We start from the raw sequence: 116,589 nt of genomic DNA, 5'->3' as shown, positions 1-116,589 counted from the left end.
GGCCATAAAAGCCTCTCGTACTGGGGAAGCTAAGCTAACCGCACAGGATGCTAGCCTCATAGCGCAGTTCCTCAAGGGGGCACAGAGGCTGGTGCCTCGCCATAGGCCGACCATCCCGACATGGGACCTGGGCAGGGTCCTGTCAGCTTTGGGACAGGCGCCCTTTGAGCCCCTGGAAACTGTGAGCCTTCAGTGGCTGTCACTCAAGCTGGCTTTCCTCCTGGCAATCACATCCGCTAAGAGGGTAGGGGAACTGCACGCTCTCTCTGTGCAGGAGAGTTGCTGCCGCTTCCTTCCAGAGGATGCAGGGGTTATCCTCCGTCCAAACCCAGCATTCTTACCTAAGGTGCTCACTGATTTTCACATAAATCAATCAGTGGAGCTGCGAGCCCTTAGGCCCTCCCAGGGGGCAGGCAGGGGTCCGCAATGGTCAGCGCTGTGCCCGGTTAGGGCACTTAAGATTTATGTTCAGCGTACAGCTGCATTCAGGAAGACTGATCAGCTGTTCGTTTGTTTCCAGCCTCAGCGTCGGGGTAAGCCGGTGTCTAAGGCTAGGCTTTCTCACTGGGTGGTGGAGGCTATCCACCGAGCGTACAGTGAGATGGGTGAGCCGGTGCCGGAGGGAGCGAAAGCGCACTCTACACGAGGCGTATCCACCTCCTGGGCGTTGTGGCGCGGGGCTGCCCTCTCAGAAGTGTGCGCAGCCGCCACATGGGCCACGCCAAATACCTTTACCAGGTTTTATAGTTTGAACGTGGCCACCAGTACCTCCTTCGGGGAGCGTGTGCTGGGGGCCATGTCAACCTGAATGTTGATTCACTGTGCCCCTTGGCCAGTCGACCTCGGGCCTGGCCAGGGTGATGTCAAGATCCTAGTCAGTGGCCTAGCAGAGTGCGGGCCGTCTGAGTGACATCTTCCTTGCACCCAGCCCTTGCGTCTGGCAGGGTTGGGTATGCAAGACTCACGCACAGCTGGTGGTGGCACATAGCGTCTTGCGGTGTTGCCACCTCACATGCGTGCATTTGTATATAGTTCTAAGGTGGTGATTTTGTACACACTGTAAATCTTGTGCACTCGGGGTGGGGACGTCTCATTCGAAACTACCTCATGGGGTTACTATTGGAGCGGTGTCTGCTCTGTCTCCTTGGGACCCTCACGGTGTGTCTTACAGAGCCCATAACATATATTCTATATGTGATGGAGAGATATTCTCATACGATAGAGAACGTGGGGTTACAGTGTAACCCTGGTTCTCTGAGAATAGAGAATATCTCTCCATATCGAGGCCGCTCGGGACCCGTTCAAATCAGAGTGAATCAGCTGATCCCTGCGCAGCTGGGTCTATTTATAGGGCGCAGGGGAAGCCACGGTAGGCGTGGTGTGTCTTAAAGAGGTTTTCACGTCAGCTGCTAGAATGTCAGTAAATCCCATAACATATATTCTATATGTGATGGAGAGATATTCTCTATTCTCAGAGAACCAGGGTTACACTGTAACCCCACGATCACCTCAGAAGTAACTTGTTTTTAGACAATTGTCACTTGTTTCAGGTGAAAATTCACTTGAAACAAGTGAAAATTTGCTTGTTTCATTGGCAAAATTTGCCAGTGGAAAAAGTGAAAATTCACTTGAAATAAGTGAAAATTAGCTAGAAACAAGAAACAAATTTTGCCAATGAAACAAGCAAATTTTCACTTGTTTCAAACAAATTTTCACTTGAAACAAGAGACAATTGTCTAAAAACAAGTTACTTCTGAGGTGATCATGTCTTATTTTAAGTGTAATGAGATATTTTGACTAGAATTAAGACATTTTTGACTTGAAATAAGTCAAATAATCTTGGTAAGATTTTGAGTTTTTGCAGTGTGGGCTTGATGATGGCCAGGAAACCAGATCATAAAATACACAGTGATGTGTTCGGGACATTGAGTTGTAAATAAAACAGTGACACACAGAGTCTAGGCAGCTTAACGTCCCCAACAGGTAAGAACGAAGCCGTACCAGTGTTTTCCTGACTGCTAATTTTAAGGCACGTCCTTTTTTGATGATAAAAACCTTTAGTTTCTTCACTTTAGGTTCTCAAATTTCACTCTAAAAGTGAGCCTGTCGTCCTCTTTAATACCCGGGAACTTGCAGGATGATACTCTTTCAACTGAGTCCCCTCCTAAAGTATCAATGCCAGTATGAGTACAGCATTTTATTTTTATTTTTTTTTTACCTTACATAACCCTTCTTTATTGGTGAAACTCTTCACTCTGTTTACTTTATGTTTTTAGGAATTCAGGAGGCAATTTACAACCTGTTATTGCAGGAAACTTCGAGGTCCAGAGTTTAACAGGAACGTGGTGTTTTCTTTAAAAGTCAAATCTGGTTTCTGTACATCTGAAGTTTCCAAATGCTCAGCTATTTATTGTTTTACACATTGCATGATGCAGATATATTTGTATTTGTATTTGTATTTGTATATATATATTTTTTTTGTTATTATTATCATTCAGTTTAGACTATGCTTTAAGAAACATTTGTATTTAATATCCGATTGCTTTCTGAGTGTCTGGGCTGATTGTCCCAAGAAAGAAAGAGAGAAAGAAAGAAAGAAAGAAAAAGGAAAGAAAGTCAGTCTCTCAGTTCTTTTGTAATAGAGTCTGTGGTTATTCATTGTGAAAGAGCCTGACTTGCACCGTCTGCCCTGTAAAGCGCTCTGGTTGGAAACCTGGAGCTCAAAAGAAAAAAAAAAAAAAAAAAAAAAGAATCTGCTGAGCCGTGCACATCTCACCATTTTTACAGAGGAAGTTCAGGAGAAGATGTGAAAAATGACTCTGATTACCAACAAACTGTGTCTTTAATGGGTTTTATTTACGGAAAATAAATGCCTCAAAAAAATAAATGCAAACACCCATTGCCACTACACAGATATGACAGAGCAGGATACAAATTACCAAGGCCGTCCTGAAAGAATTACAGCAGACAGTATGAGTGTGAGAAAAAAGCCACAGGTCATTCATCTACAGTTTCAGCTTCAACACTTCCACCTTGATGAGACTCTGTTTTGAGGTAGCAGTCAGGATTTATTTTTCTACTTTGTTATTAATGTTTGTGAGTGTGAAACCACGTCCTGAAAAGACTGCAGTGATGCTATTTTGGTCTCCATGCAAAAAAAATAAAAAATAAATAAAATAAAAATATAACCTTGGCAACGAATACAACCATGATGTGAAATGAATACTATTTTATTTTACAATTTACAATGTAATGTCAAACCTTGAAGGCCCCATATTACAGAAATTCAAGTTTAATGTTGGCAAATGTATCTACCGAAGCCACTGGGAAAAAAAGAAAAGAAAAAAAAGAAAGAAAAAAGATATTTTCGCGTGGTTAAAGTTCTGGCATTTACAGAAATCTGAGGTTTTTGTGCAGGCAGTTTCAGGCTGATTTCATTTGCAAAACATGAAAAAAATGTGACCCTCTTCCAGAGCCACAGATGTTTTGAAAACAAAACCATAAAAAAAAGAGTAATATGGAGCTTTTAAGGTCAAACAGATTCATACGGAGCCGTAAAGATATGATGATGATGTTCCTTCATTAATTCTCTCCACTGTACGTTTGATATAAGTTAAATAAATATATGAAGCTACTCCAAGACTCATCACACTTTATACAAGGAAGATGTGTTTCGTGCAGGAGGGTCGGTCCAGCAGGTCTAGATGATGCCGAACTGCGTCAGCTCATTCAGCTCCATGTCGCCAAACTCCTCCCAGGGGCAGACCAGGTCCGCTCCTAGAGCGGGCAGGAGAGAAGACAGCAGGAATAATGTGGGACTCAGTGAGCGAGAGACAGAAATAATGTGATTATTCACACACGGCTGAAGAGTCTGGAGCCAGAGGAGCAAAAATGGGTCTTTGACAAAGTTTACCAAAAATCGACCAAACTGTGTTTTACTGTTATAAACACCATTATTACTTTTAGTAGTGGTAGTAGTTTGAATTTTATCATGAAAATTTTGCAAATTGCAACCGTGGAGGTCTGTGTTTATGTCATGATTTCACTGGGATGGGAAATTCTTCATGGTACAGGAATCTCCAAATAATTAAATACTTACATTACACATCTAAAAAGAATGTTAACTGGATAAATAGGTTTGGTTTTTTTTTTGTTTTTTTTAATCCCAAATCCCAGTTTTGCCCTCCTGGCTCCAAGCCCTCGAACTAAAACTACAACTGTAAAATCAGTCATACCTCCGAAGCTGCCCTTGCCTGGTGGGGCGCTGTTGAACCTGTTGCATTAAATATACATGATTGGTTGATGGCATAAATACAGTCTTAACTATATGTGTTGTGTATAATTGTGGTTTTCTAATAACTAAGGAAGGCTCACCCCTTCTTCCCTCCAGCTTTGGGAGCGGCACTATTGAACTGCCGGCCCTCCTTGGGCTTTGGAGGAGCGGATTTGCCTGCTGCTGCTGTGTCCATTTCTGCAGGGGAGCGAACAAACGGTGCGTTGAGCCAGTCCGTCACATCATGCACAACAAGGCGGTGAGTAGCAAAAACTCCCCTAGACTATGCATCTCACACTAAACAATGCCACAGAGAGAACACACAACACCGAGACCGGCAGAAGACGCAGGGAGAAAGAGTCACGAGATTTGTGTCCAATTCATGTTCTCGTTACAAGATCTTCTCATAATCAGCATCAGCAGCATGTAAAGCGCTTCAGAGTTAAAGCTCATTTCGCAAAATGTAGCCAGACTGAGCTGAGCTTTCCTATAATCAGAATTAGTTGATCGGAATAAGTTTGTTTCAACAGTTTGAAACCATTTTAACCCATTTTTTTCCAAGTATGTCAGGTCTTTCTCCTTGTTTCTCCTTCTAGAGCACTTGCAGGTGGGCAGACAGGGTAAGCAGTGTTACAATGCCAGAATAAAAAAAAAAAAATGCTGAACAAGAACCGGCTGAAGTTCCTGGTGTCTTAGACTTTTGTATAAAAAAAGTCATAGGTCGAGCCTTAGTCTACATAAAGAATGTGAGTCTTAAATCAGTTCGCTGAAGTGGGTATAACACTGCTTTTTGCCACGTGTCTTACCCACGACACTACCTTGCCTCTATCTTTGACTGTCTGCTGCTTACCCAGAGGCGAGGCCCAGTGTACGTGCCTACCCGCCATTTCTGAACTGGAAGGCAAATGGACTCATAAATACAGGCAGACAGTGAAAAGTTTGAACACCACCCCAGTAATCGTGCCCTCAGCCATGATTGTCAGCAGCCAATCAGTCGCTCATGAGATAAAAACGGATAAAGGACAATAGCTTAATAATAAGACTCATATTCCTTATGTTGGCCATTTTTTTGATAATCGGAGAAGATGCCAGGAGAACAGAAAGTTTCCATGACTGCCATCTCTTGTTGGTGCTGCAGAAACGGCTTCCTCCAGGAAAACACTTTATGAATCTCCCAGCAACAATCTCCCTCAGTGTTGCCTTCCCATCACAATATCGAGGTCGTGAGATCAATCAATCAATTATCCGTCGATAGCCATTTGCTCAAACCATGCAGTTAGTTACAGGACAACGTTATTAAAACAAAAAGTGTCTCTCTTACCGTAGGTTTCAGTCTGCTGACTCGTCTGGTGAAGAATGTCTCAAAGTCTGTGTCTTCCGTACCTCCACCCCTGCTTTATATGCCCTGAAGCCCAGTTATAATCCAATCACTGGCAATAGCTGGCCTGAGGAGAGAGGCACAAGTGTATTTTAAGACAGACTTATGAGTAAGCCTCATTAGGTGAATGCAAATGTGTGTTTGTTATGACACCCTCAACCAAAGATGCTCTTATCTTTGCACTGATCTTCTGTTCCCGGCCTCCATCCAGAACAAAACATCTCAGTTGTATAATGTTATCGCGTATGCGTCCTATCAATAACTATCGTACAAGCTGAACAGTTCATACGATTAACGTCTGACGTTTTATTCGATGACGAATGTTAGCGCTGTAACAGAGCGAATCGAAACGGCCATTTCTTTTATGGTGCAAATTTCAAATTAATTTGATTCTAATCAACGCATGCCTAATAATTGAAGTGTTCATTTGTTGGAGAAAAAGACATTGATTCTTCTGATAAATGTTTCTACATTTGTGATAGTGCATTAAAATAAAATGCAAAGTTTATAATAACGTTCCATAACAAATTAGTCATGATATATTCATAAATATTTAACAGATTATCATTCTTACGTTTGTGAAGTTGTTATAAATATGGTTAGGTAAAGGGTTAGGTTTAAGCTTTCTAATGTATGTACAAATATTTCAGTCCATTTTTTAAAATATTTACAAGAAGTTAACATTTATAAATAAAGCAATCATCATTTGTATGCTTACTTATTTGTAAATAGTTAACATATATTTATTAATACATTTGTAACTTGTTTATTAAGATTATCTAGTTGTTTTATGTATGTTTTTAGCCTTGTGTGCTTAATGTGTGATGCATGTTTACCAAACCTTTTATGTACACAAAGACAAATGTGTGTGCAAACAAACAATAGAGATATGTAATCTAACCTAACCAACAAACATTTACAATTTTTAAATACTTATAAATAACTTGTAAGGAACATTATTATGAAGAGTTTGCAACTTTGGATATTAGCTATAATTAAATAATACTGAAAAGATTCAGCCAGCAGCAAAAGACAGACATATTAATTGAGTTTATGATGTACAAATGTAAGTCTGTAAAAATGTTTAATTAAATAGGGTTGAATTTGATGCATTGATATTAAATGTATATCTCCACTTGTTTGGCTAACTGAGAGTCCACCACTGTACATACAGGACATGAAATATGAGGAATGTTTTTCTGCAGCAGGTTTTTCTCCAGTCTTTTGTCTGTATTTCACACTCACATGCAGATTTCTTGTTGTTACATTAGCAAACTCATGAGAGCACTAAACATATTGTACATTTCCAGATGCTTAAGGAAAGACTGGAGTGCACAGAATGTGCGTGCGATGATGCCAATGATGTGAACACACATTATTTTACATTTCCATCTCTTCGAGTGTGTGTTTTGACTGAAACGCGTCACCACGAAGCCCTGACGTTGAGGTTAATTTGGCCCTCGCTGTCCCGTTCCGAGGGAAATCGGGCTCGTGTGGATTTTGTAATACAGTTTTGTAAAACAATTAAAGGAGATGTACTGATGACAGTTATACCATATAAACCATATTCACTTGACCTGAGTCTGATGATGTCAGAGCTGAACCCAGTTCCCCCTCGGGGATCAATAAAGTATTTCTGATTGTGATTCTGAAGTCATGCCATGTTTAGTCGCTGTTTGTGTACAAGTTTGTCTACATAACTGTTTCAAAATGAGGCTGCGCTGTTGGCCTGTTGGTATGAGAAACATAACTCGGTGTTAAATTAAGCCCAAACACAACTGTGATAATCTCTGACTTATGAAGCTTAATTATAGAAGTACACTCAAAATATCCCTCAGCTCCCGCAGGTCTGCTGACTGCTGTGCTGTGGCCAAGAACCAAGACGGGGAGGGGTGGGGGGAGGTGTGTGTGTGTGGGGGGGTGTCTAAGCCGAGCTTATAAAGAACAGGTGACGGGACAAGAGAGACAGAGAATAGAGAGAGACTGCAAAAAGAGAGAGGACTCCGTCTTTGTTTTGCATCTCCTTTGTTTGTTCTCTGCAAAGAGAAATTTTGTTTTGCTTCTTAAATCCGCACAGCGACAAAACAAGTAAGTGCATCTTATTTCTGACATTTAATGAGCTCTGCTTTGCATTTCTTGTTTTTTGTTTTTCAGATTTCTACACAAAGCATAGGTTAATGTTATTTCCTTTGCATCTGCACATTTGCACTGTCTTGTTAAAATGTATCCATACCTTCACCATATTCAAATTAACTATCATTTGTGAATGTGGGTTTTGATCATTGTGAGAAATTATAAATGTTGAAAATGAGTGATAATATTACAGAAATACAACTTTTGTGTGACTTTTAAGCTGTATTGATTTGTAGCCATAAATGCTCTCCATGGTGATTTAAATCTTTCTTCAACATTCACCTGTTGCGGAGAAATTTACATCACAAACCATTGCACTTTTAAGTTCTTAGTTTCCATACTCAGATATGGATTATTATTATTATTATTATTTGCATCTTTTGTCTGAAACTTTGCAAAACTAATAATATAAACTGAAAAACGTACAGTCGTCCACACAGAGCCAGGACAGTTTCTTGGTTTCTGAAAAGTTGATATCATGGAGATACAAGGTTCTGGTTCTCTTTGGGCAAATTGAATCGTAGGCAACTGGACTTGTATTTGTCTTAGGAAGACGTTTCGCCTCTTATCCAAGGGGCTTCATCAGATCATGTGCATCAGTCTTTCTAGTCCGCACTAACGAAAAGACCGATGCGCATGAACTGATGAAGCCCCTTGGATAAGAGGTGAAACGTCTTCCTAAGACAAATACAAGTCCAGTTGCCTACGATTCAATTTGCCCAAAGAGAACGATGACCTGGATAAATGAGAATATCCATAGACAAGGTTCTGGTTGGACAGCAGTGATACATTCACTTATCACGATCCTGATTAGGATTAGCGAGTGCAGAAAATGGATGGATGGATCTTCCCCTTAAATCCCTTTAAATTAAATTGACAAGACATGAGAGCAGCTGGATGCTAAGTCAAACGTCTCTAACATCACCTCTGATCATAAATATTAAATTTACAGTCATGTATCGTCATTATATTCACAATATGAGGCTAATGTCTGTGATTGTATACATTGTGGTATTGTGATATGTCACAAATGTTGTTTTAAAGGGTGTATGACACTAAAGGGATGCAGTTTGAACATATTTGACTGTTCTAGCTTTTCTGTTATTTTCCTCCACCTGCTTGGTCATTACGTCAACATGACTAATTGTTATATATCAAAAATGTATTGCATGTAAATATTTTACAAAAGCACCAGTAGGCACCCATTCATTATTGCTGCAATATTGATATCAATGTATTTGGTTAAAGACATCATTATATTTCATTGTGTTTGCATCCTCCAGCCCTAATTATGTTTCCTCTACGGTCTAATTTGCTTACAAGATTGGTCAAAATTTGAGCATATAATACTTTTTATTGACTCTGCAAAATATATTTTACTAAATGTAATTCAAAAACCTTCCCAGAGCAGTGTCTGTGCTTGGCATTAGGTTATGAATTCAACTTATGATCTTAGTTTGACATAATTCCCTTTTGTGTCCCATCTTTTCTCACTCCGGTAATGGAGAAGATGACCCACTCAAGATGAGCCAGATTAGTTTATTCCTGACCCAGTCACGATGTTCAGCAGCTAAATATGCAGAATATTAGTACTGAAAAATAGAATATAATCCTTGCCGTAATCCAGCCTCACCCCAGAACATGAGATGGATCATTGGGACCTGGTTTTGGCTGCAGATTTTGATCCTTAAGTGAGTCACACTGATCCTTGACTTATCTAAGGCCCCCTTGTGACTCCTGGAGCAGGCCTATGATTTTAGGATTAACATAAACAGGATTACCATGGTGACAAGTGAGACGATGAGAAGACTGATGAGATCAGGACAGGTGCCTGCCTAGTTAAAAATAACAATTACATAAAGAAATAAGTCTGAAAAACCCTAAGAGGATAGAATATGAGAGTATGAACAGAGGCACAAAGAGGAAGTGTGTATGCTGGAGGGGAGTAGGTGTGTGTGGGAGGGTGTTGTGGAGGCAGGCGATCCATCTCCGTTTTTAAAACATTATCTACTGAAACAATTATGTTGACTGAAGAAAACATTTCTTACTCTCTCTTTTCTTTTGTTTCTTTGTGACGAAAAGCCTCAAACATGAACGCAGGAGCAAAAGACGGCGCCAAGGCTGCTCCTCCCAAGTTCAAGCAGAAGGAGGCCAGGCAGTTCAAGAGCAAGGCTCCTAAAGCTGGACAGAAGGGGTGAGAAAAACAACACCTTGTCCCATTCCTTTGCTTTTATCTTCCGATTTGCCACAGTTTTCATACTCCTCACTCAGCACATTTAAAAAGAAACCATCTCTCCTCAAAGTGTGAAAAAATAAATGAGTGAAAATTCAGGCTGTAAGGTAAAGTAATGATAACAATATTCCACAACTGTTTCTTGACTTTTTCCTTTCTCTTAGATTCGACAACGATGTTCCAGGGATGGATGGTCTTGGAGGTAAATATTAGGGTGTGGATACCCGACCCGGGCCTGTCAGGTCGGGTTATTTCAGTGAACAATGATGGACCTATTGTCTGTTTTGGGCAACGTCCTCTGTAGTGCTGTAGTTTACGTGACAACGGTGAAGGCAACACCTAGGCTACTTCAGGTGGTAAATGTAAGCTAGTGATGGAGGCAAAGCAAAATCTCAGGCTCAGGTCGGGTTCGGGCAAGAGTATCCGTCCCCATCTGCACTCTAGTAACCAACAGTTGAAGCCACAGCTTTGAATGTTTAAAAATGTCTCCGTGCACATGTACAAAGTCCAGTAACTATAACGTCATCTCTCCTGCAGACTCGGCGGTGGTCTGCCCCTGGGAGGCGTTCGGCGACATGGAGCTGAATGAACTGGCCCAGTTTGGCATCATCTAGACGTGTTAGGCGGGGTCTCCTGCTCTCGTCCTGGAGGGGTTTCGATTTCGCTCTGTTTCTCTGCTCCGAGCCGATGCTTGATTTCGTCGAGTGAAGCCGCAGCGCAGCAAACACTGTGCATCAGATCTCGATAGCGCCGAGGCCAGGGAGCCCCGCCACAGCCAAACCTCTCTGCTCCTGGTCAAGAAGAAACCTACGACAATATGAAACTCAGTTATTCATCTGAAATTCCCTACCTCTTCGTTACGTTAAGTTTAGTTTTTGTTTAGCCTGTTGATCTATTAAAGGTGCACTACGCAAAATCGCCAAAGGTGAAAACATAGAATAAGCACAACATGTGATGTCTGGGTCTACGTCGGCCTGACTCGCTGATTTCCCATGCTTATCCCATGTTTTATAACAGTCCTCACTTTAATTGACACTCAGCGATTTTTCCCAGTGCATCTTTAATGGGAAACAGATGAGAAAAATGTGTCGTGTGAGGATGGAGTAAATTGATTATCCATAAACAGGAATAAGCTGATTTTATTTTGAAAACTGTGCTCCCTACCTCTGATTACCCATACTATTGAGTCCAGTATGTATTTATTTTATCTAGCCACTTATAATCATGTAACAGTAGACATACACTCATAATGTTATTAGAATAAATTCCAGTATTTATATACTCATTTGTATAAAAGTTATTTTCCGTACTGTCTTTGTTTCATGTTTTTTTCTTCTTCTTCTTCTTCTTTTTTTTAATGATCACAGACTTATAATCTCAACCCTAATCTTTAAACTGTGCTGTGCACCTTCTCATTGTTCCAGGTCTTGCTGGCCTACAGCAGTATGATGCCATTTTAATGTTGTACTACTACAGGATTAGTGCTTTATTACTGTGTGTTTGAGGTTTATGTCAGACTATAGTGCCAGTAACTTAGCTGATGATCCACGCCTCAAACAGGATGCCATTAAAACCTCAAGAGAAATTAAAGGATATCTTTAAATCCATATTTTCTAATTCACATTAAAGGACAATTCAGTATGATGAAAGGAATTCCAGTATTTGAATGTAAGACGTAAAACTTTGCACCTGCATTAATCCATTAAACAGATTTGCTGTATATCATGCTTTCCCTCTAAACTTATTTCAAGCATTTTGGATTCAGCTCAAGTCTTTTCTTCTTGGCATGATTAGCTCTCCCATCGCTCAAGGATCCTCTTCATCAAATTCAAATGTAGCTTTCATTTTACTTTTGTTTGAACGACGATAACCCTCCACCTGAATGCTCCAGTTACAAGCTGCTGAAATCACAGTGAAATTAAGCTTTATGCCTAAGAGCCAGCCTGGCTTGAATCCTATCTACCAGCACACCAAACAGGATTCATTAAATCGAGGCTTTCATCTGACAATGTTCTTCGTCGTCTGCATGTAATAGCCTCTGTTGCTGCTTCAGAAGACCCCGTTTCCTCATTAGATGCAGAGAGTGCCTTTGATCACTGTGAATGGAGATATCTATGGTGTGTTTGCTGCCATATGGGCTTTCACAAACAATCCATCACTATGATCCGAGGTCTTAATGCTAATCCAACAGTGGGATATATCAATATTACATCCATATAATGATGTGGCATTAGTGCTGTCCTTTCTTGGATTTAAAGGTTTCATTACAGAGAAGACATGTAGTTTTGTGACCTTATGAGGCTGTTGTCACTAATGATTGCTGATCAAAAATTTCATGGTGCAAAAGTTTTGTGAAAACACCAAACGGTCATCCCTACAATATCACCACAAATCAAGGCGTTCAGTCCAAAATATTGTGATATTTGATTTTGTTCATGTCACCAGGCCCTTTCCAGCAGCAGCAGTGATGACGGGTCACATGTTCACCACCATTTCCAATGTCTAAGGCTCTCTCGGTGCGGTTGTACTCCCCCCCCCCCCTCCCCGCCTTTTGCTTTATCCCAGCACCAAGTTGTTCAAGCAACACAATCTATAAATCACAATAGATCTCATTTCCACTCACTTTATGGAGATAGCATCTTAATCTTTGCAAAAATCCCAAATAAATCACTACTTGGCTTCAAAAAGAAGAAACAACAGAAACACCAAATGAAACGAAGAAGAACAAGAAAGAGTTAAAGATGTAAAACACAAGCAGTGATAAAGGAAAAGAAAATCTGTGTTAACCAAAAGCAGTGTTAAATTTCAAGTTTATACTGTTTATTGAAAGAAAATGTTTTAACCCTTTGGCGCATAGTGGTCACTACAGTGGACAGCTGTTTTAGAGTCATTTCTCCTAAATGCAATGGTTTCTATGGTGGAATTGCATATCAGCTGTTAGAATGCTCTCTGCTGCTCCCCCCCATTGAGGTTTATGCAGAGACTGTCAGTTCTTCTTGCTGAAAACATATTAATACTAGTATCATGACATAGTAATACCAGTCCTGCATCCTCAAAGAAGTATGGAGACTCACAAAAGTGTTCATGCCCTAAGAAGAGTAAAAACACATCAGAAAAAAACTCTTGACTCAGGCTTTCATAATTCATGCATCAAAGGGTTAATTATTGCAATGCTTTGAAGTGGCATGAAGTAATCTGTGGCCTTTATCAGCCTCTGCTGGTGACAAGTGCAAACTGCAAGAGTATCAGCAGAGCTTATCTCCTCCTGCACTTTGGCACAGTCCTGTCAGTCTTAATCCTCATAATCAAGATGACTCTTCTTCCCAGGATAGAGTTTCTAAACCTTTTTCAGCCCCATGTGGATTTTAGAGGAAGTTACAGTTGGTCATTCAGTTCCTCTGGGAAAACATCAATACCTTTACAATGCAAAGGAACATTTCCTCAAACAGCATCAGCATCTCAAAGTCTGAATGGTCCTGCTGGTGCTTCATGTGGTTCTTCATCCAAAAGCAGAGTTCAAGGCAGGTATCTGTCTCATGAAAACCTGTTGCAAAAAAAAATCACAGTTCACCTCTATAATTTATCAGGCTTAATGTATTTGGGCACATACTGTAGTTGCAGACCAAGAAACCCTATTATGTTCTCACTACGGAATAAAAAATGTGTGACCAACCTCACAGACATTGTTGAGCAGAAGGGAGTTCAAAAATCTGCAGAGCACAATTTAATTTCCCAGTTCAACTTTATTCTTTTTCTATTGCCAGCTACTGTACACGCAGCAGAGGGAGCCCAGAGTCATATCAGTTATAGTGGAATGCATTTATTCAAATGAGATGTTTGCAGGGGCTGGATTATTTTTTGCTAATGTTAATATGACCCGAGTTGACACATCCACTGCATAAATGTGTTAGGCAAGTGTGTGGATATAAAACAGCTGCTAATAAATGCAGTAACTTAATTACTGACTCAGCAGCATGGCTGTCCATGTTTACCATATGATGATGATTATAAATAGGCCAATATTGTAGCTGCAGTTTAATTGGCAGGTGTTTCATCTGAAGAGGAGGGTTGTTACTGCACCTGATGGATCAGAGAAGAGCTGAGGATTTTCATGTAGATATGGGCTGAAGAAAAGCCTTTCGCTAAATGTTCACTATTCATAGAACAAAGAGGAATAAATACCACATGGGTCTGCAGTGCACTGAGCTGACTGTTAATCTCAACTCAGCTCAACTCAACTTTATTTATGCAGCACCTCCCATACAAACATGGAGCCCAAAGTTCTTTGCAAGATTAAAAGAACGCAAGGGTAAAAATAAAAATATGAAAACCAATGAAAAACTCCAACTATACTCAATAAAAGCTAGATTGAAATGACAGATGTTTAGTTTCCTTGTTTAGTTTCCTGTATTTCCATTTAAAGCTTTATAACTGGGTTCTCCCAATGGGCCCAGACTGGACCAGCAGGCATTGTGGGTTACTCCCCCTTAAGTGCAAAAAAAAAAAAAAAAAAGAAAGAAAGAAAGAAAGAAAGAAAGAAAGAAAGAAAAGAAAGAAAAAAAAAACTCTATTTTTCCTTTCACAGAGCTGAAGTTATATCTGAGGCAGCAGATCCACGGCAAAGGTTACTACCACAATTATCGCTCCTTGTTTATAACCTGATTAAGTCCTAGAGGAACTCTGTGGTTGTGTAATGAAGAACAATTTTTTCAAAGTTTGTAAAGTTTTGTGACTGTTTGTCTGTGATGTCCATGTGATGTATGTGTGTGTGTGTGTGTGTGTGTGTGTGTTTTGCACCCAAATAGTGTAGAAATCATGTTATGCATATTTCTTGACATAAATTGCGATGGGTGACTTTGGATGTAATTGTTCATAATATGTTTCAAACATCAACAATCAACAGTCTCAGAAAATAAAGCAGCTTGTCAGTGGGGCAGCACCTTCTAATGTTCAACTTTCGTGCCCTTGTTCCCTTGTGGTTTGTACCTTATAGAGAGCAGTCTTGTTCCTATATCATAACTACAATATTGACTGGATGACTGTATTACATATTTTTCATATCCAAAAAAAAAAATTTAAAAAAAAAATTACAAAATACAAAATACAAACTTACTTAATTTCATGGCTCCTCTCCCATTGCCTATAAGATAAAATCTACCTTAATTAATATTTTAAATTATTTATTTATTTATTTATTTATTCATTCATTCATGGTATTTGACCTAACAAACACAGTCTCCCTATGTAATACCTTAACATTCAGAGGAAATGGTACATATATATGGACAAAAGTGCTGGGCCACAGCTCTTAATCAGTGAATTCAGGTGTTTCATTCAGTCCCATTGCCACAGGTGTATAAAATCCAGCAGCTAGCCATGCAGTCTGCCTTTACAAACATTGCAGAGCTCCAAGCCTCCTCTGGCATTAACATCAGCACAGAAACTGAGCACTGGGAGCTTCATGGCATGGGTTCCCATGGCCGAGCAGCCGCATGCAAGCCTTACATCACTGAGCACAACGCCAAGTGTTGGAGGGAGCAGTGTAAAGCACACTGCCGCCAGACTCTGGAGCGGTGGAAACGTGTTCTGTGGAGCGACCAAGCACACTTCTCTATGTGGCGGTCTGATGGAGTCTGGGTTTGGTGAACGTCAGGAGAACGTTCCCTGCCTGACTGCATTGTGCCGATTGTGCAGTTTGCTGGAGGAGGGATAACGCTGTGGGCTGGTGTTTCTGGGCTCGGCCTCGGCCCCTCAGCTCCACTGAAGGGAAATCTGAACACTTCAGCTCACCGAGACATTTTGGACAATTCTCTGCTTCCAGCTTTGTGGGACCAGTTTGGGGAAGGAAGGCCCTTTCCTGTCCCAGCATGACTGAGCCCCAGTGCACAGAGCAGCTCCATAAAGGCGTGGCCGGCTGAGTTTGGTGTGGAAGAACTTGAGCGGCCCGCACAGAGCCCCGACCTCAACCCCATCCAACACCTTTGGGATCAACTAGAACGGAGACTGTGAGCCGGGCCCTCTGGTCCAACATCAGTGGGCAAAATTTCCCCCAGACACACTCCAAAATCTGTTAGAAAGCCTTCCCAGAAGAGTGGAAGCTGTTTTAGCTGCAAAGGGAGGACCAACTCCATATTAATCCCAATGGATTTAGAATGGGAGGTCAGAAAAGCTCCTGTAGGTGTTTTGTCCATATGCAGTAGGGTAAATGTACCTTTTACTACTAGGGAACATATATAGACTACGACTGTACCCCTGTTTGTGAAAGTGTATGAAGTCAGTGTTACAGATTGTTGTTAAGAGAAGAAAGCTGTTCCTCATGATGTCTAATCAGGCCATCCACTTTTTATGGAGGGATAACCTCTATAGTTAAATTTGCCATTTGCTATTTAAATAGCCCCTACAGTAAACCAGGTATAAGATAATTGTCTGGTTTTGGCTCTGATCTGATGATTGCTTTGCCAGATTATCAGACCTAGCTCAAGTGATTAACAAGCTAATGAGCTTGAACTCTTCCTAACCTGCCGTCTTCTCTCTGCCCACAGAGAGAGTCAGCCCTGCAAATCCACTCAGTTCAGTGCGATGGGACTGTGTGAGCGGTTGCTTCGGTAGCCCGCACACAGTAGCCAAACGTTTTATTTATATAAAATAGATTGAAAATTGACTTTTTTGGTTTAATTATCACATTACAAAGGATTTTTTGTCTTCAAGGCACCTGGAGCCATGGGGCAGGAAGAGAGCCACAACGAGGAGATGAATCCAGCTCAGATTCAGGAACTGTGCATCATTTTCATGAAGGAGTGCCCGAGCGGTGCTCTACACCTCCACGAGTTGAAGCGGATCTTCGGGGTGGCGAGCAGCTCGGAGGAGGAGTCCCTCTACATTGAGACAATATTCCGCTCCTTTGACACAAACCGGGTAAATGAAAGCCACTTGTATTTTTGTATTTCATATTAACCTAAAGTTGGAAACTCCACTGAATAACAATATGGATTCCTTGCAGGATAACAGACTGGATTTCCTGGAGTATGTGGCAGCGTTGAATCTGGTGTTGCGGGGAAACCTGGAGGACAGGCTCAAGTGGTCCTTCAAAGTGTACGACAGAGATGGAAACGGCAGGTTGGACAAGCAGGAGGTGAAACACATCATACGGGTAAGAACAAAGTTTCATGTCAGATTTCTTTATTTTAAAAAAAAGGGAACGGCTCACTTGAAATGATGAAGGAATATAATCCAGCGACATGTTAACTTTTTAAGGACACCAGGTTTCATAACACAAAATGTTCTCAAGGCAGATTACTGTAGGCTGTTACTGTACTGGTGACCAGGCTTAGGCTGAGGTGTTACGTATTACACACTGGCTCGTTATTGGATGAGGGGGTCAGTGGTTTGTGTTATTCTTGAAGTAAGAAAATCTTCACCTTAAGCTGCTATTTTAAAGCACCTAAAATTAGCCCGCTGTCCCAATGATCTGATTTACTTGCCAAGTTCTGGAATATGTGTTACCTAATGGCAAATGCTCTAATTGCATTCTTTGACTCAAATATGACCCTATAATGAAGTGTTACTTCATTATAGGGTCATATTTGGGATCTTCCGGACAAATTATCAGTACTTTAGAGTTATTTTTACTTCTCTGTGAGGCCTCTGTCTTTCACCTAAACCTGAACTCCTTTATCCATACTAGTGAAGATATTTTAGGAGTTATATCAGTAGTGTTGGGGAAAATTGGGGGGAAAAAAGGCTTGAACTGATGCTGATATGCCGTGATGTCTTCATCTGTATCTTTAAAAAGCCCATAACAATAGAGATACTACAGGTAAATTTCATGTATCATCCACAGATCCTTTGCAAAATCAAGGTCCAGCGGAGTAACATGGATATGACCCCGAACGAAGTCTGTGACCGAATCTTTGAGCTGGTGGACCAGAACAAGGATGGTGAGAAAATATCCATAAAAGTGTCATACAAAATGGGATTTTTTTAATTGATTATCTGTTTCTGCTGACAGACAACTGCTAAAAAGTACACTCAATATTTCTAAACCACAGGGTATGGGAATATTAATATTAAGGCCCTCTCGGCGTCTGTGTAATAAATACTCAAAAATCAGAAAAAAAAAAAATATTGTTAAATCTTTGAATACACCCTGCCTAATTTTGAGCAATTCAGAATCACCAACATTTTTAAAATAAAACAAATGGTGTTTTGTTGAATTCGATTCAGATTTTGGCTGAATACTCCCAATTTATTTAACATTCACAGTGTTGGTGATGTTATGGGAGAAGCAGGAGACATTTTTTAAATCAGTTTGTTCTGTTTCTCAGAGTTTTCTCATAGCAAAGAACCTCAAATTCCTAATATCAAATTTTTAGAAAAAAAAATCCATTAAGGCAAAGAGACGAAAAGTATGAACTGTGTGCTCTAGAAAAATATTAGTCAACATAAATGAAATAAATAATCAAATAGTAAATAGTTTAATTTTGTTTTTGTTTTTTTGTTTTTTGTTAAACTGAGGAAATATATGACAGTAAATATAAGACATGACATACATATGAAAGTTAAATTAATTAAAAAGAAAAAAACACTGCAATACCAAAAGGACACACCATCAGTGCTCACATAATGACCAAAAAATTCTTTCAAATGACCAGAAAACTTTATAAAACAGTCTTTTCCCATCAAGACTGAATGAACTGAAGCGAACACCAACTCAGTGACTTTTTTAATGTTTGTAATGGCCACTTATGAAGAGTCGACTTTAACGAGTCCTTGCTGGCCGTTATTGCTGAGCCTTGCCTGCCAGTTTTGTGATGAGCTCAAAGTCTAACAAAAGGATTGCAAAAGGATTACATGGAGGAGTTTGGTGTTGACATAATTTATTAGGGAGTACAGGTGTGAACAGGTGAGGGGTTTGGATGACACAGCTTCAGTCCTGAGCTCATACCAATAAGTTTTCCTCTCCACTCATTTTTAGTGGCAATTTATCTTTTTGTTATTCAACCACGATCAAAACCTTCGTCTTAGACTCCCTTAATTCAATTGCTTCAGTTGCCTAACATTAATCCTATAACTTTAACGTCAAGCTAATTTATCTTTTCACGTAACAAACAGGTGAAACTTGTGTTGGCACATAATCCAATTCACGCCGGAGGAACAAGTAACATGAGTTCAGGACTCTGTGTTGGACCGGTGGGGGTTTTTACTGCTGGACAACAGTCATCATCTGTCTGATAATTTAGTTTTCCTGGTCATATGTTTTAAATCACAGTTGTTATTGCAATCATAAATCAAAAATCACTATCACTTTTTTTATGTGATGGGCAAAGGGTGCATTTTTTTTTTTTCAGATGTTAGTAGGGAGAATGCTGTGATGGTGTATTAGGGCCACAGTAGGGAGAAAAAAATATACAAAGCAGGAGGAATATTACAAGAAAAAAGAGAAAATAAGATCAGAATTTCTGAGATTGAAATCATAAATTTACAAGAAAAAAACTTGAATATTCTCTGAGACTAAAGTGGTAAATTTACGAGAAAAACTCAGAAATTCTGAGATTAAAATAGAAAATTTATGAGAGAAAAAACTTGTGAGATTATAAAGCTTTCTAGTTTAATTAGAAAAAAAAAACACAGACAAATACTTTTTTCTTGGTCCAATAATTTAGTTTTCCTGGTCATACATTTTAAATCACAGTTGTAATTACAATTGTGTGATGGGCAAAGGGTGCAAAAAATTTCAGAGGTTGGTAAGGGGAATTTTACAACGGTGTGTTAGGGCCACTATGGGAGACAAAAAAAAAAAAAAAAAAGAAAAAGAAAAAAAAGAAACTTCTGAGATTAAAGTCAGAAATTCAGTAGAAAAAAACTTGCATATTCTCTGATATTAAAGCGGTAAATTTTCGAAAAAAAAAAAAAAAAAAACTCAGCAAGTCTGAGATTAAAATTGAAAACTGTAAATTTATGAGAAAAAGTTACATAATATAAAGTTTGCAAATTAATGAGAAAAAAACTAGCTTTTTTTTTTTTTCTTCTACTCTGGGATTCAGTCAGAAGGAAATCCTGGTGATTAGAGCCCAGAATCACAATCTTCTCATCAGCATCTGGACTTTGAAGAGATGTTGCCATGACTTGGGCCAGTTCAGAAGAAAACAATCTTGTGATTCTGGGCTAAAATCAGCAGGATTTCCTTGTCACTAAATCCCATGTCAAAGTAGAATTTGATGAGGTGATCAGTTGCAGGCCTGAGACACGGCGAGCAGCAGCGTCTGCAGAGTGTGGCTCACCCAACCTCACACAGTCAACACATGGGGCTCATTAAACCAAAAAGTAAAAGAAAAACTGCTCTTAAATTTCCACTTCTACTCGTAAAACTTGTAAATCTCAGAATTTTCAAGTTTTTTCTCATAAATTCACCACTTTAATCTGTTCACATCACCTATAATTCATCCATAATTTTTTCCCCTTACAATGGCACTAACATGCCGTCATATAATTCAGGTGGCAAGTACTTTTATATGACAAAATCTCAACATATCTGTGTATCTGGTGACAAACCACTGAATTTTTTTTTTTTTTTTGCAGTGTATGTGTTTTTCTATTAACATCTGTGTGTGTGTGTGTGTGTGTGTGTGTGTGTGTGTGTTGTGCCCTGCAGGCCAGATATCTCTGACGGAGTTCATGGAGGGAGCGCAGAAGGATGAATGGCTGATGGACCTGCTCAAGCTGGACGTCAATGCCACCGGCTGGGTCATCCAGAACTGTTGCAAGCTGCCGTGAAGCGGCCCCCGGCTCCGGCTTGGCCCCGCTGCCACCGCCGCTGCCGTCCCCTGACAGAAAACCACATGCCTGGGCTTTCAGAGGCTCACTTTGTCTCCGTGCCGCCTGCTGGCGACCACTTGGTCCCGGGCACGGCGCTCTGGTCCATGGCTTTCTGTAGTTGTGGTTGTGGCTGTGGTCCTGAATGTGTAGCCAAACACAAACACAGCTTTTATCTTTTATCTTCTGGAAACACAACATGAGGTTTTCTTTCACACAAAACTCAGTTAACATGACTTTATAACCATTATTCCTTTATTTATAGTCACATAATAATCATATATATATTTGGCAAAACAAAACAAATCATATACTTCCAATATAAGCAAACAATATAAATTATTATTCAATTCTACTTTGAAGTTTTACATAAAACCTATATAAAATCTATGTATGTATATATCTGTAATTACATCACTCATATTTATTACAATTATGTTATTCCCTTATTTATTCATTGTTAATTATCTATTTATCTATCTATATATTTATCTATTTAACTGAAATTGATATTTAAATTGTTTAATATTAATATTGATATTTGCCATTATATACTTCAAACTGTAGACAGAGAGGTGCCGCTCTTGCTCAGTGCTGACCGGGGTCTAAAGATGATGTGTCATATGTTTCAATATATAGCCTTTAATAAAATGAAATCATTCAGTTTTTACACTGTGAGTACAGGCGGCATGTCTCTTTGTCCACAAGGTAAAAATACTGAAAATGGTTAAATGCTTTGCAGTCAAATATGCAGTTTCACTGCTTGTAGTTGCATGTAAAAATAAGGAACTTCTGGCAGTTAAAGACAAACGTATTTGTGGTGTATTTGTCTGTTCCTGAAGTCTTTGGGTAAAAAACACTACACAGTTCTATCATGCTGTTATATCAAATCAGCTTTTCATTAAAACTGAGGGGTTCAAAGCGTAAAACTTTATTTGATAAGTCCCCAAAACCAGCTGTTGATAAATACATAAAAAGAAACACAAGATGGACTTGACTGGAAACCTGCACATTGAGATTCATTGGCAGAAATCTGTCACTAAGCCTGATGTTTTCCACTTTCCACTGAGACAAAATGCCATTCTTTTTTGTTTGTTTGTTTGTTTGTTTGTTTTATTCACTTATTTGCAAGTGAAATAACTGAGATGATGTTGCAAGGGTAAAGGAAATACTTTGCAATTCGATTGTGTTTCCAAAAAAAAAAAAAATCTTTCTCTGTTTGCTCCCCATTCCTCCACTGTTATGTGCTCTTATGTATTTTATTTCATCATTAAAAGACTTTTTATATATACAAGCCTCATGCTGCTGTTTGTTTTAGTGCCAACTATCTCCTGGTGCGTGGTGATGTGGCGTATGAAGGGATGAGGTGTAAGGGATGAAGAGCAACAACATGGTGGGATCGTCTTTCTTTCTTTCTTTCATTCATTCATTCTTTTCTTTTTCTTTCTTTCTCAAGCATGTCATACACTCATGCTCCACTACATTAAATAGCTATAAATCCTTCACTTTCACAGAGTCTTTTTCAATATATATACTATTATAATGGATAAGATACAAGTAAGAGTGGATATGTATTTAGTGGAGGAATGAAAATGGTTTGTTCTAGGCCTATATCTATGATAAAGGTGGCATTTCACTTAATTAATAAAAGAAAATGAATATTGTTAAGACCTTCTCCCTGTATATGAAAAAACATAGGCAGTCAGTGTTAAAATTGTCTAATTCGTTTACCACTGATATATAACATTACCTTTTGAAATTCATTAAAGCAAACACATAAAAGTACTGAGTTGACCTGAACGTCGCTGAGCTCTACAGGTGTGTTTGCAGAGCAGGTTAGTCCAGAGGTGACGAACAGCTCTGCGCTCACGTTCACACCGCTTGGCATGAAGTGCACATTTCACTTGTTCAATCGGATCCCGCTTGTAATGCTCATTAATTGACTGTTCTCAGGCTTAATCTGCAGGGGCTTAGCCTGCTAAATCCTGGCTGACCCAGGAGGAGCTCAGCTGACAGAGCAGCACCGCACACAAGATCACATAAGATCACAAAAGCTTCATCCAACTTCAGGTGCTGCGAGTTAAAGGGTGTGAAGAAAATTACATACTCATTCTTCAGTAACCATATACCTGCCAATGTTTATCATCAAAATCATCAAACTTTTAATCCATGGTTTGTTCTATATGTGCACACTTACTCTTTGAATTAGCCTGCACTAGCAACATTGTTAGTGTACTGCTTTTTTCCATATTGCAATATTTAAAATGCAGAGAAAGACTATTTCGACTTTTCTGTCTTTTCTTAAGGAATTCCATGACAAGGATAATCTGGACAATACCTTAAGCAGGCAGCAGCGGTTTCTGTGATTGCCTGCACTGTTTGGAATTTCATTTCTTTTCCAATTTCCATTTTTTTTATGACTTATTTTATTTTATTTTTGCTGCCTTTGTGAAGCACTTTGTACAGGGGCGGCGTATATGGGGGAAAAGTTAGGACAATCCAAGGCCCCCCAAAAATAGGTAAAAACTAATATAAAATTATTAAACCATCATCGAGTAAATACATTTTTTTTTTTCCCATGGGGCCCAAAATTCCTGGAGGCGCCCCTGACTTTGTAACATGGATTTTGAGCTCTATAAATAAAGATTATTATAATGATGATTAGTATGATGATGATGATGATGATGATTGTTATTATTACAAAGTAGTCTTTTTTTTTTTGCCACTGGCATGCAAGCCTAAGGATTGTCGTGTTGTTCTGTCTGTCTTTGGGTTTGTTCAGTACTTTACTCTAAGGCAATATATCGACAAATCTTACCATGAAATTTGATGAGCATGTTCATATTCTTGAGAGGATGAACCCTGTCAATGTTGATGACATCATAACCTTTTCTCTAGCACCACCCTCTGGCCAAAATGAACAAAGCCCATCCTCATACTAATGTACATGTGCATTTACTGCTACACAGACCACTCTAAGGCAGGATTTATACTGTTCAACTTTCATGCAGCTAGCTGCAGTTTGCAAAATGAAATGTTCACTGTTGCCACCTCACCAAACCCACAGAGAACATGGTAAATGATGATACATTTAGTTTGCATAATTTCACTTTGACTGACATCCCAGACACCGCTGGTCCAGTTTTGCCGACCCTTGGAGGAATTATTGTTCATGCTGTAACCACGTAATGCTAAATCTCAAACTGTGACATCATTGCTCCACTTATGATGCAGCTTGTCATACTGAAGCTGAGGCTTTTGCATCATTCGTGGGAGACAGCATTTCAGCCGCTGTTTAGGGAAGTTTACTTTAGTTTTGCTTCTTGCCTTAGAAAAATCAAGGAATAAAAAAAAGCCTCTGCTCTAATACTGTGTAAGCTATTGCATGTTAAACACCTTAAATACCTTTGTTTAAATGCAAAATAATAATAATAATAATAATAATAATAATTCCCTCTATGCTCCAATCCTGTTGTGATGCTTGTAAACTTGCAGCCGATCTCCTGAATGTTATCATATTTCATTAACATTCAATTTATTTTGATTTCTGGGTTTTATAATGATGATAATGTTATTATTCCAGCCCATCAGTGGATCAGCAGCCTTACTGGAACAACAGCCAGGCGGGACTTTTACATCACCTTCTGTAATCTTCCTGAGAACCTGGAGGAGCGATCCCACCCTCTTACACCACCGAGCCAAAGGAACCAGAGTCTGCATTCAAACTTTTTGGCACTCAATTGTTTTTGACTCAAGATTTTTTCACTTTGGGAGCGTTTTGGATTGGTTTTGTCATTAGATTTTGGGAAGAAAAACCTTTTATATTGGAAAAGACTGCCATTGTTAAGAGGGATTTGGAGATCACTGCGAGGGCAACGGGATTTTTCCAGCGACTATCTTTACAAGCAGGGCTTAAGTCTGCTGAGCGCACCAGCCATGAGTGCATTAGATAGAGCCCTTGTGAATATTGAGAGCTTATGCTGCACCTAATGTTGCTGCTAATGTTGTATAATTTTTTCATGATCTTCAGATAATTTGTGTGTGTGTGACTGTGTTTGAACTATGGGTCAATCACAGAGTGACACAGACACAGAAGTGGATCTTGAGAACATTCAGGAGCTCTACCGCAAGTTTGCCAGTGAATGTCCGAGTGGAAATCTGCACTTGCATGAATTCAAGAAAATCTTCGGTGTGAACAGTGAATCCTCAGAAGAAGAGACTGCATACGCGGAGAATATTTTCCGATCCTTTGACGTGAATAAGGTATCGTAGCCACAGCCTTAACGTCTCTGAAATGAAGTTTGTCTACTGACATTTCCCATCAGCCCACATTTTCTGTCCATTTAACAAAAATTTTGCACAGACTGACTCAGCTAACATCTGACAGAAATGTAGATCCACAGGCTACTTTACAGGAAAGTGAAGGACACCTTTAACTACTATTTTTCACAGAGGAGGCATTGGGCTGTATGTATTATCAGCGGGTCAGGGGAGGAGTGAAATAACAATAAATTAAATTTAAAGCAGGCAAGGTTTGATATATTAACTACTGCATATTTGAGACCAGTCTCATTATTTAATGTTGCCTGTCGTACTATTCTTTTAATTTAAATCTTCCTACATTTACCTTTCAGGATGGCAAAATAGACTTCATGGAGTATGTGGCTGCCGTGCACCTCGTTCTTCGTGGCAAACTAGTGGACAAATTGAAATGGTCCTTTAAAGTTTTTGACAGTGATGGAAATGGCTGCCTGGACAGACGGGAAGTGAGACTTATTGTCAAAGTAAGTATTCACATTACTCAAGCTCAAGTATTAAAGTTATTCACAATAGTTAAATCCAAAAATGAAGTGCAGTAAATCAGGAATGAGTTTCCATATATGCAAAATTAACTGAGTCACTGACTCACTGATAGATTCTGTAGTCAGTGTATGTATATAATTTATATATTTTTTAATAGTGTGATATAGATTTATTTATTTCACGCTGCAGGATTGTTAAATATAACCTTTAGTCGGTCATCTACAAGTCAGTCAGAGAGAATTGGCCAATCCCCATCTGTCACTGCTCACCTGCTTGCTCTCTGATTGGCTGGTTTTATACTTTCAACTTATGAATTCTGCTTATGCTGAACTCATAATTGTTAAAATTAACAAATCATAAAAACTATCCACAGTTATCGTTGGAGACACATGCTGTTCCTACAGTGTTTTTAATCTTAGTGATTAAAGTGACATTTGGATGGATCGCAGCTCCATGAGCAACTTTTTTTGTTCACATATACAATCTTATTATGGCTCAGTTCCAAGATTTTAATGGGATTTTGGCTTAAGTTGCTACTGTAATACTGCAAGAAAATGTATAACCGCTTTGAATCTTTATTATTTTTATTTATTTAACCTTTATTCAGCAAAAAAGTCCTTTGAGACTACAGAGACCTTGCCCAGATCGCACACCTGCTACAGTTTGAAGGCAATATTACATTTTACACAATGTCAATCTTTCAATTAATTACTCTCAAAGCTGCAGTCGGCAACTTTGCATGTTGGTGACTCCAAATGTGTGAAAAATAAAAAACCTATTGGTGTGAAAAATCTGAACATCAACACCGCAGAATCCTGTAAAGTGGTGTGAATAAGCTGCACAGAGCACATCCAGGTTAATCAACTTGGCCTGACTGCAATGCTTACACCAAATAGCCGAGGACAATTATCTAATGTTGTTAAGTCCAGCATTCACTTGGCACAGTGTTTTAGGACACCGTTTGAACTTCCGTCTCACTCTTTCACTTCCTGCGGGGGCAGATTTGGGCCAATAAGTCGATTTTAGTAAGTTGAACTAGGGGTCTCACCCTGGCAACAATGGCACGTTATTCCTTACTGAAGCACCACTTTGTTAATTATGGTAATAAAACAAGTTTTACCAAATAATAATAAATAATAGCCATGTTTATATTGTATCATTAAATACAGAAATGAAAGAGTAAAGACTTTAAAGTACAGATACAGAAGTGGTAACTAATCACACTGCACCCCTGGTTAAGGAACGTCTTCTTTAAGCAAAACTCAATTTTGGTGACGTGCTGGCTGATATTTTTACCTGGATATGATTTCATCACCATATGAACTCACATGGTATATACTCAGCTGCTCCGTGCTCCTCTGGGCAGCTGATCCACAATACTCTTTATTTGTATCCCTCCATTCACTTCCACTGTAAAACAACTCCCATAATATTAGTTTTAGCACATAAATGAACTCCAACAAAGAGGATTATTACAAGATAAAAAACAATAACTACAGGTACCTATTTTTTCATGCTATGACAAGTAGTAAAGTAGTAAGTAGAAAGTAGTATCAGGTGGTTTCCTCCTGGTGCAAGGTTACTATGCAGACGTTACCTGCAGACGCTATCTGCTGGATATACTTTCCTATTCAAATAGGACAATAACAAGAAGAGAGCCATTTCATTTCCTAAATAAAAAGGAATCAGGACCTGTTTTTTTGACATAATCTGCTTTGTTCAAGCAGCAAAGTTTCAATGCATGTTTCATGACACATCCCTGTTCTTGACTTTACTGTTTTTTCCTCCCTATGTAGATCATCTACAAGTTAAAGAAGCACAACAACCCATTTGTCTCAGAAAATACTCAAGATATCTGTGACAGAATATTTGCACTAGTGGATAAGAATAAAGATGGTAGGTTCCACACATACATGTAGTGCCAATAGACATGAGTGTATGGTTGTAATTGTGCTCAGTGTATGTTTGTTCTACTGTGACACATGTCCTGTCTGCCAATTAATCAGGTCATGTTTCTTATGCTGCCATTGAATTTAGCAAGTTTGATTGGTGTTTTTGAGCAAAATCTGTCCTGATGTTGAGTTTTGAGTATTTGGATTGCTTCTTCACCTTGTCCATCCCTCTTGTGATTTGTCTAGGCCAGATTTCTTTGGAGGAATTCATTGAGGGGGCTGAGAAGGACCCCTGGGTTATGGAGCAACTCAAGCTGGACATTCGACCCTGTAGCTGGTTCCTTGAACACAAGAAAAAGACGCCTTGACTTGTTTGGTGTCACCGCCAAGCATCCACATTGAATACAGTGGCTGATTTGTTGATATTTGTCTGGAACTTCATGGGAATAATCTGCCTTAGTGGATCAACTCTTTGCTTTGTTTACATCTCCAAACTGTGGGCAAGGAGAGTTTCAGGATAATGTCAGTCATTAACTCACAGAGGGAACCTGCGTCTTTCTTTCTTCACCGAATCTTCAATCTCACTGTAGTCTCTTTTTCTCTGAAGGAGGATTTATCATGTTCACCCAATGTGCGCAGAAGAAATTGGCACACATCGTGAGTGAAGAGAGCCTGAGGACTTCTTAAGAGCAAACGGTGACATAACAGAGATCATCTCTCCTCTACTATTTTTGCAAGTGAGAACTGCTGTGTGTGAGATCTGTGGGTGCGATCCCGCCCACCTTGTCTTCTAGGTTCATGTAATCAACATAAACATTTTACATGCAGTAAAAATACACAAAACAACAGTAACCTATACTACTAATAGTCTAAATGTGTGCTTGTTAATACTCACTGCTTTGAAATTTTGCAGTAACAGCCAAGTTCAGTCCATTACAACAGATAAAGATATTCACACTGATACTATTTTTCCCCAGGAGGGTATTTCAGAAAGGTTTACTGACTAAACCAAGTTTGTTAACCCAGAATTAAGGGAAACCTGGGATTTTCACTTCCAAGAAGCGAGATTAGATTAACTCTGGGTCAGCTACCATGGTAACTTGCAATCTGAAGCTAAACTGCCCGATATCAAGATTGCAGTCGAGGACATGGTGTGCCCTTTTTTTTTTTGGATAATCTGTGTTTTCTTTGGCAAGAGATTGACAAGTGTTGTTTCTCTCATTAGCATTTCCAAGGGGAAAATAATTCTGGTGTTAAAATGGATAATATACAGTATATTATTCTGAGGTTTGATTAATTTGACCTGATATTTTGTTCCTCTTGCATATTAAATTACATTATGGTCACTCTCCCCCACTTTCTCCACTCTGCCTGTCTCTCTAAATGGAGAAAGAGCAGAGTTTAGACAGTCCTCTGACACAGTACAGAGTTAACTGTACAGAGTTAACAATTTGGCCTTGTCCTCCACAGCGCATTGCGTTTCAAGAGGCGTGGAACATGACACTCTGGTTTTCTTGTTGTTGCCATGGTGAATCCCTTTATCTGTGCTCCATTGATGATGGCTGTTTAAGGTCATTGTGAACGCACCTCATTTACAGTCAAACCGACTCAGAGTTGACTGAACTCCCTGTAACCAGCTGATCTGAAACCCCAACTCAGGTTATTCAACTCCAAATTCAGGGTTACGTTCTGGGTTTGTTAAACCACCTTCCTGAAATACCACCAAAGTGGAATTTTTGTTGTTGTTTTGATTGTTGGTTCATGTTTTTTTGCCAAACTTGTTTGCCCAGTTTCTTCATATGAAGCCATAAGACAGACATTTGATTTGGCTCAAGAAGGTAAAATGACAGTGAACATATTGAGAATCGGTCACAGACTCAGTGATTCATGATATAACTGCCAACTAATGTGCTAACTTGTCAACAGTTCAAAGGTAATGAAACTTGTTAATGAAATCTTTCCTGGATATTGTTTTATCATAACACCAGATTATGACAACACTGGTTGATATTTTTGCACCAGCAAATGAAAATACACCTTTTCATACAATGGTCTGAGTGAATACTCTTTTCTGAGTATTCAGCCAGTAGGTGTATTGCACATGTAGTTCAGCTCAGGTTTAATCAATTCTAAATTCATCTACTATCCAACTTGTAATCACAGCAACATTAAAAAACACAGCTGCCAAAGCTTACGGGTTATCAACTGTTGAAACACAGCTGAGTTATCCACTTGATAAACTAGGAAGGAAAACACACCAGTGGAATTTTTTATATTGTTTCCTCCTCTTTCCTTGATATTGTTGGTGAATGACCATGGTATAAGCAGGACAATCAACTCATAGGTGTGTGATAAACAGTTTTATTGCACACACTCATTAATTATCCTTTACATAAAGGGTATTACCTCTTCTGAGGGCCTGAAATAACAGATTATTATGTGATTGTCCCTTCAACTTTATCCGTCTGTCTGTCTGTCTGTCAGTCTGTCAGCAGGTTAATTGAAAAGTACTGGACAGATTTGCATGAAACTTGGTGGAAAGGTTGGTCATGGACTGGTGAAGAAGTGATAAACTTTTCAGGACAATTGGCCTCAAGAGCTATGGCAACGGGTGGGGCTTAACGCAAACAGGGCCATCGTCTCCAAACAGCATCACAAAAAAAAAAAAAAAAAAAAAAAAAACGCAGGAAGGTTGATCATGGGTCAAGAAAACTGACCAACTTTCAGTGATTGTGCTTATTGGCTAAAAGGGGCACATCCTATGACAGCAGCATTGCCAAAGGAGGCGGGGCTAAGCACAAACAAGGCTATAATTTCCAAATGCATGCATGAAACACCATGAGGCCTGGCAAGGAGGTTGGTCATGGGCCAACGAAGAAGTGACTAGCTTTGGGGCCAAGTGACCTGGAAGATGCATGGCAGAACACGTATAGGACTGTAGTTTCCAAACACATCCATGTTACATCACCAAACCCGGTGAGACAGCAGCTCATGGGTCAAGGTGGCACCGGCCGCCTGATTGGCCAAACGGGACGTGTCTTATCCTATGACAACAGCATTGCATATAAGAGACATGGTCATACGTCAAAACAGAGTGCTGACTAAAATTCCCTGCTGATTGGCCAAAAGCAGTGTGTCACATGGCAACAGCATTGCCAAAAGGAGGCGTGGCTTAGCACAAACATGGCTGTAGCTTCCAGCTGTGGCGTTAGTGGAGGTCTGCTCTCTATGGAGTGCCTTCTTGTTGGTGATGTAAAATGTAATATAATTACATTATGAAGGAATTTATGGCAATAACATGTTAATTATTGCTTATGCTTTCAACCACGTAAAGGGACATTTTGTTACACACTGATAAATTATTAAATTTTCCAGCATCTCATATTAACATGCAAACCTGCTGTAGAAAATGTCTATTTGGACCATAAAAAATTTACACCCTTTAGTTACCTGTTATTTACCTCAGGCATTTTTTAAACAAACTCACAATTTAGACAAGGTGATGCAACAGAATTAACCGCTTAACTAACAAGAATTTGCAACCTGTTAATAATACTACTACTCAAGGAACTTGTACCAGATGATCATAATGCTCATAGCTGTTCTTTTTTAAACCAACACAACTGACAAAATACACTACCTCTGTTGAAGGGTCATTTATTTGAATGAGATTAATGTGTGCAAGTTAGACTAGCAAAAATGAATTGTGAACTCAAGGTGGCTGGTGGAGTGATTTTGGTCCTCATATCTGGACGTCTGTTTGGAAAATTTCAACCAAATTTCACACAAAATCTACCTGCCTGCCAATGCCAAATGATACCTCAGGAAAGCCATAGCTGTGACAAATGGATGAATTCCCTTATCAATATAACATTTTCTGTGATTGTGGAACTCTAAATCATATCGACACAAGTCTTAACCCTTATTGGCACTGTACTTGTACCTGGCCTGAAAGACAGAATAAACATTTGTGGCTACCACTTCAGGGTTTTTTTTTTGTTTGTTTGTTTGTTTGTTTGTTTTGTTTTTTAAGCTAAAATATTGAATTGTTGATGTTAATGTGGATGATTATGTGACTAATACTAAATAAATGATCAACACTAAAAACAAAAACAAAAAAAAAACTGCAGTAATACTTTATAATAACATCATTAAAAAATGGCAAAATGATAGCTAATTAATCTTTAGTTAACAGTTATTTTACAGTTTTTTGCACACATTATAACATTTTACATACTATTTTAAGTGTTTGTTATAAAACCAAATTATTTGTAAAAATTTAAGAAGCTGTTTGTGAAACATAAAAAACATCAAACATTATTATCATCATCATAGTTTTTTAACTGTGAAATAATTATCAACAAAAGTTAAAATAAGTATCACTTCACCATTTATTAATGATGGTTATTATCAAATGTTACCAGTAATAGGAATCAAAATGTAGGTAATGCTATTCATAAAATGTCCATGTATTTGGTTTTCTTCCACACCTGTGTAGGTGCATGACCAACATGCAGTGTGTGTGTGAGGATGTTCATTTGTGCACAAACAGGACACTTCTTAGGGCATGTGAAACAGACTCTGGAGTGCCGACACTTTAGCAAGAACAATGTTTTCTAAAAAGGCTACGACACAGCATGGACGTCCTCTCCATTTTCAAATCCGTCAGAATCAGTGGAAATTAAAAGGCACTCAGCAGCCCTTCAGTCATCCTGATCCTGTTTACTATCAAAACACTGAAGCCAGAGGGTAACACTCTTAGGTAAAGTGCTTTAAAGGCTAAGAATAGAGAGGCTGAGTACACTTTGTTAAGACCCCACTCACATACACATACTATGTTAGGAGACAGTGAGCTATATATTCCCTGATAGTCCACGCCTCTACTACACCAAAACAAGAAGACTCTGCTATTTTCAGGGTGACACACACACACACACATATATATGTATAGATAGATAGATAGATATAGGTACATATAGATATATATGTACACAAGGTAATGCAATCGAATAAAGAATTAACCCTTTAACCAGACTTTACAGATGCACACTCGTACAACAGTACTCTCATCCATCAGACCACCAGATAGAGAAGTGTGACTGGTCGCTCCATAGAACACGTTTCCACCGCTCCAGAGTTGTGGGGGGCGGCGTGCTTTACACCAGTGTTTCCCAAACTTTTTTTCTGGGGACCCATTTTTTAAAAATGACAAACCACTGCGACCCAAATCACAATGTAGGCTTTATCTATAAATCACAAGAGCGAACTTGTACATAAATTGCCATTTCTGGCCATTTTTCGTGCCATTTCCACATCACTTCATCTTGAATAGGTAAAACACCCATCTCAAAAAGATATAGATTGTTCTCTTGTTGGGTAGTAGTGTCTTTATCCGGGGCTCTGTTTTTGATCAGCCAAGCATCCATTGTGGCTGGCTGCGCGCGAATTACGGCGAAAATATGGCGGAAACACACTATTGGTGATCTGAGCGGAAAGTGCGAGTATGGTTTAAAAAAAATAATTACAAAAATAACAACGAGCTCCCTCATGTGGCTAAAAGGTGTACTGCAGATATAGATCTTAAATAGGCTAGACTGGACATGGAAGAAATACCGTATTGATCTGAATATAAGACGACCCCCGATCCTTCACCAGTCCTTCACTACGTTTCTCATTCACAAAATCGCACACCCTCCTGTCTCGTTGAATCGACCAGTTTTTGGACCATGAAAAGCCCTTTTCTGGCTGTGGGCATTTTTTAGCTCTTCTTTCTGAGACCGCCACCGTCTCACATTGCACTCAGGGCCAGGGTTAAGGGATGTTTATTTACCTTGACAGTTTTGGAGGGAACTTCAGAAAGCGTCCAACTGACAGCTGGAGCGGCATGTCAGCTGGCTGCCACATTCAACCGGGTGGCGGCGCACACCAGCCGGCCCACCTGATACCGGCCGGTGCCTCGGTCAGCACCGCGCCCACCTGGTCAGGTCTGCCGGACCTGACAGGCGCGCGGCGCACACAGACTGCCATATATACCTTTCATCATAAATCAACTTTTGTTGATACGCGGTTGCAGCAGCACCATGAACAGCGACACAGACAACATGGCTGATTACTGATTGCGCAATGCGGCCATTCGCTGGTAATCACGCTGAGCGCATTAAACGATTTTGCGGAGGCAGGAGGAAAGTTGCATGATTTACGTTGTATCCACGTTCGCGCGCTGCGTGCGTGACCGTTCATGTGCTCGTGCATGAACGCCCGTACCGTGCTGAAGCACACCCCTTCCAACCGTGCCAGAGCGGGTGAAGTGTGCTGTATTCAAGCACGGAACATTTGCAAGTACAATACATGTTTATTTGCTTAGACCCCCAATATTAGACGAGGGCGTTTTTTCAGGGCATTTTCAATGGAAAAAATATCGTCTTATATTCAGATCAATACGGTACTACAAATTTATTTGGCGACCCAAATAAAATCTCATGCGACCCACATGTGGGTCGCGACCCAGTATTTGGGAAACACTGCTTTACACCACTCCATCTGATGCTCAGCGTCCTGCTCAGTGATGTAAGGCTTGTGTGCGGCTGCTCAGCCATGGAAACCCATGCCATGAAGCTCCCGGCGCTCAGTTTCTGTGCTGATGTTGATGCCAGAGGAGGTTTGGAGCTCTGCAGTTACTGAGGCGGCAGAGCGTCATCCACTTTTACGCACTATGAGTCTCGGCGCCCGGCGACCCCGCTCTGTGACTTTACGTGGTGCTGCCACCTGGTGGGTGAGTTGCTGTGGTTCCTAAATGCTTCCACTTTGCAATAATCCCACTTCCAGCTGATGGTGGAATATCTAGTAGGGAAGAAACTTCACCAGCTGACTTGTTGCAGTGCTGGCATCCTATTACATTACTATTGCAGCAGCCAATACTTGCCAATACTTTTGTCCATATAGTATAGTTATCACAGTCTTTTTCCATGATAAATGGCTATGGAATGGGGCCTTGTCACCACCTGTCCATCTGATCAGTATTGCACATGTGCAACAGTGAACAAAGACAGGAGGGAAGTGTGATCTCTCGCTTGTTACCTGAGCTGTCGTAAAGGGAAGGTAAACTGATAATGATTCAAAAGGATCAAAGTCACATACGGGCCCTGGGGGTCCACATAATGTCTGGACAAGTGAGCTGTCTCCATGTGACATGTCACTTGAGCAAAGAAAACTAAAAACACTAGGCTGTAGTTAAAAATAATCTGTGCTTAAAAATAGGTTTTACATACATATTAAACTGGCAAAATCACACAGACAATACAAACATAGCAAAACAATTATGAAAGTGAAGAGTGAACTTAAAAGACATCAGGTCATTAGATATAACTGAGGCCAACGATAAAGTGAGCCACATAGCTATAAAGGTATCTCGTGTTGCTAGCCAGCTAACTTGCCCAGTGTTGCCAACTTGGCGACTTTCTCGCTAAATCTGGCGACTTTCCAACTCCCCATGGCGACTTTTTTTTGTCAAAAGCGACTAGCGACAAATCTAGCGACTTTTCCTGGTGTTACTGGAGACTTCTTGTATTTTGGAAACTGACATGAAAGCACGTATCGTTCCTCTGCAGTTCCTGTTCTCAGCGAGCAGCGGGTGCTGCCGCGAGCCCCTCCCCCGCCCCAAAGTCCTCGCAGGTGGTCACAGCCACGAGCCGCGCGCGGCAGTCGCAGGCAGGTGCAGTCAGGAGAGGAGCAGAGAGGAGACCCACCACTCCGCGTCCAGGCAGCAGATGAATCGCGCATGCGCAAAGCCGCTGTTGGTCCCGCCCTTCCCGTAAATTTGTAGTTCTAAAACATATTTAGGATGTTTTTTACTCACTTTTTGTCTCTCCCACGACGTTATTCCTCTCCTACAGCGTCCATTACAATCACGTGCAAATTGCCAATTATGCAAATTAGGCGATGACGTCATTTGGCGACTTCTAGCGACTTTTAGAACAGCCAATAGCTACTTTCCTTACTGAGGAGTTGGCAACACTGAACTTGCCTAGCTAAAGCAAATGTAACAAATTGACGAAGCAAAGACCAGCTCTCAGCTCTCTGTAAGCTAAGGTTAAAGAAATACTCCAACATTTTGAGTAAAATACTGTTTTTCTGACTTACTCAGACTCAGAGAAGATGTTTGATACCATTTTCACCTCTGTACGTCCAGTGGTTTGTTTCCTGTGGGTAGCATTTTGTGTTAGCTTAGCATAAAGACTTGAGGTCTATGGGAGTCGTCAGCCTGGCTTTGTCAAAGTGGAAAAATAAACCTTACAGCAGCTCTGGAGCTGTCTTGTTTACAAAGTGCATCATTTGTATTTGAAATACACTTACCTGTAACTGCTGCACACATTTATCCTTCTGTCTATCACAGTCTGTTCATCTGTCCACGCACCACTGAAGGTAGAGGAAGATCCAGCACAAATTAACTTCACCTAAACACACTCATTTTTTTTTTTTTTTTTTTATTCCAAGACATGTATTTCAAATACACTCTCTAGTGCAGTGGTCCCCAAACTATGGCCCGCGGGCCGGATAAGGCCCGCCTCCACATTTGGCCCGGCCCCCTGAACAATACCAGAGACGCATTATGATTTTTTTTTTTTCAGTCTGGCCACGCGATCGAGACTAATACACACATAGAACGTGACAAGCCTACTGGAACCTACAAAAGGATTATAAGGAAGGAACACAAGAACTTTGAGAGACTGCTCATATGAGTTATTTAAGCAGTGGCGGTTCTGCCTATGTTGCCGCTCTAGGCGATATTACTGGCTTGCGCCCTTTCATGTTACTAATCCAACCCCCCCGCCCCCGCGGCACCAGTCGGGCGTGGCACTGGGGCAGCATCAGTCGGCATCAGGCGAGCCGGCACTGGCCGGCATTAAGCGCTCACCTGTCAGATCCGGCAGACCAGACCGGCCCGCCTGATGCCGACTGATGGTACCCCGGTGCCACAGCATGTGCGGGTCAGTACGGTACTCTAGAAAACTGGCGATTTTTTTTTTCTCGTGCGCCCCCAAGTAGATTGCGCCCTGGCCCACACTGCCCATAGCAAAAACTGTCCCTGCATTTAAGTAAGAGATTCTGCTCTGACAACTAAGCTGAACTTTTACCTGTTAAGATTGTGCACGGCACAACAGAAAGTTAATGTTCCATGGACTTTTTTTTCTGTGAAGAACCCAGAGAGGGTTATTTGGTTATTATTTATTTCATAAATAGTGTTATTATATATTTCCTGACTTTATTTTTTCTGTGAAGAACCCAGAGAGGGTTATTTGGTTATTATTTATTTCATAAATAGTGTTATTATATATTTCCTGACTTTATTTTTTCTGTGAAGAACCCAGAGAGGGTTATTTGGTTATTATTTATTTCACAAATAGCGCTATTTATTTCCTGACTTTTTTTTCTGTGAAGATCCCGGAAAAGGTTATTAATATTTGGTTATGTGTGGCTTTCTGGAAAACAATCAATGTTTACGTTTAGGCACCCCTGCGATCGTCACACTTTTTCTGTTACAAACTGACCCCGGCCCCCCATCAGAGAAGGGAAAAGTTATGTGGCCCTCACAGGAAAAAGTTTGGGGACTCTCTAGTAAAGGCTTTACTAGAGAGTCACTGTAAAGCAGAGATGCCCAAAGAAATGATCTTAAAAAAGAAAAAGAAAAAAAAAAAAAAAACAGCTGATTCTGAGTTTAAAAAATATAAGGTTTTTGTGAGATAATGCCCAAACATGACTTAGTTTACAGCTTTAAACCAATGAGCACACAAGTAGGAATTTATTTAATTATTTATTTTCCCTTTTTATTTTACTTTTTGTAAAACTCAAAACTTAAAATTGTATTGTATTTATTCTTCTATATCTATCTATCTATCTATCTATCTATATATATATATATATATATATATACAGTACAGGCCAAAAGTTTGGACACACCTTCTCATTCAATGCGTTTTCTTTATTTTCATTTACATTGTAGATTCTCACTGAAGGCATCAAAACTATGAATGAACACATGTGGAGTTATGTACTTAACAAAAAAAGGTGAAATAACTGAAAACATGTTTTATATTCTAGTTTCTTCAAAATAGCCACCCTTTGCTCTGATTACTGCTTTGCACACTCTTGGCATTCTCTCCATGAGCTTCAAGAGGTAGTCACCTGAAATGGTTTTCACTTCACAGGTGTGCCTTATCAGGGTTAATTAGTGCAATTTCTTGCTTTATCAATGGGGTTGGGACCATCAGTTGTGTTGTGCAGAAGTCAGGTTACTACACAGCCGACAGCCCTATTGGACAACTGTTGAAATTCATATTATGTAAATAGTCATGAAAATAAAGAAAACACATTGAATGAGAAGGTGTGTCCAAACTTTTGGCCTGTACTGTATATATATACATAGATAAATATATATATCTTGTATAAAAGGTTATGTACTGTGTAAGTATAGGTAACTTGCTAATTGTTTACAAATATTTTATGAACATAGTTTTCATGTAATTTTTTAAAATATATTTTTGATAAATGTCTGTTTTTTGTTTGTTTGTTTGTTTGTTTGTTTGTTTGTTTTGTTTGGTTGGTCAATTTTCTGTTCATTAATTTTTCTGTTCATTTTTACTTTTTTTTTTTTTTTTTTTTGCTAATTGGACACTACTGAACGGGCAGGGTATCCGGAAGTATGGATGTACAGAAACCAAAGACTTCATCTTGTCGAGAAATGAATATGTGATGCGCTAATGGTGGCCTTCAGTTCTGCGCATCTCTGCACACTAAGTAAACAGGAGCCTCATACAGTCACGGACTTTAATAAAAACTGTAAAACCTGAACTATCACATATCTCAGACATGAAGTCCGGAGGAGGGGATCTCCCGTGTTCATTAACCCTCACCGTTACGCATGCGCAGACGCGTCCCAGCTGTCTGTTGACAAATGTGACCAAGGAGTATCCGTGTCCCCCTGCCATGTCGTAGCCAAGCGGAATAAAATGTAATTTCACCAGGTTTCGTCGAGATTTCAGGGCACCAGGCGTGATCTTCATGAAGTTATGAATCTGGTAAGATGTTAAAATTGAATTTTTTACTCAATGAGAGACGCCTGATAAAGGTATTTTTATCATCACGACAGGGAGGCTTTAATGCATCGCTAGCCAAGTTAGCATGCACCTAGCATGATAAAGTTAGCTCTGTTAGCTATAAGTGGCAGGTTTTTTGAAGCTGTGTCCCTTGCCAACACCCACCCGGACTCCTAGGGGCCTTGTCTCGGTGTGGGTAGGGTTATGTTACTGGAAAAAGACCCTTTAGGACAGAAATGATCTCAATTAGAAAGGCATTCGTCAGGGTAGCATTAGCACATCCAAGCTAGCAACTTGGCTGACGTCAACACGTCACTCAACCCAGTGGTTTTAAATGGTCAGCTATAGTGCGGCCAGCTTGTTAGCAATCCGCTAAATTAGGTGTTTTGTTTGCTTGTTTTGTTTTTTAAAGATGTTAACCACTCAAAAGTATTATTGGTAGTGTGTGGCGTATTTATATCTTCTCGGTTGTCGAAAGGTCGGATGCCATTTCCAGCAGCTGACTTGTCCAGCCTCCGGAGGGACACAGTATTCAATTCATTCTCTGTCAGAGACTCCCTGATCCTAACTCTGATGTCCTCCCAAACCTGTGCACTCACTAATCGCTTCCTCCATCTCAGTGCATTCCTCTCCTCTTGCACACTGCACAACAGAAAACTCGCTGACAGGTTAATAACGTTGGTATTTTTTTCCTTTCCTGTTACCCTATTCTTCATAGAAACACAGAGGAATGAATTGTCTGCATGTTGAAGGTCGCAGAATAGTCAAACTGAGGAATGATAACAGGTTTTTATCGGACATTGAGGGCAGTGTGTGAACTTGATGTGGTATGCGTGAGAGAGCTGGTATGACCTGATTTCTGTCCTGCATCACGTGAGAGGGGCTGCTCAGCAAACTAAACGAACTTGATCTGCACAGTGTCTGTGAACTCAACCACAAGGATGTAAAGCCTCAAGCAGTAGGACAGCCTTAGTCTCTTGGATTGTATGGATACCATCTATTGAGAGCATACATTTAAAATGAATGGCTCCACCTACAAAGCAATCGGCCTTAACTTAGATAGGTTTGGGCCTTGCTGCCTCTGACAATCAGCGGTGGAAAGAGTACTACAAACTGCTACTCAAGAAGAAGTACTGTTACTTTACTGATTTTTATTTTTACTGCAGTAGAAGTAGAAGTACTGTTACTCTGCTGATATTTGACTGAAGTAGAAGTAGAGGTTTTTGCCATTTTTGAGTCTAAATGGTTCTTGCTGCAGTGTTTTTCATCATGCACCTTGCACTGGAAATCTGGAAATGACAAAAAGTAGAACCGGCAAAGTAGATGTAGATTCATCTTCTCATCTTTGCTGACTGAGCGCTTTATTGTGAAAGGCTCCACAATCTGTCATTGATCATCTGTTCTCTGTAATGGATCTGATTTAAAATTTAGTGAAGTACAGTACTCAAGCAAAAATGTAAAATTACTGATGTTAAAAAAAAAAATTCAAAAAGGTACAAGGTTACAGTAACTTGAGTAAATGTAATTACTAACTTCCATCTCTACTGACAGGTATCCTGCCTCTAGCAACGAAATGCAAAAGACAAGCCTGTATGATTATTTTTTTATATACTTCATATTTTTCTTTTTGCTACAACCCAACTACCCAAACTTATCAGTTTGACGTATAAACTCATTAGACAAGTGATGGTGAAAGCCTGTGCTCCTTTGACTATTGTTTGCTATTCTAGGAAGCTCTTAAATATTTTAGTTGGGCTTCTCATCAAGGAGAGAACGCAGGGAGGACTCTGTTGAGAAATGGAAATCACTCCTTTACTGCAGCACCATCAGGGCTGAGTGGTTTATCACTTAAAGTAATGACAGTTCTGCTGTGGGGAGAATAGACCATCTCTGCATCAGCTGTTTTTTTACAGATCTCAAATTGATTTATGTTGACAAGTTGTTTATTTATGGTTTGCCTTATGTGTTCAGTGCCCATTGCTAATTCTAAACATACAGAATAAGGCTCTATATACTCAAAACAAGCAAACAAATATGTTTGGTGTTTAGTTGGCAAGCATTTGACTAGCCACAGTACCCACATGAGGGAGGGGGTCCAAATAAAGACAAATACAACTGACTGATACTGAATATTGAATTTTAATGGCTTTGTTTTGTTTTGTTTTGTTTTGTTTTGTTTTGTTTTGTTTTTTTAAGATTTTTGCCTGACCAACATTTGTGTCCTGGCTTTAAATTGTACATTTCGGAAACAATTCCAGATCTTAACTACTGAAGTTGAGAATCTAAAACTGACTTACAACTGCGGCACAAATTAGAGTACTGCAACTTGTTAAAAGACACATTTCCAGGTTTCTGACTGATTAAGTTACTCTTTTTTTCTGTTTGCGTTTGTGTGTGTGTGTGTGTGTGTGTGCATGTAGGCCTAAACTGAAACCATGTTGAGGTGGCTTTCCGGTGAAGAGGGAGGGCCCAGCTCTGGAGTAAGTAAGCGTGTGTGTGTGCGGGCCTGTGCTTATTTTGCATTACATTACTGACTAGATCATAATGTAATCAATATGTCTGCGGTGACTAGTGTTGCTGCCCTGTTGACAGTCATCAGGTTTCCTTTGACTTACCACAAACCCAACTTGTGTTCTCAGTGTGATTGGTCCATTAAAAGCTGCTGAATTAAATGCCTCCACAAAAAAGCACTTTCACCAAAATTCAGATTGGAGTGGCATTTAATAGACAGGCCAGCTAATAAACTATAATGTTAATATAAATTAGTCCATAGACATGCTATCATCCACATTCTGAGAACAGCATTAAACACTGGTCTCAGTTAGGTCCAGTTTTTCATCAGTATTCATAATTTTAATGCATTAATTGTTAGCTGGAGTTATCTTGAATTCATTTCCAGCACTGAACTTGAAATGGAATTAATGTGTGTAAAGGTGGAATTTTTTGCGCATTGGTGTGCATTTATGAGTTGTTTACGGGACGTGCAAATGAGCAGAAGGGTGTGGTAGTGCCAAAATAACGGAAGGGGTAAAACTCAAGGGGGTGATCAGGAGAATGCCCTCCATTATGCTTGTGTGCACTTACACAGTGTTGAAACTGCCACTGCCTTTTATGAATATGGGCCTGTGTCTCTATAATATAAACAAAATGTTGGCATCATAACAAAGCAGTACTTGGGAAAGCTGTAGCTTACTCTGTGCCACAGCTTAGAGTCGAACCGTTTCCACACTGTGTACATCATTTGTTGTTGCAAGAACTCATCAATCAAAAATAAATACATCCCAAATGAAGACTATTAAATTTACGCAACATACTGTACAGATATTTTTTTAGACAAGTGTTTCCATCAGGTATTTCATAATGTTATCTTGTGTGACTGTGCATTAGCTGAGGGACACCTAGCTAATGCCTCTCAGTCTGTTTTAGGCCCAAACACAGAGGAATTAGGTAGACTGCTGAGCACAGGGATTTAACCCAAAGAGTCAGAGCTCACTTCCTGCGAGTTAGGACTGCTGCTATAGCTTAAATCCCTCTGCATCCACCCCCATGCTTTCTACCAGCCACAGGCTATCGTTGGTAGTCTTTTCTTGGGGTGTGATACATGATTAAATTGCTTACATCACCACCAACATCCTCATACTTTGTATTGTATTTATTTGCATACTTTCAATACATCTGTGCCAGTCTCAGGAAGATTTGAGCTCGGACAAGAACATGCGGCAGTAGCGTCACAGTGCCAGGATTTAGTCTGGGATTTAGTGGAACTTGAGCCTTGTGACAATAGCTAATAATCCGAGCCGGCACAAGAACAATATCCCTCATCTTCATCGTCATCTCCCGGCCTCTCTCTGCTAATCCCACATTCTCTCCTTTCCATCACACTCACTGGCCACAGTGTTTGCTCTAAAGCATCTATTATGGCTACCTTAATCTAACAAGAGAACGTTTATTTTGAATTCCTTTCCACCATTTAGCCTTCCAGTTTCTCTGGACAGGCAGTAGAAATGGAGGCCACATTCAAATTCATTCCTGCTCTTAGTTTTTTTTTCACATACAAGGGATGCGTATTGTCATCCTTGTTTATTTAATTTAGGTTTTCTGTTTCCCCCCCCAGTGCAGCACACATTCAAATACTGTTAACTCCCATCTTGTTTCTCTGTCCTCCGCTCTCTCTCACCAGGCTCCAGGCTCTCCCCAGGGTGCTGGTGGCGGGGAGGCTGCTTTAGCTGAAGTGGCAGAGCGGCTGGCACAGAATGAGCAGCTCGTGGCTCAGCTGAAGGAGATGATCCGGGAGAAAGATGCAGCGCTGCGCACCAAAGACGAGCAGCTGAAGGTGAGGCCAGCTCTGCCTTTTGTCTCTGCAGGGCCACAGGTGTGATGAATTACAGGCAGCTGCTGTTTGAACGGAAACGTCGACGGCGTGATGTGTATCGTTAACACACTTGACCTCTAAAACGCACTGTGGCATCATCTCTGCACTGTGTTGCAGGGTTTTGATGCTGTACTTCAACAAGATGCTCTGACAGTCGGTGTTATTTTTCGGCTGTACATGGCTGCACTTACCTGTACACGTGCTTTTTCAAAAAGATTTAAAAGAAGTCAAAACATGCTGGCTTAGCTTTGTGTACTTGTTGTCTATGAAAAACAGGCCATGTTGTTGTTACTGGATTCTGCGCCTACAGTTCATTTATCTCCTGGGGAGGCTCTGATCTACTTTTTTTCAGTTCTGATTAGAATCCGATACATAAAATGCTGAGTGTCAGCCAATATCAAGTACCAATCCAATACCAGACCTCTTTTTCTCATGTTGTTGTTATTATTATTCTTATTATTGTTCTTATTCTTATTCTTATAGTTGTTGGTGTTATGTGTAAGTTTACATGCGGCGGTAGTAAACCATGCAAAAATGTCTTGTTAAAGGGGCAAAAATATACAAAAATGCATTAAATTTAAATGTATTCCAAAGCAATTTAGATTTTTAGATTAACAAAAGAAATTTTATAATACTACAAGCGCCTTTGTGTGTGTATATCTACAGCATATCGAAATGTGGATTTGTAACAAAAGTCTGATATCTGATCTGGATTGGCACCCGATACCCATACCATTACTGGCATCGATGCATCCCTATTATCAGCCATTAAATGAACCCTGCAATAGCCACTGCCGCAGTGCGGTTGGTTTTGCTAGCAAGCAAATTTCTAGGACAGTCTACAAACAACTGTGGTTTTCGTAGTCAGTTGTTTTATTATATTTTAGTAACTTTATTATTAAGACTTTTTGTCAAAGCAGGTCCTACTCTGCTTAAGGAACTACTTTATGCTGCTTTCATAATTGTCCAAACCAGAACATCTTAAAAGGAAACTACCTGTGTGACTTACCGGAATGAGGCACTACAGCTTGAAATTTTTGACTTCTTACCTGGAGAATACTATCTTAATGTAAAACCTCCTTGGGTTTGAGATGGAAACGGTACGATCATGCATGCACGTGTTACAATATGTGACATGTTAATATAATTTTTCCAGCATTGCTTCTAGGCCTGCCTAAATTGGGTTTTGTGACTGAGCTGCATAATTCAGCAGAAGCAAGCAAACTTGGTCACAGCTATTCTAGTTAAGATTGTTGAAAGTATAGTTAACTATTAAACTTAACAGTCAAAGTCCACTGTGCAGCAATAAAGGCTGGAATGTGAGAGACACAGTGCTGGACAGGGCTTAAAACAAGTGAAGTCTCTTGGAGGAATAATTGATAAAGGCTAGTGATAATTAATGATTTATAACACCATCCTCAGTATTTTTTAGTGTTACATTTTGTGCAGGGTGTCCTATTTTACATTGTGAATTAGGCATTTGAACTTACATGGAGACCTAGAAGCACTTATGGCGTCATTATAACGGTGATTTCATAGTACATTTACAAGTAACTGAGATTTTATTGGCTGAGCCTCAGAGAAATGCATTCTTCCTGCCAGTATCTATATTTTTACCATATTCTGGGAAAGCAGAAAGTGGTGCATGTGTCTTGTTTTTAAATGACTTGTAAATCAAAACTTACCAAGGGCATTTCACATTCACTGCAGTCCTATATCACACCTCCAGGTTGTTCGTCACGCTTCAGAAGTGCATTTGTCTGACAGCGTCTCACCCGTGTTTTTCATATGCACTGGCAGGTCACAGTGGTGATGCTGACAACCTAAATGCATTTTAATATATTGTATTGAAAAAAAAAAAGATAAGCAGAATATTGTTGTTGTTTTGGGTTTTTTTTTTGCCTCAGGCTGAGAAGGAGTCAGGCGAGAGCAAGCTGTCAAAGCTGCGTCTGCAGAACAAGGCCAAGGTGACCTCCCTGACCTCACAGCTGGAGGAGCTGAAGAAACAACAGGGAGGCCAGGATACTCCCACTCACAGCAGGAAGGTATAGAAAAAGACACACACACATGGTATTTGTGGACGTGCGAGAGCGTTCACTGACGACATTCATTCCTTAATCCGTAAGCCACACAGCATGTGTTGTGTCAGTCATCAGGTGGTAAATTCAGCAGTTTGTAATATGAACAGTCTGTTCACACTGCTCGCAACCATCAGATGGTATGATCATTACACCTGCTTTAACTTTGCATTGACGAGCGTGCCTGTTCAGTTTTTAGACTCAGTGCGGCGCAGGCAGCCTCTGGTCCCATTAGTTTGAAATGCATGACGTGTGAATGGCACACACACCTTAATTCTCCAAAACAGACATGACTGAGGTTGTTTGAACACAATGTTACACTAATTTAAATGTAATTCCAACCTTAACCCTAAACTAAACTGGCAGTATACCTATACCAGGCAAGTTTAACTTACAAAATAGAAGCAGTCAGACATGGGAATAAAGAATAAAGGTGTAACTGTAAACTAAAGAAAACAGAAATAGGAGTGACAATAGGAGTGGCTGTGGTGAAACAGCAACAAAGACAAAGTGAATATAAATCTGAGGATTTAGGAAGTATGAGGAAGTTGTCTGACCAGTTGTAACAAATCCAACAAGACTTACCTCTGAAACAGTTCATTTTGAATGAAGTAATGGACCTATCTGACTTTGCTTTTACTGATTTTTAAATTAGTTATATTGATGTTTGTAATATGCAGCTGTATAATTGTTTAAAAACAAACAACAAATTCTTAAAAATATCAGACTGGGTCTCTGCATTGACATAACTTTAACTGGATCAGAGTATGAACAAAGGAAATTTATAATTATTTTTCATCATTGTAGTAGTGGTTTTGTGAAGTGAAGTGATGTGAACATAATGTGTTTGCAGCACAAATATTTCGGCCTTAACCTTAAACCCCATTCTCATTCTAATCTTAATCCTAAAGCCAAACCCTAAAAAAGCCCCTTTTAGAGGAGATGGCCAGGAAAATGTGAATGAGAATTTTGCATCATTGTGAGGACATGTGTCCTTTACAGAATACTGAGGAAATGCAAAAATGCACGTGCAAAGTGTTCTTTTTATTGTAATGTTGTTGTTTGCCCTCCTGTAGGGGGCAGCAGAAGGTGACCAAGCCAGTCGTGGGAAGATTGTCCTGCTGAAGAAAAAGGTGGAGGAACTGGAGCAGCAGCTTGCACAAAGAGAGGAGGAACTGGAAAACAAGGTACAGGATCTTTAGGTCACCCCTTCATCGGAAATGGAGACGAACAGATCTCCCATATCAGCTATTGCTTCTCCAAACATTTTACGCTGCCCGTATGATGCCCCTGAGTGTGCTGTTGAAACAGCTATGTGTTTCTAAGGTCAAGTAAAATTCCCCTGATATCAGTGATTTGTCACCCATCAAGTGCCATTCAGTGCAAAATGGGGGAAGACTTAAAATGTTGTGAAGTTTACCCAGATTCATTAGAAAGCTTACAGAACGTTTTATAGACCTTTACAGTGAGCAGTTCAGTAAAAGCAGCACTTTGGCTGGTGCGTTTTTTGTCATCTCATAGTCTATAGATAAAGAGTGCAAATGTGTTCTCTCTAGGTATGCAGGGAATGAGTTAGCACAGAATTATAAGGTTCCCTCAGGCAACAGGAGAGACAGGTGTTTGAGTTACATTCTCTGCAGTGGCATGGGTAGTGAAGTTTAATAACCTCTGCTGCACAGCTCCCATTTCCTCAGGTATCCATTGATGTAATGCCAGGGAGGCAAGAATCATAGTGGGTTGTTTTTGTGAATGTTGAAATGTGTGTTTCTCTGTTACCATGTGGGTGACTCATGTGTCTTCTAGGGGAAGGAGGTGGAGGCCCAGCGGAAGCGAGGTGAGGAGATGGACGTCATGTTAGCGGAGAAGGACAGGAAGCTGGCGGAGAAAGAGGCCTACATTGTCCACCTGCAGACTTCAATAGCAGGAGATCAACCCGTCACACCGGCACCACAACAGGTCAGAGATTTTCTCAGTATGATGTGATCTCCATGTCACACCTTGTCATTTTCACATCTGGTGTGGCCAGTCAGACAATAACAGCATACTATCAGCATACTTGTTACATATCAAGTGTTTGTGGTGTATTCACAGTCCTCTTTATAACCATGTTTCCATCAACCCTTTTTTATATGCTTTTTGCCGTATATAAAAATGCTTGGATAAAATGTCAAATGGAGGTTTATAGACTTGTTTGTAGTGGATATAGTTATTGTTTTCTTAACAATAAATACATAGAAGTTATAATTTGTTACGGAAGTGCATTTAATAAAAATTCATGCATAAGATTTAATCACATGACAGATGTTATGGAAACACAGCCTAATTTGCTTGATTACGGTATTTAAAGCTTGTGTACGCCCACGAAGAACAGATTTTTTTTCTCAGTACATTTAGTTTAGACCAGAGGTGTATGATGTTGTTTAATCAACATTATTAAGAAAGAAAAGTTACCCACACAAGGTTTAATTATTTGCTCGCAGTTCATTTGATTGTTTTATGGAAACACAGCTGATGATGTTGGTGTTCTGCTCTGTACCTGTTCAGGCTGCAGAGGAGAGCGGGGCGCTGCAGGAGCTCCAGCTGCTGGTGCAGAGCCTGACCAAGAAGGTGGGAGAGGCAGAGGAGCGCTACAGTTTGCTCCAGGAGCAGACGGAAAGCCTCAAAGAGCTCCTGGCCACAGAGAAGGATCAGTACAATCAGAAGGAGACCATGTACAAACAGAACGTATGTCTCCAGAACATTCCTCTGACGTGTTACACTAACTTTCTTCAGATTCACTTTGTTTCAAAATGCATGTGGACAGAAAAAGTTGACGAAAATTATTTAATATATTGTCTACATAGTTTCTTAGTATGCATGTTACTGAACACAGACTGCATAGCCTTCTTTTGTTTTATATACATAAAATGCTTATCCTGTTTGTTTTTAGATCCAGACATTCAAAGACATAATCATCCAGAAGGATAACCAGCTGATGGAGGTCAACCAGATGCACGAACAGGAGCTTTTCAAGCTGGCTGCAAAATCTGATGCCAGTGCTGACTTAGAGCAGGTAGGAACAGCTTGTTGTTTGGGATTTATACTTGATATAGGACTAAAACAGTCCTCAAAATTATCAACAGTTAATTTTCTCTCAACTGACTAATCGATTAAGTGGCTTATTGTTTCAGCACTGCTTTAAACATCCCAGCCGAGGAGTTTATATGGTTTTATTTTCTCCTGTTAGTCTGTCTGTCTGGCAGCAGGGCAGAATTATCATCATTCATATTAACTCGTAAGATTACCTTACTACAGTCAATTTAGTGCAGTGCACATCAGTTTAGCATTGAACATTTTTATCACACATGACATATAATAATAATTAGGATCATTGGATTTGTGTGACAGTGTTACTATGGCAGTGCAACATAGATAAATATAGAAACTTGATTGAGTTGCTGGTGTTATACAGTATAAAAGTTAAGTACATATGTTTTCTTTTTCTCCTCAGCTACTGAAGGCTCTGAAACAGAAGCTGCATGAGAAAGAGGAGGTACTTCTGGGTAAAAACCAGGTCATTGACGTTCTCCAGGGAGAGGTGGATGGCAGAGATCAGCAGATAAAGGTCAGGGAATACATTATCCCATTCCTGTCCTCATCTTAATGATCCCTGTCCTCTTTGTGCATCTTTAGTTTATGCTCAGCACTTAGTGAGACCTAAATAGATTATACTCGGTCGTTAATCTTTAACAAATATCAAGTCAGATGACACGTTTTGCTTCCAGTATCAATCTTCCTTTCAGTCTGTCAAATTCCCTGGCTCTCTCCGTCTCCTGCACTTCCCACAGGAGCTCATGGAGCGGCTGCGCCGGCTACAGGTGGAGCGAGAGAGCCTGGAGTCCAAGCTGGAGGCAGAGAAACATGTGATGCGGGCGCAGCTTCGTGACCTGATGGAGAAGCAGCAGGCGGAGGTGCAGCGAATAACTGAGCAGCATCAGGCACAGATGGCTCAGACGCAGCAGGATCTCCTGGGGCAGCTGGAGGAGCTGAGGAGGGCCACAGTAACACCTCCTGCCAACCAGCAGGCCTCAGGAAGTGGAAACATGCCCACTGATTCAGCTTCCATCCAAAGGCTGGTTGAGCTGGAAGGTTGGTTGTTGTCCTGTCTAAGCCTGCAAAAACCAACCAACAAATTTAATAAAAATCTATAAAATCTGTTGGTAGTGAACTTTATCGATTAGTTGTTGGCACCAGGGATGGGTCTTTGGGCTAACTTTAGTGAATGAGTTAACCAGAGCATGTGAGAGGAGTGTAGGGTGGTGAAACAGCTCAAACTCTACGCATACACATGCCTATCTTTGATTAAGACATCTGTTTAGTTAGTGACATGTTGGCTACTAATCCTAATGTGGTATCAATTCAGAGCCTTCATTGCACAAGTGATACTGAGATTAGTTTATGCTTGTCCGTTGTTATCCAGCAGAACAGAAAGGAAGTTAAAATATTGCCAGCCTTTTATTGCAATGATAAAATTCAGTATTATGGAGTTAGAATTGTTAGATTTTTTTCTCTGTGTCCTGTGATATTTCCTCAGACCTAACTTTCTCTGTGTGCGCAGCTCAAGCAAAGCAAAAAATGGAGGAGGCTAGCAAGTCAGAGGCCAAATTCCTGAAAATGAAAGCCTGGTCCAAATCACGAATCAGACAGCTCGAGGAGGAACTGAAGAAAAGTCAGGTAAGATGGACTTTGTAGTAAGTAACTGTTGTGGGATGCACATTTTATCTTCCAGGTCGGCTTTCACTCAGGTCAGCAAATAAAAAAAGATGGATGACTCAGATGCTTGGCAGGATATTTCTCACTCTAAATGAAAGAGAAAACTTTCCTTCAGTTGCACACCTCACAGGAGTATGCTGAAGCTCTTTTACTAAGAAATCAGCTTATTTGCATTCAGCCGGTGCACTGTATGTGATAAGCTACATAATCAGTTCTAATGGTGTTGTATTTGCACACAGTACAATAGCTGCAGTGTTACAGTGCAATTACGGTGTACATATATGCCACACTTGCCCGTGGGCTTTATCATTCTTCCCTAGATAGCATGTGAAAATGATCTAAAAATAAAATAAAATAAAGTTGTCAATGAAACACACTGCAGTGGCACTTAGTAAGCCAAGCTCATTCAAGCTTATATCCACAAATCATAATATTCAGTTACTGTGTTAACACAATGAATGTGGCATTTTCAGGTATTCATGAACATTTATTTATTATTACAGTCATTAATTTACAGTCTGTGGTTTTTAAATTAGCATGCATGGATATGTAACTGTGGTAAGACCTGATCTACCATTCAGCCATATGACTGATTCAAAAGGTGCTACAGGAATTAACATTTGATCTTGAATTCCTCTGTAGAGCCAGCAGTCTGCAGGTCCACACTCAAGATGTTGTCCACAGTCAAAGTGTAAAAATCACAATGCAGGAAAGAGCTACTGTACATGGGTTGGCAAGGTAAAAATGGGCCTTTAGACTCATTTTAAAAACGTCCATCTTGTGTCCTCAGGCTGGAGCTGCGCCCCCTGACCTGACAGCCCTGCGGAGCCGCATCATTGAGCTGGAGGAGGAAAGAGAGGAGAGCCTCTGGAAACTGGAGCAATATGAAGAGCTCAAAGGCAAAAACGGTACCACAGCAGAACATGCGAAGCTGCTACTCAAACTTCCAAAGTCTTACACCTGTTTCTAAGTGAACACACTCTTTTATTGGCTGGAAACTGCATTGAACTTGAATGTTGTTCATATTAGGTAGAGCAGGCACGGATGAAGAGACGATAGAAAAGCATCCTCCTCTGTTATCTTTCCAGAACAAATTACAAGGCCCTGAACAAAAAAGGATGCATGGGTGGAAACTGCAGAGATTTTAAATTCAAGTAATTAATGTTACCCACAAAGATAGATGCTGATTTCTGTTTGGTAAAACATGGTAATAGGGCACAAAATAAGTAAACTCCCACTCCCAAGTCTGGACTAGGTGTTATGCAGCACATCATCAGCTAGCTTTAGGTTGCTGCTACATTTGAACTTTGTGTGTAGTTTTCTACATAAATCTTAATGAGCCATGTATTTTTTTGCATTGAAATGGACAGTGTTATGTTAATGATGTTTTTGTGATTGTATATCTGGAAGCTTTGGACCCAAATGAATGTATTTGTGTATCTTGTGTACTGCTAGATTTACTGGAGGCCAAGCTGGTGGTGTATGAGGAGCAACAGAGGACACTGCTAGCTGACCTGGAGCAGGTCACCAAGAGAGCCGCCTCTCAGGTCAGGGGTTAAAGTACTTAATAAAAAATGCCGCTTTTTTAATGTACACTTGTTGAAATTAGTTTATTTATTAGCAGCATTGTGCTGTATTAATACCATGTGCTGATTACTTGTCATTGGCCTGTAAATACTGTAAAGGCTGTACACTGAGACATGGAAGGAAGACCTGCACTAACAAAAAAAAAGCTCATTTTTTTGTTTTTCTGTGCCCCTTCCCCTCCCTCTGGTCACAGGCGAGTGAGTCAGGCAGCGCTGACGACACCCAGAGCCAGGTGCTGGAGTGGCAGGAGATGGTTGCTGAGGCGGTGAGCGCCAGGGACCGAGCCAGGGAGGAGAAGGCTGCCATGGCCCTCCGCATGACTCACATGGAGGAGGAGAGAGAGGGTAAGGCCACCACTAGAGGGTGACACAAACATTTAAATGACAAACAGACCAAATGAGAGAGAAAACCGTCACCCTTGTTGATTTTGTCTGGTCCAGAATTGAACTTAAAAAAAAAAAAAAAAATTGACCAAGCTATCCCTGCACACACAAATGGTCAAGACTTTGGAAGAAGGGAGTCAAGTTGAATTTCACATCTGTCTTACAAAGAAACAGTTTTATTCCACATTTCTTCCCATCCCAGTGGACAGGCAGGCCTACTTAACAATACCTAGTTTCTGCTAATTTCACCTAGTTCTCCGGTTTGTTTTGTTTGCTTTTTGTTTACTATATTCAAACCTTTCATAGTTTGTCATTTATGAACCAAGATATCATCATTAATGGCAATGAATTGAATTTCCTTTCTTTTATTTTTTTCTAAATCCCCCTATAAATAAGGCTTCAGTTGCAATCAGTTATATTTTATTTCTGTAAGATGGAGACATTTTTTTATTATTTGCCATGTCCTCTGTTGTTTGACTAAGCATGACGATTACTTGTTGTTATTTTTTGTTTTGTTAATTTCACCCCATTCTCACTTCGTCCACCGTTGTCTGTGGGGAGCGTTTGATCGGCCCTGTGCTGCCTCCCATCTCCTGGACCTCAGCCCCCCACTCCCCCTATCCAGCCCCTGCTCCAGGGATGGGGGCAGCCACACAGAACAGTTTCCCATCAGTTTTGTGCATGCAGGCTCCTCCCAACACCCGGTGCAGGTCTTGTTCACTGTACTGTCAGCAGTTTCCCTGAATTACTTTTGCTCAGGGAAACTACAGGCAGTACAGTTGGAGCCTGCCATTTTGTCTCTCCCGTCTTCCCCCTTCTGGTTTTGATGTTCCATTCTGTCCATTTCCTCCCCCCTCCTGTTTTTTTCTGTCTTACAGTCCCTTCTTACCTTCCTTTGATTTCAAACTAAAGCTAGTATTTTGGAGTAATATCCAAATCCAATTTATTCAGATAACATTGTCGTCTGTTGTTGGTGGTGGGACAGATATATTTGTACTAATCCTGGGAAGAGGACTAACCTGTCACCCCCTCAAACTAGTCAGCCTGACTACTTAGAGAGTATATACCTAGTTTGATTAAAATTGAATATGTCGTTACTGACCTTTACCCACAAAGTAATAATCTCACTTGTGTAAAAGCAGGATGTTTTGCCTCTTAAATACAGCTTCACTTTCAGTTGCTGATAATGCTCATATAATTCACGTGTTGTATGATCTGTTAGTGGGGCAAGAGTTACCTCAGCAGAGGTTTGTTTTGACCAATGAACTTTTTAAGCCAAAAAGATAAGAAATCACATTTGGCCCATTAATTGAACTAGTGTGAAACTAAAGTTGTGGTGTTCAGAGTATGTTATGAGAGATGAGTATTGTGAGCACAAGTAGTCAAATTCTTGATTAACCAAACAACCATGAAATAGATTTTTGACTTTCAGATATATTTTTTTTCAAGAGTAGATGAAGAGTATTAGGCCCTCAAATACAATCTCTTTACAGTGTTTCACTGTTGATTTTGATTGGCGTCAGTGGCACGGTCAGCTCAGTAGAAACTGAGTTGTATGTGCAGGGTCAATGAAAAGGAGAAGCTATAAATGTGTCGCTTTTGGAGAGGATGAGTGCTAAATCAGATACATTTTTACTTAAGTGAGTTGGCCGTACGCAGCCAAATCCACTCAGAGAAATGAAAACAGCTTCCAGAAATGTGTGTCCTTCTCAAATAACATGTTATTCTTGTATTCCTGTCTTGTCCCAGAACATTTGGTTATTTTGGTTTTCCTTCACAAGAACCAGGTTCAGGTTATGGTTGCAATTGTTTTTTTCATTTACATTCTTATTAGGCTAACTGATGTAGTTTTCATTCACTCCTCAATAGCTGTTGCCTAACCTCAGACAGTGAGCTTATATCCTTGCTTTCAATACTGTTAGAAATAGTACAATCACCAGTTTAGTGTATGTGGACAACCCAACAAAGTGTATGTACCATCTGGGAAACATTCGTTGCCTAAATGTGATTGTTATGGGGACGAGAGCATGAAAGCTCTTGTGAGTGTGTATTGTGTGTAGCCTAAATCATTAGTACTACTGTGCATTTTCATTTTACATGTAAGTAGTCCCCTTAATGTTAAAGAGAAAATAGCTGCCATCTAGCCTAGAGTTCAGTTATATTGCTAGAAAAGGATGTCAGAATTGTTGACTATATACAACAACTCTTGGTAAATTAATTTAAATGCATATCAGGTATGTGGCCTACTTTAATCAAGAATTAATTTCTTGTCATTTTGCTGCTCAGCACAAATTAGCTGTAGCTGTTGTATTAGCACTTCAGGCCATTACTCAGTTTACAAGGTGCACTTGAAAGCTTTGTCACTTCCAAGACAAAGGCTTAATTTTGACTGTGATTTTATTTACCTGAAGTCACCATTTGCTTTGAGGGGGAAAAAACTTGAAAATGCCCATATCTGATCAATATTCTGGCCACCTGTGTCGTAGTGGAACAGATGAATATCAAATGAAAGCATTCAGCTGATCTTGCTTTATCAAAGGTTGAAATATGCAGCTTTAGATGTCTGTGCCTGGTTCTATACTTGCTGGTTTCTGATGTTACACAACTCGACTGCATGACTGTGTTGCTTCCACTATCTCAAGTGGCATTCACAGCCACACACAAAAAAGCACCACTGGAAGCCAGAGAGGTTCTACCTCGCAAACATTAGAGCTGAAGCAAGTATTTTGGCTGATGAAATGCAACTCACATCTCTCCTGATCTCACTCCCTCTATTTCCTTCTCACTGTTGTGGTCAATGTAGGTGAGCAGTTCTTGCTTCAAGTGTATGTTATAGAAGTAAAGAGTAATCTTTTCAGAATTGGCTCTGTTCTGCTACATACTACCTCATTCTACATAACCATGCTATCTTTATATTTGCCAGTCACGTTTCATCTTTTAAATGGTGTTGATTTCGTACTGTTTTAATAATACTGGTAGTATATGTTAAGTCCTTCTGGATAGATAGATAGATAGATAGATAGATAGGTATACTTTATTGATCCCAAACTGGGAAATTCACAATAAAGCCCAGCCCTGCTTGCACAGCTTGCTTGTATTGATCTCACCCACATTGACCACTGCAGACTAGCCTAACTGACTGAAATCCTTTCCTTTCCTGCCCCACTTTTTGCTTTGAGCTACCCCTTCCTCCCTCTCCTATACGTCACTGTCTGCCTGTTATCACAAAACAGATGGGAACATGACAAGTTCATCTTGCTGTTGCTTTATCAATTCGGCATTGCCCTGCTTGCACCCTTTGCTGCTACATGCCTGAAAATCCAAATAAAATTAAAAGCACATGGGTTTCTCTTCAAATCTGTACCTGTCTCAGACTAAACGACTGTCTGTCCAGTCACTGCTTTGAAGAAAATTGGTGAAACTGTTGCTCAAAAGATGAGTTTGAGTCATGAAAATGGGCCCCCCCTCCCACAGATACTTTTACTCCCTGTCCCCCACGTGTTTGAATGCATCCTGTTTTCACCTTGCAATGCAAATTAGGTGTGCATGGCTCTGACCATAATGCTGCTTTTTGAAATTCTTGCCCACACACAAACGATACACAAAAGCATCCTCACATGTACACACAGGGCTGCACAAATATCTGCAGTTTGAAGTGCCTCCCTCTCTCTTTTTCTCCATTCCTGTTGCTCTCTTTCTGCTACTGTCTCGCCCTCTTCTTCTCACAATCTGTCTTCTCTCTCTCCCCTGTTGAGTGAACCATTTGACTACTGCAAAGTTTGTAGTGTTGAGAGTCCTTTCTGCCCCTTCTTTTCACCACAACCACCACCACCACCACATATCTCTTCACTCCTTTTCTCCAACTCTGTCATTCTCTTTCCAAACCTCCTCTTCCTTCATTTCGCCCCACTTGTTGAAATCCATTTTGATGCGTCCCCTGCCCCACCCATAAATACATCTATGATCCCAACCCCAACCTTCCCCTTCCCCTGTGGCACAAAACTGATTGAGGATGACTGGTTCTTTCCTGGCTGCTCCGATCCAGCGCTGGCCAGCCGGCAGCAGGAGTTGGAGGAGGAGCTGGCCCAGGCGCGGGGGCTCAGCCAACACAGGGCCAAGAAGCCAGCTGCTCCTTCCCAGCGCAACCTGCAGGTAAGTGGACTGGCTGGTATTAATGTGGTTGTGCTGTGGTTCCTCCAGCATGGGTTCGAACACAGTAAATCATGAGGCAGAAAACACTTGCTGCACTTCCCGCTAGTGGTTTAAACTTTCAGGCATGTTGCACTTTTAACCACATTTTAATTTCACTATACAACCTGTTGTATAATGACAAATAAACTTCCTTGTATCCTTGTATCCTTGTGGCCACACCCAATCAGTGATGGGGCAGCAGGTATTTTTAGCTGCTGTGACTCACAAAGTACCTGCTGCCTCATCACTGATTGGGTGTGGCCACAAGTGCAACATGCCTGAGAGATTCAGCCCCTAGGGGCAGTGCAGCAGAAATGTAAATCTGGTGTCGAGTCACTCTTTAAACTTGCATTATGTGATTTCATCTGACCACTAGATGGTATCGAGAGCAGCTGGAGCTTTGTATGCAAACTCTTGGTAAGGCCAGCCAGAGTCCAGCCAAGGGCAAACTGTGCGAAGCTCTGTGCCTGCAGGCTAATAGCTGATCGAAACCATGATTTGTTTTGTAACGTTTCTCATCATATTCTGTTTCTGACTGGCCTTTTCGGTGTAGGGGCAACAGTACTCTCAGTTGCTGTGCTCACTCACTTCATGAATTCTGCCAAGTTATGAATTTTTAGAAATGGGAGGGAGAGGTTTCTTCTTTTAAACAGTAGTGGTCTGCACAAGTTGGTATTCGGCGCATATCATTGCATCCCAAAGAGTCTCCACAAAGCACAGATTAGTTTCACTTTTTAACACTTTTTTTTTAGCACTGTATAACTTGCCTGACAAATTTATCGCACTTACAGGAGGACTTTGAATTTGATGGGCAGCCATCGTTCCAGGATCCTCGCAGCGCCTCAGAGAGCACTACCCCGATGGAGGGGGAGAACATGGGAGGTTGGTGGCCCGAGTACAGTACTCCTGACACAGGTGTGAGACCAGCTAGACAGTTTGCACTAGCATGCACATGGTCATCCACGCACTACTTTGGGAATTTTAAGTTGTCTTTGGGTTAACATTTTGTTGTTTTCAATTTAACACTCCACTGCTTCTTTTGTTAAGTGTGGGATTGTGACTGTTGGTTGTTTTTTGTCCTTTTTTATTTTAATCAAACATTTGAAATTGTGCATTGCAGCTCGGATTAGCTCACCCTTGTTTCTACTTTTGAGACTCATCTGTTGCAACACACTTTCATGTAGCAAGCTAAATTAAGCTCTTTCCCAATTTAATTAAAAAAGTAAGAATCTGAGACAATTGATCCACCAAACAGTCTGCCAAACAGTCATATGGATCCATTCGGTTGGTTTGCAGTTTTATTAAGTTTTAAGTATTATGTTTGGATATGTGCATGCTGGTTGAGCTGCCTAGTGTTTGTCTTTGTTGGGTTTTGTCCGTCTTGAATGCACTGAACTCTTGTGAGCTCATAAATGTAGGTGAAAAGGTCCCATTTGTGGTAAGTGGTTGTTTTTTTTTGTTGTTGTTTGCATGCCCCATATCATTTTCTTGCTTTCCTCCCACCTCTCCCTATGCAATGACAATTTTTGCCTTGTAAGATACAGCTGTTCATAAAACCAAAAAATACAACAAGAATGATCTAATCTACACAAACAAAACAACAGACCAAAAAACGTTTTGAATGGAAATTATGGCAGGGCATTGTGAACATAAATTGTTTGATGTGTTTTTTGGTTGCTTGTTTCTTCTAATCCTTAAGGCTTGGGATGCATTTCATACCCTGCGCTGAATTAGTTCAGTTAGACTTTATAGCAGTGAATATCTGCGCTATTCAGCATAGAAACCAGAATATCTGACTTTATCGATTAGTCGGTCAACAGCTGATTAATTGACTTGACTTATAGATGTTTTTTGTAGCTGCTGAAATAAATATAACAATTGGCCAAGTTCCTTCATTCCTATAAAATATGTTAACACACAAGACAAAAACTGCAGGTCAGTATTCAGCATAAGCGCACAGTTACAATTTACATTTGTCTTGCGCCTTTTTCTCTATGAATTTAAAAAATAATAGCTCAGCACTGTGTCTAAAAAATGTATAAGTCATGCCCATTAATTATTAAGATTTTGACCGACCAGTCGATGAATCGCTCAGACAGCTAGTCAGTTTTGTACATCCCTAATTCAGTGTTATGCCTGTTCCTAAGCTTTTCACCTACACTTTTCCCAGTTGCATCATTACAGTAACAAATAAGCTGCTGTGCTGATAAAGCTATAGAGCTGAGAAAAAAAAAAAAAAAAAACACCCATTCATAAATCTGTGCTCTCAGTTTAGAAATCTGTGTGCACAGTTTTTAAACCGTGCTCTCGGATTCATAATCTGCTCCCGCCAATTTCAAATTTGTGCCCACGGATTTGTAAACTGTGCCCTTGGATTTCATTGGTAAATTCATGTGCTTTGATGTGTAATCCAAGGGCATAGATTATGAATCCGCGAGCAGTTTGTCAACTGTGTGCACATTTCTAAGCCAACCGAAAGTACAGATTTACACATGGGTCTTTGTTTTTTTCAGCTGACCCCATGAAACTGATATGATCACAGGCATTCATGAATTCCCTTATATTGCCTCTTTACATGCTCAGTTCCTAACAATCACTCTTGGTCCTGCAGATGGCTTGCGGTCCCTAGTTGAGGAACTGGAGCTAGAGCGGAACCAGCTGCAGGAGCAGATCCTGGGCTTGGAGGAGCGCTGTGGTGATCTGGAGGATCGACTGCAGCTGCAAGCCCGCATCGAGGCTTTACAGGTGAGTCTCCTCCAACCTCACACACTGCTCTCACCACTGCAGAATGAATCAAACCAGTATATGTCCTACTTAAGTATCTTAGTAATCTTATACAGGCACACTGTGTAAATTACTGTTATAAGCACACACTCTCACACATGCCCCCAGCCCTTTTTTTAATTTTCCTTTTCAATTTGTTTGCATTCGCTTGGTTTCCCTAAATTTGTGGATGGTTTGCATTGCAAGATGTTGATGATTCAGTGAATTGCATGTTCCCTCCTGGAGGACTAGGATTTTGTAACAAACCCTTCTAACACAGGTGACGTTTGATGTAGATGAAGATGGGCGGCCATATTGGGTCTCTCAGGTGTGTTTGTGTCTGTGTGCGCTAGAGAGAGCACCTCTGGCGGTGAAAGCTAATGGTTTGGTGTGCTTGTTTAATCTTAAATCAAACATATTTTGTTTGCACTGTAAGTAATGTTTTAAGCAAGTGCATTGTTATGTGGCAAAATCACTGGGTGTGGTGAATTGTACTTCAGTTGTGTAATCATCATAAATGGAGCACATAAAAGGCCATTTTAAAGAGATAGATTGTGAAAAATCCAATAATAAACGGGCATCTTTCATCTCTGTTTGCAGTGAGAAACACTTTTTCCATTTCTTTCAGTTTAATTTTCCCACATTGATCTCTCCTTCTCTGCCACTACAGAATGAGTCAGAGAGACTTCAGAGCCAGCTTGCCACTGTCCGAAGTCAGCAGAGCAGAGATGCAGAGAAACATCAATTACTGGTTACCAGTCTCAATGAACAACTTAAAGGGTATGCTGATATTTAATTCACAACAAAAGACAATTGTTATCTGTAATTCAAATTCAAATGATCTAGTGACACATAGATTGACACATGTTTTTGAGACAGTTTGGCTTCAATTGCAAATAAAAATAATTTGAAGTGATACTTTTGAAGAATTTAAAATTTATAACTTACCTTTCCCTCCTAATTTCTTTAATGTTTGTAGACTAAGCGACACACAAGAGTGCCTTGAAAGCTCACTCATTGAGAAGGAAAATACTCTGGCCAAGACCTCCGAGAAACTTGAGCTCATCAGCAGCCTCAGAGAATCTTTGAGCAACAAAGAGATCCAGTACAAAGATGTGTCTGAGAAGCTTCTTCAGACAGAGAACACTGTAAGACCTCTGGCTCTGTTTTGTGTTCTGTAAAGACCCACCACAGGCAGTAATTCAGTGAGCAAATATGGTCAGTTAAAAGTTTTTTTTTTCTCTTTTCTCAGCTCACCGAAGTTTCAAAGAAATGCAGTAGCTCAGAGAAACAGTGCTCTGACTTGAAGATGGAGGTTGCTGACCTTACACAGAAGCTCAGTGTGCTGAAAGAGAAGGTTTGTGTTCAAAATTTAAAGATTTTAGTCCTTTTTTTTGATAAACGTTTCTGTCTGTATCACTCTTTGTAATTTTTTAATCCAGTGTATATATACGATAATAACATTTATACTTACCTGGTAAAGTGTTTTATATTATACTTATGGCTATTTTTATATTACTAATCTAGTTGTGTAATCTGTTGTTTAAAAAAAAAAATCTCTAGCCTCGTGTGGTAGTTAATTTTTTTTTTTTTTTTTTTTTGTGATTCCAAAATTTGCAGGCACAAAAGCAAGATGTCACCATAGAAACTTTACAAACGGAGCTCGATCAGACTACTGAGGAGCTGGACAAATTGAACAGTACCCACTTGGAAGAACGCGCCCAGCTTATTCATGACCTTCAAAGCTGTGAGCGGGAAGTCGACAGTCTTAAAGATATTCTGTTGGAAAAGGAGAAGGAAATATCGTCCCTCTCTGGTAATATGGTGGAGTATGCAGAGCAGATCACAATGCTGAAACAGGAGATTAAGCTCAAGGAGGAGGACCTGGTTCGTACTGAAAGTGCACTGAGTAAGGCTGAGCGGGAGGCAATGATTATTCGAGACTCTCAGAATTCAGACCAGCAAATCCTGAACAACAAGATCGCAGATTTGGTGGAAAAGCTCAACAGTACAGAGATGGAACTGGTGAAGGCCAAAGAGGAAAGGAAGTCTAAATTGGCTGAGGTGGAGGAACTTACAAAAGAGGCAAAAGAGGATAAGAAAACTATTCAGGACCTCCGGGGAGAGCTACAGAAACAGACTGTGAGCCACCGTAATCATCTTTCTGAATGTGAAACACACATCTCCTCACTGAAGGAACAGATAACATTATCTACCCATAAACTGGAACAGGAGTCAGAAGCACTCAAGGTCAAAAATACCAGCAATGAGAAACTACGAGAGCAACTTCATGACAAAGAACAGACTTTTGAGAAAGAACTTAAATCCTTAAAGGATGAGCAGAACAAGCTGCTGGCAAAATACAATGATGATGTGCAGACACTGTCCAAACAGTTAGAGGAGCAAGTACACAGTCATGAACAGATCAAAATGGCGATGCAAGAAAAACTAGAAACCATAGCATCTTTGGAGGACCAACAAAAGGCCATTCATGAACAGGCTGAGGAGGACAGGCAGAAATTCAGCACCAAACTGCAACTCCGAGATTCAGAAAATGACAAGTTGGAAAAAGAACTTCAAAGTAAATCTGAAAATATCTCCAAACTCAAGAGCCTCTTAAAAAGTATGAAGACTGAAAAACAGCAGGTGCAAGGGAAGCTTAAGGAGTTGACTGAGGAGCTTCAGTCACAAAAGCAGCTTGTGGAACAACTTAATGAAAAATCCACAAATGCTCTTCAACTTAACAGCAGTCTAGAGATGAAAGCAAGCTCCCTTACAGAAGAAAATGAGAGACTTGAACTGAAAGTATCAGAAACTGTGAAATCTATTTCAGAACTTACGGCGGAGAGGGAATCCCTGCAAGCTAAAATATCCACATTTGAAACACAGTTATCAGAAAACAGCAGAATTATTGAGGGGTTACAAAAAGACAAGGAAGAACTGAGTAATCAAACTAATGAACTCAATAGAGTCATTGAACAGAGCACACAGTCAAACTCAGAGATGCTGCTGGAAAAAACAAATGAATGTAGTCGTCTGAACCGGTTGCTCAGGGAGAATGAGGAGAAGGTGGCACAACTACAAGAGCAAGTGGAAAGCATGATTTCTCAGGTTGCGCAGTTCCAACACAACATGCAAGAAAAAGAGCAGATTGTTTCTGGTCTTAGAGCAGAGATGGAGGCACAGCAAAGTCAGCAAAAGCAGCTTCAGGAAACACTGTCTCTGCTTCAAGATCAGGAGGGCACCCTGAAATCTGGGCTAATGGAGAAGGATGTAATGTTGGAACAGAAACAAGAAGAGCTCCACAGTTTACACAGTGAAATTACAGAGCAGAAAAGTATCATGTCAAAACTGCAGTCTGAGGCTCAGTCACTTCAGGAAGAATGCTCACAACTTCACCAGCAGATTAAAGAGAAAGAAGAAATGATAAAAAATGTGACGCAACAGTGTCAAGAACTTAGTGTCATTGAGAACAGTGCCATAAAGCTTGAATCTGAAAAGGCAGAGCTGAAAACAAATCTGGAGAACTATGAAACAGAGAACATCAAAATTAAACAGATTCTAGAGCAGAGGCAAACTGAGATAGGTGGCTTACACAGCCACATCCAGTTAGTTACTGAACAAAACCACCAACTTCGTGCTGCTTATGAAATAAGAGAGAGGGAGCTTGCTCAGCAAATACAGATTGCATCTGACCTTGACGGGAGGGTTAAGGTGGCTCTTGAACAAACCTCCAATCATGAGTTGAAGATTGGCAATTTAACAGAAGATAATCAGAGACTACAAGAAGAGTTGGCACAGAACACTAAGTCTGTTTCTGAGTTAACCACTGAGAGGAACTCACTCCAAGAAAGAATTTCTGGGCTTGAAATTCAACACTCAGAAAATCGCAAAATAATTAATAGCCTGTTGAAAGAAAAGGAGGAGCTTACTATGGCAGCAGATGAATTAAATAGTGTACTCAAGCAAAATGAACAGTCAAATTCATTGAGTTTGCTTGAGAAAACAACTGAATGTACTAATCTATCAAAGACTTTAAGGGAGACTGAAGAGCAAGTTGCAAGTTTGCAAGAGCAAGTTAACAGCTTGAAGACACAAGTGAATCAACTCAACATGTCCATGAATGAGAAAGAAAAGACTGTGTCAGAGCAGCGTTCCTGCATAGAAGCACAACAGGCCCAACTTGTGCAACTTCAGGATAGTTTATCTCTGTTTCAGGAACAGGGGGCTGTCCTCAAGTCAGGACTAATGGAAAAAGATGCTATGTTGAAGCAGAAAGCAGAGGAATGCAGCCTTTATCAGAATGAAGTCACGCTACAGAAAGATCTCATATCAAAAATGCAGGGTGAGGTGGAGTCACTCAGGGAAGACCACTCTGAGCTGCAGCAGCAGATAAAGCAAAAAGAGCAGGTCTTAAGAGATAAAACAAATGAGTTTCAAAACCACAAAGATGAGCTGAACAAACGAAATGAATCTGTGATGTCACTCAGCAGTCAGCTTGCCGCTATGAATGAGACTTCTGCAGAGATGGAAGTTAAAATCACCAACCTAAAGGCTGAGGTGGAAAAACTCACGGCTGAGAACTGGCAACTGATGAAGGAGCAAGACCAAAGGAAAGCTGATGTAGTCAACCTTACAGATAACACTGAAGTACTGAATGAGCAGAATGTGAGATTAAAATCTGAACTTCAGAAATCAGTGATGGAGCAGTCCAAAGTACTAGAAGAAATTAAAAATCTGAGGCAAGCACTCTGTGATAAGGACAGCCATCTGTCTAACTTAACTGAAGAACTGAAAGCAGCACACTCAGAGAAGGAGAGACTTAGTTTGGTAGTCCAAGAAAAAGATGACTTCCTGAAACAACAGGAAAACTACATCCAGCAGTTACAGGCAAAATCTCTGGATGTTGAAGGTCAGTCAAGCCAACAGTTAGAGGTTATCACACAGCTACAGACTCAAGCTCAAACTATTCAACTGTCCCTTCAAGATAAAGATGCTTTGTTGCAACAGACTAAAAAAGAGCTCAGTTTTCTCCAAGAAAGGTTTACCTCAGAGACGGAGAATTCCAAAAGCCAGCTTGACTCAAATTCAGAAATAATTGCAAATCTCCATAAAGAATTGAATAATGCCATGGAAAAGACCGCAGAACTCAACATTAAGATTGCTGAGCAAGAGGTGCAGCTGAAACAAAAGGTTGATGATAATGTCTGTTTAGGAACACAAGTGTCAGAGCTCAAAGATTCTGTCGTTAAGCTCAAAGGTCAAGTTGACAGTTTTACTTCAGAGTCATCCACACTGAAAGACACCTTGAGGAAGAAAGAGGAGTTAAGTCTTGAATCACAGAATATTTCATCAGCAAACATTGAAAATCTTAAGTCAAAGCTGGAAACCAAGGAGTCAGAGTGTTTGAGCATGAAAGAGGAGCTTTCACACCTTCAGGAGTCTTTCACAAAGCTTACCAACACCCTTACAGTGCAAACATCTGAAATGGCAAGTCTCAAAAAGTCTTTAGATGAAAAAGAAGCAGCTCTTTTAGACCAGTCAAAGTCCCTTCAGGATATGCAGAGAAGAGCAGATGAGGCCATGCTCTTTAAAAATCAATTCATGGAGAGCACTGAGCTGGTGTCACAGCTACAGAGTCAGATTCAGTTATTGTCAACTGAGTCTGTAAATCTCAGCAGGACGGCAGAGGAAAAGCAGAGTGCCTTTAATAATCTTCAGGAGAAATATGCAATTCATCTAGAAGAGTTGCATGATGTCAGAAAGCAACTGTCCCAAAGGGCTGATGAGATGTCCAGTCTTAATAAGTTGCTGAGTGACAAAACCAGTGGATTTCAGACAGCAGAGGCAGCTATAGAAACACTGAGAAATGAGCTGTCCGCTGTCCATGGGAAACTTCAGAAAGCCCAAGATGTCAATTCCAGGCTTTCAAAGGAAAAAGAAGAAGCTCTCACCACCCATCAGGCAAGTGTGTCATTGTTGAACATTGAAATAGAAAGACTGAAATCACAGCATATGCAAGTTGTGGCACAGATGGATGCGCTGACAGAAAATCTTGAGCAGAGAGAAATGGCCCTCCATGCAATTAACAATCAGTACACAGCCCAAGCCAAGCACACTGCCCAGTTGGTTTCAGAAATGCAGAAACTAGAGGAGCAAAACAGGAGGCTAAGTGAGGACATTAGTTTGTCAAAGGAAGAGCACCAAAAGCATCTTAATGTAGTCAATAATGAAAAAACACATTTGCAAGAGGAATTGAAAAAACTTCTTTCAGAGAAGGATGAGCTGGAAAGAAGTCTCAATCATCAGATGCAGGCAACACAGGGGGAGTTACAGCTTAAAATGGAGCAGCAGTCCAACAGCATGAATGAAACTATGAAGAGATTGGTGTCCGAGAGGGAGAGCCTACAAGCTGAGGTTAGTGCCAAAGATGAAGAAATCTCTGGATTGAAATCAAACATTCAAAAGATAGAGCAAATTCTGCAGGATTCTGAAAAAGAGTGGCTGTTAGTTCTGGATAGAGAATCACAAGACAAGAATCTCCTTGTCGAGCAGTTGAAAAGTGTTGAAAATGAAATGAAATCTAAAGATGTTAAAGTAAATGCATTGAAACAAGACTTGGACAGTTTGCAAGCAAAGTTGGAAGAGGCAGCCGCAGCAATCAGGGTAGGTTCTGATCAGCTTAAGGCAAAAGAGTTGGAGGCGTCAGCATCTAGGGTCAAGCTTGAACAGATATTAGCATCTGTCCAGGAAAAAGATAATGAAAACAATGATTTGCGACAGGCTCTACAAGCTATGGAAAATGAGTTACAAAAACTTGAAGCCAGAAAAGAGGGTACTGATCAAGATTTGTTGGTTTTGTCACAAACCACGTCTGAAAGATTAGCTGCTTTTGATGAAGAAAAAGCCTCATTACAAGCCATGATAAAAGGATTACAGGAAAGTCATCAGTCTGAGGCAGATTTTTTGAAAGGTGAATTAGATAAAGCCTTAGCACAGTTACAAAAGACAGAGCATACCATGAATGAGGGCGAGAAGAGACATTATGACCAGTGTCAACAAATCGGTCTCCTGCAAGAGACAGTGGAGCATTTGCAGGCACAGCTCCAAAATGAATCAGACAAAGTGAAAGATGCAATTGCAAAACATTCCTCTTTACTTAATGAATTGCAAGCAAAAAATGAGCAAGTCAACTGCATGAACATTCAGATAAGTCAGCAGAAGGAATTACTTGCTGGACTCAGTCAACAGTTAAGGGACAAAGATACATCGATTGCCCAAGTCATGGAATCTGCCTCAAATGAGAGAATGAAACTTGGCGAAGAAAAAAATGCTCTTATAGCAAAGTTTGAAAGCAAGGAACATGAACACAAAAATTCCATAAAACAGCTAGAGGTCATTTCTCAGCAATTAGAAGAATGTATTTCACATTCTCAAAGTGAAATTGAAAGAAAGAGTTCTGAGAATGTTGAACTAATTAAAGAAAATGATAACCTAAAAAATGAACTTACCAGTCTATCTAAAGAAAAAGATGCTCTGAAGAAGAAGCTTCAAGCTGCTCTAATTGTCAGGAAGAACCTGTTGAAAAAAATTGAAGAATATGAAAACCAAAAAGAAGAGTGTGTGAACGATACAACTGAGATAAACCTTTTACAGGGTAAGTTGAAAGAAATAACATCACAAGCTGAAGCCACAACAAAAATGTATGAAGAGAAGGTTTTACTGCTTGAAAACAAAATTACTGAGAAAGATGGTGAGATTTTAAAAGTCGAAAAAGACAAAGAAAAACTGGTGGAACAGTTGCAAAGTGATACACATTTTTTGCAAACCACATTAAATGAGAAGGAGGCGTGTTTGTCAGAAACTTTGCAGACACTCAATGAAAAGAGCTCACTCATTAAGCAGCTGCAGTCCAGTATTTCAGAGAAAGAAGATGCCTTTGAACGTGATAGACATGGCATGATGCAGAAATTAGAAGAACTTCAAAATGAGGTGAAGAAACCTGAAGATTATTTAAAGGACAAACCCACTGCTGCCATCGTTGACTTAGAAAATGAGCTTGTACAGATCAAGCAAGAAAAAGCAATCCTACAGAAAAAGGCCCAGGCTGCCTTGTTGGCACGCAAAGAGACAATGAAGAAATCTCAAGAAAATGAAAAGAAATTAGTCAAAGAACTAGGTGAATTGAAGGACGACTACAAGGCTCTCTTGGAACAACACTGTCAGCAGACCAATGAGTTAAATGCTGTCCAGTTGAAATTTGATGAGAAGGTCAAGGAGTTGGAAGAAATCAGTAAAGCTTCTTTGTCACACCTAGATGAATTGGAGAGTTTGAGGCGGCTTGTTGAGGAGAGGGATAAAACCCTCCAAGATTTGAAGATGTCTCTCGCTCAGAAAGAGAGTCAGAGTTACTCTCTGCCAGCTTTACAAACAGAGCTTGAAACTGTTAAATCCAGTTTGCAAAGCTTATCTTCTGAGGTGGCAAGAAAAGATGAGGCTCTCATAGCCTTGGAGCAAAGGTCACAATCATTGAATTCAAAACTTCACACTGTTGAAAATGATTTGGCAAACGCTCAGGCAATGATACAAGAGAAAACAGAAGAAACTGAGAAATGTCAGCATGTTATTAAAGAGGTTGGACTAAAGAGCCAACAGGAGAAGCAAACTTTAATGGAAGAAAACTCAGTTTTGCAAAGCGAATTAAGCATTTCTCAGGCTGCAGTGGAGCAACTAAAACATAAGTTTGATGCTTACATTTGTGAAAATGAACAAAAGTATGACATTTTGATGGATGAAAAGAAGGCCCTTCTAGAGCAAAGAGATTTGATGAAAGTGGAACTTGAGACAGCACTTGCCTCAGTTTCCCAGAAATCATCAGAAATTAAAACCATTCAGAATGCTTTAGCAGAAACACAGCAGCAGCTCTGTCAGGATAAAGATGTTTTGACGAGGGAGTTTGAAGAAGTACGACTGCATTGTACTGAACAGGAAAGTAACAAGTTACGCATGGAATTATTACAACAAGAGAAAGAAGATGCTTTCAGATCTGCAGATCAACTCAGAGATGAGGTTGCCGCCCTGAGTAAACAACTGAAGGAGGCTGAGAAACTAAATGAGGAGCTACATCAGAAGATCCTTGGATTGCAGGAGAAATGTTTTGAACAGGAAGATGTTAACAGAGATGAGGCCCAGTCTCTTTGCAAATGTGTGGAAAAATTCGAAGCAGTACTCAAGGAGAGAGAAGATGCATTGTTAATTTCTCAGTCTCAGGTGTCAGAAAAAGAAGAGCTCATTGCTGCCCTTGAACAGCAGTTACAGCGGCAAATTCACATGCATGAACTTAGCATGGAGAAAATGAGAACAGAAGCTGGTGAACTTCAGAAGTCTCGAGAAGACGGAGCCAAAACAAAAGATCAAGACAACCAAAACAACACAAACCTCCTAACTAGGAAGCTTCAGGCAGCTTTAATTTCTAGGAAAGAGCTCTTGAAGGAGAACACAACACTCAAAGAACAATTAGAGGAACTATCAGCCAAACAGGAAGAAAAAAAAGCAGAGTCCTTGGATTTGGAATTATCGGTGTCCAAGCTGAAAGAGAAAAATGTGGATCTCGAAAGCTCGGTGTCATCTCTGAGCAAGGAGAAGGACAAACTTGTCGCAGAAGTTGATCGCATCCTTAATGACAACCACAGTCTATCTGCAGCATGTGAAAGCTTGAAGCGAACAATAGAGAACATTACCCAGCAGAAGCAAGCTTTTTCATGCCAGCTTGAATCTCTTAAGGATTCTCAGACAGAGGAGTTGTCTGAGTGGAAGTCAAAACACTCGGAGCTGAAGCAGGAGTATGAGTCCCTTTTACAAGCTTATGAAAACGTTAGTAGTGAAATGGATAAGATGAGGCAACTGCTGGAGGGAGCGAAAAGAGAAAGGCAGGACGCGCTCCGTAAATTACACAAACATGAGGCTGAGAGGGAGAGTCTGGAGAGACAAGCTAGAGAGATGGAAGAAGAAAATGCAAGAATGAAAGAGAAGATATGCTCGTTTTCCAGAGAGAAGCAGCAGAAGATTGAGGAACTGCAGGAAGAAAATCACAAAATTAGAAAGGAACTGATTGACATTGATGAAAAACAGAAAATAACAGTAGATGAGCTGACTGATAAAAATCAGCAGTTAGAGGCTGAGATCTGCAAACTTAAAGAGTCATCAGAGGATCTCAAAGAGAAGCTCACAGAGATTCAGACTGAGAATAGCCAACTGGCAGAAAAGCTTAAAGAGGCTTGCTCTTCAATAGAAAAGAGACATTTGAACTCAAAATCATGTGAGAGCAATATGCAATTTAAACTTGATGAAGCGCTCAGTTTGAATAGTTCACTGACAGCCCAGATTGAAGCCCAGAAAACAGAGCTCAGTGCTCAACTGGAAATCAGTGATTTATTACAAAGAGAGAAGCAGAATCTGTCAGCAAGAATTGAAGAAATACAGAATGATCATGAATTGCAAATAGGAGAGAAGGATAATGTCATTAAAGAGCTCAAAGACATTATCAACAAGCACAGACAAGAAACTGTTAGCCTAAATGAGAAGGTAAGAATCTTGGAAGATGACAAGTCTCTTCTGCAAGAGGAACTGGAAAATGTTCAAGAGACTTCAGACAAAGTAAAGAATGAAAATGAATATTTGGAAACTGTGATCCTCAAAAACTCCGAAAGAATCGATGAATTGACTGAGTCTGTCGGTGTTTTACAAACCCAGAACACACAGCTGTCCTCCCAGCTGACAGCTAATAAGTTGATGACGTCTCAGGTTTGTCATGAAAAAGAGGAGGAGCAGCTCAGATTAGTCAAGGAATTTGAGGAGAAACTCAAGATGGTTCAGAGAGGCAATGAGGGATCCAAGAATGTGAAGAAGGAACTGCAAGAGCTGCTTAAAGAAAAGCATCTTGAAATAAATCAGCTGCAACAAAACTGTATAAAATACCAGGAGTTGATTATAGATTTAGAGGGCCTTTGGAAAACCTCTCAGTCTGCCTGTGAACAGTCAGAAAAAGAACTGAAGAAAAGCTCAGAGAAGATATCCCTTTTAGAGGAGAGAGGCAAACAGCTTGAAGCTGAGCTAGTTACACACAAGAATCTCCTCCACGAGGCTACAGAAAACATTTCACATATTCAATCTGAGAAAGACCAACTGGCTCTGGAAATATTGGAGAAAAGTAATAAGGATAAGCAAGAGGTCACTGAGAAGACTATCACACCGGAAAATACGGATGAGCAACAAAACACTGTTAATGTGGAAAAACAAATTTTACAGAAACAGATTGATGACCTTCAGAGTTTAAAAGAACAGGAGAGTCAAATGGTTGTTGAACTTAGACGGCAAGTAGATTCTCAAGATCTACAGATTAACACTCTAAAGAGAGAGGCTGAGACCACTGCAGCAAAGCTGTCTGCTCTGTCTTCCACTCCTCAAGGGGCAAACGCTACAAAACAATGGAATGATTTGTATCAAAAGACTTTGCATGAGAAGGATAACCAGCTCTTAGAACAGGGTTTTGTAATCAAAAGGTTCCTTGAAGACATGAGGGTGAAAGATAAAGAGATAAATGAGGTGCGAGTGACCAAGTCAAGACTGGAGAGGACACTCAATGAATACTCAGTTGCTGCTGCTTCACAACAGAGGCAGCTATTTGTAATGGGTGCCAGCAATACAGAACTCAATGAAACTGTGGAGTTTATGGCTGTGCAGTTAAAGGAACTAAGAGCTCAGGTTGAAAGGACAGAAAAAGATAAAAGCTTACTTAATAGACAGCTTGGGGACAAGGAGGATGTTATATCCCAAATGCAGCTTCAACTCCAGCAAACAGAAAAGATTAATGCAGACTCAGAAGCTCAACTGGTCTTGTTGCAGTTGCAAAATGACAAACTTCAGTCAGACTTTGAGAAACAGGAGGCCATTTCTGTGCAACTGAAAACACTCCTTCAGAACAAAGATGCTGAGATCTCTTCCTTGCTGTCCTCTAGAGATGGACAGATGTCAGGCTATCTTGAACAACTCCAGACTAATTACCGTGCCCTCATGGCAAGTTATGAGGATAAGCTCACATCCTTGTATCACCAAAGGGAAAAGGCTGACAAAGAGTTCAGAGGGATAGAGACCAAGGTCCGAAGCCTGCAGATTAAATGTGACAGGTCAATCCAGGAGAAGGAGCAAATAGCAGCTAAGATGGAGTCATTCAGGAACTCTATGGTGTCTTTACAGACTGAAAGGGAGCGACTGATGTCAGAATACAGAATGCTAGAAGCAAAAAATCAGTTAGGATTGAGAGGGGTAGATGGCTCAGCTGAAGGGGAAGCTCCAGCAACCAAAGGCCTTAAACATGAAATACGGAAACTTCTACATCAGATGGATGATCTCAACTCAGAGAATGCCATGCTCAGGGCGCAGCTGGTTCGCTACAGAGAGGACCTGAATCAAGTTCTGTCCCTCAAAGACAACCAGCTGAAGGTGCTGCTCAAAAAGCAGCAAGACATGATCAGAAACCTTGAAAACCAAAAGGCTGCTGCTGAAAAGCAGCACAGAGAGTCTCTGTTGGAACTCCAGAAGGAAGAGGAGGCAAGCAATACTTTAAAAGCAGAGAGATCTAAACTTACAACTCAGGTCACAAAGCTGGAAGCAGACATATTAGCTCTGAAAAAAGAAAGAGCCATGACGAATGAAGGTAAAGTGATTACTGACCTGCAGCAAGTCGTGGCATCCAAATCTGCTGAATGCAATGACCTCCAGCAAAAACTTTTGGCCCAGAAGAATTCAGCTGATGAACTGAAGGACAAATTGCACATGCTAGAAAATGAGACAGACAAAAAGCTGGCGGAAGCTGAGGATAAATACAACAGTGAATTGGATACCTTTGAGCGGGAGGTAGAGCTGATGAGGAACGAACGGGAGACAGCTGATCAAAGGGTGGCAGAACTGGCAAAAGATCTACTCCAGACAGAACAACTATTATCAGAGGCAAAGGCTCAAAGCAAAGACATGAAGGCTCAGAATGAGTCACTGGGAAAAGCCATGGCTGCTTTACAGAATGACCGTGACCAGCTTATCGAAGACTTCAAGATCCTGCGAAACAGATACGATGAAGAACTCAGAGAGACTCGGGCAGCCTTAACGAAGGCTGAGCACGGCCTCCGGGATGCCACCTCAGAGTTGGCTATGTTTTTGAAAGAGAGGCATATCTTTGTTCAAAAAATCAAAGCTTTAGAGAGCAAGGACTCACAGACAGAGCTTAACAAGTTACTGGATGAGCTAACCAAGGCTTTATCAGAAAAAGAAAGGGAACTGAAGCAGATCACCATGGAAAATAACTCCTACAGCAGGCAAGTGTCAGCATTTTCCAAATCCATGGCCAGCCTCCAAAATGATCGTGACAGGCTGATGGACGAGCTGGCTGGGGCCAAAAAAGTGACTGAGTCCAGGCAAGGGGCAGGTCCTGAGGCAGTGTCCTCCATGAGTGTGGAGGAATCGAATGGAAGTGGTGTCAGTGCCTTCCAGTATGAGAGAGATGGGCTGGTAAGTCACCAGCTGGGTGTTGTGTTTGGCTTTTGTTTGCTCTCCCTTTCTCTGGGTTGCTGCCTGTGAATCATTTTGGAAACAGCATGCAGGGTCTATTTCTTCATGCCATTGCTTTGACATGCATGGGTTTTAGTGTCAGGATACACATGTGTTGGTGTCAGTGAAAATGCATTGTTTTTGTTGTTGTTGTTGTTTTTAGTTACAGTGTTTTATTTTAGCTGTTGATGACTTTTGTCTGCTAATGTTTGCTGTTACAGGAGATGAGCCAGAAGGTTGATGAGCTGCAGAAAGAACTACAGAAGGCACAAGCCTTCAGAGTGCAAACTGAGAAAGAAGTCAGCTGCTACCAGGCAGAAATAGCAGATCTCAGGTAAAACCCCATTTAAAAAAAAAAAGGTGAAATAAACCAATAGTTTCTTTTCAGCATTTGATCAGATGCTCTGTGTTTTAAAGATATGCTATCTCTGGGATTCAGTTTTGTTTAGATGTAATTTTTAAGACTCTTGTAATTTAATGAAATGTAATACTAACTTAAGGTAAAAGACTTATCTATCAAAAAATGACCGGCTTAAGCTGTTTGATTTAAGCCATTTGGACTGTCAGTGGGTTCGTCACCAGTTGGTGTGAATTACAAACCAAGATAAAGTCAGGTTCTGTGGTAAATTTGAGAATTTGAGTTCGCTCCAAGTTAGCAAGTCACTGTCCGTGTGGATGCAGGAATGAATCTCTCTCTGCTCTTTTTATAGGTCTGAGAGAAACAATCTGCAAAGTGAATACCAAGCCCTAAAGGAGAAGCAGCAGGCCACAGCGAGGAAGGACGGACAACCAGTCATGGTAAATTTACACATCTCAGTATTCTGCCTTGAATTTGAAAAGTTAGATGAGGAGTTTTTTCTTGTTACCAGGATTTTGTTATGTAGTAGAAAGATATTTTTATAATGGTAAGTATTTATAGGGCCCTGTGATTTCTGTGATTCATATCACACGGACGGACAGTTTTACAACTATTGAAGCACTTACTTTGATTTTAAAGAAAATCAGAAAATAATACAACACTGGTGCAGTGTTGTATTACAGATTCATTAGTTTGCATTCAATTTTGAAAATTTGATTATTGAATTGTTGAAATTTTATTAATCCACAATATGATTACATACTTTCGAATGGGAAAATGTGCTCATATCATAAAACGCAGAATTCAGAAAAAGTATTCTTGGGGTTGAATATGGAAACTGGAAAAAATTAAAGCAGATTTCATAGGGCCCTACATTAATAAATTTGTTTCCATGAAAATGGAGAAAGAAATTGGGTCTGCTAGAACTGTCATCACAGCTAGCAAGCTGGATTTTTCCTACTTTATGTGTGTGTGTGTGTGTGTGTGTGTGTGTGTGTGTGTGTGTGTGTGTGTGTGTGTGTGTGTGTCTGTGTGTGTGTGTGTGTGTGTGTGTGTGTGTGTGTGTGTGTGTGTGTGTGTGTGCGTGTGCAAAAGGAAACTGTGGCTTTGGCAGGTCAAAGTGGAACGGAGGAGATGGTGAGCCGGTTGGAGACGGAGAGGGTCCAGCTTCACAGAGACTTGCAGCGCTGCCTTTATGAGATCCAGCAGAGAGATCAGTACTACCAGCAGCTCAACACAAGGGTACAACACACACACACACACACACACACACACACACACACACACACACACACACACACATTAATGTGCACATTATGTATCAAGCTCACACATGAAGATTCTCACGAGGTTATCACTCAAATAATATGCATTTGACCCTGGATGAAACACTGGTGAGTTTTGAATAAATCTCTTCCAGTTCTGATTCTGCTCATGTTTTCAAATCAGCTTTTATTCTCAATGCGTTTTTAATCATGGTAATATTGGAAATTAAGAAATTAAATGTTTCAAGAAAAAAAACCCACCAAATTTCTGCTGCCTCTGAATATATATTAGCCAAATCTCCTTACAGTTGTGTTTCAACACAAACAGCTTTTGTTCAGATGGAGTGAAAAGCTATCATTATCAGTTTAAATCTACAAAAATGATTGTGGTGATCACTTAAAGACTCAAGGAAATGAAATTTTGAAAGTGTAATTCAACATCTCTGCAGCTGAGACACAAATGATATTTGTTGGTTCTATATGATGGGAGGAGTTGATTGAGTTTTTCTGGGTTTTTTTTAATAGCTTCTGGTAAACATCCACGTCTGTAGGATGCATTTTTTGTTTGTTTGTTTTGCACTCTGCTCATTGTAGTAATACACTCAAAAATGTGGGTTTCCAGGAACTAAAAGTAATAAGGTTTTGATATCTAACATCTACACGATTGTTTTTCCCCTATGCGTTAGTAAATATGTATCTTATGATATAGAGAATTACCCAACAAGGTGGAAAATTAAATGTTTTATGCCTTAACAAATATAAAGGAAGGGACTTACTGCAGTACTTCAAACACAAAATGATTTTGCATGACATCAGCTGAAAGGACACGTGTTGTCATTGTTATTTTCCAGCGTAGTTGGTGTTTGTGCCTCATTAAATTTCCTCTATTTTATTATTTTTTAATTTTCCCTTTCCTCTCCAGCTGCAGCAGGCGGTGGAGGAGAAAGGTGCAGTGGCAGCCCAGCTGAGAGCTGTTTCCCAAACACTGAGGGACACCCAGAATCGCTGCCATTGGCTGGAAAGTCAGGTGCAAGGCCAGGCACAGGTAAAGGTCCTCAGATTTATATTTAATTTACACTTTGAATCTAAAATCTGTCTTTTATGTGTGTATATTTCACCTGCCTGGGACCTGGGGATGAAAATCTGCTGTCCAGCCATATTTATCCTCCATGGATCTGAATTCTTCGAAGTTATAATTATATGTGGCCCCTGTTAAATACATGAAAATAAAATAAATCAAATTTCCAGTGTTTACCTTGACCAAAATGCAATTTTAGCAAAACTTAAAGACACTAGAGTTCTCATATTCTGCCCGAACCCGACCCGACCCGACCCGACCCGACATTTTCGGGTCGGGTCGGGCCTAAAATTTACGTGAATTGGGCGGGTCGGGTCGGGCTTCGGGTTCTGTGGGGGATTTTTTTTTTTTTTTTTTTTTTTAATAAAAAAATAGAATTATGTGTTCTGTTATTGATTATGACGTTTCATTTTTATGTGACTGGTGGAGAGAGTGAGAGACTGGATTGGATTTGGAGGCTAAACTTTCAGTGACAGACAGACAACCAGCTGTGCGAGCGCAGGTCAAAAAAGTGAGAGAGAGTTGCAGCAGTATCCCGCTGTGCTGGCAGACTCGGCAGCTGGGACGGTTTCTGCTATGGGCAGTGCAACTGCCCAAGGTGCAATCTACTTGGGGGCGCACGAGAAAAAAAAAAAAAATCTCCAGTTTTCTAGACTACCGTATTGACCCGCACATGCCGCGGCACCATCAGTCGGCATCAGGCGGGCCGGACGCGGCACCGTCCGATACCGCGCCCACCCGTCAGGTCTGCCGGATCTGACAGGTGAGCTGCCTCATGCTGGCCGGTGCCGCGGCCGGCTCGCCTGATACCGACTGATGGTTCCCCGGTGCCGCGGCCGACCGGCTCTGCTAAATAATGGCGAATTTGGCGATTTTTTTTCGGGCTTTATCGGGCTGTCGGGCCTAAAGTTCGGCTAATTAGTCGGGTCGGGTCGGGCCTCGGGCTGGCCCAGTCAGGCCCGGGTCGGGTCGGGTCTTAATTTTGAGGCCCGATGAGAACTCTAAAAGACACTAGGATTGTCACAGAACTTCCATATGTGCCACAGATTTTACATCTGAGTACAGCTTTGAAAAATTTTCAACGATTTAGTTACTTCAAAGGTAAATGCATCTTTCTTATGCTGTTTTTGGCACAATTTCCACTGCCTGTATTAAAACATGCAGAGCTGACTGTAACACACACACTGTGGACCGCAGTGTGTGTGCATAAAAGCATGCTTGAGAAACTTAAAAGCTTAAGTGCCTGTACTATGTGGTCCCGACCAGCAGGGGTCAGTATGTGCCGAGGTCGCACCAGGAGCCCCCCAGGAGAGGAGTAACCACTCCATCACCATGGAAACAGCAGAGGCCAGTCAGCTCAGAGAGAGGTGAGGAGCTAGCCGTCTGTCTTTCTGTCAGAAGAGTGTGCATGTGTGTGTTTGAGGCTGTAATTTTATTCAGATGTCAGTTTTCTCTGCAGGTGCTTTTTTCAGATGTTTTTGTGTGGTTATCGCCTCGATACAGCAGGAAACTTCCCCACTCAGTGTGTGGAAAGGCTCCATTCGTTTGGCAGCATTCACTCAAACTGAATGTTGTTTTTGATCAGTGTTTATTGTGGATTTTACATGATTTAATTTAATCCAATTTAAAAAGATCATAAGGATGAAATTATTTGGACAGTATGAACTAAACAAATAAACAAATAATTGTGACCATTACTCATGATTGATGTTTAGTAAGTTTTACTATGTATAGGAAGGAACAATGTAAAGAAAGGATTGTTATAACCATCTTCATTCATCATATTTTTGTTACTCTCAAAAGGGGAGCAGCTTATATAGGGATGTCTTTTTCCTGCTCCTTTTTGCTAATGAAAGGAGTAAAAAACTTGGATAATTGGGAATCTATAAGTGAAAATGTTTTGTTTTTCTTTTCCTTCACTTTCTTTGTACACACTGCATTTTGTGTGTGTGTGTGTGTGTGTGTGTGTGTTCAGGCTGCTGGAGGTGGAGCAGAGTCTGGCAGAGGAGAGATCCAGGAGGGAGACAGCCGAGGAGGCTCTGTGTGCCGCTGAGGACAGGGCAAAGACGTGAGACCCAAGATCACTTCCTAACCTTCTCTCTCTCTCTCTCTCTCTCACATGCTCTTTCTGTCTCTCTCACACACACACACACACATGTACACACTGTTGTCTTGACCGTGTTTGTGTGTCTTTGCTTGTTGTGCAGTGCTGGGTCCAGCCCCTCCGGAGGCAGCCAGAGGGACTTCACCATCCAGCTGGACGCAGAGGATGAGTGGGACGGCCTCGTTCTGGACCCCACCCAGCCGCTGCTCACACGCAAGGTACGCACCGGCCCAAAGCTTCATCCGAGCCCATTGTCTGCTCATTTTCCCGTCCTGTAATGAAAAGAGCTAATTCGGGCCACATTTATGTGTCTGTCCCCTACTTCAATAATTGTATATGAATGCTGGATTGAATTCAAGTGTAACAATGAACACTCAGAACTGCAAACATTGTACATTGTAAAATGCTGATTGGTACTTTATTTTTTTCTTTCTTTCAAGAAGTAAAGAAGGTGGGAGACTGTCAAATACACAAAATCCAAAAACAAAAATTCTACTTTGTATGAACAGTGCTATAGGTCACAAGCACTTCAGAGCAAAAAATAGACACAAAATAGGCTTGATAAGGCAGCTGCTAAGTTGAGATGCCTTTCAAGCGCGCAACTCTTCCTCAGGAAGCATCCAAGAGCACTAATGCTAATGAAACACAGTGCAACTTGAAGCCTTTCGACTAACATGGGTAACCCAAAATGATTTGTTTCTGTTTCCACTTTATGAAGAACCAACCCTGAACCCTAAAGCCTGAACCCTCAACCCTGATATGGTCCTAAAAACCTAATGCTTTAATAGTTTTGCTTATTTTTTTAATTAATTCATTTTTGTTCTCAGGGAATTTTTTGGCTGTACGCTTGACACCCAGCTCTCTGAGATATCGCTAAACTTTCAAATACACCTTTTATTTATTTCTAACAGTTGTGTCAAGCTCCAGCAGAGTACAGTAAAACTTCAGCTGAAAGCCGAGTCAAGCAGCCAATCAAATCATAATAGCTCTTCGTACTTTTTTCCTCCTCAAATTCTGCTAAGAGGATGAAGCAGTTTGTTGATCCAGCTTGCAGGGTGCGCTGTTTTGCTGTTTGTTTTTGCCATCTGTTTGGCTGCTTTGTGTTGAGCACATATTTACATATTAGGGATCGACTTTTTTCAGGTCTAATCCGATTCTGATACCTGGCCTTGGGGTATCGACCGATATTGAGTAGGGATCCAATACAGGAGCTCTTTTTTTCTTGATTGTTATTGTTGCCAGTGATGTTGGAATTATGTGCAACATCACATGAGGCTGTAAACCACACAAAATGTCTTGTTAAAAGAGCAAAAATATACAAAAATGTGTTAAATTTAAATGTATTCCAAAGCAATTCATTTGACCAGCAGGTTAAGCAGGCTTCGCATACACACAGGTGTAGGAGCGCAAGTTGCTAAGGCAACATCAAAATCTAAGGCAAAATCTTGAACAAATCAAGTGCAAAGCAAATCATTACCAACTACCAGTAAGCAGATTTTGCTCGTAGTACCACTACAATTAAATAGAATTTTCTAATTTGTAATACCGGCACACTAAAACCTCTGTGTTGTCTAGCCACAGCCAGGCTGACAGACTGCTGTGAAGGCAGTAGTGGTAGATTAACTACAGAAATATTATAAAACTGTGTCGTTGCCCATGGAAACACTTCTGGGAACCTGTGAAACAGCCTCCACAGCACGCCTCACTAAGTTCTCACAGTCCAAAAGGCCCATCAGTAGCTGCCTTTCCAAGCCTGTTCTGTGTCCATTTATGCTTTGAAGTGCTTGTGGCTTACAGCACCAGGGCTGACAAATAAAGAAACTGTTTTTATGCACCCTATAGCTTCCACTGTGGACTCTGACCCGCTGGAAACCCAGTTTTTTCCCACCTTCTCTTCATGTAGATTTTTTTTGTCTTTTGAGTTCTGTGCAGTCAGCCCAGTATCTCCGTGATGGAATATGTTTTTCCCTTGATGATGTGATATCCTGTTTGGGGATTTGCAGGTAAAAGGCGGGGTGCTTGCGTGCCGGCGGTGGATCAGAGGGAGAAGCCTGTACTGCTCCAAGCTGCTGACGACCCGCGCCCGCTCCCGATACTTCTTCCTGGCCTACTTGCTTACGCTGCATGTCGTCGTCCTCATGTGCCTCACCGGTGCCCTTTAGCAAGGTCACACTGGGAAATCCATCAAAATTCATCAAATTAATCTTCAGCAGAGTAGGAATTGAAAGGTTGTGTTGACAATATTGATTCATAAAATCATAATGTGTTGATCACAGGCACAGATTTTGTTTAGTTTAGCTTAGATGAGAAATTCCATGCTTATTTTTTTTTTCCAAGAAATATTGTAAACCAAGCCTTAAAGTTTAAGAAACCCCCATCCTCCACCTCCTCTATTCCTCTTTGCTCTTTACTCTTTGCCTGAACTCATTGCCTATATTGTTGTCAGATCCACATAAGAAAGGAAATGAGAAAATATTTTTTTTAAATATAACCAAGAGTTGGATGGAGTTGGAGAAGAAAGGGGGAGTTGGTCTGATTTAAACCTTATCTGAAAAGCCTCAGAAGGCACTGAAAGCCATATCCAGTCTTAGTGAACACTACTGTTTAAGCGTTTTTTTTCCTTTCAAACATTTATCTTACTGCCTGTTAACCTCGTCGCCTCTGCCTGAGTTTAAAGCAAACCTGGAAACCCTCCCCGCCTCCGACCTCGAACGCCGCTATACGCTTATCGTCCAAATCACACACGTTGGCACCCGCGCGTGCTTCCTTAGGGTAACAGCTTTGCCGTGACTGCCTTTCATGGCTTCATACCTTGCACATAATCTCGATGCTGAGTTAAAACTATGCACTGAAACTCTCAACTGTTTTTTATATAATCATCTCATAGCAGCTCTGACGCACTGCACCTCACCCAGCCCCCTTTATCCCTGTTAAAATGTATGGCTAAAGGGCATAAAGGCTTTTGTTCCCCCAAATCCTGGCAGCAGTTAAGAAGTGCTCTCATGCCCCTGACACAGTGGGACACAGTGGTCGCAAAATACCCTCAACATGTGCTCTGATATCATTGTGTGCCATTGAAAATGTACTGCAAAAAGATGGAGGATGCAAAAGTATATATCTATATATATCTATATATGTCTATATCTATATATAGAGATATATATAGATATAGATATGTATGATAGTATTCTGTATTTAAGTGTGCATCTGAGAAACTTTACTGTACAATATGTATGTTATGTATGTATATATTCATTTCTATCCCCTCTGTTCTGATGTTCAGTTACTGTACATTTCCACATGATTGTTTTGAGTACGACACTATGATTGATTGATTGATTATGGATGGGGTTTTCACAAAACGGGGTCAACAAACCTGCCAAACGGTCGAAACAAGGCTTCTGTTTACATCGTGTTCATGTTTTGAATTGAAAAATCATTAACGAGCAGACTCGCTTTCCGACAAGGCCCGGAATTAATATTTACACATTCGGTAAGGGACGCCCGTTTGGCTTGGTCATTGATCCAGTTTTGTGGACGCGAAGCACAGCTGCTGATGGTACCTTTGTCCTAATGATCTGTATATATGGGTTTGATCAATGGATGAAAAAAAAAAAAGAAACCTGAATCTATTTATGAAAAATGTAACTACTGACAGATCTTGAGATGTCATATTTTCTATACTGCCTCTATTTTTAAGAGTTAAGTAATAGTGATGCTGTTAGCATTTCGATGACATCAGGATTTACCGTGTGCAATACTGTGTGGAGGGGAACTTCCTTTCAGATGACCCATCGCCATCTTGAAAACGTTTTAATAAAGCTAGTCGAATTTGGGTATTTGGGTAGTTTTATGGCATTATTTGTCCAACTCAAATAATCATCAGAGTGTTGCTTCGGATTAGTTTTGTGTAAAGATCAAAACACCCCAAACATTTAGTGGCCAGTCAAAAATATATCAGCCTTGTTCACAAAAGTGCTTACTGTCAATGTAATGATGGTACACGTGTGGGTGAACTGCTCCATATTATACTATGGACTGTGCCCAACTGGCGGGTCTTGGTCTACATGTGGACCGGGTCACGTCAAGGTAGAAAAATGTCATTTTAAAACGTAGAGGAAAAATCCACCTAAAAACATTTTCACTGTAAGGAAAACAACTCTTAGTGATGTCTCTTGCATTTGATGTTGTAGTTTTCCTCTCGCTGTCAGAGATAACAGGCCAGACGACAGATGACAGGACGTCACTGTCCTGTCTCACTGTGACGTCCTGTCGGCGTCTCCAGCTACAGCTGCAATGGAAATTAATAACCAAAAAAAAAAAAAAAATCAGCCGTCTAAAATGCCAACGTAAAGGTTAAGTTTTGGTGTCAGCCATTCAAAATCAAAGAGCAAGGGCTCTTTTTTCCAGACTCTCCATTTGGCTCTGACATTCAACCATCACACAGAGAGCTCCATTATACAAGAGGAGGCAGAGACACCGTTTTGTTCACCGGCAGCACGCTCAGTTAACCATAATGCACTGCAGCCACGAGATGTATTTTTAGCATGGAGCCTGACTCCTGCTTTTTCTCAGCTGGACTCCACCGACACCCACTGAATGCACCGAGTTCAAGCACATTCCCTCGAGACTGTGGAGTCGACAGCAGGTGGAGGGAAAGTGGGTAGCACTTCTCATAAAACTCCTGCTGTGCATTTAACATCACAAACTGAAGATGGAAACCATGGGATGTTAAATGATAGAATAATTTAAGTGTCACATCCTTGTCCTTTGGTACACACAGTGAGGCTTGGGCAACACTTGGGTAAAGGTGCCCACACGTCCAGTTTACTCCCTGAGTGAGTCTGGATCACAGGTTAACATGAATGTATTTGCTGATCAGGCTGACCTGTGGATGTCCAGCACAGCTACAGAACCAACCTTAAAGGACCAAACCAGTGATATTCAGTGTTTGGCCTGTTTACCACTGTTTACCCCACATTTTACATGTCAGCAAACCATTTTGGACAACATGCAGTGGCACTAATAGATTTCACCACCTATCATCAAAATCCCTCCATTTTCAAATTTGAATTTCTGGTTGAAACAGCCACTTTATAATGTTCTGCATCTGTGGCTTACAAAGTCTGAGGGACTAGTTTTCTGGTGGAGAGAGCTTTTGTTTTTTGTTTTTTGTTTTTTGTTTTTTTCACAGTGCTGCTGCTTTTAGGAAAATTAATGTGCACAAATTTATTTGTCCAAAATTATAAATTATGATCACATTACGTACATTACAGTTATATATCTAGTTGATATATATATATAGATATAGATACTCTGCAGATATATTTCATTATACACATAGTCTATGCAAAGGTTCCCTGGAGATAGTCAAAAATAGGCACACACACATACACACACACACACACTTTGTGTCATTTATGCCTTTACTGACTCGTGAAAGTTTTTTCCCCTCATTGACTACAGTGTTTAGAACTATATTATGTTATTATGGATATTGGTGATGATGCATTACCATATGATTCGTATATATACACATATATATGTATGTATGTATGTACAGTACAGGCCAAAAGTTTGGACACACCTTCTCATTCAATGCGTTTTCTTTATTTTCATGACTATTTACATTGTAGATTCTAACTGAAGGAATCAAAACTATGAATGAACACATGTGGAGTTATGTACTTAACAAAAAAAGGTGAAATAACTGAAAACATGTTTTATATTCTAGTTTCTTCAAAATAGCCACCCTTTGCTCTGATTACTGCTTTGCACACTCTTGGCCTTCTCTCGATGAGCTTCAAGAGGTAGTCACCTGAAATGGTTTTCACTTCACAGGTGTGCCTTATCAGGGTTAATTAGTGGAATTTCTTGCTTTATCAATGGGGTTGGGACCATCAGTTGTGTTGTGCAGAAGTCAGGTTACTACACAGCCGACAGCCCTATTGGACAACTGTTAAAATTCATATTATGGCAAGAACCAATCAGCTAACTAAAGAAAAACAAGTGGCCATCATTACTTTAAGAAATGAAGGTCAGTCAGTCCGGAAAATTGCAAAAACTTCAAATGTGTCCCCAAGTGGAGTCGCAAGAACCATCAAGCGCTACAACGAAACTGGCACACATGAGGACCGACCCAGGAAAGGAAGACCAAGAGTCACCTCTGCTTCTGAGGACAAGTTCATCCGAATCACCAGCCTCAGAAATGGCAAGTTAACAGCAGCTCAGATCAGAGACCAGATAAATGCCACACAGAGTTCTAGCAGCAGACCCATCTCTAGAACAACTGTTAAGAGGAGACTGCACCAATCAGGCCTTCATGGTCAAATAGCTGCTAGGAAACCACTGCTAAGGAGAGGCAACAAGCAGAAGAGATTTGTTTGGGCCAAGAAACACAAGGAATGGACATTAGACCAGTGGAAATCTGTGCTTTGGTCTGATGAGTCCAAATTTGAGATCTTTGGTTCCAACCGCCGTGTCTTTGTGAGACGCAGAAAAGGTGAACGGATGGATTCCACATGCCTGGTTCCCACTGTGAAGCATGGAGGAGGAGGTGTGATGGTGTGGGGGTGTTTTGCTGGTGACACTCTTGGGGATTTATTCAAAATTGAAGGCACACTGAACCAGCAGGGCTACCACAGCATCCTGCGGCAGATGACCTGGCCTCCACAGTCACCGGACCTGAACCCAATCGAGATGGTTTGGGGTGAGCTGGACCGCAGAGTGAAGGCAAAGGGGCCAACAAGTGCTAAACACCTCTGGGAACTCCTTCAAGACTGTTGGGAAAACCATTTCAGGTGACTACCTCTTGAAGCTCATCGAGAGAATGCCAAGAGTGTGCAAAGCAGTAATCAGAGCAAAGGGTGGCTATTTTGAAGAAACTAGAATATAAAACATGTTTTCAGTTATTTCACTTTTTTTTGTTAAGTACATAACTCCACATGTGTTCATTCATAGTTTTGATTCCTTCAGTTAGAATCTACAATGTAAATAGTCATGAAAATAAAGAAAACGTATTGAATGAGAAGGTGTGTCCAAACTTTTGGCCTGTATTGTATATGTGTATACTGACAAATAGAGGCTATCATCCATCATGACTAAGGTGTCGTTTGCTTTTGGTAATTACACTCAAGTATCACAATTAATTTGACAACGATATACCAGTATTCATGTTTAAAAATGCCAAATGTAGCACCTGCAGTAACAGAAACTTAGCCCTAGGTGGAAATAGTTATGATACTGAAACAATAACATACAAAATGCACCATAGAAATGGTCACAATGTTATGGTACAAATGCAAGTGCACTGCAGATCACCACTTATCACTTACTTTAACCTCTAATAAGGTTGATCCATGAAAAGTCCTACAGGAAAGGTTTTGTATAATGTTCACTATGTGCAGACTATAAATATATATACAGTATGTGTGGTGTGTTTTTCTCTGGATGAGGACTCGGTTGATCTCCGTCAGTCACGTTGTCCCTCAGAGAGGAGACACAAAGTCCCATTAGTGTGAAATGTGCCACAGCTGGGCCTCTGACGTCCACATCCCGTCCTTAAATTTATATTCTTTTTTCCATCTTTGCTGTATCCTGTCTCTGCCTCCTGCTGTAAAAACCATCAGGGATTGTAAAAGTTTCTCATCTAAATGGCAACAGAAGATGCCACGTGTAGCTTTAATACAAGTGAAACGCATGCAGGGTAAACCATGTTACAAGCTCTTTTGATTATTGCATGAGATTCTGGTGTTTTTTTTTTTATGTTTATATCAAAATATACACAAAAAAATCTGACATCTTTTGACATGCAGAAACTCAGTTTATCTATTGCTACATTTTAAATCTCAAATATTGTTGACTTGAACAACATGGAGACATTACAATAACCACCACAACTCCAACAGACACATTTTCTACTGCTTTTTCAGCCATTCATCAAACAGCGAAAGCCATCACTGTCAAGCTCAGTAATGAAATGGCTGTAGCCTTAGGTTATATCAAAATGGATACCTTATAAAACAGCACTTTTACAGTTTAATATATATATAAAAAAAAAAATACACACTAGAATCCCCACAGGTGCTGTGGACTTTTCTATAAATAAGTCATGTAGGGTAGATGAATGAGTTTGCTGGCTAGATAAATGACATTTTTGGATGATTTTTTTTTTCCCTTACAGATTTATTAACTGCACAGCATGCATATGGCCACTAGATGGCAAAATCTGCTCATTTAATACCAGAGCCACAGCCAGGAAGACTTCAGCCAGTTTGTAAAACAGGAGCTATTAGTAAATTGAGTATTAGTAATTTGGAGGGGAATTGGGATGGGGGTTGGTGGGGTGTTCTGCTTTATTCGATAGTTGGAGGAGAGAGAGAGAGAGAGAGAGAGAGAGAGGAAAAGCAGGGGGGAGAGAGGGGATGGCATGCAGCAAAGGGCTCGATCCAAAATCCAACCCAACCCTGTGGTAAGGACTTGATTCGTGGCACGCGCTCTACCAGGCAAGCCAGCGCTGCGCCCCAGTGAGAAGTGTTATTGGAAGTCAGCGTAAAAGGTAGTGAGGAGAGAGACTGAGAGAAAGAGAAGTGGGAAAGCACAATAACACAGAGAGAGAGAGTCCACTGGAGCCTGTACCGTCCCATCAGCTCCACGAGTATCCTTGTACTGATATATCTTTCATGAGTTTGCCTCATTTTTCATGAGTTATTTCAGTTGCAGCTACAATGGCTATGGTTGGCATCCCACCCTGAGGGCCAACCTTCCGCTTCGTCAATATTAATGAAGGAATTCCCTTTTTAAACTCGTTTGGCAGCATCCCATCTCTCACAGCATTATGCAAGGTAACAGGCTGGTTTTCGTGGTGTTTCTTAAATGACTTTATCTTCTGTTCTTCAAACCATATAATCCCCCGTCCCTCAGCTTTCGATCAGAGAGGAACTGCGTCTTGACTTCAAGTGTTTCATTATTAAACAATCACACTTCCCCTTGCCCACTCTCACACGCAAGTTCTAAATGTACATTTGCCAACACGTTTGTTCCAGGTTTAGTTTTTGCCCCATTCCGTCTCTCTGTCTGTTTTTAGGATGTTTCAGAAAATAATAACCCCCATGGCGAACCTTTACATGAAATTTTGTGGAAATATGTTTAACTTTTCATACTTTTTGGCTGTGGCTTCTCACTAAAAGGCTTTTAACTTTCCAGCTAATTCAAGAAAACACCTGTAAACTTTGTGTGGTTGTCATCCGCAGAGGTAAGATGAGGAAAAATGTCCATTACTGCTTCAATCAAATAACACAGGACCACTGGAGTGATCATTTCTGATTTAGACATAACCATCATGCTGTTTTTTTTTTTCTTTTCTTTTTCTTTTTTTTTCCAAATTTGGTAAAGTGGCAGAAGGGCAGCCTGAATGACTATTGAACAAACACAGTGGTAATTGGCCATGTGCTCTTCTGCTAATTGGCTAAAATGCTCCAAAGTGGATGGAAATTGAACTGGTTTATCTCGTGTCCCGTTTCAGGTGCAGTTATCAGAGCATCCCTGATGTAGGAAGGAATTATTAACTTCCCATGAAAATCCAACATGTGGCATATCTTGACAATTGCATACCATTAGTGGAGGTATACACACCACTGAGTGCCATCTAATTTTGTGTCTGTCATGGCATGGCATTGTCCAGACTAAAGCTTTATTTAGTGCTTTTGTTAATAACCTACTGAATAAAATTAGTTAACTATTGATGGTGGATGTCTTTGTGTTGCTGATAGGAATTAATTTTGATGCCACCGTTCCTATTTTATACATTTGGAAAACTAAATGTGGATCTGCATAATTCTTAAATTTACACTCTCATGAAGTCGTCTTGATGCCGTTCTCCTGAGTCCCGGCCTCTGGGGAACGCCGCGCAGGCTTAGCTCTATTAAAAGGATGGGTCTTGCCAAAAACCTGTGTCATGGTTTTCTCCCTCCTTCAGCTGTCTCTACCAGAGCGAGCACCGTCCTCCAGTCGCCAGTGACCCACTTGCCATCAGCAGAGAGCTGGAGGAGTGAGACAGAGAGAGAGAGAGACAGAGAGAGAGGGTAGGGCAGAGATCGAGGTGAAAACATGTGGGAGACTGCTATGATTAATGTCCTTTCAGAGATGAAGCAAGACAGAGAGAGACAGAGAGAGAAGGAGAGAGAGAGAGAGAGAGAGAGAGAGAGCAGTGAGCAGGAGCACCAGCAATGTGTGGTGGTGGAGAGAGTGCAAGTAGGCCACAGGAAAAGTGGAGAAGTGTACTCAACACACCAATGACCTCATCCTGTTGACATCTTAATTAATCAACACTCAACATCCATTCACATCTTAAAAGATACAGTGTACTTATAATTTATCCCCGAGGGAAACTGATTTTGTTCAATAAGAGTTTTCCAGTGAGGAAAAACTACTAGTAGTCATTGAGTATGTGTTTTTGTTTGTTTGTTTGTTTGTTTGTTTGTTTGTTTGTTTTTTAACAGAAGAGATCCCACCCTCCACAAAAACATTTGTCCACGGACGCTTTGATTCTGTTTCCCCACTTTAATGTCCAGAGGATGGATGACATTGTTAATGTCCTCCGCCATGCTGCTGAGGAAAGTGACTGATTTGACTTTGATTTTGTTTCTACTGCCTTTAACACAGAGGACCATGCTGAATGACTTGAAAACTGAATGGCCTCATGGCCTGAGCTCTGATTTTTTTTATTTTTTTAGTTTCATTTTTTGAAATAACATAGAGTTGTGCTAGGCAGCTGCACTTTTCTACAGCTCATCTGAAATATGGTGTTCCACAAGGGTCTGTCTTAGGTCCCCTGTTATTCTCTGTTTATATGCTTCCCAAACATGAGATACCTTTTCACTGTCATGCTTGGAAAAGGTTGTTTGGATAAAGTGACATATAGATAATTATTTTTTTTAATGTGGGGGTGTCCATTTTTTTAAATGGATATTTATGTTTTAAAAAAAGAATTGGTGTTATAGAGAAGAAACCTTTACATGCTAATACAACACCTTTACATAATGAAAAATACTTATCCAATTCTTTAATTCTTTCTCTATTCTAACCCTAACCTTAACATAATATATTGCATTATAAGTAAATCAACTCAGTTGTCATTCTCCTCTTGAATATATAAAAACAAAAGAGGAAAAAAGAAAAGAAAACCAAGACATAAGAAAACAAACTTTAAGTCGTCCCTCCCTTTCTCCCCACAATCCTACCCATCATCTCTTAGTTCTCATTAACATTATATTTCAACATTTAGTTTTCATAAACTAAAACATGCCCACTTTACATTACATAGTACTAAACACTAGATAATACTGAATAGTGCTAGATTCCTGGATTTGTCAGAAACCACTGATAAATAATAAATAATGACAGTTTACAGAACATGACATAACTCACAACTGCTATGAAACAAGTTGAAACTGAGAACATTATATTCAGGAGGAGTTGTACATCTACAGCACAACGACATCACATTTATATTCACATTTATTGGACCTCACCAATGTATCCCATTCACGGTATCCTGTAGTGTCTGTGGATCATAAATTTTGTATCTCGTGAAAGTATTGACACACTGATGAAGGAAATTAATTCACATCAAACGGCCTGTCTTGTATGATTTAGACTAAAGCTCTTATAATAATACTAAGAAATTACTAATAGTTATAACAATTATAACCTTTATTTAATCAGGTAAATCCCAGCTATACAAAAGCCTTAGCCTATGCATTTAGCTCATTCTCTAAAAGTTTTCTAATACTCACATCATCAAAAAAAGAAAAACACAAAAACTATCTTTCAGTGCAATAAATGATAGCTATGATGAGAATGAGGATCTTTCCTTTCCTACCTTTCAAATTGCAATAATCAATAGTTCCAGTATAGCTCCAGTCATGTGCCCTATCAAGTCTTTTAATTCATAAGACTGCTCTGTTTACAATATAATATGACATGAGTATCTTTTAGATATGCCACAATATGCAACTTTATTCTGAATAAACCAACATTTCATGGTAAGAATAATTATGTAATATAACAATAATAATTATGTATTCCTTATAATAACGTATTACTCTATGTATATGTCATAGTAATTGTTGTTGGTACAAGGAGTGCTTTGTAATGTTTGATTCTGATTCTAATTAGAAGAAGAAAAAGAGGAGGAGGAAGAAAGGAGTCATTTAGCGCGTTTCAAAACAGATAAGTCCATAAAACATACAAAGAGCTTAACAAACCACCATGAAACATGACAAAACAAAAAAAGAGCATTTGTGTTTATGCTTGTGTACTGTTTGGTTATTGTAGGACTGTGACACTTCTGTGCTGCAACGCTGCTCTCACTTGCCTCTGATCCTCTTTTTAGACCTACATTTTTTTTTTCAGCATGCCCTATATAATGTCCCACTTTGCAATTAGGTCTGCTGCTGGTGTGTTGAAGTGCAGGGAGGGACAGCAAGATGGAGATTCCTACTGTACTGCAGATCGGGTGTGCATGCATGTGTGTGTATGTGTGTGTGTGTGTGTGTGTGTGCATGTGTGTGTGTGTGTGTGTGTGTTTGTGAGGCACTTCAAGGCTGCGTGTGATCCAATCTTACACCGTTCTCCACTTTCAGTCTGTCCCTCCACACCTCCAGAATTGAGTTCACTTGCAAACTTGCCCTGACAGCCACCTCTGCCATCCTCCTTTCGGGAGCTTCACCTCCTTCTGCAAGTACTCCTCCTCCTCCTCCTCCTCCTCCTCCTCTTCTCCTTCTTCTTCTTCTTCTTCTTCTATGTATTCTTCTTCTTCTACATCTAAATCCTGTACGCCTCCTCCAACTCGACCGCTTTGCTCTTTTGTGTGTCATCACTTCTCCTGCTTGTGTCTGTAAAGATGTAAAACATGCTGCCCACTGTTGGAGAAACAAGGTCCTCAGCATCCAGCTACACACACACACACACACACACACACACACACACACACATGACCACACCCAGCACAATGGGAATGGTTCATTTGTTACTATAGAAACAGGGTCCTCCATGGCTACCAGCTCAAGGACCCCAACTGATCCGTTCAGCCGTGCACCAAACGTGTCCAGATGACTTCTGTGTCTCTGCCTCCTCGATGACGCCGAGGACCGACGATGTTTACACCTGGAAGAAAACCAAACTGAGAAGATGCTGACAGCAGTGATTAATCATTTCCACGGGAAGGGGAATTCAATTAAACACAGTTTTAACACTGAAACTGGGGGAGGGGGGGGTTGTTGTTGTTGTAACTATCTGAAACCTAAATTACATTTCTTTTATTCTTAAATAGAGGCTCTCTCTCTCTCTCTCTCTCTCTCTCTCTCTCTCTCTCTCCCTATATATGTATATATATATATATATATATATATATATATATATATGTATATATATATATATATATCAGATTAGTCTGCTCCGTCCTGCATATTTACTGCCCTGAAGGCACTCCTCAATAATAATGGTCAGAAAGCGAAAACTCTCATGACGATTTTAAAAATATTTTAAAGCTATTTTTTAATATTTTATTTATTTATACCTTTGACATGATTTCATTTAATGTTTTATTTTATCTTTTTTTTTATTATTTTATTTTAATTGAATTTTTTTATGTAATTTTTCTTACTTTTGTGCTGAAAAAGGTCTTTCTTTTTCTTTTTCATTCCTTAAATATTTTTATGAAGACTAATTCTTTATGTGCATATATATGAAACAAATTAATTAACTGATTAAAGTATTTATTTATTCATTCATTCATTCATTTAGATGAGAGTCTGTGCTTCCCAGTAATCACAAAAAACTCCATCTTCTTTGGCCAAAGGATGTGATTTTCAAAGAAATTTATGAATAAATAAATGGCTTTCAGTGCACGAGATGCTGTTGTGGTTTCAGAGGGGTGAGTCTTTGTGTTTGTACATCGGTGTTAAGGGGGGCATTAAAACTCAAATATGATTTATTTTTGTTTTCCATGTGAGAGAAGGGTGAGAGAAATATTCTTCATGAATTGCAAATAAATGTAGTTCGGCTGAAAGTTGCAAAGAATCAGTTAAAGTGAATTAATTTGAAGTTCTCACAATATTGAGCCTCGACTGGCCGACCAGCACCAGCTGAGTAGATTCACTTCCTTTTCCTCTCCTTCCTTATCGTCTTACAGAATATTAACACAGAAGATGATCTCTGAGGGAATTTCTACTCTCATGCAATCCCAAGACACTTTACCTCTTATTTAAATCTACACTCTATATACCACTAACTCCATGCTTAATGTATCTGGAGTCTCACTTGGGAACAGGAGCGGAGCTAGAAAAAAGGGACTGGAATATATTACATATGCATCACCACAGCCATTTTTTGCAATAATATTCATGTTTTTTTTTTTCAATAGGCATCTGTTGCTGGTGTCACTTGTCATTTTCACTCCTAGTTTATTATTCTTTTCCAATTTGCTGCATTCGATCGCTTGTGAAGCTGCAAGGACGGCTTCTGAGTATGGATCTGTAACACCGGGTCAGGGTTGGGGTCGTGAGGCCTTGTGCTTTCAGTCATGACAGTGAGCAGCAGCGGAGGGAGAGCGGAGGACGGGATTCAAAAATTCAACAAAAAGGCGTGAGCTGTTTTCAAACCCCATCACAGTGCGCAGTGTGTTCCCTCGCCTGGCTGATCCACCAGGACGTCCTGTGAGTGTGACGCTCCGGTCAGGCAAAAAGCACTAAATGATTCCCGGCAGCTGCTATAAACACACACACACACACACACACACACACACACACACATAGCAACACACATGCCTACACCTATCAGCACCATCTCACAATGAACATGATAACAATTTCTGTGAAGAAAGGGGGAGAGCGAGCGAGAGAGGAAAGCTGGTACACAGAGAGAGAGAGATGAAAGAAGGAGGGTGTGTGTGTGTGTGTGTGTGTGTGTGTGTGTGTGTGTGTGACAGTTTGCGTAGCACAACTGCGCAGGCAAGTTTCCCTCATCTTGCATTCCAGATCTTAATTGTTTATTTACAAAGATGTGAAGGCACCCAGAAAAGCTCTATTTATCAGCGGTTCAAAGAGAGAATGCAGGGCAGAGCCTCGCTGGGTGGAGATCCTACTGCTAATTGCCACATTTCTCCCTCAGATTAGTCTGCTCCGTCCTGCATATTTACTGCCCTGAAGGCACTCCTCAATAATAAAGAGATGACAGTGCGATGTTCAAAAAAAAAAAAAAAAAGAGAGAGAGAGAGAGAGAGAGAAAAAATCTTCTATTTCCTCTGCTTATAAGAATAATGAGAGTCGAATACATTTTATAGCAAAGGCAGCACGAAAACATTGACTGAAACCCTTCGTTTGGCAACGAAGGTTGTAATGAAGGTTTCGAGCGCTCTTTAAAGAGAGCGAGGACATTACAGCAGCTGGTATTCTGATGCACTGCAGCGGCTAGCACTTTTATTTTAGTCCTGCGCTTCATATTCTTTGCGTATGGATTTCTATTTATTTATTTTTTTTGTCAACACTGTGGGCTTACAACACTCCCTGCACACTGCGGGCTTTGTTTCATGACCAAACACTTCATTTCTGTTACTTTAATGTGCATAGACTATTGCACTTTGTCATTTTTCATCATATAAAGCACCCTTTGCCTTTATATCTCCTTCCTTTTTTAATTGTTTTACCACAGTTTGTCGACCATTTGTATTTTTTGATTTATAAAGAACTTTGTGCCTTTATTTCAAAACGTGCTATAAATATAAATAAAGGCCATTATGGTTATTATTATTACAGTCATAGATTCATTTTTCCTTTTCTTGAATGGGATAAACCTTCCCCTATATATAATGAGGGTACAAATATATCTATTATATATGTTTCATTTGAATTATTCAGAGAAAAAAAGCCGCTGTATCAGAACCCATCTTCCATTGCAGCAAAGACATCCGCGAGAAATTTCTTGCCACAGATTTTGTGCGTTATGTTTAGACATCAAGATGGTACACAAACAGTGACAACATTCAGACCAGACACCAGACTTTCCTCCCATTTCTAGAGCCAGAGGATTTTTCTGTTTGGCTGGTGACAGTGCAAGTTGGCTTGCTTTGTTTTGCAATGTGAAAAACAAAAAAAAACTTTATTTTCACTCCAAACAGAGGAGCAGATTCACGAGCTGAGGCTGTTCGCACACAGAGGCTGGAGAGCAGAGCCGGTTGGAGGTTGGATATGAGATATCCAGAACATCAGAGAAGGTAGAAAATCAAAGCCTTGAGGTTTCAGCCCCCCGTGCAGCAAGGTTTCCTCATGCTGTAGCATTTCTACCCGGCCTAATGAAAGAATTCAAATGTGGAAAAAAAAAAAATGGAGTTGATGCTAATGGATTCCAAACATAAAACACTAAAGGAGGGGGGCAGCTCCCTTTGAGTTACCAACAAGGCCAAAATAAGCACTCTAAAACAACCAGTTCACAAAGCAGTTTTTTTTTTTTTTCTCCCTGGGATGGCGGTGGAAGGGCCATGAATCATTAACAAGTGCATGTACACAATACAGTTATTACCTCCAGACATTTCATTGGACGGTAAGAATAACACAAAAGCTCACACATCCAAACCGTCTCAGCCAGGTGCATCAGGATGAGGTGTGAAAGTATCAGATGGCTGTGCTGTACCTGTCTCAGGTGTATATTAGGTATGGATAGTCTCTGATTCCTCATGCACTTGATGAAATTATACATGTGAATGTTTTGGGCGAAATCCCCTTTTTCCAGGTCACCAAGACTGAGACAAGATGTTTGATACCATTTCCTCCTCTATACGTCCAGTGGTTCAGCTCCTGTGGGTAGCATTTCATCTTAGCTTAGCATAAAGACTTGAACTCTGTGGGAGTTGTTAGCCTGGCTCCGTCAAAGTGAAAAAAATAAACTTTACAGCAACTCTAAAGCTGTTTTATTTACACAGTGTATCATGTATATTTGAAATACACGTCTTGGGATTCTTTTTTCAGAAAAAACTGAGAAGTTAGAGGGTGGAACCGTAACCATTAAACACATTTATTCTTTCGTCTATCACAGTGATCTGAAGCTGAAGGTAGAGGAAGATACTGCACAAATGAACTTCTCATCAACTTTTTTTTTTTTTTTTTTTTTGTAATTCCAAGACATATATTTCAAATCCACATGATCCACTGTGTAAAGAAGACAGCTTCAGAATGGCTGTAAGGATTATGTTTCCACTTTGATGGAGCTAGGCTAACGACTCCCATAGACTTCAAGTCTTTATGCTAAGCTAACATGAACTGCTACCCACTGTAACTGAACCACTGGACATGCAGGGGTGAAAATGGTATCAAAGTTTTTGTCTCAGAGTGGGTAAGTCGGATAAAGGGTATTTCACCCAAAATCTTGCAGTATTTCTTAAAGCATATATTTACAATCACATTCACATGCTGATGAATGACTGATATGTAAGTTATTAATTAAATATAGTTGTGTTGTATTGCCACAGCAGCAGGATCTTTGTTTCATGCAGATTTCACTCTGAATAATAAAAACAAAAATTTGAATATTGCAAATAATGTCACCTATGAGCACCAAAGACATTGTTAACATAGAATATATTTTTTAAAGTGTTAAAACAACAGGATCGAACTAACTAGTTCACCATAGCACCCATTCACAGGTACAAACCAAGGCGTGTAAATGTCAGGCACAAACAATGACGGAGGAGCTGGGAAACTATATAGAACAGGAAATGAGCTGGATCGACATTTGGAGTGTGGAGGATAAGTTGGATAAGTTTTATAAGCAGAGCCACTGTTTCTGCTCTGTCATCATCCCCGAACCCTCTGGCGCCGGTCAGATCAGGGGGTCAGGGGCGAGATGCTATAGCCATATGTAACTATCCAGAGGCAAAACACTGACCACTATTTAGTCTGTAATGCGAGGACTGGATGCCATCATATGTTCAGCAACTGTCAGCAGCTATAAGAGCCAAAATTAAATTTATGGAGAAAAAAATAATAATAATAATAAAAAAAAATCAGTCTATGCACACCATAGTATTAAATCCTGGAGTTCACACATTGCACATTCACTATCCCCTGGGGTGGAGATGGGCTGTTGGTTTGGCTCGCAGCCACTGTTGCCATGATCATCATCCTTTTTCAGCTTGTGGGGAGGTTGTCATGGTAATAACCAGTTTTTTGCAGGGGGCACTCTTGTCTCCGCTGTTTCCGGGACACTGAGAGGGGAAGTGAGGGTTTGTCTGAGAGAGAGAGAGAGAGAGAGGGAGAGAGAGAGAGAGAGAGAGAGAGGGAGAGAGAGAGAGAGATGGACTTGCCAATCAGACAGCTTACTCAAAGGGCAGGTAGATGAATCAGCCTTGTGTTGCATCCCAGGCTCAAATCATTCCACATTATTCCCAGCAAACACAGCCACAGATACGAGACATTTAGTGTGCACAGACTCTATCACACCATATCATTCATCCAAATCAATTACACTAACATTTATTTCAAACCTTTTCCCCCCTATTCTTCAAACCTTCGTTGCCAAACACAATGCAAGCTACAGTATGTTACTCCTAAGAAATAGTTGCCATGCAAACTTCAAAGATTTTATTTGGCCCTAGCTGGTGGCTGTCGCAGGCTCGTCAGCCTCAGTTTTCTTCTGTTTAGTTAGTAATAAATTAATTGTCCACATGCTGTGTTACTGACGTCAACAAATGCCATAGACTGCATGTTGGCCAGTTGAGATAAAGCTGATTTTTTTTTTTTTTTTTCCTGATTTATGAAGCTGGTGGGATCTTTGGTTGGGTTACATGGCTACATTTAGGGATGCTTGGTGTTCAGTCTATATTTTTGCTGTGTGTGTGTGTGTGTGTGTGTGTGTGTTTAAGGTAATTATTGTACATCTTGTGGTATTTAGAGGCAAGAGTGTGGAGTAGAATAAAACCACCTAGTTTTTTAGGCTGACATAGGGCACTATGGTGACTGGGAGGCGGGCAAACTAATATTATGGGGTTAAGTTCTTTTTTTTTTTTTTTATTTTAAGGAAAAACATACAGCTGATGTGTGTCCAAATTCATATTCAAGTTCAAAATTTACAGTTTTTTTCTCTCTTCTTGATGACCACACACATATTCACACATCTCATCCACATGCAGTGTGTCCACCTGCTTGCTGGAAGGCGCCTCTGGTGTCCCTATAATAAACGTCCCCCCTCTTGCAGCCCGCTCCTCTGTCTCTGTCAGACAGAAATGCGCTGCTACAGGAACCGGCGCTGAGCGGCTGTCGCCTCATATTGAATTACAGAGCGGCAGCAGTCGGGTTTCTCTCCCGGAGATCAGGTTTTAAAACGCGCCTGCTTCCTCTCGCTCTCCCTCCTCCCTCCTTCCTCTCCTCCTCTCCATCAGCTCCTCTCTCCGTCCGTCCTCACAGCCACACGGCCGACTTTCTCGGGAAGTTTTTCTCTCCGGCGGAGCGGCTCCGGGGTGAGTCTTGAGGATCGTCGGGACCGGCGGCATGAGGCGCCGTTAGTCAAGGAGGAAGGAGGAGGATAGCCCGACGAAGGGAATAAATAAAACAGTCTGACTTCACAGGAACCCAGGACGATTTCCAAGGTGAGAATTTGCTTTTTCCTCTTTGAACTCCATTATATTCCTGTAGCCTCATTCTTCTGGGACTTGCGGTGTGTTTGTCGGACTCTGTGTTGAGTTTGTAGTGACCTTATCGCACTTTACGGCATTTCCCCTATATGGTACCACCGTGATATCGCTATAGTAACGTGATATGGACTTTTTTTTTTCATTTATATCGGATAGGAGTTTATTTCAGGGTTACTGTAATTGGCTCTTTATCGTGAAGGAGAGGAAGGAAACGTTTTGCGGCACAGTCTGGAGTGCAGCAGGCTTTTTTAGGTCAGTGTTGTGACAGTGTGTGCCAAACTAAACAAACGAGTGGCGCGCGCGCACACACACACACACACACACACACACACACACACACACACACACACGCTCCCTCTTTCGGCCCCCGAGCCTTGCACACGCACCAGAGCGCGTGCGCAAATGTGTATTTGGTCACCCCATCATTTGACCACTTTTACGCGCGTCTGTCTCTCTCTCCCTCTCTCTCTCACTCACTCACACACACACACACACACACACACACACACACACACACACACACACACACACACACACACTTTAGCCGAACCTGTGGTATGTCTCCCGTTTTCGTCATTGTGCACCGGAGATTCCCACCGGTTTCTGTTGCTGTAATCCAGTGTGTGTGGGACTACAGTGTCTGAAAACCTGAATTTATCCCTGAAGAGGAGAGCGAGCAGCCCGGCCGTTTCACTACTTGTTGAGTCACCCGGTGAGAGGCGGTGATGTGCCAGAAATTTGGATTTCATGTTTTGTTTAGCAAGTCAACAAAAATAAGGTTTTGTTTTCTTATTTTGACAGACGGTCTGTCAGTTTTCATCAGTTGTACCCACAAAATCTCAGTTATACTTTTTTTTTTTTTTTTTAATGTTTTTCCATCTCTGCATAGTCGGTGGACGCACTGCTGGTCTGTGACAGCTGAGCCCGTCCTGTCCGATACGACCTGAAAGCAGAAGGTGCATTTTCTCAGCAGACTGCTCTGAAACTTTAGCTCTGCTGCTTCTCCAGACCAACAGGCTCCCAGTCCCACTAGATCACTGATGATGATGATGATGATGATGATGATGATGATGATGATGATGAAGATGATGAGGATGAGGATGAGGATGATGATGATGATGAGGATGATGCTCTCCTATCACTGGCTTATTTAGCATCTCCCAGAATCCAAGTTTCTTTCAGTGCGGCTCTTTGTGTGAGACAGAAAGAGTGGGAGGCAAATCTTACAATGAAAGCTCTTTGAACTGAATTGAAATTTTTGAGAGGGAGGAAGGGAAGGCACAGAGAGAGAGTGAGAGAGAGAGAGAGAGAGAGAGAGACAACCATCCAAAAACTTTATTAACACTATGAGCAGGTGAAGCGTCCCTTGGTGATGCTTTCAGAGGTTTTTGCAGTTCAAACGGAGACGGTCGAAACACAATTGTCCCGTTGGAAATGTCATCATGTGACGCTTTGCTCAGTTTGGTGACTGAGAGATTTTGCCACACACCACCGAAACACCCCCACCGCCTACCCCCACACCCCCACACCCCCCTGCTTTCCTGATCCGTGACAGTCCCTCATCATCCTCACCAGCGCAGGCATGCCATTTACAGTTGGCTAGTTTACAAAAGCCTCCAGCGTATAAATATAGGTGGGCGGCCCATGTTATTTACTTAGGAATGCGTAATTAATGCTTGACAGTTTTGCAGTCTGCACCTGCCACCTTTTTGCACCGTTATGCACCTCTTCCATCGTGCCACAGCTTCCTTTTTTTCCCCCCTCCTTTCGCTGGGAATATTGAGTTGGATCGCCGCCCATTTCCTTCCCCATGGCTCTATTTGTTTACTGAACACTGTGGCTTCACACCAATTCATGCTCAGCTGAGCCGCTGAAGTCACTGATGTGGAAATGGGTTTGCCATAACACTGTAGTACATGGTAATCGGAACGGGGGCAGGGGGCAGGGGACAATTTCCTCAGCTGTTTTCCCTTCTTCACTTTCAATATGTTACACTTCCGAATGAGTGGGTTTCTGTTTGGCCCATGACCCCGGACGCTCCTGCTCCAGGTGTATATTACAAGTGTTCAATGTGAAACTTTAGCTGATTTTTTTTTTTTTTTCCTCTTTTTGTTCAGTGACAGGTCTACACTGTGATCAGGGGAGTGCCACTTCTGGTGAACATTTTCTTTTTTTTTTTTTTTTTGTTCATTTGCTTTCCCTCCGCTTTCAGTACAGTTTGTCAGCTCAGTCAAATAGTGGCAAATGTGAAGTGGAAATCGAGTAATTGGGCTGTGACTACATCAAAAAGCCTGGAACTTATTACAATACAAAGCAAAGAGAAGTGTGACAATTTCCCAGAATTGGAAATGGAGGCAAATGAAACTAAATGTGCCTCTGCCAAATAATAATAAAAAAAAGGATTTCATACGATTAACAAAATATTCTCCAATCCTCTGTTGACTTCGGCATCGATTTCCCTCTACCTCACCTCAGTGACCTCAGGGAGATGATATCCCAATGAAATAGCTATTGGTGATGTATCTTGAATTTCCGGGCCCATTTTATTTTATTGTTTGGTGTATTTTGTCAAGTTATTTCAAGTGCAACTACGACTGGGATCGATCGCAGAAAACAAATCGCCGGTCTGAGGGAAGACGTCTTTGGCATCCATCCGTCAGACTCAAGGAGGAAGAGCTTTGTCCGAGCCTCACCATTTGCAAAAGAGACGATGTAGGGGAGGCCGAGCTGCCAAATTATTTACATAAAGTCACATTGATAGATCAGGATGCAATGCAGCCAGAAAACTCATCGGGCCGCTTCACCACAGAGTGACGTTTCTCACAGCTGCAGACCTGGCCTTGTCAAAAACAAGGTAAAACTCACCGCCTGAAGCAGGAAGCAGCTGTCACCATGGCTACCAGTCGACGCAGTGCTCGCCAAGGTGTTTTTTTGTTTTGTTTTGTTTTTGGTTTTGCTGATTTTTTTTGTTGTTTTGTCTTTTTGAGTCTTACAAGCTCCCTGGTCTTTTCAGTTGTCCCTGCAAAAGTGTAGCATCACCAAAATTTCCGGGATTATGCCGATTATTATAATTAGCACATTAGCATTATTATTAGATAACTTTGGGATTGCTCAATTTGTTTATAAGATGTGGAAGTCATCTGAACTTGTCAACAAAATGATATTTAATTTCGTATGTAGATGCATCATTTTACATACATTTCCCTGTACCTAGGCAGGACATATTTGGCGTCTTTGGAAATCTTGAAATCTAGAATTTAAAACAAAGTTGTGTATGTTTTGGTCCCAGAACATGAATGGAGTAGTAACGGTCATTGTAACTGTTTGCCAAGGTCATTTGGTTGCCACGGTGACAAACGCAAGTCACTAAGGCCATAAAGTGTGCCGCGCTTGCTGGAGAGCTGTGCAGATACAGCATGTATAGGACAGGAAGACTCTGCAACGAGTGATTAAAACTGCCCAAAACATCATTGGCACCCATCTACCAAGCATCAGTGATATCGGGGAGGTGAGGTGAGATCCTAAAAGACAACAGCCACCCCAGCCACAGCCTGTTCACCCTGCTGCCATCAGGAAAAAGATACAGAAGTATCCGCTGCCGTACCACCAGACTACAGAGCAGCTTCTTCCCTCAGGCTGTGAGACTACTAAATGCACCATCTGAACTCCTCCATATTTAATAATTTTATTTTCTATACAATCAATTAATCAATTAAGAGGGAACCACACTTTAATTTCATTATTCAACCTGTTGTATAATGACAAATAAACTTCCTTGTATCCTTGTATCCTTGTATGTTGTGCTGTGGCCGTGCAGCCTGGAAGCAGAAATAAGTAAAAGAGCTGTGGACATGTGAGTCTGTGCATCCTGGTGTTCAGACAACTGAGAAGCTCTCCTGAAATGCGATGTCAGCAGTGAGGTCATCACAACATGACCAAAGACTGAGCCTCCCCTGTTAACCCGGCTCCGGTCAGCATTAGCAAATGAACCATCCTGGTATGTTGATTTGAATGGGAAAGAGTGCTTGTTCCAGTAGCCCACTATGGTATGGCTCTCCTCCTTGTGCTTCCACTCATATGGAGGCATGAAGCATTCAGGACCTTGCCTAAAAGCCCACACTGGCTTTCAAGTCATCACCCTGACCGGCATTTGAACCCCCATCTCCCATGCTGAAGTCAGTGGCACTCACCCCTGAAGTATCCAGCTGCTAATGCTGCTTCAGATGTCACCGCAGCAGCATCAGGAAGGAGGAACATCAGAGGCTCGAACAACGCTGAGGGCTGAGAGAGGAGCTTGAGAAGATGTGGGGAGTGAAGGCAACCGGGGTGCTGGAGGTAATCAGAGATCTCTGTCCAGAAGAGCGCCATCCTCAGAACAGCTGAGATACTGAACCCTCAGGCTCCCAGGCCTCTGGTCGACAACCCGAGCTATCAAGGCAGAATATCAAGACTATGCACAGAAATAAGATCATTCATCAAGAATGGTTGATTTGTAAGAGAGGTAATTTTAGGTAGTTATGCCATGCTCTGGGTGAATTCTCTTTTTCTGATTGCCGGTCAAGTGGGTGTTAAAGTTGCATACTAGGTATCGTTCTGAATTCATCAGCACGTCGCCAAGCCGCCGAGCCGCTGAGCCGCTGAGCCGCTGAGGTGAGGGGTTTGGCGGCAGCGAGTCTGCAGCGCGGCGAGGCGTCGTGTTTCTGCTGGAGGGGACCTGAGCGTCGCTCGACCAACTTGTGCCTCCTCATTTTGATTGCTGCTTCCAGCACGCAGCCACATCACAACATCTTCTCAGCTCTTAGTGTGACGCACTTTACGGCTCTGCTGACGTGTGTTGTCACCGTAGTAACCAACCACAATCGCCACTTTATTCTCTACCTGCAAAATGACCACAGCAACCAGTACCATGACTGTTGTACTCCATACAAGTTCTTATTATAAGTTCACCTCCGATCTGAGCAAATTAATTTACATGAACCCTTAGGTGCATTTTTTTTTGCAATATCTTTGCAATGAAAATGTTTCATCTCTTCATGTTGTAGGAATTCCTCAAAAATCGTGTTGTTGACACAGTCCCATTCAAATTTGTGATTTACTTTTTGTACTTCTTAAGTAAACAGATGTTTTGTATTGCTATCCGAAGTTTCTGCATTTCCGATGCTCCTTGTTAAGTATAAAGCCTGTTTACTGCTGACCACACTTCAATGTCAAAAGTATAACTACTTATCAAAAACTATTTTACACATTATTTTTACATATAATCATATTAGTGTTATCAATATTACATAACTCTGTAATATACTGAATTGATAACAATTGCATAACATTGCATATTTGTTACCACAGGTTTTTATTAGTATTTATTTATTTTTTAACCATCAAATCAGCCTTTGTTGATGGCCATCTAACACCATGTAGCTCAGTTAACTAGTTAGCAATAGTAATAGTAGATTTATTTGTGTGGTATTATTCAAAACAGCTTGCTAACATTATTACAGGTCGGGTTGGTGTTTTGTAGACAGAACAGAGAAACAAGAGAGAGGAAGATGCTCAGGATGCCGCCCTGGGACATTTGTTTTAGAGTTTCACACAGTCACTAACCTGCAGCCTGTAAATGCATCATTAGTCTGGAGGCCCGTATTGTCGGCGGGTTTCTTGTTTCATTTGATGGTAATTATACTCGTGATCCACTATATATATTACACAAATAACCACATTTGAATTTATAAATCATTGTTGTGCACACCAAATATGTTTAGTTAATCAAGTTTAGCAAAAGAGTGAAAATAATCAGCGTAACTCAATCTAAAACGGGACTTTTTTTGACCCACAAATGGAAGAGTGCAGGTTTTGATCTCAGGGTGAAGGCTGCCTGATCTAGCCACTGCCTCCCTGAGCCACCATGGCAAAACTCCACGCCACAAATTTGCCGCCCCATGTGCCCATTGTCTTCAGCTTTTTGAAAGGGAAACGCTGGAAATCACTAATCAGAGCAGAAGCAGGTTTGGCAGGTTGAGGGGAATCGGATACTTTTTAAAATCTAAATTATAACACTTTATCACAAAATACATCCTGAACATCACCCACTGATCACATCATGAGGTATCTGAGGGTGGATTTCTCCTAGAAATTGAATGTTCATAACGGCGTGACCTCCTCCATCTAACCACACCAGGGACAAAAATAAGAACAGACAGAGGAACAGCAGCAAAAGCCGAGTTGTGCCACATGGCCTCAGCTGGTTCACCTCCACCCCGCGGTCCCCAGAGAGCGAGGGCCTCTTCCTGCTCCTCATTTGTCTTTGTACTGACACAGGACACAGGGAGGAGGGCACACGGGGAGAGGGTGTGTGTGGGTGTGGGTGTCTGAGTGTGTGAGAGAGAGAGAGGGAAAGAGAGAAAGAGAGAGAGAGAGATAAAGAAAAGAAAGAGAGCGCTTTGAATTTTGTCGTCAGCAATGATCAAAGTAAACTTGGGCACATGTGAGTCCAGTCACTCTGTCTGCCCTGAAGGAGTTAACAGTGAGAGAGAGAGAGTGAGAGAGAGAGAGAGAGAGAGAGAGGTGACAGAAGAAAAACAAAACAGTGAGGAGGGGAGGGTGGAGGGCACTGAAAGATAGACACACAAACAGAATGAGGAAGGGCGGGAGGAGAATCTGCTTCCAAAACTCTCCCTCCTCCCTTTCTCTCCTCATCTTTTCTCTCTTCTCTTCTCTTTCTCCCTCCCTCCTCCCACCCTGTCTTTGGCCCTCTCCGTCCCTCTGCTGTGACTCACATCTGTTGGGAAAAAGGTGATCTTTAGTCTTGGCAGGGAATCCCCGGCATGCCTCCTCTCCTCTCCTCTCGGACGGGGATTTGTAGCGCGGTCGCCGGGCAGCGTGACAGAGTGGGCACCGGCTTCTGAAAATGTGTCGCACTCGCTGTCTTCTCCAAAGTCCTGGAGCCTCTCACATGTTGTTGCTTTTTTTTACCCTAGAAAAGTAGGTGGTCTCTGTCTGTCAAGCTAGGGCTGGGCAATATATCAATAGAGTATCAATACTGTGATGTTAGACTGAATATTGTCTTGGTCAGGAGTCGTCTTGTCCTGGTTTTGAAGGCTGAACTTTTTAGGCAGTTGTAGCTGTTCTGTTGATCAGAAATCGCTCAAAATTTTGGAAATGTCTAAGAAAGCACCAATAGTCACTTTTACAATACTGTCACAACATCAATATCAAGGTATTTGGACAAATATGATCATGATATTTCATTTTGTCCAGCCTTATTTCCTCACTTGATGGTAAAAATGGAGTTTGTGGTGAGTTTGCCTCGCGCCGACTGAGATACAAATGTTTGGATTTGAATCTAAGCTTGGTTCACTTCACCAGCTCCCTACTGCCGGCCTGTTGCAGCTGACAGTGTAATAACATCCCACCAATGTAATAATTAATTTGCATTGCAAAACGTAATCAGTTTCCTGCAAATGTAATAAAAAATACCTGCCATTAATGCACTATGGTTTTTTTTTTTTCTGTTAGTGTAATAGGTAACACTTTACAATAACAGATCAACAATTAACGTCAGTAAACGTTAGTTTATGCCATAATGGTTAATTAACTGTTAGTTAATGATTATTATGGCATTTATTAATGTCAATAATATCTACAATAACCCTTAAATAACATATAAATTAATACCTTAGCATGAACAGCATTAGTAAATGATTCTTAGACACATTAGTTAACGGTTAGTTAACTGTTACTTAATGTTTATCACCTGTTACTTCATGTTTATTACGGCATTAACTAACGTTAATTGTTGTACTGTTATTGTAAAGTGTTACCGTGTAATAATTATTACATGGTGACACAGTTGCATACCCATGTGTGAATGGATGAAAGTTAGCTATTGCATTTTGACTGAAATTTGAAGCTTCATGTTAATGTAATGCATCCCAGTAATGTTCTTATCACATGATAAGAAGTGTGTAAAAAAAGTTGGTAACACTTTACAATAAGAGTACAACAATTAATGTTAGTTAATGCCGTAATAAACATGAAGTAACAGGTAATAAACATTAAGTAACAGTTAACTAACTGTTAACTAATGTGTCTAAGAATCATGTACTAATGCGGTTCATGCTAAGGTATTAATTTATATGTTATTTAAGGGTTATTGTAGATATTATTGACATTAATAAATGCCATAATAATCATTAACTAACTGTTAATTAACCATTATGGCATTAACTAACGCTAATTGTTGTACTCTTATTGTAAAGTGTTACCAAAAAGTTTAAAAAAGAAAATGACCTCAAATGAATGGAAGACAGTGCTCAAAATCCTTATTGTTATTACATTATCAGTTCAGTTATTGCATTTTTGAAAAACTGAAATATTAAAGCTTCCTGTTGATTTAATAATTATTATGTTAACAGGAGAAAAAGCATATTGCATTAATGGTAGGTACCTTTTATTACGTTTGCAGGAAATTTATTGCATTAACTGGATTATTATGTTGTGCAGTGCAAATTGTTATCACATTTATGGTTTATTACTTTGGTGGGAAGTTATTACATTGACGTAGCTGCAGCGAGGCCACAACACACGACCACAGACCGCCAGGAAAATGGAAAACGTTTGCAGCTATTAATTCATCAGCACCGCGTACGGCGAAAAACTTGACAGGTTAATTTGATGCTGAGCCACAACTTTTTGCATCCCTACTCCTACACCGTGTGAAATATTAATATAGCTTTTTCATTTTTGATAGTTAAGTGGGGTTGTGCAACGGCTGAGGCGTGCTGAGTTTCTGCGGTACGGTGTGTGTGTTTGGTCTGTAGTGCTTTGTTCGTCTTTTTTTTTCTTCCCTCTATTGCAAAAGGTGCAGCTTTCTATTATTTATTGATGAAAAATGGTTAAATTGCCTCAGTTCCCTGTGTCACCGAGGTCTCGTGGGTCACTGTAGTTTCCTGTTACACATAAAAGCCGTCCCGCTGGGGGTGACTTCATGTGTGTGTGTGTGTGTATGTGTGTGTGTGTGTGTGTGCTCTGATCATTCATTCCTGTGCTCGCTGCCCCCTCAGAGATTTACCCATCACAACAAAAATCAGACTAATGCACACGAGGCCATGCTCACAAAATACTTTGATTATAAATAAATGGCCACACAAAGTTCTTGGAAAGCTCTGAAACAGCTGAGCCGTCGCCATGGATACGGTACCTGCCTATATAATAAGCTTGATTACTGGAAAGCCCGTCTCATGCCTCCCTGAGCTGATGAACCAGTGGGCGGGATGGACTGGGCAGCCTCAAGATGCTGCTGTAGTTGTTTACAGCTTTAACCTGTGACTTTTTCTTTTCCTTTTTTTTTTTTTTTTGAAAATGTGTCTCCATCTTTGTTGCTAAGCGCTCGTCGCCGTGCCGTTTCTGCACTGCACGCTCCAGAAACCACCTGCCAATCAAACAGTGTGGGCGGGACTGTGTTGTCTTTTTCCCTTGGATTTTCTCTGTTGATGGAGTTTCTGGACATGATGCTCTTTTTTAATTTTTTAGATTTTTATTTTTCTTTGTTCAGCCATGGTGGCAATCACTGCTCATGTAAACTACCCAGCTTCCTTCTCTGTTTATCCCCAAACAAACCACAAACATAAAACGCATCACTTCCTGTGCAGAAGAGGGTTTTTTTCCTGATCCACCGAACTTCTCCGTTCTCGGGCAGCCACAGTTTTTGCATGAAATTTAGCATGAAGGTCGAGTGTGTGTGTGTTTGTGGTCACAGCAATAGAAATTCATGCCTCTCCTCTGAGTGTGCATTATGTGGCGGTCCCTCCTTGGCTTCTGAGGGTTTGTCACGTCAAACGCACCGGTCAGATTGCTTCACGTTGAGTGTGGCCGGATTCAGCAGAAGACGCCGAGCAATTTGACGGTCTATATGTGGAAGTGTGGCTCAAATCGCTGGAATGGATGGCGAAAAGCAAGCTTATGCATTTTTGGTAAATACTCAGTCTCAGTGGCTGTTTGAGCGGCTGACGTCAGTGAAGCTCGCACAGTCATTTTGTTCTCCATGCCTGCAGTTTGAACCAAACACACACATGCAGAACGTACAACCAAAACGCTCAGCATCTCCAGTGTGAATCAATCTGACGGGCATTCATGACGTGACAACCATCAGAAACCAAAGAGGGACTGTCACACACTACACAGTCAATGGAAACTGTGATTTTAATTTTAGATCTGGTTTATGATAATGAACTTTATCCCAGTAAAGAGACGTCTCACTTAACCTCTTAAGACCCGAGCTTTTTACATGGTGTAGTTTTAGAGAAAAATGTCCAAAAGATGTCCAAATATGTGGACACTGGTTCTCAATTTCCTTAAAACACAATAAAGTCGCCTTTGAGTAATAGAGTGCAAAAGTCTTTATTTCCACCCTGAACACTGCAGTTTTTGTCCTGACTGCTTTGTCTTGCATTAATAACACATACAAACATATTTTTGAACATGTTTTGAATATCACAGTGCAAAAAAAACAAAATGAAGTCACAACATTTTTGCCCCCTTTGGACAGTCACAGCTACGGTAAGGCATCATATGCTTGTAAGAAAATATAAAACAAGTAGTGGTAGGTAGTGTAAGCCCCAGGTAAGCCGAATTAACTACTACGGTAATATAACCTAAAATGTGATGTCCACGCATGTGTGCGCCAGGTCCTAAGAGGTTAAAGATATATATATTTTTTTGAGGTTTGATGCTGAAAGTTTGAAGTTTCTGTGCTGGCCGACACACAACTTGCGCCTCGCTGTTTTGTTTCAGCCGTGTTTTTTCTTGCTGGAAAATGAACTCTTTGCGGTAATTCCCAGCTGCTCCTTCTGCTTCTTCTGAGAGCAGCCGTGAGTGTGGATGAGGAGGAACAATTCCAGTGGAGACGGATGTTCCACCTGATTAAACATTAATGAAAATATTAAATAAATAAACATTAAAATTCAAAGTAATCTCCTCGGTAATCCAATTTTTTTTTTTTTTTTTAAGTAGCTATAATCTGATTAGCCTCATGTAAATGTTAACTGTAATGGAATGCAATTACTTATATTTTGTATTTTTTGTACATAACTCTCTTACTTTCCAACGCTGCGTTATGAAACCATTACAAGGTTACACAGACCTAGTAAATTAGTAGTAACCTAGTACATTTTAGCCACATTATAGGATATATTTTCTTTTTCTTTCTGTCTCTCAGTTTATTTGTTGTTTTGTTTGGATATTCATCGATTCCCTCACTGCGTTCCCCTGAGGGAGCGATGGAAACGTGGCTCTCACACAGCTCAGCGTTTTGGCCAGAGGGGTCAGAGGATTTTTCTCTCTAATTACCAGACCATCCTATCACAGATAATATATCCATCTGCATTATTTAAGACTACAAGTGATTTTTTTAGACTAATTAGTAGTGGTGTGCGGAGCCATCATTAGCTGTATGTGTCTGTATGGGGGCAGGAGACCAGCAGTGGGCGTGGTTTACACCAGAAGTCACTGTAAATCGAGCAGCTCTTGTTTTTTTTCTAAGCTACCGCTCATTGGCAACGCAATCTGAGGGGCGTCTAGGGAAAAAGGACCGTGTGAGACTTGTGTAGGTCCAGGCAGTTTTCCAACCAAAAGCTCTTAAAGTAACACTTCATCCAAAAATGAAAAATGTGTCGCTATCTGCTCACCCAGCTGGCAGCTGCAGGTAAAGTGTCTTTTTCCACAACACACACACACACACACACACACACAGAGGTGGCTATCGCAACTTCACACTTCTGACTTTAGAGTTCCAAAAAGGGCAAAAATGTCCAAAAAAAAAATGTCTCTGTAAAGTTTGTGCTTCATGATCCAAGTCTTCAGAAGCCAGACGACCACATCCTGAGTGAAAACGCTAAAATTCAGACCCAGGAGCACAACCACCTCCTTTCTGAGGGGTATGCAGACACATTACACATTACTTTCTCTCCCCTATTCTCTTCTTTCTCTCCATCCTCACACCTGAATGACATGAACTTTGTTTTAAGGAGAGTTAAAAAAACACAGTAGTCAAACCAGATATAAAAAAAAACAAAAAAAACATGAAATTTTAATTTTAAATGATATCCTTATTGGATATCAGTGACTGATTGGACGCTGCATCTGATCAGACTTATCAGATACATCACAACAGCACCGTAGTGTTATATCCGAGGGAAGACATTTAAACTCAAGTGTATCCCTCCCAAGTTCTGTAATTTGTTTTATGATTCACCATCTAGTTAAAAAAAAAAAATCACAACTGTCTGAACAACAAAATAACCACAAACAAGTTCCTTTATTTTTCTTGCCATGATCTGTTATATTGTAAAAACTGATCAGTACACAGCTGCAAGACATCAGTAACCTGTGGTTTTACTAGTAGTAGCTTTAGCTCCTCTTGATACACTGACATAACTTACCTACTGTCTTTCAACCACTTTTTCATCCCTCCCAAATCTTTCTCCTTCTCCCTCTTCTGTTTTCTGTTTTGCACCCCAAGAGCTTTCTTTCCTAGATCTTAGGTGTAATGAAAACTTTTCTTCAGATTCGTGATAATTCAGAATATATTACACTTCAGTATGAGATTAAATGACTTGTTAAAATGGGGATTTTTTTTTTTTTTTTTTTTTTGGTGCGGTGCAGGCGTCTGCTTATTCTGCCTATGAGAAGTCGCGAACCATGAATCTGAACCGCATCCTCTTTTGCTGTTTGCTAAAAGTCGCTCTAACCTCTCTGTGTCCACCAATGGAAAGGTTTCGACCTGATGGTGGGGCTCGATGAAAGGTCACGGGGTCGCTAGAATTAACAGGCTTCTCTCTGTGGGGGTCATGAATGTGCACAGCAAATCTGAAAAGATTTTAAAAAATGATTTTTTTTAAGAATTAGAATTCTCAGTCAGGATCTGTGGCACCGGCACCCCAACCTGTTGTTTCAGGGATATAAATGTATGCACTGGAGATACAAGGCAACTGTATGTACCTACATGTGTGTTTATATGATGAGTGTGTGTGTGTGTGTGTGTGTTTGTGTGTGTGTGTGAGAGAGAGAGAGAGAGAGAGAGAGAGAGAGAGAATTTCCTTTGCTTTCCTCTCAACCCCTTGCCCCGTACTTTGTGCTTTGTGCCCCCTAATCTCCAATTCAAATACTTTCTCTCTCTCTCTCTCTCTCACACACACACACACACACAAACACACACACACACACACACACACACACACATACACACGCACACGCACACACAAAGGGATGGATCCCAGGAAGTAGTGGGTTCTGTTTCAGAGATATAAAGATATTCTGCTGTGGAAATAGCAGAGGATGCTGTTTTTTATTCCATCTTTGATCTTCAGCTGTTTACTTGTTTGTTTTACCTCCCCATCCTCAGAGATTTGGTTATGTGCGCAGGCAGTTGCATCAACAGCAACACTACTGTGTACACAGGTTCATTTCAGCATGAATCTTGAATGCAGGATTGTACAGGAAGCTCATATATTATATAATTGCTGTTCTAGGTCAAAGCTTCATATATTACTGAGTTATTGCCTTTTTTTTTTTCTTTTTTTTTTAGGTGACTTTATGCCCAAGAATTTTCTTCTGGAAAAACAAAATGTTTACAACCTTGAAACAGAAGCATTTCAGTAAATTCAGCCTGTCAGTCTGCATTCACTGATCATTACGCAGAATTATTGATGAGATCAGAAACATTTTGGAAGGAGACGTGCATGATTTAAGGAAAATTTGTCAATTCGCCAACTTCTCCATTGAACCCAAAGGCTCTAGTGCTGGGCCTGTATCCTTAAAATGAATGAATAAATGAATAAATACATAAATAAATAACTGTAGGCCGCAATGGGCACAGTGAAAGGAAAAATAAAATTTAGTATAATGAAGTAAATTGAAGTATACTGAACCTATATGAATGAACCTGACAATGTGTTTTTTTTTCCTTTTTTCATTTTTATAATAAGCTATAATAAAGCTCAGATAAATCATGCTGAACTACATACGTGGCATCATACCTATTTTTAACATGTTACTGCATGGCATTTGTGCAACATGATGACACATGCAGATTAGCAGTATGCGGTGTATAGGAACATGTTTTTAGAAACCTCTAACCCTGTGGACCGTCCGTTATGCCTCTCACTTTATATTCATAATGCATAGAGACACATAAGGAAGGCTCCAGTGATTTAATTTACTGTAGACATCTCTGTTTCCTCCCCCTCCTCCTCCTCCCCCCTCCCCCTCTCCCTTTCTCCTCCCCGCTCAGGGAGCCGGGGCGCAGCAGCGGGACCTCCTCCTTCAGAAAGCTTTTCACCTCTGGATGTTGTGGCTGAAATGGTACGTAGGCTCAGGCTAAAAATAACATTTGAAATTAAGGATGACGGATAAGATGCAGCCGGAGAAATGAGTGCGGGAGCTTGCACAGGGCACACTTGAGCGTGAGAGCGTGCATGGCCTCCTTTCATGTGGCACCTCGACATCAGGCTGGCTGCGATGAGGACACCGAGTATCTGCTTTATTAAGTTTTTCTGGCTTATTTTTAGCCTCTTTTTTTTTTTTTTTTTGGTTTATTTAAACCCATTCAAGATGAGGGGTGACTTTTTTTTTTTTTTTTACCTTTATTTTATCCAGGGTGGTTTAGCTGAGGACACATGCTCTTTTTCAGCTGCACACACACCTGGAAGCTGCTCAGTACAAGCACACCGTCCACTCCACTGGGGGTTCAGTGCCTTGCTCAAGGGTCTCTCTCTCCCTCTCTGGTCACAAGCTCACCTCTCCTACCTTTAGGCCACAGCTGCCCCACTCAGAATAAAGTCCCAATGAAATGAAAACGTGTCTTTCCACCATATTTGCTCACTTTCTTTGCCATGTTACACATCTATTCAACAATAAATGCCCCCAAAATGATCAACTTTAGACCATTTTTTGACCCTATTTTTTATTTTTAATCCATTCCCTTTTCCTTCCTGGAAAGCAGTGTATCAGTAATGTTGACCTCACACTGTACCCGTAGGTGTCCATGAAAACTCCAACAAATAAAAGAGCACAGATTTTTTTGAAAACAGTCTCGCCATCTTATCAGATAAAACCGGTTGCACTCCATTTGGATGTGCCAGGTTGCTGCTTATTAGTTCGTGGCAAAGGCGGAGAAAAATGCTCAAATGGAGTGTAGGCGGCATCTTTTCCATGTAAACTGTAATCAGCTGAGCAAACACTGCAAGAGGCTGCGGTAACAATCATTGTTTATAAAGCTACGCCAGTGCAGCGTCATGTAGGCCAAACAGAAAAGGCATTCTGCAAGCACCGATTTAGTTTTTCAGTCGTATTTATCCAGTATAAGTGTGAAGGACATTAGGTGTTTGTTTCTTTCTGCTGTCATTGCTTGTCATGCTGCAGCGCCTGATATTTGCCTCATCAGATCAGCCCCGACCAAACACAGCAAAATGTTCATTTAAACAAGAAAAAAACACACACACCAATGAGAGAACACATACTTCAAAGCCCGTTACACACCGTTTCACGCCAGTTTGAGGAAACATGCGGTTCAACCCGAAAACTGGCAAAACAGTTCACGCCATTAGAAGATTAGCATTAAGTCCTGCAACCCACAGGACCATGTAGGGTCGCTGGTTCCAACCCTCTAATACGACCAACAGGAACGTTTCATGAGCGAGTGACCAAACGTTCACTAACAAACATTGCTAGTCATTGAAATGAATGTTTTCATGATTACCACTGTTGTTGCAACACTATTAGTATTGTCGTTTCTGCTATTATCACCACTGTATTAGTATACAGCTCGATGTTGAACTGCATCGTTCTATGTCCTGCAATCTGCTCCTCTCTCTCTCTCTTTCTCCCTCTCTCTCCCTCTCTCTCCCCATCTCTCAACCCTCCGGTCGAGGCAGATGGCCGCCCACCCAGAGCCGGGTTCTGCTCGAGGTTTTGGGCCCTGTTAAAAGGGGTTTTTTTCCCCCTCGCCCTGTGCTGCTCTTGGGGGAGATTTTGGTCCATGGATTTGGCCGATATCTGTTGGTTTTCTGCAAAGAGCCTTGAGATAACTTCTGTTAAGTTTTGACAAATCAAATTGAATTGAATTGAATTTTAAAAAAATGCTTGGTTAAGGTTAGGACAAGCTTATTGTTAAGGTTAAGGAAAGGTTTGTTGTAATGGTTAAGGTTAGGAAACGTTAGCTGACATTTGCTAATATAAGGTAGTTAATGAGCGACATACAGACAAACACTGCTCTGGCTTGATCAGGTCAGCTGAGTGAAATGTGGATCGATCCATCCGCCACAACATCAATGTGCTCACACAGACTTTGTTGCTCCAGTAATACGACACCACAGTGTTGTTATATACACCACCACTAGAGGTCGCTTAACTTTAAAACATAACTATAGGTCGAAAGCAGCTGCTGTACAAACACTGCTGTCGTCTCACCAGTTGGTTGATCCCTCCCTGCATCATGTCCCGGCCCAACATCCTGATTCAACAGGAAATACATCAGAGAACAGAATATGCTCTCAATATGACGTTTTATTGTGACTTTAAACTTTATGTTCGCTGTTACTGCTGTTTAGAGATAAATATCCAAGCTCGCCTGTGTTCATTTGTTGAGAAATTCTCAAACCGACCAAAGCTCAGTGGTTGTGGGTGACTTCCTCTTCCTCTGGAGTGTGAACAGGTCATTCGTTGGAAAGTACAGGGCGCAGAGACAAAAGTGGAAAGCAGTGGAGATAGTGAATGTGTGCGAGAGTGTGAATGTGAGCTCAAATTAGAGTAAATTCAAGGGTGGAAATAAAAGAAGGGGGAAAAAAGGATATGCAGAAAAAAAGAAAGATAGTGAAACCTGCCTTGAACCTTTAACTTGCATTAACTTAACTTGATCCTACATTTATTCCATAACTGTGTACGTCTGTGTCAAAAGGAGAATTCACACTGAAAGGGAAGAAAGTGGGGCAAATGAACACTTTGCAAATATTACAATTAAGGCAGCATAAATCTTGAGCCAGTTTTTGGAAGTAATTCTGGTTGATAAAAAAAAAATTGTACGAGAAAGACCAATTTATAAATACAGACCTGTATTTATTCTGTCTCAGCCTTCCTCCACATGAAACCTCTGTTGCCCTGAAAGCCGCCATTATGAATGCTGAGGTCAAGCCCTCGGGCTGCTGCCAGGTTATTAGAGAGAAACATATCACACACACACACACACACACACACACACACACACACACACACACACACACACACAGCATCAGCTCTGCCTTGGTTTATTTGCTCTCAACTTTTTTTTCTTTTTTTCTCTATTTGATTAGATTGCTAACAGATTATTGCCAAGTTATTGCCGAGTTATCTGCCTGAAAGCCACTAATCCCAGCACCTTTGATATTGATTAACAGCTTTATCAAACGGCAGCAAATAACTGTAGTCACTTTGTGCTGTGGGACGGTCGAAATCTGACTTCATTATTTATTTATTAATTTTTTTAAAAATATATATTATTATTGTTTTATTATTGTTATTTTTTTAAAAAAAATATTATTATTATTAGTTATTTAATTTTTGTTGTTATTTTGTATAGATATGTTTTGGTATATCATTCATGTATGATATCTCCTATTTTCTATTTGCTGAAAAACAATAAAAGTTCAAGTCAAAAAAAAAAAATTGACTTAATGGGCCATTCCTGAGCTCTCTGCTCAGGAACGTTGGTTCCAGCACCAAGTTTTCATTGTCTTTAACCCACATGATTCATCTACTCACCAACTTTGTGCGTGTGCGTTGCGATATCGGTTTAATTCATGCTGTTCATGTCCAAGTTTTTAAATCCATGTTATTTATTTCATTCAGCTCCATTGATTGCCCCCCTGCCCCCCCGCCCGCCCCGCGGCTCTGGCTCTCAGCAATTGGCCACTTGTCTTTCTCCACAGCAGCAGAAAAGCTGCGCCTTAACACATTTCTCTGAGCTGCTGCCAATTTCATCCTCCATTTTCTCTGCATTTTGTTTTATAGTATGTTTTTTTTTTTTTTGTTTTGCTGTTATCTCAGCCTGTTTCCTTGGGACGCATGATAAGAAAGCTTGCCTGTTGTAGCAGTTTAATTGTGAATATGATGAGTAGTTTTTTTGTTGTTGTTGTTGTTGTTTTTAGATTGGACTTATTTACTCTGGGCCCAGATGGCAGCTAATATGATGGGCATAAGCATACAAAATCTGTTAGGCAGATGACAATATGACCGCTTAGAGATTAAAAGTGGGGCGAAAAAAGAAAAAATCTCTGGAAGACAGAGTTTGTGTATGGCGGGGTTGCTGATCCAAGTTTGTGATTAAGAGAACAAATTACCAAGCCAGAGAGCAAATTAGGCAAAGACAATTGGGAACGAAGGCACAGGTTCCAGGCAGGGCACCGACTTAATCAAGGGAGCTGAGAGAGAGAAATTGACTGTATAAACTAAGGACGTAGTTTTTAATCCTGGGCCGCAATTAGACTGGCATCATACTTACACTGTGCACGCTAAACACACCATTTATCTGCATAGCACATGCAGAGTGTTCAATGTACATTCTGAAAGTGGCGTTAAACGAGTCACATAGGCCCTGCTCACATTAAATACGGCGAAATACAGTCGCCATTCCTCACTTTGGTGCTTAATCCGGTCAAGGTCACACTCATGTGACTGAGCTAGGAGCTGTAGGACCCCCCTGACCGGAGGTTTAAATACGATTCAGCCGGGGGGACAAGGTGATTTATCAGCACATGTGGCTCACAAACACCTCAGAGGCACGGATTTCAAGTGTAGTTTTATTATTCCCTAGGTCATAAATAAGTGACAATTTAATACCACGTGATAAAATCTAAAACAGGAGCTCCTAAAAACAGGGGAGACATTCGTGCCAGTTGTCATAAGAAACTACAAAAAATCAAAAAGATATTGCTGGCAGTGTCTTGGGAGTTACTTTGACCAGCAGGGAACCAAGTACCTACCACTCACTTAAATTACTAATTACCTAAACACCTAAATTACTAAATACCTAAATACACAAACTCCTCAGCAATACACGCAATAGCAAAACAGTCCAAACCACATCGATGCATTCAGTGAGGAACTATGCATTCACACGGCACGAGGCCAGGAAGGAACACTAAACCACGCCACAGAGGAAAAAGGGGAAACACATAAAAAGCTTGCATTGGCCGTGTCTGAGAAAACTTTTTTTTCTCAAAACCTCCGGCAAGTCGACACCAACGTCTTAATCCCTCATCCACCAGACAGTGAAGGTGCAGAGCTCCTTAGTGCAAGGCAACGCCGAAACACCGACCAGGCCAGTAAAAGCTAAGCAAAGTGGCAGGAGCAGTATCTCAACGAAAAAAAAAAAAAAAAAAAAAAGCAAAATTGCACAGTTCCTGTGAACAGCACTCACTGCTAAAGGAGTAACAACACATAGATAAGTGCCTTCAAACTATCTGTTTCAAACCCAGGTACTGCAGGGCCTTCATGGCACCTGTTAAAGCAAAGAGTCTGAAAACTAGGACATTCATAAATGATTAAGGAGGGTAAAACAAAGTAGTAGTAGTGGTAGTAAAATATATCTCTCAGTAGCCTCATTATTTTCCCCAGCAATGTTGGAGATTTAATTAATAAAACAGGATGTCTGTAAGTTCGTGTGCCTGTTTGGATTAGAGTCGCTGTAATTTCTCCTGATATTACAGAGATGGGAGTTGCTACCTGAAC

At 40.6% G+C, this 116,589-nt stretch overlaps 5 protein-coding genes and 1 long non-coding RNA gene across 12 annotated transcripts in view; 5 read left to right on the top strand and 1 right to left on the bottom strand.

Annotated features, from left to right (window-relative positions):
* Positions 1 to 2,930: 2,930 nt before the first annotated feature.
* LOC115357081 (uncharacterized) lies at positions 2,931 to 5,629 on the bottom strand. Its single transcript, XR_003928070.1, has 4 exons — positions 5,595 to 5,629; positions 4,375 to 4,471; positions 4,236 to 4,273; positions 2,931 to 3,777 (listed from the first exon to the last, which is right to left on the bottom strand). It is a non-coding gene; the product is annotated as an uncharacterized LOC115357081 (long non-coding RNA).
* Positions 5,630 to 7,642: 2,013 nt separating this feature from the next.
* Positions 7,643 to 11,403, top strand: LOC115357080 (retinal cone rhodopsin-sensitive cGMP 3',5'-cyclic phosphodiesterase subunit gamma-like). The gene is made up of 4 exons (XM_030048433.1): positions 7,643 to 7,739; positions 9,867 to 9,978; positions 10,182 to 10,219; positions 10,555 to 11,403. Exons 2-4 carry the CDS (start codon positions 9,875 to 9,877, stop codon positions 10,629 to 10,631), a joined length of 219 nt encoding a protein of 72 aa, XP_029904293.1. The 5' UTR covers positions 7,643 to 7,739; positions 9,867 to 9,874; the 3' UTR covers positions 10,632 to 11,403.
* A 5,201-nt stretch (positions 11,404 to 16,604) lies between these two features.
* On the top strand, positions 16,605 to 21,686 carry LOC115357079 (guanylyl cyclase-activating protein 2-like). The gene is made up of 4 exons (XM_030048432.1): positions 16,605 to 16,932; positions 17,018 to 17,167; positions 17,858 to 17,954; positions 20,669 to 21,686. Exons 1-4 carry the CDS (start codon positions 16,738 to 16,740, stop codon positions 20,788 to 20,790), a joined length of 564 nt encoding a protein of 187 aa, XP_029904292.1. The 5' UTR covers positions 16,605 to 16,737; the 3' UTR covers positions 20,791 to 21,686.
* A 3,205-nt stretch (positions 21,687 to 24,891) lies between these two features.
* On the top strand, positions 24,892 to 27,902 carry LOC115357078 (guanylyl cyclase-activating protein 2-like). The gene is made up of 4 exons (XM_030048430.1): positions 24,892 to 25,092; positions 25,464 to 25,613; positions 27,429 to 27,528; positions 27,771 to 27,902. The coding sequence occupies exons 1-4, from the start codon at positions 24,892 to 24,894 to the stop codon at positions 27,890 to 27,892; spliced, it is 573 nt and encodes a 190-aa protein (XP_029904290.1). The 3' UTR covers positions 27,893 to 27,902.
* Positions 27,903 to 38,462: 10,560 nt separating this feature from the next.
* On the top strand, positions 38,463 to 80,989 carry LOC115379973 (COP1-interactive protein 1). 5 transcript variants are annotated; one of them, XM_030080989.1, is made up of 30 exons: positions 38,463 to 38,599; positions 41,038 to 41,097; positions 42,798 to 42,950; positions 44,897 to 45,034; positions 46,144 to 46,254; positions 46,871 to 47,023; positions 47,612 to 47,791; positions 47,997 to 48,119; positions 48,558 to 48,671; positions 48,895 to 49,195; positions 49,665 to 49,780; positions 50,610 to 50,727; positions 51,275 to 51,366; positions 51,600 to 51,750; positions 55,835 to 55,941; positions 56,772 to 56,862; positions 58,592 to 58,725; positions 59,024 to 59,071; positions 59,414 to 59,523; positions 59,723 to 59,891; positions 59,996 to 60,100; positions 60,364 to 65,160; positions 72,567 to 72,679; positions 73,056 to 73,143; positions 73,799 to 73,945; positions 74,891 to 75,013; positions 76,313 to 76,413; positions 77,022 to 77,114; positions 77,254 to 77,368; positions 79,154 to 80,989. In XM_030080989.1, the coding sequence occupies exons 2-30, from the start codon at positions 41,053 to 41,055 to the stop codon at positions 79,310 to 79,312; spliced, it is 8,295 nt and encodes a 2,764-aa protein (XP_029936849.1). In that variant the 5' UTR covers positions 38,463 to 38,599; positions 41,038 to 41,052; the 3' UTR covers positions 79,313 to 80,989. The 5 variants fall into 5 exon arrangements, with proteins under 5 accessions (XP_029936849.1, XP_029936865.1, XP_029936841.1 ...); XM_030081005.1 differs by having other exon boundaries at positions 56,772 to 56,895; positions 60,364 to 64,707; XM_030080981.1 differs by having other exon boundaries at positions 56,772 to 56,895; positions 76,316 to 76,413.
* Positions 80,990 to 111,122: 30,133 nt separating this feature from the next.
* Positions 111,123 to 116,589, top strand: part of shank2b (SH3 and multiple ankyrin repeat domains 2b) — a 204,837-nt gene continuing 199,370 nt past the window's right edge. For all 3 annotated transcript variants that reach the window (XM_030076268.1, XM_030076260.1, XM_030076253.1), the window contains exon 1: positions 111,123 to 111,189. In XM_030076268.1, the coding sequence (XP_029932128.1) occupies positions 111,187 to 111,189 (3 nt within the window). In that variant the 5' untranslated portion in view covers positions 111,123 to 111,186. The remainder of the gene's footprint in view (positions 111,190 to 116,589) is intronic.

The sequence above is a fragment of the Myripristis murdjan genome, chromosome 3 (genome assembly GCF_902150065.1).
Source record: "Myripristis murdjan chromosome 3, fMyrMur1.1, whole genome shotgun sequence".
Classification (NCBI taxonomy): domain Eukaryota; kingdom Metazoa; phylum Chordata; class Actinopteri; order Holocentriformes; family Holocentridae; genus Myripristis; species Myripristis murdjan.
The sequence above is the reverse complement of the archived record's forward strand: the minus strand, read 5'-3'. Positions and strand labels throughout refer to the sequence as shown.

Bases quoted from the DNA above. Each gene is read 5' to 3' on its own strand.
- LOC115357080 (XM_030048433.1), top strand. From the start codon at position 9,875: ATGAACGCAGGAGCAAAAGACGGCGCCAAGGCTGCTCCTCCCAAGTTC. The intron at 9,979-10,181 runs GTGAGAAAAACA...CCTTTCTCTTAG, and splicing joins CCTAAAGCTGGACAGAAGGG to ATTCGACAACGATGTTCCAG. The intron at 10,220-10,554 runs GTAAATATTAGG...TCTCTCCTGCAG, and splicing joins AGGGATGGATGGTCTTGGAG to ACTCGGCGGTGGTCTGCCCC.
- LOC115357079 (XM_030048432.1), top strand. From the start codon at position 16,738: ATGGGGCAGGAAGAGAGCCACAACGAGGAGATGAATCCAGCTCAGATT. The intron at 17,168-17,857 runs GTAAGAACAAAG...TATCATCCACAG, and splicing joins AGGTGAAACACATCATACGG to ATCCTTTGCAAAATCAAGGT. The intron at 17,955-20,668 runs GTGAGAAAATAT...TGTGCCCTGCAG, and splicing joins GGTGGACCAGAACAAGGATG to GCCAGATATCTCTGACGGAG.
- LOC115357078 (XM_030048430.1), top strand. From the start codon at position 24,892: ATGGGTCAATCACAGAGTGACACAGACACAGAAGTGGATCTTGAGAAC. The intron at 25,093-25,463 runs GTATCGTAGCCA...TTTACCTTTCAG, and splicing joins GATCCTTTGACGTGAATAAG to GATGGCAAAATAGACTTCAT. The intron at 25,614-27,428 runs GTAAGTATTCAC...CTCCCTATGTAG, and splicing joins AAGTGAGACTTATTGTCAAA to ATCATCTACAAGTTAAAGAA.
- LOC115379973 (XM_030080973.1), top strand. From the start codon at position 41,053: ATGTTGAGGTGGCTTTCCGGTGAAGAGGGAGGGCCCAGCTCTGGA. The intron at 48,120-48,557 runs GTAGGAACAGCT...TTTTCTCCTCAG, and splicing joins CCAGTGCTGACTTAGAGCAG to CTACTGAAGGCTCTGAAACA. The intron at 77,115-77,253 runs GTGAGACCCAAG...CTTGTTGTGCAG, and splicing joins GCTGAGGACAGGGCAAAGAC to TGCTGGGTCCAGCCCCTCCG.